The 109,130-nt window shown below is 50.7% G+C and overlaps 1 protein-coding gene and 1 long non-coding RNA gene across 7 annotated transcripts; one reads left to right on the top strand and one right to left on the bottom strand.

Annotated features, from left to right (window-relative positions):
- Positions 1-1,831: 1,831 nt before the first annotated feature.
- Positions 1,832-86,076, bottom strand: PRDM11 (PR/SET domain 11). 6 transcript variants are annotated; one of them, XM_082684028.1, is made up of 8 exons: positions 85,541-86,063; positions 54,017-54,141; positions 53,535-53,638; positions 52,671-52,933; positions 31,659-31,726; positions 16,625-16,812; positions 12,214-12,840; positions 1,832-11,000 (listed from the first exon to the last, which is right to left on the bottom strand). In XM_082684028.1, exons 2-8 carry the CDS (start codon positions 54,133-54,135, stop codon positions 8,836-8,838), a joined length of 3,534 nt encoding a protein of 1,177 aa, XP_082540154.1. In that variant the 5' UTR covers positions 54,136-54,141; positions 85,541-86,063; the 3' UTR covers positions 1,832-8,835. The 6 variants fall into 6 exon arrangements, with proteins under 6 accessions (XP_082540154.1, XP_082540153.1, XP_082540156.1 ...); XM_082684027.1 differs by lacking the exon at positions 85,541-86,063 and adding an exon at positions 54,751-55,346; XM_082684030.1 differs by lacking the exons at positions 12,214-12,840; positions 85,541-86,063 and adding an exon at positions 54,751-55,346.
- LOC309841173 lies at positions 55,584-56,625 on the top strand. Its single transcript, XR_014299003.1, has 2 exons — positions 55,584-56,109; positions 56,498-56,625. It is a non-coding gene; the product is annotated as an uncharacterized lncRNA (long non-coding RNA).
- Positions 86,077-109,130: the final 23,054 nt, after the last annotated feature.

Below are 109,130 nucleotides of genomic sequence, written 5' to 3'. Positions count from 1 at the left end.
GACTAGACATAGAACAATCACACACACACACACACACACACACACACACACACATAGACGCACACACACGGTGGCACACAGAGATAATGTCATGAAAGGAAATACCAGGGGGAACACTGAACAGTGCCTTGAGGGTGGCTATCTAGAGAGGGACCCTAAAAGATGAGAAGAGTTGGGGCACCTGGGTGGCTCAGTGGGTTAAGCCTCTGCCTTCAGCTCAGGTCATGATCTCAGGATCCTGGGATTGAGCCCCTCCTTGGGCTCTCTGCTCAACGGGAGGCTTGCTTCCCCCCTTCTCTCTGCCTGCCTCTCTGCCTACTTGTGATCTCTGTCAAATAAATAAATAAAATTTAAAAAAAAAAAAAGACGAGAAGAGTTCAGCCATACAACCATCCTGGGGGAAACCATCCCGGGCGGAGGGTGCAGGGTATTGGGAGGTCCTGAGGCAGAGAAGAGCTTGGTGAGCTTGAGGAACAGAGCAGGGCAGTGTGCCCGGAGCTCTGTGTGCCCGGAGCTCTGTGCGAAGGACACAAGCTGAGGCCAGGAGGTAGGCAGGGGCTGGACTACACAAGGCAATGGTCAAGCTCGTGGACTTTGGAATGCACTCCAAGGGAAATGGGAAGCCACTGGAGAGGGTTAAGCAGAGAGGACACCATGACTAGATCTGTGTTTTCAAAAGATCACTGTAGAAATTGTCCCATGGGGGGAGCTTCTCAGGTCTTTGGGAGACTGGCCAGCGTCCTGAATCTTCTCTCTGAGTTGAACTCAACTTGTCCTTTGCATCTTGGAGAGGGTTGCTGGGGAGCGGCTTGGGAGAAGGGGGAAGGAAGGGAGTGGGCTAGACTTCATGGTCTTTACCCCATCCTCCAAACCCTGCTTTGGGGAGAGCGACCTCATGGCCAAGTGCAGATGGACAATCTTTCTGTTCTTTGCTTCCCGGTGATGGAATCATTCACAAACTCCAGACACGGTTGCCAGTATGTCAAATCTGGATGGCCAGCCGTGCAATGCAGACAGACCCTGGTTCATCTGGGCTCCTCAGACACGGACAGCTAGGCCCCTTTGCTCCTTCCTTCCTTCTTCCCCCTCCTCTGGGAAAAGAAGAGAACCAGAACATTCCATGGGAACTGTGCAGTGGCTTTCACAACAGCCTCTGATTGACCAACTGGAGGGACTGGGAGGGTCACAGGCTGGGAGGAAGATGGCAGGCACTAAGAAGATCGAGGTTAAAAAAGGGGGAGAGGGATCGGCTCCTAAAAAAAGCCAGACTACGGGAAGCAGACGCTGAGAGTAGGAGAGCTTCGCATCCTGAGAAGAAGGAATAAAAACACTTATCTGTGTCTTTATTGAATTTATGCCCATCTTCATTCTAAAACAATTTGGGCAAAGTGTTGCTGATCGCCCATCACCAGGTCAGTGCCGTTAGCAAACCACCGGGGCAAATGTTCTCGAGGGCAGGACAACATGTGGAGAATCGAGCAAGGCAGTCGGAGGGAGAATCAGAAAAACAGTCCGTTGGCAACAGCTCTGTGCGCTTCCTCCAAGATCTTTTGTGGCGTAAAGGCATGTGGGGGCAGTTAGATTTATTTTAAATCGTTTTAGTTACATCTCCTTTGGGTCAGATGGGTGGGTGAGGCATGTAGGTTACCTGCTGGAAATGGACTCCACTGGGGAAAGAGTTAGGAAGGGGCTTCTTCTAGTTCCTTCCAATGGGGCAGCAGGCAGGCTTCCAGCCTGAGCCTGGAGCCCTTGAGATGGGACCCATTCTGAATGGCCTAGAGCCCAGGCCTGGGATGGAGGCAAGGAGGCAGAGATTTGACTTTGGCGCGTGAATTTAAATGCTTTTATTAACAATCTTCTTACATTACAAGGATAATATGACAAAAGGAAAGTTTCTGCGTACATATTATGATAAACCAACATAGCTCTATTTGTATCCAGTGTTCTAGGCCCGTCACACAGGTACTATAAAGCGTAGTCTGCAAAATAATAACATCGAGAGGTTTTTTTTTTTCTTTTTAAAGAAAGAAAGTATTAACATATTAATATGTATGTGATAATAGACTCCTAGGTATTTCCCCCCACCCCCACTTTATTTTTCCTTTGTGATTGAAATGAACCGGTTCAGCAGCGTGGGGGTGGAGAGAAGGAGAGAGGGCCCGAAAAAGAGCAGATTGGACTGCTGGCTCTTCCCCAGAGACCAAAGTGAAGACGGAGGGGTGCCCGAGGGCAGCCTGGCCCTTGTCTTCTTGCGAGCGGTATTGTAACCGGTTGTCCTCCCCTGGATGGGGGACCCGGTGCCCGTGAGGTCCAGGTTATGCTCTCTCTCTCTGAGGTACAGTGCATCGTGGGTTGCTCCCCTGGGATGCCCACCCCTGGCCACGGGTCTGACCCACCGCCATGGCAGGGGCTGGCCTGGTCTCTCTGGAGGCACTGGAGGGTGTCCCGGGCCCCAGCTGGCCTCCAGCTGTGGCTCAAGGAGACCCAGGCAGATGTGGAGGGGAGAAGAGGTGGGCATTGGCAGAACAGACCCGCCCCGGACAACAGGTGTAGGGGTGGGTCTGCTGGAGACTGAGGTACGTTGGTAGATGGCAGGAGAGGAGGACGTGGGGGTCAGAGGAGGCTCGGGGACAGAGGTAAGTGCCTTTGGAGAGCTGAAAGGCCCAGGCCAGTCCAGGGAGCCGAGGATGCAGCCAACGCGGGCTGGCTCCCATCACCTGTGGCCCCATCAGCCCCTCCTCTCCTACCTGCAGGGCGGAGAACCGGTAGAGAGAAACCTGGAAGCTACATGGGCTCCTGGTTCAGTCAGGGCCGCAGGAGCCCTCCGTCGGTCTGCCAGCCGCACCAGTGCCCCCCACCCCGCGCCCGCAGGCCTCCAGACATGCCCTTCCCGCCTCGGGTGGCAACAGGGACAAGCCAGGGATGGCATCCTCCCCAGCAGAAGCGGATAAGCTTGGGGTACCGGGCTCAGCCTCTGCCCCGAGTCACAGAATGAGAACAGTGTACATGAACTAAACCTGCCGGTTATGGTGGTGGTGGGCTGCGGGGGTCGTTGGACCTCCACGCGGGAAAGGGGGGGAGCGTTGTCCTGAGTACGGCCAGCAGCAGCAGCTGTGCAAAGTGGGCTGAGCCAAAGCCCGGCTTCGGAACTTGAGTTGCCACTGAAGTTATGAGTGTGTGGGCAGGTCTGTCCCACCTTTCTCTGGTGCCCACCTGCCCTGGCCGGAGAACCCCCCGCACAGCGGGCAGCACTGGCTGGCGCTCCTGCTGCCCGCCTCACCCCTGGGGGGGGGGACGCCCCAGGGCAGTGGGCGGTGGAGGGGGTGAGGGAGCCTGGGCTGCCCTTCCTCCAGAGGCTTGGCCTCTAAGGGGCAGCAGAAGCACCTAAGGTGGGGAGGGCGGCCTCCTCCCTGGGCACCCCCGGGTCCAATTGGCACCTTTCCTATTGCCAACAGTGCTGCTCCTTCCGGGGGGAGGGGTGTGGGATGGGAGGGCATTGGGGAAATTGTGCAGTGGTCCCTCCACCAGGGCCCAGAGACCACGTCCTCGTGCCAAGCGGCACTGACAACCAAAGCGGCGGGGGGCGGGGGGGGGTGACAGGTGAGGAGGAATACCGGGGAGGGGTGAGGAGGGATGGGGGGCCCCTGCGGCTGGAGCGCGAGTCTCCTTCTGCCTCAGCCCAAGCCTGCAGGGAAGGCCAGAAAGTGCATGGAGAGGGCGGGGAGCCGGTCACTGTCCCCTCCTCTGGGGAGGAGGCCCCAGGCCCTGCACACCTGCCTGCTGCTCAGGCAGCTCCCACCGCAGAGGCTCCGCCTCCTGCCCCCCCCCCCTCAGCCCGGCTCCTCGACAGGCTTTCCCGTTGCTCTCCCAGCTCTCTATAGACTCTATTTTTTATATCTATTTAAAACATAGAAATGTATAAATATATAGGATATTATTTATAGATATATAGACGTGATTTAATCTCTTACTCGCGTGTATCCGTACTGTATATGTCCGTATATACAATATATATGCTGTAATATTTGTATTACACACTGCACACACCCCCTGCTTCCATGCGCTCACGCTCCTAGGGAGACTGGATTGCATAGGTATTTGCAGAAAACACCACTTTGGGGGATTGGGGGTGGGGGGAGGGAAAGCCAGATGGAAGAGAAGGGCCGTACCATTTTCCTCCCCAAAGGGCACTTTTTCTCCCTCTGGCTAACGCACAAGGATCACCTCAGAGGCTCCTTAAAAATATCACAGTTCCATCCACTCAGCTAAAGGACCCTGTGAACAGAGAGCAAGAGAGGGGTCTCCCTCCAAGCAGAAGAAGGGCCCTGTGTGTCTCTGGACAAAATCCTCCCTCCTCAGGACATGAGGAAGAAACCAGACCACAACCCATGACCCAGCACCACCTCCCCCAGGAGGCTGGTGTCTGGAATGGGACTGTCCCAAGGTCACCTGCCTTCCAAACATGCCATGCCCACCTAAGGAGGCCTGGCCTCCCTGCCCATAGCTACCTCAGGCTGGCCAAGCTAGGGCAGCCACCTGAAGGGGCCAAGGGGCGTGAGGTCCAGTGTCACTGGAGCCCTCATCACAGACTGGGTGTGGGGCCTTAGATATGGCACCAGTTCTACTCGGAAATTAACCCAGACCACATGCCAAAACCAGATCCAGATGCAGAATCCTCTTCCTGGAAGGGGGCGGGGGGGAGGCAGGTGAAGGAATCTACATGTTCTACTTCAACTCCCAGGCTGCCTCCTGGACCCCTTAGGGCTCCAGGTGACCAGGAAGCCTACACCTGCCTGGGCCAAGCCTGTAGTCCATTCCCGTGTCACCACAATCATTTTCGGCATCCAACATGCTTTTTCCCTCTTTTCTCCTTCTTGGTATCACGTCCAAACATAGGGAAAATATTTAAACACAACTTTAAATAATTATAAGCTTCTTCCTCCAAATGACAGGGTTGACACAAGCAGGTCAAGGAGAGGGGGCTCAGCAAGACGACTCAACATGGAAACATACAGCGGGGGCTGGAGTGAGACCCCCGAATGCCCTAGACTCAGGGCCCAGCACCCAGGCCGGCCATGCAGACACCCTGGAGCTCAAGCCTGCTCTCATTCTCCAGAGAGGATGAGAAAGTAAGGATCTGCCCTGCATTACAGGATGTGAAAAAAAGAAACAGAAAAAGCAAGTGTTTTGGATGCCTGGACTCTTACCTTCAACCAGGCAGGCAAAACATGGGCATCCCATGTGGTAAGAGTTGTAGACAGGGTTCGGCTGTCCTCAGGGTTCACAGATACTGGATGGCTCTGGGTGTCTCTTTCCTCTACAGAGGGGAAGCAAACCATCTTCATGGTTTGGGGCTTGGGGGCTCTGCAGTGTATCTGCTTGACATAAATGGCCGTGACCCTGAACTTGCTTCTCACCCACCTCTATGAGCCAAAGAAAGTCACCAGTCAGCCAGCCCCACTTGGACAAGTCTCAGCCCCAGAGACAAACATGTCCTTCGAAGCCAGGAGCTGAGCTGCAGGGCTCGATCGCATCTGAAGTGACCACATTTGAGATGCCAGGACCGGCTGGCCACAGCTTTTTACGCCCTTCGAAGGGAGATTAGGCTAGGTAAGCATTTGGTTCCTGAGGCTAGACCCCGTGGGTCTCAATAGCCTGGGAGTCTTTCCCAAGGAGACAGAAGAGTGGAAACGCCTAGGCTAGAAATCACAGGCAGCATTCACGGGATGGCAGCACTGAGCCTCCTGGGAGCATCAGGTTGAAAAAGTCCCTGTGTGAATTGCAGTGGTATGTCACCCAATTTGTTCCCCGGTTACTCCCAGTCCCAAGGCAAAGTGGCCTTCAGAGTGCCTGACACAGCCCAGGCCTGGCTGGATGCAACATAAGTCCTGAGCTCCCCGAGTTTTAGAGCACCTTGCCAAACTTCAAGACCTGATGCATGGACACTTGCTGTCCAGCGCTGCCAGCAGCTTCTAGCTTCTAGCCCCGAGGCAGCTTACCAGCTCCCAGCTCTCTCAGGAAACACGGGGTAGTTGCTGGCATAGGCCCAAAGGATTTTGTCCCCCGCCCCAGATAAAAATTTGAGGTCATTTTGGCCATGGCCCTCTTAAAACAGCCAGAGCCCTGACTAGTGCTCAGGGAGACATAAATGATTGACCCAGGGGGATAGCTCTCAGTGTTGGAGGTGGAGGGAGGCAGAAGAAGAAAGGAGAAGGTGTAAGGCATCTGGTGGCTAGAAGAAAGGATCCCAACCTACTGTTTCTGGCCCCCACCAAGGCCCCCTTGCCAACCATCTCTGCCCTCAACCCAGCTTAGTTACTCTGTGTGATGTTCAAAGAAAGCTCCCACGGACGTGACAGTTTGTGTGTGTGGTGGAGAGGATGTCGAAGAGGGACAGGTGAAACCTTGTGCTTTGCAACAGTATCCATGTGACCACAATTACTGACCCGGATGGGGAAAAGCAGGCGGTGGGGGGAGTTTAGTTGAGTGGGGGGAGGCTCATCAGCTTAAACTAGTGACACAGTACAAGGCTGGGAATTCCAAAGCCTCAGAAAGAGCTCTGGGTATTTCCTTGCTAGTTCCTGCTCTCTCCTTGTTCAGAGGACAGTAGGGAAGAATGTGGGACCAGGGAGGAGGCTGGCGGGGGGGTGGGGGGTGAATGTCACCAGGCAGGGGTGCATTGATTTGTTGAAGAAGGCAGCATATGAGGCCTGGCAGTGGGACAGTCGGAGAAAACCAGTTTTTTTTTTTTTGTTTCTTGTTTTTTTAACATGCTACATCACTGTTGAAAATGAACAAAAAAGTTTCAAAAATAATATATAATATATATATATAATATATTTATATAATGAAAAGCTATCGACTAGCAGCAATGATTCTAAAGTTATCTTAGCACCAAGACCATAGGGGTGAGGGAGGGGACGTGTGGGGGGTGAGGGGACTGGGCAGGACAAGGAAGGGGGAGTGACATGTTCAGTGTTGATGACATTTCCACTATGGTTCTCGACAGTGGTATGAGGCCTCGGAAACGAGATAAACCCAGAAGGAAGGAAGCCACCACAGTTTCATGTTTGAGCCAGGCAGGTTGGGGACACGGGGGCTTTGCTTGTGGCCAGATCACACTGTCCTTCACCCGCCCTCTGCCATGAGAGACGGGTGGGTCCCTGTAGAACTGACCATGGACGACGCAGCTCTTCCTCCCTCCCCCACACAGGACCTGTATCCACAATACAAGATCTCTGCATACCCAATATGCATAAATCAGACGTGGAAACATGAACAGAAGTTTTTAACAGCTCACGCACATTTTTTTTTTTAAAGAACTCCCTTGCGAGGTATACTGGTAGTTAAATGAACAAAAGAGCATTGATCACACTCCTCTAGCTTAAACCACTGCTTGCCCCAGGGAGTAGGCAAGTGGCTATTTCTAAAGCTTATATCATGGTTGTGTGTGTGTGTGCGTGTGTGCTCACGCATATGTGTGTGTGTGTGTGTGTGTATGTGTGTATAGGCTGATGCCTTGAGAGTCCTGTCTGACCTCTTGCTTATTCCTTTTCCTTTAGGACATCTCTACCCTGTTCAAATGAAGGAAGCCTTCCCCGGTGTGGGTGCAATGCCTGTTTTCCCACTGCCTTCTGCCAGGTCCAAGGGTTCATTACCAGCCTTGTCACCAAAGAAGGCCTCGAGCTCTAGAGACCCTCCTTTGGGTCACGCATAACCCAGGGCACAACTTGCATTGACATCTCCTGCCACTGAACTAGAGCAGGCATTTGATTTTTAAAGGAACAACAACAAAAATACCCCCAACACATTCTGTGATTATAAAGACAGAGCATAAATAATTCATGTAAATGAAATACATACCTTTCATTTTACTTGTTTTTAGCCCCAAATCCCTGCCCTGTTAGGGTCTGGATTTCTTGGCTCTTCATTTCCCCCCCCCCAGTCCTGGATCTGACTGGAATTAAATTATTTTACCCCACACTACGTAAGAACAGGAATGCAAAAAATCCCCTTCCCCATAGACACACACACCTTGTCCCTTTCCCAGGATTTCAAGCTCAGTGGTAAGGCGATTTTGCCTTCAGGATGACAGGTAAGATCTTTAGGATCGGGGGTTCTGGAAGGAGGGAATCCATTACCCAGGGATGGGAGAGGCTACAGAGGTGGGCAAGTAGTGGGTGTCACAGTTTGACCGACACGTCTGTTTCTAAGACAGTGAAAGAACACTCCTCAGGAAATGCATACAGACCTGCTGAGCTGAAATCAGGGGGAGAGGGAAAGGGTCACAAGCCCTGATCCAGATACACCACCCACCCCGTCCCAAATCAGAGATGGGATTCAGCTCCACCAGCGTGGCCACAAAGGGGCCGACCACCCTGTCGCAGAACGAATAAGAAAAGGGAAGGCAAGAACAGAAACCCAAACCCAAACCCAAACCGCTCCAGCCCCAAGCAAAAACGTACAACAAACCACCTCGACCGGATGCCAGAGACCAGTCCTTAAGCTTCAGGCTGTTGGTTGGCTGGGAGGTGGGAACGCGTGTGGCCCCAGCAAGGGCTTCCGTGAGGGAAAAGGATGGCCACGGAGGCTACAGCTGCCAGATCGTGTAGAGGAGAGTCCGTTTCCAACATCGTTCCTTTCTGAAAGCTCCCAGTGGCTTCTGGTGGATGCGTCACCTTGGTTTTTAAAAATTTTCAGTGTGGGTTTATATATATATATATGTGTGTATATATATATATAATATAATATATATATTTATATAATATATCAAAGCTTATGAGTATAGATTAAAAAAATATTCAACAGCTTAGTGAACTCTGGGTCGCCGGCCCCCTAGATGTCCGGGTAAAACTCGGACCCGTGGTCCACGGTCTGCAGCACGGGCTTCTGCTCCAGCACCGACATCCTGCTGAGGACCTCGGCGGACAGTGCGTAACTGTTGCCAGATTTCTCCTCGAACCAGCTGTCCAGGGCTCGCTTGGCGTCGAAGTTGGCGATCGGCGGGCCATTCACAGCGATGGTCAGCAGGTCGCTGAGCTGCTCCAGGGTCAGGCGGGAGCGGTGGTTTTTGCGGACTCGCTGCAGGGCGTTGCGGCCTTTCTCGCAGCAGGCAGTGGACGTGGGGAGGACTTTGAGGACCTGGATGATCTTGTTCAAGAGCGGGAAGCGCTGTTTGTACTTGCAGATGTGGCCGATCAGGTCTTTGAAGCCATTTTTGGTATAGTAATCCGCCTTGAGCTCCCGCCACTCCATCAGCAAGCTGCCCCGGGGGTCCAGCCCCTCCCTGCAGACATCCCGGGAGAAGGTCGGGATGGCCTCCAGGTGATCGAATATCTGCACCATGTCCTCCTTGCCATAGCTCAGGAGCTCCTCGCTGTTCCTGGGCCAGGCGGCCAGGTCGAACACCTGGCAGGCCTTCACGAAGATCCGGCTGCGGGAATCAAACCTCTGAGCCAGGATCACCTGGGTCTTCTGGCAGATCTTCTCCCTGACGGACTGGAACTTGGCTTCGGCCACCCTGAGGTTCTTCATGGCAATCCCGTTGAAGCTCTCTCGGAAGTTCTCCTCGAACTCCTGCAGGTACTCCCCGGGGGAGTCGGCCAGGCGGCTGACCTCCTGGATGGCCTCCTCGATCTTGTCGTCCACCTGCGACACCAGGAGGTACTCGCCCTGGAAGACATAGGCCAGGCGGGAGAGCACAGCGATCACGTCCAGGAGGAAGTAGATGAGCTTGACGGACTGGTAGTCCATGAGGAACTGAAGCAGGGCCAGCGCAATGGCCGACGCGTCGGCCCGCTGCGTCTGGCTGCTGACGTCCTTGAGGTGGGCCACCACCTCCAGGTAGTCTTTAATGAGGGCGTTGAGGACATTCTGCTCCCCGATGATCCACCTCACGGCGCGGATGTCCCCCAGGAACTCCGTCTCCTCGCACAGGGTGGACGCCGTGGACCGCAGCTCGCCCATGAGGCGCGGCGAGTACCGGTAGAAACTCAGCAACTGCTTCAGGTTGTTCTCCAGCTCCTCCAGGCAGGGCAGCTCCTTGCCGCTGATGGCGTCCAGGATCTCCAGGTGGGGCCGGTGCACCATGAAGGGCAGGCACAGCAGCCACGGCAGCGTCTTGCGGATGGTCATGAACATGCTGGCGCGCAGGCTAGCCGTGATGTTGGCTCCGTCGATGCCCAGGCCCACAGTGGGCTTCTCGTCCTGCAGCCGGATGCCCAGGGCCGAGAAGGCCCGGTCGAGCGCCTGCAGGTAGCTCTCGGTGCTGGAGAAGCCCAGCTCCTGCAGGGACAGGAACTCGGTGGCCGGGGGGCCGTCGCTGCTGGTGTACTGGACGTAGACGGCCACCGTGTCGGCCAGCAGGTCGTCGCTCTGCCCGTCCAAGATGATGCTGAGGCAGGGCGACTGGCGGACGCGCTCCACCAGGTCCTCGCGCAGCGCGCGCGCGATGTGGTGAATGAGGATCTGGCAGTCGCCCTCGTTCATGTACTGGTCCACCACCTTGAGCTCGCACTTGCGCAGGAGCTCGGCCAGTGGCCGGAAGTCCAGGTAGGGCCGGCCCTCGAGCGCCAGGTGGTAGGCGGTGTTGAAGAGCAGGGTCATGTTGCGGCACATCTCCTCCGTCTTCTCGGGGTGCATCCGCAGCTTGTACAGCTGCAGACACTTCTTGTGCAGGTTGCTCTGGCTGTGCAGCTTGATGGTGTGGATCTTGAACTGCTTGGAGCCTATGATGAAGGCCGACGTGCGGGATGACTGCACGGTGTACTGACGGCATACGTGGCACCACATCTCGTTGAGGGTCGGGGAGTACCGCAGGAACCAGAACTTCTTCAGCCACTCCTGCTTGAAGCGGCGGATGCGGCGCCCGCTGGCGGAAGACAGCTTGGAGGGCTCGTCGGTGGCGGTCATCATGTCGTTGGACACGGACTCGTCGGCAGAATCGACCTCCTGGTCGTCGTCCTCCATGAGGGCGGGGCCGGAGACCAGGCTCTCCGAGGCTGGAAGACAAATGGGAAGGAAACATTGAACCCCGAGTGGCCAAAACGGCAGGTGGTTCCAGAATGAGCGGGGGCTCCGCGCGAGAGGTCGGTGGCATACCCTGCAAAACAGAGGCCAGATCTGCAGACAGACTGAATCCCAGCCTAGAATTTATTTATTTATTTATCTATTTATTTATGTATCTACCTATTTATTTATTTATTCATTCATTCGTTCGTTCGTTTATTTTAATGCGCACTCCTGTTCTCCGCGAGTGACCTTTGCTCTCCGGGGATCAGGCCTGGTGGCCTTCCTGCTCCAGGCGGCTTGCCTTTACCCTCCACTAGTGGGCGCTCAAGGAACTCCACCTTCTCTACCCGCTGAGCCGCTGGGGCCACTGCGGGAACAGGCGGCGGGAGAGAACACAGCGCACCCTGCCTGCCCCGGTCACACAAATAGCCAAGTCGTGGGGCTCCGTTTCTCTGGGCGCTAACGTGGTCAGGGAGGTGTGCTGCCCTCCAACGCAGGCAGCTTGCCACGGCCCCAGCTTATTTCAGGATCAGAATGCAGCTGAGTTAAGACGCATGCTTTGAATATCTGAAACACCTCATTCTGAGCTAAGGGATGTGGTTAAAATAGGAAATGCTATGTGAATACTCGGTCTCAGCTGCAGCTGTGTACTGAAAAACCCTTCCTGGTTGTCGACGGGCTCTAGAACATCCAGGCAGCCAACAGAAAAGGGCCAAGGTGTGCAGCCACGGGTCGTATGTCCCAGGCCTTCTGGAGTTCCAGGCAGGGGAGAGAGGACCATGTGTGGCAGAACAGCAACTCGAGAGAGAAGAACGAGGCCGTGTCCCGGGGCTGAGTTTGAGAAGGCCGGGAGCTCTCCACACAGACCCAGCTGTGAGCTGCCCTGCTTGGGCGGGGGCAGAGACAAAGATTGGGTTTGGAAGTTGAGCATGGGCCTAAGACACCCCCAGGACCGCCAGAGAAGGGCAACGGGTCAAGAACACAGCACACACCCCTCCTGCAGTGGAACTTCCTTTATTGACGAGGAGGATACAAGGGCGAGACACAAAGCACCCCCCGGGGGCTGCGGAGCAGCCTGTCTGAGGCAGGCACCTGCAGGCGTGGGGCTCCCCAAAGGTGGCTCCCGCAGAGCACGCCTGGCCCCCTCACACTGGCCATGGGGAACTCTTCCCTCCGACCACCATCTCAACCACACCAACTTACCTGCAGGGTCCGAGAACTCTGGGAGCTCCAGTACCTGTGTTGGCAATACGGGGGGCTCGGGAAGCTTCCCAGACTTAAGCATGTCTAGTTCGGCCTGGAGTTCCCGAACCTTCTTCTTTAGGCGGATACAGTTAGGGCAAAAGGAGGTGGTGGGAAGCTCGTGAGGGTCGGACGCAAGGGAGGCTTCTGCGGGACTGTCGGCCTTGAAGGACGAAGGCTCCTCCTCTTCATCCTCCAATGGGCCTGGCTCCTTGGAAGCCCCCTGCGGGATCTTCCAGTCCCCTTCCCCTGAGGTCCGGCTGACATTCTGCACGTCATGGGACACGCTCATTGCACACCGACTGTAGGCATCATCCTGGTACTTGGGGACCTTCCTGATGACCAGCGAGGTGCTCAAAGCCAACTGACGAGCTTCCGCCTTTGCAGACTCCAGCGAAGCCTCCAACACATCCTTGAAAATGAGGTCAATCTTCTTCTTCTTGGCCTGGGGGTGTGCATCCCCCTCGTCAAAGCCACGCTTGTACGGACTTTTGCCCTGTCTCAACACGGGGAGCTGAATGGGACCCCTCAGGTCTTCTGGGTTATCCAGAGCCTGCTCAGACTTCTCCCTCTGCAACCTCTTCTCTCCTAGGAAGGAAAACCAGGGTGTGAGGATGTGGGGAAAAGCCCCGAAGTGGGAGAAACCAACAGAAAACAAAGCAGGACTCCTGCTAGCCAGTTCGCTGGACACATTCCTCTGGGGCTGGCCCTGTGGGGGGCAGGTACGACAGAAAGGGAGAGGTGAGTCACTCAGTGGGTCATAGGGTCTAGAGTGGGACCCGAAAAAGTGGGAAGAATTCTTGAAAAAGACCTTTTTGAGGGAGCCTTATGTCTGTACGCGGCACATTTATAGGTCCAGGGAATGCTGGAGGGGAAGGCAGTCAGGAGTGCGGTCACCCTAGAAGCGGACACCCCACCAATCAGACCGGGCAGGTGGGAGCAGACCTCAGAGCTCAGCGCGTGTGGATCCCCACCCTCAGGGCTTCTTGTCCAGGCCTGGCAATCAGAAGATGTCTGCTTCGACTTGGTAAAAGGTACGCAGGAAACACCGCGTCCGCTCCTCCCTGCTCCCTGTCTGCTTCCAGGTGGCTCCGTAGGGCCAGAGCGGCGTGACCACACGAACCCAAAGCATGCTTGAAAGATAGCTGTGTCTCCTTACCTGATCCTTCAAGGGACGTTCCCTTTTCTATCTCTTGCCATCATGTGACTGATTTCAAAGATGTTGGTGAGCTCCCAACAGTAATTTTAGCTTGATTCTTTAAAACAGCCGACATAGTTTCATAAATGGCTACAGAAGTGGGTTCCCTGGGGGGTACAGATGCTCACGGGGAACCCTCAGAAGGTCCTGACAGCAGCCCACAGGACTGGGAAATCACAAAGCCTTCCTAGATCAGGGCAGGGCCCTGGGAGATGACTCTCGGTAAGAACTTGTCCCAAATATACATTGCCATTAGGCTTCCGGAAGCGGGGTTTGCTAAAAAAACAAAAACAAAAACAAAAAAAAACACCTCTGAATGAAGGGCAAGGGGTCTCTGTGAGTGATCCAGGTATTCCAGAAGACAGAGCCCTGGCTTCCCACAGCTGGCGAGGGGGGCTGTGCCCTGGGCCCTGTAGGAAATCCGTGTTTCCTACAGGTAACAGCAAAAAGAGGCTACCTTATTCAGGACACCCCTCTTCTGTCCTCACATGAACGCCTGAGGAGCAGCCTCATGTTCAAGGTCACTGGAAGTCAGGTGACTCTCATAGCCTACACTTCCATAATAGCCGAGGGGCAGAAAGCGTGAAGATGAACGCTTGTTTAAAAAAAAAAAAGAAGCCAGGTTGTATTACACATCAGATGTGACACTTGCCCATTTAGAATCTTTAAACATCAAGGGCCACCCTGTCACTTCTCACAGACCAGTCAGGCAGCAAAGAGCTGAGGATGTCAGGAGGTCAAGGCTACACATCAACAGGGAGTCCTCATGCCTCTCTGCTCAAAGACAGGGTCATTCAGATTTTCTAAGATGCATGGGAGACTTCTTGGGGGCTCAAGCCTTCCAGAAAAATCTAGGGGCTGAAAAAATCCTTCAAGCAGCATTGGAATTGATTTCAAAGCCTCCATAAAATATGGGGGAAAACACCACAAAGTGAATCAGTAACTCAAAATAGATCAAATAACATAAATTTTTTGAAAACACTATATCAGATGCGTCCTGTTCTCACAAGATAACCACAAAGGCATAATTTACACTGTCTTCAGGAAACAGTTCTGGGCTCGGAGTAATGTCCCTACTTAAGAAGTACTAATAATTCATGCTCTGGCCTTTCTCAGGGCCCCAGCCTCCAATTACAAAGAAACCTCCTTCCATGCAAGACCTTCAGTGATTGAGGGTAGGAATCCCCTTTCCCGAGCAGGGCTGACACAACAGTCTAAGCTTCCACCAGCTAGCTATTCAGTCCGCTGAAACTACCGGCTACAGAGCCACCGCCGCATCCAAAGGCCACTGAGCTCATCACTGCTCCCAAGGGCTTTAGGACCAACACCCCCATACCCCCTCCCCCGCTCTGGCCCTGCCCCACACGGTGCCTTTCGGTGTCCTTCCTGTTTCCTACTGCTCAGCCTGGCCAGCCTCCTGTATCTTTGCAAGTCTTCATGGATCTCATTTCAAATCTCTCTGCCACGCTTCCTTTGAACCACTCCTGAAAGCTCACTCCCTTCTCTGAGCATTCCCCTTGGGTCTCAGAGCTCTCTCAGGACGACTGCAGCTTGAGGTACTTTGGAGAAGACACTGGGAGGGGGGAAAGGACATTATAAATCCTGAAGAACTGAAGAAGATTACGGCCAAGGGATGAAACCTGTGTCCTCAGATATGACTTCTCTTGGTTTTCTTTTCTTCTGGTGATACGGTTCTCGTGGAGACTTCTTGATGTCTTCATTCATTTCTTTTTTTATCCATTCGACAAAGATTTATTGAGCTGCGACTAGGTACCAGACACGCTTACATAAGGCATCTTCAGAGGTCAAATGGAAACCGTGGCAATCTCATCATAGAAACGTGCCTTCCCGCGAGAAATCGGCCTATGCCCAACCCCCAGATCCGAAGAAGACAAGAAGTGGGTATGTCTACTGGGCCTTGTCACTGCCCATCCAATCACAGATACCTTTTACCAAGTCAGGCAGTAGCTGTGCATTCAATGTCCACAATATGCTTTATTCTGTTTTGTTTCTAAAAATAGCTTAATTGCAACGGGCCACCCCACTCCCTCTTCCTCGTCTCCACTCACACTCCACATGAAGATTTATTTCCAATAAGTAGGTTGCTCAGGAATGTGATATGGTCAGGCCTGGGGATAGCCCTGGTTCCTGGAACCACATGGACTCTGGGTATTTGAATGTGTATTTTTAGCGCAAGGAAGGTCCCCTGGAAAAAAGGAGCCAGAATCTGAGCGGCAAAGGGCTAGGGGCTGGGGCGTATTTTAAGCCACCTTCCAGTGACTCATTTAAATGGAGTCTGGATGGACATCTCACCCACCAAGCCATCACCCACACCTACAGTCTCCTTCCCACCTCCCTCCAGCCTTCTAATAGACACTGTTCGTGCACAGCATGGGACTTGGCCTTCCAAGGAGACCAGGAGGTAGTAGGGAAGAAACTAGTTTGGTCAGAGAGGCCTATAACACTGTAAGTTAGAGGCTAGACCCTGCACTGAGACCGATGTGCATGAGAAACCCCGCACTGCTCTTCCCAGCCACGTGACCCCAGGGTGGGGGGGGGGTCACCGTATTTATCTGGTGCTAGGTTTCTGCAGTTGTGAGATGGGGATCACAGTCCACAGGGGATCATTAGAATCAAGAACTCACAGTTGAGGGCTTACAGGGGTCAAGGTGGCCATTGCCCTCGATGTGTTCTGTGTGGTACCACCTACTTCTCCCGGCATGCTCACGAGGTAAGCACTCCTGTCCTGAGAAGCACGTGCACGCTACAGAAGAGCAGCTTCGTGCGTGGGACCCACTTAGTCAATGTTCGCTACTACCGAGCCAGTGGCACCTTCTAGCTCTTTTCCATCCCTTTGACTTGGTCAAAGAGGATCAATTTTGATGAAACGTCCGTGCTTAGCTCTGGGGCCTCGTCTCTTTGGATACTCTCAAATGTCTGTAACAGGGTTTCTGAGGGAGGACAGCACGCAGGAGTGCCTGGTGCCCTCCCCAGAGCTGTCGCTCACACCCAGACCAGCTGCCCATCCCCCCACCCCACCCCCGAAGTCCCTCTGGGTCTCTCCATTGCTGGTAGACTGCGTTTCCCTTCGGTTTTCTTAGGAAGCACCCACAGAAGCTGGTTTCCCCTGTGTTGGGTGGCAGGCGTGGCCCTCGCCTCGGGGTGGGCACTTACCTCTGGCCAGATTGCGGTGAATGGTTTCCTGGGACATGCTGTGTAGACGCCTCATGTAGTCCTCGCTGTACCAGACCCGGAGCCGTTCCCCAGGCCGGATGTCCCGGCACGCTCGGAAGTAGATGCGCTCGCTGTGCTGGAAGGCCAGCAGGTTCTGCTCCCTCTCCTCCCGGGAGATGACCACGTACCTGGGGGTGAGGGGGACAGGTGAGAACACACAGGCCACTCATCACTGAGTGCCTGCCGGAGCCAGGCACGGTGCCAGGCAGACGTGGGAGGTCAGAGGTCCACCAGCATGTGGCATGTGCTGAAAAGTCCAGAGGAAGCTGCCTGTCCATGATTGGGACACCAGCTAGGGGCCCGTCCCTGGCCTCAACCTCACCTTTTTGTGTGACCTTGAGCAAGTCTTTGAGCCCCTGAGAATCTGTGTTTTCTGAGCCTAGAAATGACAGTTGCCCTGCCTACCTCCCAGATTCTGGTAAATATACAATTCAACACCGGTTAGTTACAAAAATGACAGCAAACCAGAAAGATCAGGTCATTTGTTCCTCACTAACTTTTAAGTGCAGGGATTCCCAGACACCCACAGGCCTCCGATGGTGGGGAGTGTGGGGTTCTCGGACTCTTTCCAGTATTTCACAAAGCCCAGAAGAAATAACTCATGTGACAAGGGTGCCCAAAAGGGCAATTAATAAATGCGGAAGATTAATATCTTTAAAAAGTGGGTGTCCAATCCAGACAGAAGATGGAAGTAGATAAGTGACAAGAAAGGATTAGCAACCACTCACTAATCTAAGTTATTTTAAGGTAAGGAATCTAAGGCTCAGAGAAGGTAAGTGACTTGCCCAAGGCCACACAGCTAATAAATGGGAGGTGGAGCTTTGAGTCTATATTTTCCCCTGTAGAACTCACAGCTTCTCTGTGAGTCTGTGAAGCACCAACCCAGTGACACGCAGATAACATTGAAAGTTCCACCAAACCCTCAGTATCTCTCCCTTCCCCAGCTCTCCCTGAAATCACATTTCCAACACCCAACCTGCCTCCTCTAAAAGATGAGAGGACATAACACGTACAGAGAAGTGGAGGCATAGAGATCAAAAGAGGAAATTATTTGATGTCTTAAGGATCTAGGAAATTTGGAAAAATAAACCTTTTTCCCTTAGGTTATGGTTTGTCTCAAGGGACAGGGAAGAAATCAAAATCTGTCTGACTGGCCTAACCCAGAGAGCTGTCTGTAGAACAGTCCAGGGTAAGGAGTAATTCACAGAAAAAAATCCACAGGGGTCATGAACAAATGAACAATGGAAAATATTCAGCATCACTGATAAGAAACACAAAGTAGCAACTTGTCTCATTGGCACAGATTTCTCTCCTTTTTTTTTTTTTTTTTTTTTTTAACAATAAGATCCATATTGGCTAGAAAAGCATTTCCCATCCTTATGGTAGAGAATAAATTGGCCCGGCCCTTTGGGACACAAATTTGGTAATACGGACTCGAACAAGTATTCGTGGACCCACCTTCCTAGCAGCACGATTCACAATAGTTGGGCGGTAGAAGCAACCCGTGCATCCACTAGTGGATAAATGGATAAATAGAATGTGGGGTACGCACACGCTGCGCACTACTGGGCTTGAAAAAGGAAGGAAGTTCTGATATATGCTAGCACATGAATGAACCTTGAAGATACATACTAAGTGAAATAAGCAGGTCACAAAAGGACAAATACCGTAAGATTCCATTTATATAAGGTACTTAGTTGGAATAGAAGAGCTAAATTCAGGGAGATAGAAAGTACAAGAGTGGTGAGCGGGGTTGGGGCAGAGGTGGGGTGCGGGGGTGGGGCGCGGGGTGGCAGAGGCTGGGGAATGGGGAGTTAGGGTTTAATGGGTATCCTGTCTCAGTTGGACAAGACGAAAAGAGCTCTGGAGAGGGATGGTCGTGATGGGTGCCCAGTGTAAATGAAATGAATGCCACCGAACTGTACACCTGAAAAAAAAGAGTGGTTAAAACGGTCAATTTTATGGTATGTACGTTTTGTCACAATTTTTGCAAAATTTAAAAAGGGACCATGAGATGTAGACCAAGTAGACAAACTGTGCTCCCATCACCCTGCCTGTGCCACTGTTTACAATCGTGCAAAAGCAAAGACATTGAAACCTCTAATCCTGGAGAAACGTTTCAGTAAACCATGGTATATCCGTACGATGGAATGTTGTTACTCATCTAAAGAAAATGTTTGCAAAGGATTTTTCACGACGTGGAAAAACGGTCCTGATAGAACGCAGGGTGACATCAGTAGGACCGGAAACTGTTTATTTTACGGTTCCAATCATGCTTTCAAAACATGCCTCGGGAAGCTATTTGAAAGAAATACACTGCTGTTTTACCAGTGATTGGTTACCCATTACCGGGGGATCTGCTTTATCAGTTTTTTCTCTGTATTTTCCAAGTTTTCCTTGTTAAGCAATTACTACAGTTACCCCGACAGGCACCCCCTAAAAAACAGACATGCACAAATGCCAATTCCAGGACTGGTGCTGTCCTGGCGGCCAGCCGCATTGCCAATCTACATTGCCCGTGTTGTCGGGGACAGTCCCCTATGGACTCTGTTCTACTCGACCCTGGAGGAGGCCATGACCTTACAAGGGGACAGCTAGAGCTCAGGGACCAATCCCCCTAGCAACCGGCTGCAGCACGGGTCCCCGGGTTGTGGGAGTAAGGCCAAGGATGGCAGGAGGGCGAACGTGAGTTTTTGGCTGCTTCACCCCTGTTGAGAGCAGAAGCAGCCTCCACCCTGCCAGGGGGCAGTCACACTTGCAGGATTTTTGGAGTTTAGATCCCCAGAACTTGCTTGGGTCCAGGAACTTAGCCTCAACGCGTCTGCGCTTGTCAGCATCAGACATGAGCACTGGTCTCCCTGAGCTGTGACGATAATACTGTGATATCCGCGACGCCCAGTCATGCCGCTAAGGATGAACTTGGGGAAAGGGAAAGAGGACCCCTGGCCTAAAGAAGCCTTTCTGAACGAATACTTCTGAGTCATAACTCTCTAGCACAGGGGTCTGCTTTCCTGCAGAACTGAGATTTCTTCTGAATGTGCAAAATATTTTCCAGTCCCCAATTTAGTGAAAGCTTGGGGTTTGACATCCACAATTAATCACCCTTGTGGTTAGCACAGAACTGGGGTAGATCCAAAGTTTCCTACTCCCGGATTCAGAAGGCAAACCATTCATTCATCTTCCCTCACAAGAATCAGCTGGACCACAAAGCACAAGGAAAGAGACACTCTTCTCTTTTTTGCAGGGTATTTAAGCAATCGTCGAGCTCTAAAACCTAGAATTATTTTCTCTGGCATTCAACTTTAGGAGAAAAAGAGATGAGGAGCACATAACTCTCAGGCATTTCTTCAAAAGAACAACTTCTAGACTAGGTCCGAAGCTTTAGAAAGATTCAGGTCAATTTCCCTTTCTACGCCTGGTGGTTTCCTGCCCGATAAGAATCAAGGTTTAGAAGAGAACTCCAAGTATTTGTAGTCTTTGTAATGATCCCATCTTCCAAGACAGATCAGAATTTGTTCAGTATCTGGTTGTATTTGGTTGTTCTGAAACTTGGCCCTTGAAATATGACATATATGGCAACTCCCAGCAAAGTGTTAACAACCCGTCCCCTCAAGATGGTGAATGGAGTCAAGCTGAGTCCCAACACAAATGGCTTCTAATTAGATCTTCCTCTTACCAATATATTGCAACACCCAATGGTTTGATCTACTCCCAGAATCCTCCTATCCCCATATGACAATCCCTTTATGAAGAGCACGCCTGTCTCATTCCGAGAGCCCTTCCTGGAAGATAAGGCTTCTGGAGAGTGAAAATCTCCAATCTGTTGTTTCCGGGTCACTACTTTGTTGGAGAAAAGGCACAGAGTATGTCAGAAGGAGGCAGAAAATGGCTAACACAGGCCACTCTACAAATTCTAGGGCTCATCTGATGGCTTTTCAAGTCAGACCCACAAAGCTGATGCCTTTTGAAGCAATGAAGGGGATGGGGGAGGGGGCGTGTTTTCTGGACTGAACGTTTCATGATGAGAATGGATTGTTTTTATTCTGAACTCCTTGCGGACTTTGGGTACTGGATAGATAAGCACTAAGACAACACTTTTTATACATCACCCACTGAGTCTTATCAAATGCACCATATTTTCTAGCTGGTTCAGGAAATGACTATCAGTTCCAACAGAAGAGAGAAAATAACCCACGGGGCAGCCATTTTGTTGGAGTGGGGGCACATAAAGGCCAGGCTCAGACGGTCCTGCTCAGTGGGTATGTCTCTGACAGAAAGGAAATTACACCAGCCACGGAGCTAGAAATGGGAAGGAGGGACCAAGAAGGGGCTGGGCTCTGTTTTCTCACACATGTTTAGGTCTCTGAGCAGGGGTGGGTCTTTGGGTCAGATGGGCACCCAGCCTCTGCCAGAACATCACACAGCCCGCTCTCAAAGCGGCTGGAGGCATCAGGCCCGTAGGTCGGACTTCCCTATCTTACGCTGAAATTGGCTGCCCACTCACTTCCAACCACTGGCCCCAGTTTCGCCTTCCTGTTTTGATGGGCTAGACCCACAGTCCCCACTAAAGCCAACAAAAAGAAACGAAAGAAACTTCATCTCAAGTTCACAGGCTCTTCATCGCTCTGCCCCCTTTGCTTCCAACTTTCTCCCTTCCCTCCCCAGGAACAGAGGGAGGGGCCTGTCAGTTCCTGCTCAGCTCTTGGATGGGGCTGGAGAAGATCCCAGCTTCCCAGTATCTTTGCCTGTGGCAGAAATGGGATTACGTTTGATTTCCACGGCCCTGCAGAAGAGGATGAGCTGGATTCCAGGAGGTCAAAGGGGAACTGGAAACTTCTAGAGAGGGGCTAGATCCCTGGTCGGGAGTTGGGGATTTCCTGCTTGGGAGGACCTCTCTGTGTGACTAGGAGGAAGCCTGGGCAACACCCGGGTTAGGAGGTCCCTTCTCTTCTGAGGAGGCTCCCAAAGGGACCTGGAGGAACTGCTCTGGCTACTTTGAAAGCCTCAGCTTTCGGTGGGCGGGGTCCTGCCTTGTGACAGATACCAGGATCAGTGGGGAGACGTCCCCCCCCAAAAGTTCATGCCTTAGGCTGGTCCCTGAAGTACACTGGCAAATGGAAAGCCCCTGATCCTTCTAGAGTCTCCTGTCAGAAATGGTGACTTTTGTTTTTCTAGGACCCATAACTGTTTTTAAGGAGCAGAAGGTAAAAGTCACTTAGTCACGCACGCTCTGCTTGTGCTGTGCAGACTTCAAGCATGGCTGAACAGTTTCCTATGTGGCTGCTTCGCCTCACTCAGCTCCCCAGTTCCGTTCCTGTCCTCACAGGGCTAGCTAGCACGGCGCCCGACGCAGGCCATCTGAGTCCTTTCGGAACCAGGAAATGCCGGTAGCGCTGGAGCCCCTCTGGCTGGCATGCTTTCCCTCGGTCACCTAACCCCTGCTCTGCGGGCCTTGAGGTTTTCACAGGAAGCGAAGAAAGAGAATATACACCAAAGAAAGATCCTGGAGACTGGGTGCGTTCCAAGTGTGAGATCAATTTCTTTTTATTGCCATCTTAACAAAAAGACTTGGGAAGGCAATCTTGGATTCCAGCATTGGAGGGCAGGGGATGCCAGGCAAGGATCAAGCCACTGGGCTGTCGGACAGGGGGCTGTTCGGTCTGGGGTAGCAGGAGCCCCCAAAGAACCACAGAGTGGGGAGATAGAGCTGAGGACACAGGGACATTGCCGGTGTCCCTCATGCTCTCAACATGGGACAAAGCGTGGTCTGGCTTTAGAAGCAGCGCTCCAGGGACAGCCACAGCAGGCACTGGAGAGAGCAGTCCTCCCACCCCCACCATGGCTCTAGGGGGCGGACGTGGGAGAGGGTGGGGGGGGCGGGCAGGGGAGAGCTTCAGCTGGGGTCAACCTCGGGCCAGGGAGCAAAGAGGACACAGAGCTGAGCTACACGTGGGGGAGAGCTAAGCTCGCAAGTGCCACCCCACCCCCCCCCGACTCGAGGAACCTGGCTGTCTGTCCACACTCCACAATGAAACATGAAGCTAGACACGTGGGTAGCTAATGCATATGCAGCCCAAGCAAGCGGAGGAGAGGCATGCTGGAGCTTGGATGGGACAGGAGCCCTGCTGGGTTCTTCTAGAAGCCACAGGAGGAGTCACCCTGTGGGTGCCAAGGCTCGGGCCCTGCCTCTCCCCAGCACCCCGGCCTTAGTGCCAGGGTGGTGTCAGGGACTCACTTCCTAAATGCTGTTGTTGCCTCCTAGGGGCACCCCAGGAGAGCGGAGGCAAGGAGCACCACCGCCTCCCAACTCCAGATCTGGCCTCTGACCAGGGGAGCCGGGCGAATCCACAGACCCGGCTTCCGGGCCCGCCTGCTCCCCACCCCGCCGCCCCACACCTGGCCTAACTGTTGCGTCATCTGTCATCTATAAAATGCAGGTGATGCTGGTCTTGATGGTGCCGGAAACACCCGGCTCGGCTGCCTCTTCAGCTGTCCTGAGGACCCACTGAGATCACATATCTGCAAATGCAGGGAAAGTGGAAGGTGCCCTGAGAACACCAGGGCATCTTCTCCTTCCTCCGACGCCATCCCATTCGTCTCCCCACTCCACAAAAGGCAAGCGCAGCAGCTGAGCACACGCACCGCAAGGGCAAGCGCAAGGCCAAGGCAGGGACACCCTTGGGCGCGCTCGGAGCCCCAGGGAAGGAGAGCACGGGCCCCTCGTGGCAGGGGCTCCGCTCCCCCTGCCCGTCCTCAAGCTTCACCCCCTTGGGAAGCAGCAGGATCTGGCCGTGGGGGGCGGCTGTGGCAGCCCTGAGGTTGGCAATCAGGATTCCCCATTCAGACACTGCCTGCTCCTGCTGCCTGCGTCCCCACGAGGCCCGCCGCTGCGGTGCAGACCCGGGGAGGCCACCTCTCCAGCACGAGCAAGTGCCCGCAGGCAGCTTCGTCCACATCTTCAGCCTCAACCAAAGACGAGGGTGCGGGGCCGGAGCAGACTCTGTGGGAGCCCAGGGCCGCTGAGCTGCACGTGGGGAGGAGATGGCGGGCTCCCCGGTATCCTACAGGTGCCATCAGTCCCGGACACAAGACGAGCTCCTGTGTCGAGCTGGGCCCCCATCCTCCGTCTCTCTTCCTCCTCCTGTGGACGGGCTGAGCTAGCAATTGTGCTTTCTCTTCCGAGACCTGGTAGTCCGTGCCGGGGCTGGGGCTGGGGCCGGGGCCGGGGCCGCCTGCGGGGGCTCTGCCGGCGGGGCCTCAGCCCGACTGGTCGAGCCTGTGGGTGCTACCCCATCGGGCCCCTGCTGAGACGCCCGAACACCGTCTCGGATCTCTGTCAGCGTCTGGCACATCTGACCGACGCGGCTGGTCAGCTCCGCCATGGTCTGGCCGATGGCGTGCATGCTGTTTGCCATGTCCCGGTGCACGGTCACCAGCTCCTGGCAGATCTGCTGGAGGGCCTCGGTCTGCTGGACGTGGGCGTGGAGGAGCTGCCAGTCAAGGCTTGTGCTAGGCGGGCTGAGGTGTGGCCGAGGGGTCCTGCAGGCGGCCTGGGCCTGGGGTGAGGGCCGAGGCAGGGCCTCCGGCTTGGGACCCACCATCTCAGACTGGTCCGAGGAGGAGGAGGAGCGGAGCAGGGTGGGCCTGGCCAGGCGGGCCTCTTCCTCCACGGACCGCTGCAGGGACGCCCGCAGAGGCTGCCTCGAGGGCCCGGGGGCTTCCTCATCTTCATCATCTTGGGGGACAGAAACAGAGAAGGGCAGATGATTAAAACAGAAAGACAGGGGGCAGCCGTGGGCTTGGGCCTACCCCCAGGTCACTCTCTGGTCCCCCTGCCCCACCACCCCTGAGGCTCACTCAGCACCGCCCACCCCCAGAGAAGCACTTGCTCCCCAAATCCCCGAGGCGTGGGAGCCAGGTGCCCCCGGGGAGAAGGGCAGGCACGAGGACTGCCCAGGTCTCCCTTCCTCTTGCCGAGCGGCACCACTCTGGCGCGATAGCCCACGTCAGGGCTGTCTTGGGGAGCCCAGGTCGACCCTGTGGCTCCCTTCATCTGTCTGGGACTCAGTTTCGGCAGAGCAAAGCTGATACCTGCTCTGTCCACCTAACCAACCACCTGCCCACCTAGCAGGGTTGCCAGGGAAACTAAACAAGAGAGCGGCCAGGAGGGAGCTTGGCAAAAGCCTCAGGAGCCACACCTGCCCAAAGGCTCCAGCCTCCCTGCGCGCGGTGGACTTGCTTGTGCCCCCTTGTGGCCTGGAAAGAATCTGCAGCTCTAAGTGGTCACAGGGGGCCAATGCACAGGGTGGCGTGGGAGGGAGCTGACTGGGGGGTGTCTAGCAGGGGAGCCATCCCGGCGGCCAGCCCTGATGTCCCCCTCGACCCGCCCCCCTGGTGGGCCACCCGGAAGTGTCTGACAGCTTGCAGGCGCCCTCACACAGACGACTCCTTGCAGCCAGTCACAGGGAGAGGGGCCCAGCCCCCACACACTCAGGCCTCGGCTCTCTTGGGAGCCGGATCAGGAGCGGGTTCCCATGGCAGGAATAAAAAATATACGGGTTCTCTGGGCATCCCAGGGGGGCTAAATGCAGAACCACCCTCAGGCGAGGTGACGGGGAGGACAGACAGACTCATGCTGACCCCAGCCACACGCATGCCTCCACAGGGTCCAGGGCCTCCCTCAGGCGGGCTCAGGAGGAGCCCAATTACTCATACCGTACCCGGTGGGACAGCTGCCATCCTCCCCACCCCGGGGATCCCAGGACACCCATTCTGGCGTGGCAGGGCTGGAAGGAGAGGGTGGGGCTGAGGTGACGGTGCTCTCTCCTTCCAGGGCCTCCTTCCACAGAGCCTCTGGCCTCGTGCTGTAGCAGCTGGTCCACTGACTGGGAAAGGGGGACTGGCCAAGCCTGCAGGGGAGGGGTCCCACGCCCCCTGCCCAGGCCAGGTCACATTTGGTAACCTCATTACCTTCTGTGTTAGGGAGATGGAGGAGAGAGCAGGGCAGGATGGAGGGCATAGACTTCACTGACTCGTAGGCCCCCTTCTTTTTCTCGTAACTGGGCGGAATCATCCCACAATTTAGCAAAACACAGATTCACGGGGAGCTGGCAGACCCGGGCTTGAGTTCTGGTTCAGAATCTAGCTCGGGGGCTGCCTCATCTCTGGAGCTCAGCTGCCTTGTCTACATAGCAAGGAAGTCAGACGGGACGGTCTCTGTTCCTTTCTGAGTCCCAACGAACTGACCCCGAATGGCCACCTGTCACGAGCGCTAGCCAAACAGGAAACTAGCACAATCCCAATCCCGACAACGGCATGGGGCCTTGGAAGGGAAGCAGGGTCTTTGTGAATCACCCTCCCCAGGCTGGCCAGCCGCTGACTTCCCTGGAGTCCTCCTGCCCTGCTCCCTTTCTCAGAGGCCAGGCTCCCATTGGCCGGTGGGCTGAGGGTGGGGGGCGGGCGTGTGCAGAAGCCAGAACTGAAGGGGGTGCGGCCCCAGCACAGAAGGGTCTTGACTGCTCCCCCGTCCCATCAGGGGAGCCTCAGCTCGAACTACAGCCCCAACTAGAGCCTGCTGGGCCTGGAGATTCCAGTCAAGCCCGAGGCATCCAAGTCCATCCTGGTACACAGGAAGCCCAGGAGAACGGGGCAGAAGAGAGGTGGAGGGGGACGTGGGGGCAGTAGGGACAGGGAGCAGATCTGGTGAGACAGGCAGACCTGAGAGTGCCTTAGCGGGGAAGAGAGGCAGAGGACCACGAGGAGTGGGAGTGGGTAGCCGCAGCAAAAGAACGCAGAAGTCAAGACATTAGGAAAAGAGAGAGAAAAGACTGATTCCCCCTCCACCCCACCCCCTGCACCCTGTCCTGGGCCCTGAAGACTTGGCTGGCTTCCTCCTGCGCCCCCTCCCCCGCGCCTGCTACACTGGGTTTCCCTGGCTCCTCTCAGTCCTGGAACGTGCCAAGCGCCTTCCTGATGCGGGGCCTCTGTACATGCAGTTCTCGGCCTGGAGGCTCCCTGCTCCCCTCCCGGAGCCCCACGCTGCCGAGGCCAGTTAACTCTTACTCACCCTGTGCCTCCCAGTTCCCAGGCCGCTCCTGGGAGCCCTCCCCTACCCCCCAGGGAGAGTCAGATCCAGGGTCCCTGGCCATCAGACAGGGCAGCGAGGGAACCGGTGGGGCCGAATGCAAAATGTGAATGCAGGGCCCCTTGTTTAGAAATGACTATGAACTTCAGGAAGGCAAGAGCAGCCCAGTAAAGTCAGCACCGTGACCTTGTGCGCACAGAGCCCAAGGGACACGGAGCAGGTGGTCTAGGGCGTGCGCCTGGGAAGTCAGCCTGGCTCTTAGGACTTCCTGCGTCCACTCTTGATCTCTTCCTAACGGCTGTCCTTGTACTATGACTTAAAGCTCGTGTATTCCCACGAGTCTAGGGACGACCCAAGGGCAGGGGTGCTGTAGGTTTTATATACAACTCTGTCTTCCCAGCTCCCGGCACAGCTCCTGGCACAGAGTTCAGGAAATATTCTAGAATGAATGAACGGAAAGGGGCGGAGAAGACCAAGCAGGAGAAGGAGGGAAGGATACGCGGGAAGACTGGATGAGACGGGGAGGGACAGAAGAGAGGAGAGGGCCAGGGAAGGGGGGGGATAGCCGAGGAAGAGGAGGCCGGGGAGCAGGCAGTGGGGAGGCCTGGAGGGGAGGCCGGCGGTACTCACAGCTGGTTGACGGGCTGTCGGTGCCATCCAGTTCTGCCCTGGGGAAGCTGTGCCCGGAGTGGGCTGTGAGCAGGGTTGACTCGATGGCCCTCTCATGGGCAGTGAGCACGATGGTGGGGGCCCGGCCCCCAGCCCCGGGGCCCGACAGGGACTGCTGCATGAAGGCCAGCTTGTCCTTGGTCCTCCGTTTCATGTCATCCCATCTGTGCTTAATGTCCTTGACGGAGCGGGGGACCTGGCTGACGGAGGTGATTTTCCGAGCTATGCCTTCCCAAATCTTGTCCCTGTCGGCATGGGACAGCCGCATGGTCTCCCTCCCAAAGAGAACCGCTTCGTGGTGGGTCACCTCCGTGACCAGAATGTCCAGCTCCTCCTTGGAGAACTTGGGTTTCCTCTTGCGCTCGGCCAGGGGCGCCACATTCCTTGGGTTGAATATCCCACAAAGCACAATTGGGTAAATGACCATCAGGGCTGGTGGTCCTCCTCCTTCCTAATTGCTGGCCCCCAGTGGGGGAGCCAGGAGGCACCTGGGCACCCTCGCCCGCTCACCACCACCACACCCTCCTCCTAGCCAGAGGCCCCTTCCCCTACTCCTCAGGGGGCAGGAGAGCAGGAGGGGTGCGGCATAGCGGGTGGGAGCGTGGCCTGAGTTGGATGCCTTCCGTGGCAGGCCCTGCCTCAGCCCTGGCTAGAGGGGAGAGCCCAGGCTGTGCACTTGGCCTCTCCCGGACCCCTCTCCCCGCCGGGTCAGAAGTTAGAGGCGCGCAGACCTCGGGGTCGTTACTAGGGAGGGGAAAGCAGAGCAATATCCAAGAGCTTTAAAGCCCCCCAGAAAAACGAAGCGTCCTTACCGGGCAGACCATTGCCCCTGCAGATGGCTCACAGGGCGACTATTTACAGTGTGGCCTCGTTGGTGACGCCTGTGATTAGGGTGTGGTCACAGAAAGCTCACTCTGTCCTGTGGCTCTCTTCATTTCCCTCCCTGGCTCCCAAGTGTCCTGCAGGTCCCTAACTCTGGGGGTATGGACACTCCCCTCCGACCTTGGTGCTGGCTAGCAGCCACTCTCTGGGGGTGGGTCACTGTGGCCTTTTGGCAGCTCCGGGGGAGAACGTGAGCAGCCCGTGAGTGCCCACTGGGACAGCAGTTCCACTCTGATGCAGGCCAGGAGTGACCCTGGCTTCCAACTGCACAGAGGAGCCAGGGGCCGTTTGACTGACTGAGACCTTGAAACCACCCAAGAGAGGAATCCTGAGCCTGAGTCCCTCCCCTGCCACTCCCACAACCGAGGCGAGAGGCGGGGGGCGCAAAGATCCTTCCGCCCTCACCTCCCCATCCCACCTACTCACAGCACCATAGCTCAGGAGAAGGGAAGGCTGGGGCTTTGTTACCAGGCCAAGATGGTGACAGGGGCCCGCACCCTCACTCAGACGACCTGGAGCTAGATGCAGAGTCTCCTGTGCAAACCAGCCTCCCACTCTTAAATGAGGACGGTAGTTCTAGGATCAGCTTCTAGGGCTGCCAGGAGGAATTCCTGGGGGAGGTTTTCAGTCTCTCCACTATTGGCATTTGGGGCTAGAAACTTCTCTGTGAGTGGGAACGGGCATCTTGGGCCATTTGGGACGTTTCTCAGCATCCTTGGCTTCTCCCTGATAGAAACCAGTAGCATTCTCCCGAAGACTCGTGACCACCCAGCATGTCTCAAAGCAAAAGAGTCCCCTGGTTTCAGACCACTGAAATCATGAACGCAGAGCCCCCAGCATAGGGAGGCCATAAGGTCAACAATCATTATGTCGATGCCCATTCTCTTCCCGGCCCGCCACTTAATTTTTTGAAAAAACTCATCAACTCCATTCAATCATGCACAAGACCCGAAGTTGTCACGGTACAAGAGAGGATGTCTGCACAGTGGAGTGAATAAGCACAAAAGGAAGTTGTACATTAAGGGGAAAGGCAGGTTCCCAGGATGGAACTGGCTTTTCCCCTCCAATTACCACCAGAGGGACATCTCCGTGGCAACAAACCACACTCCTTGACTGTTCAAAGAGAGGGGCCCCAACTGGCACCATCTTGCGTCAGATCGGGGCTGACTGAGAGGCCAGACTCCGTGCCAGCAAGGCTGCAGGAGCAGAACCCACCCCACACAGAGCCCAGGAGGTCCTGCTTTCGCCTGGGCCCTGTGCACAAGCAGAAAGAACACAGGCCCAGAAGTCCAGAGCTGGGTTCAGGTTCCGGTTATGCCCCTGACCGTATGACCTTGCGTATGACCTTGTCCTGCTCTGGGCCTTGGCTGTGCCACTGTGGCAGGAAGAGCAGGATAGGGCAGGGGCTCTCAACACGAGTAGCGCGTCAGCCTCGCTATGGCGAGCTTTAGAAACACCAGTACCGAGGGCTCATCCTTGGCCCGATAAAGTCAGAATCTCTGGGATGTCAGAGGATTGTCCAGCTAGTTCAGATGATGTCTTTCCTGGGGGTTGTGGTCAAGCCTGTCCCCAGAGTGAAAGATCAGAGATGGGTGGAAGCGTGGCACGGAATCAGCTCGGCTGGCCAAGCTTCCGGTGCAAAAAGGCCCTGAAGCCAAGGCTGCACTTAGTCACCCTCTCCTTTGCTCACCTAGAGCCAGGCGGGAGCCACAGGGAAGATGCCCAGGCCACCAGTCTGGTTTCCATTTCTGTGTGGCTGGTCACAGTGCCCTCAAATGCAACCCGGTCCCTGGGAGGGTCCAGCTCAAAGGCCCCCTGCTCTGTCCTCTGGGCCCTGGCAGCACACTGTCCGTGCCTCCATTCAACAAGTGCGGTACAGAAAATGGTTTCACGGTGGAAGGAGGGAGTCGGGGAGGCCTGGGAGGGCCAGGCTCTCGAGGGCCATCAAGGGCGCCCCGTTCCATGGTCAGCTCTGCAAATGGGTGGGGCTTCCAAGGGCCAGGATGACTGGCACCCAGTGGTCAAGGAGAAGGTGGTTAGGAGTGTGACCATGGCCTTCTTGGAGCCCCCTGCAGGGCACGAGCTCTCCAGATGATGTGAAAGGGCGCTGGAGGGAAAGGTCCGCCTGTCCTTGGGCACCTCTGTTTCTGCCCCTGTTAAGTGGCAGTGAGAACAGCCGCCCCCCAATAAGAGGACAAATCCTAGCGTGCTCTGGAGAGTGTAAACCACAGCCCCTCTCTCCCTCCCCACCCTCCCCATGCTCCCCAGCCGCAGCTCTCAGGTGGGGAGCACAGGTGGGCAGGAAGGCTTGGGGAAGGAGACAGCAGACCTCATCATAGCCTCCTCACCTCCAACCAACTTCTCCTTGTTTGCTGGGAAGGTGGCAGAGTTGAAATACAGCACACTCCCTCTCAGGAAGCTCCTGACGGCCCTCCCTCTGGGCACAACCTCTCTCACATCCCCCAGCCGCCAAGAGTGACAGAACCGCGCAAACGCCCACAGAAGGCCCAATCTGTGGTGGCCCTGGTCCAGCCACGCGAGGCCCTCCTCTCCCAACCCAGCTCCAAACTCCCTGTCACAGCTCCTGGGGCCTAGAGAGAGGCACCAGGGGAGTGCCAGTGCAAGTCTGACCTCCCACAGAGCGCACAAACCCTTCTGGGCGGGAACCTGGCAACCCCTGCCCGGGCCAGCAGCACAGACCCAACAGGAGGGCTGTGGGCGGAGACCTCAGTTCCAGGCTCAGTCCCGCCACCCCTGCGCAGCCCTGGGCCAGTCTCCTGCTCTCTCTGGCCGGCCAGGAAGAATCCTTCTGGCGCAAACTTCTGTCCCAAACACGACAACACAGTAGAACCACTCTTGAAAGTACTCATGCCTGGGCAGTGAGTACCATAGACAACTAAGCTAGACGGTGCCAGAAGCCTCCTTTTCCACGGGGCCACTTCAACAAGTGCTGGCAGCTGCACTGGGATGAGTTCTGCACCCCCACAGCAGGAGACGGCCCTGTGAGGGGGTCAGCGTCTCAGGGGAGGGATGCCCCCTCCTTGGTGGGAATGCTGCTCAGAGCTGGGGGCCCTGGGCGCTCCAGACACAAGGATGAATGTGCAGACGTTAGGGGTCCATCTGTAACCCACAGGCTTCCTCCAGAGCGCCCTGATGGAAGGCTGGGGAAGCAAAAGGGTCCTCCCAGAGCTACATACATCCCAAACCCTGCAAACAGCAGTCCCGGGGCCTTCAGGGGCCTCCACTGCTGGAGACCTCATAAGCCCCAGCACACTCCCTTGGCTTCCTTTCTGGAGTTTGGGAAAGACTCCTGGGAAATCAGCAGAAAGCAGGACTCACCTCATCCAGTTGGCTTTAGTCTCGTCTGACCCATCTATAGACTTGTAGCGGTTATTCTTGTCCACAATCTGGAAGACAGAGAGAGAGTCTAGAAGGCGCCACTCTTGAGTGGCTCTCGTGTCCCTGGGCTCCTCCCCAAGCCAGGGTCTCCCTCCCTTCCACTTGCCCTCCTGTACAATGCCTCTACTGCTGCAGGACTGAAAACCGAGTGGGGGCCAGGAATCCCATCTCCTTCTCCTGTCCTAATGGAAGACCAGAAACATGGCAGACAAGCAGCACTTCCAGGAGCCCCGTACTGCAATGATGAAAGTTAGATCCAGCCCTTCTTCCTTCCCTCTAGCTTCCCCCAGCACTGGATGTCTGAGCACACGTTGACAGGGGCTTCCTCCTCTCCCCAGCCTCAAGCTGGTCAAGAGCGACAGGGATGGGCTGGTCCCTTCTCTTCTGTAAAATGTCCTGATTTCCTCATCACTCTTGAATCAGAGTTCAGCTGGGTATGGAGTTCTAGGCAGACTGTTTAATTGCCTTTCAGCCCCTGGAAGATTGCCCACAAGGCTGCTATAGGCTGTTCAGGAAACTACCGTTGTTCTATTGTGGAAAGGCTGTCAAGGGTGAAATTTAAGGTTTTCCCTTCATTTTTTATTTAGTGCAATTTCCCTCTATTTTCGAAGTGGAGGATTTACTCCTTTAAAATTCTTATTACTCAACAAGCATATTACTTGGTGAACACATAACTCTTCTTCCATTCTGGAAAATTCTGAGAAACTCTTAGTTTTTGAGTACAGCTTTTTAGTCATTTTCTCTAGTCATTTTCTCTTTGTGTAGAATTTCTATTAAACGTATTTGGGACTATTCCCCGTGTCTTTTGACTAGCTTTTTCTATTTTTCTTTCTCCCCTTTTCCAGGCAGTGCTCTGAAAATAATCCTCAGAACTCTCTTCCGATTCACTAATTCTCTCTTTGACTGTGTCCAGTGGAGAATTCATCCCCTTATTAACATTCTTCTTTTCTTTTTCCTTTCTTTTTAAATGAGCACTTTTAATGCAATGAATATTTTCATTCCCAGAATCTTCATATCTATCTTTTCTTCATTCTACCTCTGTTTCACAAAATCATGTTCCTTCTGTTTCCCTCTCTTAACAGCTTTACTGAACTGTAATTGACATATAATGTACCATTTGATAAACTTTGACAACTGTGTACACCCATTGCCACAATCAAGAAAACAAACATACCCATCACCCCCAAATTTCCTTGTGCTTCAGAATCTTCCCCTCCTATCTCCCTCCATCCCTCCTATCCCCAGTCCACAGGAAACCAGTGAGCTTCTTGTCACCATAAATTACTTTGCATTTTCTAGGATTTTATATAAATGAAATCAAATAGAAGCCATGTTCTCAGCACAATTATCTTGAGATCTGTCCATACTGATGTGTGTACCAGACTTCATTCCTTTGTACTGGGAAGTAGTATTCCACTGCTTGGGTGTGCCATAATTTTTTTTTTTTTTATCTATTTCTTGATAGATATTTGGGTTCTGTCTCGTTTCTGGCTATTACAATTAAATCTGGTAAGAGAATCCAGCTATAAGTCTTTCTGTAGACACACACATCTCTGCTGGCAAATACCTTGAAATGGAATGGCTGGGTCCCATGGTAAGTATATGTACAACTTAAGAAACTGTTAAACTGTTTTCCCAAAGTGGCTGCAACATTTTACATTCCCATACAACGGCGTATGGACCCACCAGCTGGTCCACATCTTTGCCAACACTTGGTATGGAGAGTCTTTTTAATTTAGCCATTCTGATAGGCATGAAGCAATATCTCTGTGGCTTTAATTTTATTTCTCTGATGATTAATGATTTTGAGCATCTTTTCATGCAGTTACTTGTCGGCTATGTATCTTCTCTGGGGTAGAGTCTATTGGAATCTTTGCTCATTTAAAAACTGGTTGTTTTTTTCTTTATTATTGAGTTTGGAGAGTTCTTTAAAAATATTTTTTGGATCCAGTCCATCATGAGACATAGGATATATGAATACTTTCTCTTAATCAAAGGCTTGTTTATTCATTCTCTTAATGATACCTTTCTAAGAGCAGACATTTGAAATTCAAACAAACAAACAAAAATCCACTGTTTTGTTCTTTTAAATGTGTACTGTCCTTCCTTTATTTCTTCAAGGATCATAAGGCTGAGGCTGCTAATTATCCTTCATTATCTATTATCTCCTTTGTCCACAGTAATAGAACCCCTGGATTAGAATTGGGCACCTGGCTCTATCGGGGGAGCATATGACTCTTGATCTTGGGGTCATGGGTTAGAGCCCCACGTTAGGTATAGAGATCACTAAATAAATAAATAAGCTTAAACAAAACAAAACAAAACCAGAATATGTTTCTTGGTTTCTCTGCTAGCTAAATTCTGGCCAATAGGATGTAGGTGGAAGGGTCAAGTGTCAGTTTCCCAAAAACTTCTTTGTAAGACAGCTGATACATGCCTTTCCACCATGCTACTGCCTGGAATGCAGACGTAATGGCTGGAGTTCTAGCAACCAACTTACGCTCTGAGGATACACTCTGAGCTGGAGTCAAGCTTGGTTCCCTGAGTGCTTAGTGGAGCAGAGCCATAACACCAGGCCTAGACTATATTCATAACAGAAAATTTAACTCCTATTTAGATCGAGCTACCATTATTAATCACAGTCAAACCAATTCCTGATACAGATCCTAAATAGTTATTTTAAATTCACTTTTAGAATATAATTTTCATTTTAGAGTGAATTCATGTGTCATTGATATTCATAGGCTGTCTTTTTAACACTATCTTCATTAGTTTTGGAGATTTGGTTTGGTGGGAGGGTTTATCTTTTTTGGTGGGGGGGGGGCTCTCACTGTAATATTTGGGGAAAAAAGGGTGGGGGCTGGTCAAAGCATGAACTCTCAGTGCATTGGACTAAAAGCTCCTTTGCCCCTTCCACACACACCTTCTTTACCGACGCTGTTCCTCTGGATATTCCCATCCATCTCCAGACTCTCAACTTGTTCATTACTCATAATCCTCAAGCCCCAGCTGTGACTATCTGACTTCCCACGTGACTTCCTTTCCTTGGCTGTCTCAGGGACACCTCAAACTTACCTCCCCCAAGGTACCCACTCCCCCAGACCCACCCCCAAGCCCACTCCTCTCCTACTTGCCTCATCACGTATCTGAAACCACCACACACTCAGGTTTCAAAAAAGCCATCCCTACTATCAAAAACCAGTGAATGGTATACTTCTTATGGGCGAACTGTACAGTATGTGAATTATGTCTTGAAAAGGCTGTTAAAAACAAAAACAAGTTACCCATCATCCCTTGCTCTCTCAAAGCCTCCATCCAATCCCTCAGCAAGTCCTGCCATCGCATGTCAAAACTTCCCCTCCAGTTCCACCGTGTCCTGCTTCCATGCCAGTCTGAGCCATTAGCTCTCTTCCAGATGAGCACAGGAAACCCTAACTTCCCTCCCCTGATAGGGCTCCGGATGCCCCACCAGTTCTCCTCGGAGCAGCCACTATCATCTTTATGGATGTCACTCACCCAGGGTCATCTGCAGTGCTTACAATAAAATCTGCACCTGGGGTCACAGCCTCCAAGGCCCATGTCTCCCCTACCTCCCCGATGGGTGTCTCCACCCTCCCCTTCACTTGCGGCAGCCACAGGCCCTGACAGTGAGCCTTTCCACCGGGAGGGTTCACTGCCTACGACCTCTCTGTCCCACTCTTAAAAAATTCACAAGGCGCATAACGGGGGCGCCTGAGTGGCTCAGTGGGTTAAAGCCTCTACCTTCGGCTCAGGTCATGATCCCAGAGTCCTGGGATCGATCCCCGCATTCGGCTCTCTGCTCAGCGGGGAGCCTGCTCCCTCCTCTCTCTCTGCCTGCCTCTCTGCCTACTTGTGATCTCTGTCTGTCAAGTAAATAAATAAACAATCTTTAAAAAAAATTCACAATCACGAAGTTTTTCACACATTCAGAAATTATAATGTGGCCGCCAACAAGAATGACCTCCAGCTGTATCTATCCCCCACATCGCTCGCCTCAAGAAAACACTTCACCATAGTTGAAGACCATCTCTGCTTCCGATTTTACCCCCTCTCTCCAAGGTTAACCACCATTGTGAGGCTGGTGGGGAGCCTTCCTATTTTTACTACATGAGGAGTTTTCTAGAAAAAATTTACAGAATAGTTTTGCAGGTTGTACAGTTCACAGATATGGCGTCCCAGTGAACCTACCTTTTTGTACCTTTTCCCCACTGACTTTTGCATGACTGGTCTCTTCTTATCTTTCGGGTCTCAGTTACTGTCACCTCCCCTGAAGAAGCTTTTCCTGACCTGAACCTAAAGCAGGCTCTTCACTGCCATTTCCTGCCTGCCACACGCCACCCTCCCAACAGCATTATCTCTATGACATCACCTGTCACTTCCTTTCACAGACCCAATTGAACAGTGAAATTTTGACATTGACAGTGTTTATCTGTAAGCTTGGCCACCGACTGTCTCCCTCACTGGACCATAAGTGAATGAGCGCAAAGCACATAGCTATCCCATTCATGATGATGGCCTGGCCCCGGACCCACCACACAGCCCATGGCATGGAACAGAATCGTGGCTGAACAAACGAATGATGCCTGAAGAGCCTTTTAAGTAAAAAGCAAATTAAAGGGGAAAAAAAAAAAAGGTCTAATGTTAATATTTTATGGAAAAACGAAATGAGTGGTGTGCTGGAGCTGGCTTGCACTGGCTAATGAGCGCAGACTCTGGAATCTTCCAGAATTTTATGAACCAGCTGTTATTAGAAATTTAATTATATAAACTTACAATTCCAGAAATGCTATTTTGAGGGTAATAAATACTGAACACTTACCACTTCCTCATTATTTTCTATTTCACTATCATCGATGTTCTTGAGGGAAATGGGCCTCTGCTGTACCTGCACAGGAGAAATGCTACGGAATAGTGGCTAGCGCCTGTGTCTGCCCACCAACTGCTTCTGTGACCTCATGTGGGTACCCTGAAATCGGCCACGGTGGGAGCATTTACACCACGGAAATTGGCACGCACCCTCCCTACCTCCACCGTCACCACGTGACCGGCATGTGTCTGTACGTGCACAGAAAGTCTGGGAAACACATTTCAAGCTCTCAACTCTGGTTACCTCTAGAGGAAAGCAAAAGAAGAAAGCAGGATGAGGCCTTTCCTTCATCTGTCTATTTATGAGGTTATACTGCTTTTGTGGTTTAAATTTCGCAGATAGTGCTCGCTTCGGCAGCACATATACTAAAATACGCAAATAGACCAAAAGAAAGAGCATGCAGCTCAGGCTTCACACTGCCCTGCATCCGTGCCCCAACAGCCTCCCCAGATGGTGCCCCAGTCCTCGGGGACCTTCCCCTGGAATGTCGCAGAGCCCAATACTTTATCATAATGAGTCCCCCTGACATTATCATTTTCTGATTGTTCTTCTCTCTCCTGGGGAAAAAGAAAAGCATCTCTCGGCCCTGCAGCCAGTAGCGGGAGCACTCAGCGGGTACTGAGAGCCATGGAGCCAGAGGAATGAGCTAGAATGTTGGCTTCACCATTTACAAGAGAGTGACCTTAGCCTCAGCTTCTGCATCTGTAAAATGGGATAAAGGCCAACACAGCAACCCTGCAGTAATGACCCATGTGGGAGGCGCTCAGTAAACAGTTGTCATGACTGGAATTTGGGTTCTGACTGGAATCACAGTCTCTGGCCTCTTAATGAAGAGATAAATTGTTAATTATCATTAATTCTGGGCAGTGGGAGGTCTTCGGGTCAACAGTGAGTTGTTGTAATCTGCCTCTTTATGGCTTCAACTGGGCAGAGGGGCTCTCGGGGAGGTGGGAGCTGGGAGGGATGCCGGCTCAGATCTAGAGGTTTGCTGAGGGACAGTTCTGGCCTTATCTTTCCCATCCATCAGGATTTTCTCAAACCATTCATTCATTCACTTAACAGCTATCACTGAGGGGGCTGTTACCATGTCTGGCTCTGTGGATAAAATGGTGATCCAGGGAGACAATGCCTTTGCTCTCACAAACCTCACATTCCAGGGAGCCACAGAAGAGAGAGCACTGTGACAGTGCGTGGGCAGCACCGTGGCGGGCAAATCTGTGGAAAGGGGAGCTCAGAGCTGTGGCCAGTGTCTGGGAGTCAGTTGAGGACCTTCCTGGGAAATGTGGAATACAGGAGGAGGTCTTGGAGAAGAGGAAAATGAGGGTGTTCTGGGCGGAAGGACCAGGAGGGGCAGGATCTCACAGAGCTTGCAGAGCACGTCACATGTTACTGAGAAACCCAGGCCACCCTGAGTAGACAGCTGAGACCAAGATGGCTCAGGAATGGTCAGTCAGGGTCAGATGCTCAGGTCCCAGCCCGTAGAAGGCTGGTCTCCCTGTGTCTCCCTCAATGTAGTAACGACTAACAAAGACATCAGTAACGAAACGCCAGTGGCTACCATTCAAAAAGCCATTTCGAGAGCACCTGGGTGGCTCAGTCGGTTGAGCATCTGACTCTTGATTTCGGCTCAGGTTGGTGGGATGGAGCCCCGCATCAGGCTCCATGCTCAGCAGGGTATCTGCTTGAGATACTCTCTCTCCCTCTCCCTCTGAACCCCCTGCCCCCGGCTAGTGTGCAGATGCATGCACGTGTGTTCTTTCTCCTTAAAATAAATAAATATTTTTTAAAAATAAAGAGCCAGTTTAAAAACAAAACAAAACCAAAAATCAATCTCACTGTGCCATGGAGTCTGACACACTGTTTCATGGATTCTCACAACTCTGTGAATGAGCTACCATCATGGTTCCCATTTTACGGATTAGAAAACTGAGGTTCAGGGCCACTCGGTAATTTGCCTGGGGTCACAAAAGAAACATGTGATGAAGCCAGAGTTTGTTCAAATTCTGGCCTCTGCTGGTACAGCCTGCCTCTTACGCACTCTGCAGAGAGATGGGCCCTATCTCCACACTTCCCTTAAGGACCTCATCAGAATCGACCAGGGAAGTCCTGGGGACCCCCTCAGAATTTCCAGTTTTGCTGCAGGCTTGAGGAGATTTGCTGTGTGAAAATCTGCATTTTAATAGAGGAACATTCTGCTTGGTGACAGAACATTCCCTGCTGTCAAGGGTTCACTGTTGGGCTCCTCTGAATGGTGCCATCACTGGATGCTGCAGAGATTAGATTTTCAACAACCTGATTTGCTTGCAACTTTCCAGGAACCCACGGATCCATAAAGCATTCTGATTTTCAGCCCTGCACCTCTTCTTAAAGCAAAGCTGTTACAAAAATGATTGATGAAGCTATTCACAGTTGACAAAGCACTTCTGCGCATCTCAGATGCTCCTCCCAGAACCCCAGGAGGCAGACAGCATCGCCTCTGTTCTCCAGCCACTTCCCAGCCTAGCGAACTGAAACGGCAGAGCCAAAAAGAGGCTGGCCTGAACCTGAACTTGAACTGAACACTTGGGCTGGAAGCAGGGGTTGAGGGGGAAGGCGGGGGGAGTGGCTCTGAGGTTATTTAGGCCCTGGCCTCCTAGCCTGGTGTCTACAGATGGGCTTTGGCAAGGCGAAGAGGAGGCCCCTTAAAATGTGAGCAGCATTTGGGGAATATTGGTATATAACTTCCTAGGCTACTCTGGGGGCTTGAGTACCCTCCCCCACCTTTTAACTGCTAATGGAGTTAGTGCTTCCTCTTATCATTCTAAAACTCTCTTTTATCAAATTTCAAACAAAGGACTAGAGGCCTGATTAATGAGGCATGTTTCCATACAATCCCAAATCCCACATCCAGGTTTTGCACATTGTAATATCGCTCACCAGGCCCCTGTGACACTACCTGGAGATAACACAGAGATCCCTGATCTGCTCATCACCCACTAGGCACCTGCCTACAACAAGCCTCAAGACTCACAACTCACAAGGGTGTGTTCTGGTGGACTCTACTGTATCCCCATTTTATGCAGAGGAAATCTAGGGCTCCTGGAGAGTAAGCGCCTAGTCCCAAGACACATGTCAACAAATGGTAGAAACGTCTGAATCCAAAGCCCCGTAAGCAACTCAGACAGGTCTTCCCCACCCAGGTCCAATCAAGGTCCCCCAGGCCTCATTACCAGCCTCAGGGTCAACTACTCCTTAACTCTGAACACACTCAACCTCCATAAATCTGCCCATTGGTGAAACCAGTGGGCTGAGCCCTTGGGCAAAAGTACTGGAGCAGCAGGGTTAGAATGGGCCTGTGGCCAGAGGGAAAGGGAATAGAAACCAACTTTAAATATGCCACAGATGTCAAGGGTCTTCCAGGTTGACGGGGCAGAGGGAAGCAGCGGACAGGGCTGATGTGAAAAGCAACCACAGAATGGTCCAGAGAAAAGCAGCCCCTTCGCCATGGGTGGCTTGCCCCCAATCACCAGAGAAATGAACAAGAGTCAGAAAAAAAGCAGAGAACAAAGCAAAGCTCTGAGACAGCATCTCATATCCACGAGGTGGCTAGGATCAAAACGCTGGCCACCTGCAGGAGTCAGCAGGGACAAGAAGGACTCTGTCCTCACAGATGGCCAGTGAGAGGAAAAATGGTCCAGCTGCTCTGGGATACGGTCTAGCAGGTCCTCAGATGATTAAACACACAGTTCATTAACATGGAGTCGATTAACCCAGCAATTCCGCTCCTAGGTAGACGCCCAAGAGGAAATATGTCCACACAGAAACTCGCACACCAGCACAAACAGGAGCAATGAGCCAAAGATGGAACCAACCCCGCTGTCTGTCGACAGGCAAATGGACGAACCAAATGTGGTATGTCCATGCTGCGGAACAGAAAGGCCACAGAAAGGAATGATAATGCTACATCCACAGGGACAACATGTCACAACAGGGAGGCACCTGGAAAACATCAAGCTAGGTGCAAGAAGCCAGTCACAACAGGCCACCTACTCATTCACATGAATCCCCAAATCTCCTACGATCTCCTTCGTAGGGAAGTCCAGAACTGGGACATCTCTAGAGACAGAGCAAATCAGTGGTTCCTAAGGGCTGGAAAGCGGAGAGGTGTGATGGCTAAAGACAGAGTTTCTTACTGAGGCGGTGAGGGGGTCCTCCCGCTGATGGGGGTGATGGCTGCATACAGAGGAGAATATACTGAACACCATGAAATTACACACTTTAAATGGGCAAACTGTGTGGTATGTGACTACATTGGAATAAAGTGGTTTTAAGAAATCTGCCAAGTGGCACCCGGGTGGCTCAGTCAGTTAAACATCTGACTCTTGATTTCAGCTTGGGTCTCAATCTCAGGGTCTTGGAATCCAGCCCCATGTCAGACTTGGTGCTCAAGAGGGAAGGGGGGACAAGGGGGTGTGCCTAGCTCCCTTTCCCTCTCCTCCTGCTCATGCTTGCTTGCTGAAACAAATAAATAAAATCTTAAAAGAAAAAGAAATCTGCCAAATATTCATCATCAGCAATCAGAGAAGGAAAAGGAAACCATGTTCCACTACCTGCTTGAAAAGTTCTCCCTAGAGAAACAGGAGTTTCTGTGTGAGTGGGAGTACGAAGGAGATGGCATATGGGCATTCATGTATAGGGTTGGAGATGAGCTCGAGTTTTGGTTTGAAGTCCTGACCCCCACGGTTAGCTGCATGGCCTTGGACAAGCAACCTGGCCCTTGAAGCTCCAATTTCCCAACTGGGACAAAGGGGAAGAGGGATACCTGTCCGCTGGCACCATTCCAAGGATACAGAATTATGGCTCACAAATCCTTCAGTGACCAATGAACAGCAGCAATTTGGTGGCTGTTAGAGGTATTGCTATCTGCCAAGCCTCATTAGCTTTTGCTGAGGATCCCCCGGGAGTTTAAGGCTGCTGAATTGGGCTCCAACAAGACCCATCCTAAAGGAATTTTCAAACACCAGAAGACCCCAAGTCCCTTATTATTAAAGCCAGGAAGTTCACTAGAAATTAGTGTCTCTCAAAACGAAGGCCTTTGGATATGTTCTCAAGATCCAAAAGCTCACATTAAGAATTTTTAATTCAATGTTTTCATTTAAAAAAAAATCAGTATATGGGAAGCATTAGGAGATTCCCGTCCCAAAGAGTATTGTGCTTGGAACTCGGTTGGCACCTGTGCTCAACTGAATTCTTGGCCCCGGTTCCTGCCCCTCCCCATGGGCCATGTGATTCTGCACAGGGCTCTCTCTTACAGCTGGTGGGGACTTCTTCTTCAGGTGCCTCCCTTTTCCGGCTTGGTGTCAGCCGTATGACTTGTCTGGCCGAAGGGATGTTACCACACACCAAGCAAGCATAGACTGGAAATGTGCTTGCAAGGGTGGGCTTGCCTCTGGGGCCTCGCTGCACCCAGCAAAATCAGTCCCTCGTGGTCCCCCAGCAGACACCCCAGACACCCCAGACACCCCAGACTATAAATGAGGACCGGCAGCTGGGCCAGCAGATACACGAGCAAGCATGCAGGACTGCTACTCTACAGAGCAGGTCGGCAAACTATGGCCTGCAAGGGAAATCCAGCTGCTGCCTGTGTTGGATGGCCAAGCAGCGAAGAACGGTTTGTGCATTTCTCAGTGGCTGGAAATAAACCAAGGGAAGACTATCTCATCATGTAAAAGGTATACGGAATTCAAATCTTGGCACCTGTTGACAGTTTTACTAGACTACACCAGACCTGACTATTCTCCCGCTATAAGGGCAGAACTGAGGACATGTGGGGTCCACAGAGCCTAAAATATTTACAATCCGGCCCTTTACACAAAAAGTGTGCAACACCAGTTCTAGGTCACCAAATTCTGGACACACAGCTCTCCAGACGACAGTATTTACTGCTGTCTGCCCCGAGCTAGCAAAAGAAGAGTAAATGCAAACTTAAGAAACACAGGACCCATTCTGGCAAAGAACAGGTTAGGAACCATTGAGGTAAGTGCACTAAAAGATTCCCCAGTGTTTTAGAGACAAACGAAGAAAATGAGGGGGTCACCCGATAAATAAGAGTTTTGTACCAGGAAAACACCATCTGACACACTACACTGATTTCCTTCGATTGAATTATGTTGGTTGGTATCATTCTGTTCATTTTATATTTGTAAGTCTGTCTTGGGTAGTTGTAGCTGTTTAAGAGTTAGAAGAAATGGGGGCACCTGGGTGGCTCAGTCGGTTGGGTGGCTTGCCTTCAGCTCAGGTCGTGATCCTAAGGTCCAAGGATTGAGCCCCATATCGCGCTCCCTGCTCAGCGGAGGGCCTACTTCTCCCTTTCCCTCTGCCTACCGCTCTACCTGCTTGTGCCCGCTCTCTCTCTCTCTCTGTCAAATAAATAAATAAAATCTCAGAAAAAAAAAAAAGAGAGAGAGAAGAAATGTTGTTTCATCTAGATCTATGTTCATACCTTTTCGAATTACATTAACCTAAGATTAATGTAACATTGGGACACCACCAACACCCCCCCCCCACTACATTAAAAGTCACCTGACCAACAGAGACAGGAAAAGGTGCAGAAGTTCTCTGGTCAGGACGGAAATGCAGATCAAAACCACAAAGAGCTACCCCTGCAGGCCTGTTAGAACGGTTAGCGTCAAGGTGACAAGGGAGATCAAGCGCTGGCCAGGATGTGGAGAGAAGGGAACTCCTGAGCGCGGCTTTGGGAACGTACACGGACGCAGCCACCACAGAAAAGAGTGCAGAGGTTCCTCAAACACTTAAAAATAGAACTACCACGTGATCCAGCGATTTCTTTCTTAGAAACAGAAACACTTAATGTGAAAAGTTTTGTGACCTTCCCGTCTTCCCTGCAGCATTGCTTACTACGGCCAAGACATGGGGACAACCCAGATATCCCTCGGCAGATAAAGGGACGGGGAAGGTGTGGTAGAGATCTACAGTGGAGTGTTATTCATCCATGAAAAAGAATGAAATCTTGCCATTTGCAACGACACGGATGGACCTTCCGTGCATGATGCTGAGTGAGACGAGTCAGACACAGGCAAATACCAGGTGATCTCACCTATATGTGGAATCTGAAAAAGAAAAACATCAAAACCCGAACTCCTAGTTATGGAGAACAGATCGGCAGTTGCCAGAGGCAGAGGGTGGGGAGAGGGGGAGTGAGGATGGTCAAAGTGAAATAAGTAAGCCCTGGCCATGTAAGAGACAGCACAGTGACCATAGTTATTCCTTTATTTAAAAAGTCACCTCAATACGAACCAGGTGAGAAAACCACCACAGCAGAAGTGCTGAGAAGACAAGGCATGGTGAAGGTCAAGCTAGGAGCTCCTTTACACTAGACATACTGTGCCAGCTCAGAATAGTTTTTCTCGCTCTTTTATTCCAGAATAATAGATTAGGAGAATAAGAGACAGTTCTAGCCAAAACGGGTTCACCAACATAGTACATATTTGTGGGGAATCTTTGGTTCGGTTTGTGAATCATAAACAAACGACCAGCATTTGTCAAATAGTTATATGAGACAAGCCCATTTAATGCTTCTGATCTTAAGCGGAATCTTAAGACTCGGGTACATAACTTTTTTATTCCTGGAAGAGCTGATATTGAATTGATAGTGTTTTAAGGATCCCTCACATGTTAGAATACGAGAAAAGCAAATTTTTTTCTAGCATCATCTTCCACTCTTTCTTCTAAGCACACTCTGTATTTTCACTACCCCTTATCAGCTTTCATCCCTCAATGTGCCGGTGCCCGTGCCCGTGCTGCTCACGTCCGTGTTCCCTCAGTCCCCGACACCACTGACCACTCACTGCAACTCAACCCTCGACACCTAGTTCAGACCTAAAAGCCAGAAGACCCCAGTGGCCACGCACACACTTAGTGCCTAGGGATCTGGTGTTCTGCACGCCATTTCCACTAAAACAAATTAGGACTCCTGGGAGAGATGACTAGAACATCTTCTTGCTCCAGAAAGTAAGGGAAGTATGAAAATAAGGACAAGGAGCCAGCCTGAATGGGCTCCCGCTGGCCAAATCTAGGGCAATTTAAACATCAGAATGAATAATGACAGGAATGGACTAGAACACACGGAAGAAAGAAAAGGATTCAAGAGTCCATCCTGATGCTAAAAATAACTTTAATAAAAATGAGGGATGAGGTGGAGGAGAAAGTTGAGCAATTTTTTTTTTTTTTTAACAGAAGGATGTCCCATAGTAAATGTAGAATGTAAATCATTTCAAGCCATGAATAATAATTGATGATGCAGGCAAGAATCATCAACAGTTGCTAAAACGACTGGGTAAAAGGTAAGACAAACTGACCTCACATGCCTCCCGCTATCTACAGGGAGAAAGACACAACACCCTCCGTGCCAAAAAGCTACGTTCTGCATCTATCATGAGGAAACAATCAGGCAAATCTAAACCGTGCTACACTCTGCAAACCACTGCCCAGGACTTCTCCAAGATATCAATATCCTGAGAGAGAGAGAGAGAGAAAACAAAACAAAACACAACAAAAAAACGACGCAGGGGAACTCTTCTAGAATGAGGGAGACGAATGAGACGTGACCATTAAATGCGGCATGGGATGCTTGAGTGGGTTCTGGATGGGGGAAAGACTATAAAGGCCACTTCCCCAGGGCCACAGGCAAGATGTGACTATGGACTCCAGTTAAGACAGTACTGTTAACCACAGTTAAATTTCCTGCCTATAATATTTCTATCGTAGGGACAGAGGACAGCAGTCGGCAAACTATGGCTATGGCTCAAATGCAGCCCCGTCTGCTTTTGTACAACTGGGAGGGAAGCATGGTGCTTGCAATTCTTAATGATTACAACAAAGTTTTTTTATATTAATTTCATTTATATGGTTTTATGTATGAAACATAGAGATGTGACTTGCATTTGAAGTTATAGGATGTTCACATCTGGCGTTCACAAATAAAGTTTTATCGGAACACAGCCACCCTGGTTCATTCATCTACTGTCTCTGGCTGCTTTCGCCCCGCAACTGCAGAGTTGTGTAGCAGTGATGGGGAGCACGTGGCCCATAAAGCCTGATGTCTATGACCATCTCTCAAGCAGTTCAGAACACAAAGCAAAAAGAAACAAAACACAAAAGAGCATGCCCACGCACGCGCACACACACGCCTGTCGGTATATATAGGAGAGATTCAAGCAACTCTTACAAAACGTTAGCAATGAGTGAATTAGGTGCAGGGTATGTGGGTGTTTTATTATATTACCCTTGTAACTTTTTCATGGAGTCTAAAAATTGCAAAATAAAGATTTAATAAAAAATGAGCGGCCAAGCATGGGAAGTACCTGCTCATACACATACACACACATGTCCACCTGTCTCAGGTGTTCCTTCTTTTCTTCCTGACCAAGCCCCTTATTCTTGCCTTCTCAGAGCTCTCCCAAACTCAGTGACACCTGCGCACTTCCGCTGACATCTCGCAGCATTGCTACTGTCGGCTTCTATGTCCCTCTATCCCAGACACTCGGGGGTTCTCAGACTCTGTTCTGGATGCTGTGTCATAAGATTCTGAACATTTTACAATGGAACTTGAAATGGAGAACACTGGAAAATACCATTTCACCTCGGTTTCCCCCAGGAATAGTAGGAGCTAGCAAGCAGAGGGGCTGACCGACAGCAGGTGAGGAAGGCCCCCACATAGTGTCCTCATTATAAGGACCCCCGGGAAATCTCCTGTCCAGTATCAGCACCCAGAAGGGAAGACCTCCCCAGGAGCTAACTGGGGACTTTTCACAATATGGACAGAAGGTGCTGGTAGCTGACCAGGCTTCCCTTTTCCCCAGTGGCTGCTGGCTTGGGACCCCCCTAGAGCTAAAAGCGTATACAAGGGTCGTTCTGGTCTGCAATTTTAGCCTCATTCCTGCCTCTGCTTAGGGTCTCTATTCTTGCTTTTCTTTCTTCTGTCACTCCCAGTTTTAATATGCTATGATGTTCTATTTTATGTGTCCTGCTAAGCTACCCTAAATCCCTTCTGGAATAAGACGGAGTCCAAGCAAGAAATGTAAATGGACACCCTGTGCTGGCCTCCTCTTTCTTCCTCCTGTTTCCAAACCACCCGGCTGCCCGCACTCCCAAACACCCCAGGCCTGCAGCAGGGTCGCTGGCTGCCACTGGCTGACGGCGGCCTGGCAGGCCCGGCAAAAACTTCTGGGATTTATCATTTCCAATGAGATGAGAAGGCAGAGGAAGGGGGCATTTCTTTTCTAAGCAGTCAGAGGTCCGGGCAGAACTCTGGCAGAGGAGGCCAGGCCATGGAGAGATGCGAAACAGACATGGCATGGCCACCGAGTTCATCTAGAGACAGGCCCTGGCCTGTGGGACCAGGTTTCCTCTGGCCAGAGGGGAGACAGAGAAGGAACGAGTACTGGGCGGGAAAAATAAGTAGAATAAAGTCAGGCAAGGCCAACAGGGAGGAAGAGGCGAGACAAGGAAGGCAGGTGGAGAAGGCCCAAGAGGCAGAAGAGAGGGCAGGTTCTAGAGTCAAGACTGCTAGGTTAGAATCCCAGCTCTGCTACTCATTAGTTGCTTCGTTTTGGGCAGACTGACTTCCCTCTCCAGGCCTCAGTTTTCCCAGCAGTACAATGGGTAGAATAATATCTACTTCCCGGGGGCAGCGTTAAGATCAAATGAGATCACGCTGTCAAGTGCTAAGCACAGACCCAGAAACTTCGTTAAGTGCCAAAGAAGCGGGAACAGGCACGCTTCTCCTTAGCTCTGCTGTTATTTCCACTGGAGGAGAGTGTGCACACTGAGGCCCCGTGGAAGGAAATGTGCTGGATGAAGGCCAGAGCTTTAGAACACAGGCAGAAGGTCAAGAAAGACATCGAGAACGTGTGAGACAGCACCTGACCAATGAATGCAGTTTATCTGAGATACCATGCTTCCATATCCCGGTCCAAAATCAGCGCTGTGGTTCACCCCACCTTTCCCCACCCCCTTCCGTTCAACCAATGCAGCAAATGAGCAGGCAGAGCGGTTCCTCATTCCTGCTTTTCCCCAACTCAAAGCCTGACTGAGGACACACACACGCACGGACGCGTGCGCACACACATATACGGGGTTCTGCTTTCTTGAGCCATCTTGCCTATCTGTTCTCTCAGGGCCTCTCACCTCTCTGGATCACAAAGGTCAGAGCCTCCACATGGCCCCTGTGACCTCTGGCCACTCCCTACCCCGCACCCATCCCCATGTCACAGCTCACAGCAGCCCCAAGGCCCTAGGAAAGAACCTCCAGCAGGGCAACAGGGCTGCCCACCCCCTGGGCCCTGAACTGCAGGCCACGCCCACTCTCCACTGGTAGAGCTGGTCTACCACCAGGTTGCACACTCCAGGGGCTCCTCCTCTTCCTTGCCTCCAGACTGCAGCGCCATGCTGCAAACCAGGGAAGGCTGCTTGCCCGGCTGGGCTGTCCTAAGGTGTAGGTTCTTGTGGGCGGGGGAAGGAGCAAAGCCCTAGATTTTTGCCTTTGCTGAACCTCTACCCATCCTTTAAGACCCATCTCCAGTCTGCCCATGAAAAGCCACTCTCCTCCTCCCTGGCCCCACAACATTCTACAAGGACTACAACCGCCAGTGACACTCCACCCTGATGGGACCTGGTTGGGAATAGAGCTCCTCACCTCCCATCCTGAAAGCCTGGCACTGTGGAAAGGCGCTATCTTTGTGGGAAGCCATAGTCTACCGTGCATCAACCTTGGGAGTTGGGGTCACGTGCTTAACCTCTTTAGTGCTTAACCTCGGAACCAGAAGGCCAGCGACCTTCGCCTGTGGGGCTGTCAGAGGAGTAATATAGCACCCAGCTAGCCTAGAATCCTTGCTTTCGAGCAGCCAGACTTTCAAAACAAGCCAGCCAGCCTTGCTGGCTCTCTCCTCCCCTCCCACTCATATCTCCATCCCCAGCAGTGTGGCTTCCATCTCGAAACTGCCCGTAGCCAGGATACAGAGCGCTGTGCCCTGTGCAAGCCCAGCGGCTTTCAGTACCCCCTGCTTCTCTGCCACCAGGCAACTACCGCCCATCCTTTCCAGGGGCCTCAGCTGCATCCAGGCACGTGCTTCGTGTGCCCTCCGCCCAGGCCCCTGTCCTCAGCAGACCCGCATGCGCCGACCTGTCCTTGGACCGCCCACCTGGGCGTCTCCTAGCCATGGGCACCTGTAGCTCACTCACGGTGCCTGAACTCACCTTCGCCACTCCCCTGGCTCAGGCCAGCAATCTCCCGCTCTCTGCATGTGTCGACAGACGTCCCCCCCACCCTAGACACGCAAGCCCACTGCATTCACCTCCTATCCCTTTTTAACAAACTGCCACAACACCGGAGCTTCAAACACCGCCCGTTTATTACCTCACAGTTCCAGAGGCTGGAAGGCCTAAAAATCAAGGTGTCGGCAGGGCTGGTTCCTTCTGAAGGCTTAAGGGAAGATTCTACTTCCTTACCTTTTCTAGCTTCTAAAGGGAACCTGCATTCCTTGGCTCCTGGCTCCTTCTTCTATCTTCAAGGCCAGCGGGATAACATCTTCCCATCTTTTCTGAGTCTGATTCTCTTGTCTCTGTCTTATAAGGATGCTTGTAATTCCATGGGGCCCACCTCCATAATCCAAGATAATCTCCCCATCTCAAGAGCCTTAATGTAATACCCTGCAGAGAGTCCCTTTGGCCATCTACGAGGACATAGGCAGGGATCCAGGGGTCAGGACACGGCCATCCTCAGAGAAGCCATGATTAGGCCTACTACACTTCCCTCCCTCCAACCACTCCGAGTCTCTAGGATACCCCTTTAGCGACAGCAAAACTGTTGACCTGTCTGCCTTCCATAGGCAACGTCTCCATCTGAACCTTCTTGGTCATAGAAGAGCTTGTCCACCCTACCTCATCATTCCTCTGGAGTCAACCAGCTCTCCAGGAGGGCAGCCTCCCCCCCCACCAGGTTTTTCAAGGATGCTACTGTCTTTCTCTGAACAAAGCCCCCTGCCCCTGGGTCGGCTTGCAGCCGTCCCCTCCCAGCTCCCGTCTCTCCTGCACTGATCTCACCGCTGTTCCAGCTTCCGAGAAGTGGGTCTACTGGTCGCCTGGGTTCTAACAGTGTTCCCACCTTGCTGCTCTCTCGAAGGGCTTCACCACAGCACCATCAGCCACTTGGACCAGATCATTCTTCGCGGGACGAGGCTGTCCCATGCACTGTGAAAGGTTTAGCAGCATCCCCGGTCTCTGCCTTCCAGATGCCAGTAGCATATCCCCATCCCAAGTTACGATGGCCAAAAATGTCTCCAGATGTTACCAAATGTCTGGGGTGGGCAGGGCGTGGGGGGCACCAACTCCCCCAGGTCAAGAACCACTGTCTGACCGAGTACTTCTTGCCAAGGTCACCAGTGACTTCTCTGGCACTAAATCCAGTGGACACTTCTGAGCCCTTCTCTCCTTGGCCCTTCTGGCCTCCCCACCTCTCAGGCTGCAATTCCTATCTCCCTTGCTGGATCACGTTCCCCTCCCGGACTGCTAACCTTAGGCCCTCTCCACCTCTCGTTCACCTGTTCTCCCTGGGGGCTGCCCTCAGCACCCCCAGCCCTATCAACACCTACATCCTACATCCAGGTGACTTAGGAACTGACATCTGCAAACCTCCTCTCCCAGCTCCACACACATGTAGCTAACTGCCTAGTTGACAGGGCCACTGGGGACCTTGCTGTCACTCCAAACTCTGCGAGTCCAAAACCAGAAAGGGGATCTTGCCCTCCACCCAGGCCCTGCCCTGCATTCCACTTCTAAGAGTCCCCTTCCTGACCTACTGAGAGCAGAACACTGAAGGACTTGTTCTGGCCAATTCCCTCTCCCTTACTTAGGCCAATTGATCTGTTTGCCTGTCAATCTTGCTCATCCCTGAACCAGGTCCTAAACCAGTTCCCCTGTCTCCATGTTGCCAACCCACGCTCGCTCAAGCCTCCACTATCACCGAAGTAGAGAACGAATGTAGTCCTCTAACTGGGATGTGGGCATCCATTCTCCACCAATGCCCGTACCCCTGATCTGTTCTCTAGGCTGCACCCAAAGTCACCCTTTCAAAACATAAACAAAACTTTTTATTGTTCTTAAAGAGCAGAAGTCCCAGTTTGGTCTTCTGGGCCCTAGACTTCCAAGTTTCTCTCTCCCCTTCCCGGCCCCTGGTACTCCAGGGGCTGCACTCCAGGTACGAAGTTACAATCCAGGTACAATGACCTTCTTCGAGGTCAATGGCACAATGGCAAATGTGCCATTCTCTCCTGCCACAGGGCCTTTGCACATGCTGTTCTGTCCATCTGGTGGGCATTCTCTCCTGTCAATCACAGCTCCACTATCAGGAAACCTTCCCTGACCTCTGGTCACATCAATTCCTCCAGTTGTTCCCTTTTCTCCTAGCCTTACTCTCTCTTCATCTCCTGAATCATGATTTTACATTTATTTATCTTATTGTTTGATTCATTCTAGCTTCCCCATAAGAAGCCCTATGAGGGCAGGACTGATGTCTGATCTGGCCCATCACTATATCCCCAAGGCCTATTCAATGCCTAGCACAGAGGAGCCCCACAAGAAGGGTTTAATTAATGACTAATGAATGATCTTCCAAATCCCTAAGCCTGACTTTCTCTACTGACTCTGCCTTCTTCCCTCTCTGTTCAAGCTTGACTCCCGAGAGTCAAGAGTCATCCCTAATAATCCTTCCTCTTCAGATCATAACAAACCCTCTTCCTCACCTCCACATCCCATCTGTTAATAAATCTCAGAGATTCTTCTTTCTGAACCTCTCGCAAATGTGCCTGCCTCCAGCACCCAAGTTGAAACCAGCATCTTTGCCTGCCCATCCCGGTTCTCCATTCTGCTACCGAACCTGCCCATTCTGCCAGGCCTCTGCCTGGCCTGCTTCAGCATTTTCCCCCAGCCCACAGGAGAAGCACACACTTACCCAGACTCAGGAAATGTAGCGTGATCTACTCCTGCCTCCTTCTCAGCTGATTTCTCGCCACACTGACTCTTGAGCTCATTGCTAACACCACACCGGACCTGTTGGGAGCTTCCCTCACTCAGCTGCTCTGTGTGCCTACAGCATTCTTCCCTCTCCTGTCCCCTGACTGCTACTCAGTCCTCAAGTCTCAGGCTAAAGGAAATCCTGCCCAAACCCCTCAAGGAGGCCAACGACAATGATAATAATAACTGATACTCACTGCATGCTTCCCGAAGGCAGGCACGGCTCTAAAAACTTCATAATATTGACCTATTTCCTCTCCACCATCAATTATAATTATTCTGTTATAGAACACAGGCACAGAGAAGTTAAATGACTCGTCCAAGGTCACATTTGATAGTAAACAGTAAAGCTGGCTGACATAACAAACTTGGGCTCCAGGCCCCAGATCCCCGAGCACCATGAACACCACCGTCTCCCTCTGCTCCAAGAGTGTCCCGTCTTCCCCCTTCCCTAGCAATGATCATGTGTGCACGTACCTGTCCCGTATCTGTTCTCCCCACCAGACTGTCCCCTCCCTGAGGGCAGGGGCGACTTCCTCCAGTACCCAGTCCAGCGCCCAGCATCACTGCTTTTTGGGCTAAATGTCATGCTCTGCATTCCCACAGCCCCCAGACCCAAGTCACCCACTGCGGAGGAGGGTCTGGGTCAACCTTTTGTAAATGCCACACAATGGCCTGCCAGACACACACACATGAACATTCACGGAGAAATCATCCTGAGTTCCGCCTGGCTGGCCCACCATGGGTTCCCTAGAGCCCCACCGGTTCTACTGATGACCCCAGCCAGACGGGCCCCTCAGCATGGCCATCAGCCACCCAGGGTGGCACACCTACTCAGCCAGGGCAAGGGGACAGCGAGATCCATCATCCTGGCATCCTGGATGGATGGCAGGAAAACTCTCGGGCCAGGCTGGGCCAGCGTATGGCTCCCCCTGCTGGTTTCCTTCCATGCTCCTTAGCACCCTCTCCCACTGCACGGGCCAGGGGACACTCACCAGCCAGGAGAAGAAGCCAGCTGATTTGTCCTGGGTGGAGATCTGCCCCTCATAGGGGCCGAAGATGTGGCCCTTGGGGATGACCTCATTTATGCATCGCACGTCATTCTCCCCACTGGCTTCCTTGACCACCTCCATGCCCTGCGGGATGGTGAGGGCAGCCCTGTCTGGGATGCCCACGGGCACTGGCGTGTCGGACACAAACACTGGGGGACCGTGGTTCGGGCACTCATCCACAAAGTACTCCTGGCAGGACTCGCAGACTGAAGGGACGGAAAGAGCGAAAGAGCCTCAGTTGGTGCGGGGAGGCGGGGCGCCCATGGCGGAGGCTGAGGGGCTGCAGGGAGGCCCACCCTGAGGATGGCATCAGGCAGTGGAAAGCACACTGCATGGGACTCACGAGTCCCGGCCCTGGCTCCACCCCAGCCAGCCACAGGCCCCTGAGTCTTCAGTGGTAAAAACCCATTCCCCTCCCTGGGGGCTCGGCAGACACGCCTGCCAGTGAGAAGGAGGCCCGGAGCTTCCTTTGTTTGAAGTTCACAGCCTAGCTCTGGAGGCAGATGGCCCTGGGTTGGAACGGCAACTGTGTGCATCTGAGGGCTGTGGGACCCGGAAGCAGGGCTCTCAGCCCCCACCAAGCCCCAGGGTCCTCACCTGGAAAATGGGACCAATAAGGGCCACTTCAGGGGTTAAGGGTGAGGATTAATGGAAGCCTGGACTGGTCTCTGATACATCATAGGCACGTGCCTATCATTAGTCCTATGGCTGCAAATTCCCTGAGCAGAGATGGGGTATGGGGGTGGGGGAGCAGGGTGAAGGGGTGAAGGGAGGAGAAAGCCAGGAACAGCCCCAGGCTCCACTTACACCAGAAGTCCACTTGCTGGAAGCTTTTGGGCATGATGAGCTCACGCTTCCCCTTCAGTTTCTTGGGCTCCACTTCCATGGGTGAGGGGTCTGGTCTCCTAGAGCTGGCCAGACCAGGGGCCAGTAAAGGAAGCAAAGAAGCCATCAGAGAGTGGGAGGCTGGTGGGCAGAGAAGCCATGGACCCGGCCAGGAGGCCACGGGGACGTGGGGATGTGGGGCAGGCGATGGAGTGCCAGCCTGTTCAGGGCAGGGGATCCTGAAAAGGTAGGTGTTCTGAGACCTGGGCCTAGGCCTTCCAGAGCCACCATGTGGGTTCTTTTGGTCTTCTAGGGCCTGTGCTCGCTCACATCTGCTCCCAGGAGCTGCCCAGAGCAGGCGAAGGACTATGGGCCAGGAGTGGGAACTCTCCCCAGGACGTGCAACCAACCCAGCCCCGAGATTCCCCACTTCTCCCTCTCCTGCCCCCACGTCAGGGCCTCACCAGGGCTGGCCATACTCCTGGTCTCGGAGTGGGGAGCAGACCTCGGTCTTCACCACGGTCACCATATCCCCCACAGCCGCCTTGGTCTGGGCCAGGCACTCCTTCATGTTGTCAGTCATTCTGTCCTGGGGACACGAAGGCGGGACCAGCACAGGAAGAGGATCAAAGAGACAGGGGAAGAAGGGTGAGTGTCAGAGAGGGCAAGCGGGGGTCCCGTGGAGTCTGGTTACCCTCCCTGCCATCCCCAGAGGAAACGCTTGAGAACAGAGACAACAAAAACAGCTGTAGCCCGGCCAAGAGGAAATGCCATTTCTATCCCGGGCTGGTCCTGGGGACGACTGGAGCCACCAGCCCCATGGGGTCAGAGGCCGAGGGGCAGCTCAGGCCAGGGGGCAGGACTGGAGAGCACAGCATGGATCCCGAGACCAAAGAAAGGGCAAAGGATGAGACTTCCACAGAAGCCTCCGCACAAAAGTCTGCAATGGGGGACCGGGAGAGGGACCCACTCGGGTCCAGCTGGGGCCAAGGAGGGACTGACAGAGGAACCTGGCTCCTGGGCACCGGGCTGCGCAGCCCCCTCACTCAGGGGCTGCCAGGGAATGTGGCCAAGCCCGCTCTGCCAGCTCAGAGCAGGTACAGGCGGGCCTGGGGTCCTGGTGCGGGCCGGCAGGGCCAGCCCTGATTCCAAGCCCCACCCGCTCTCTCTAGGGGAGTCTCCCCAGCCCGCCGCTTACCGCCCTCCTCCACCACCGCGCCGGGCTTCAGCCCCTCCCTCGGCACCCCGGGATCCTCATGCCAAGCCCGGGGACACTCTTCGGGCCAGGGCGGCGCGCGGCTCGGACTGGGACCGCGCTCGCGGCCCGGGACTGGGCGAGCTGCGTGTGTGACTCACTACCCGGGGCCCCGCTGGCCACACCCCTGCTCCTCGGCTAATCAGCCCCCTGCTCCCCACCGGGGCCCCAAAGCCGGCGGCGGTTGGGAGGGGTGCGGGGAAACACGACGGCCTGCCCCCTCCTCCGAGCCGGCGGGGCCGGGGGGCGCGCGGAGGGGGGCGGGGGCTGCCCGGGGCGGGCCGAGTCGCCCCTCCCCGGCCCCCGGGCCGCCGCCTCCCCACCCGCCCCCGGCTCCCGCAGCCCCGCGGGGCGTCCCGCCCGCGTGTCCGGCGGGGAAAGTGTGAGGTCCCGCGGCCGGGCGCAGGGGCGGCGCGGGGGGCCGGGGAGGGCGCGGGCCGCTCTCTCCCTCTCACCAACCTTCCCGGCGGGGAGCTCCCTGCCCTGCCCGGCCCGGCCCTGCCCAGCGCCGCCCCCCGCCCGCCAGGCCCGGCATTCCTTGCGGGGGCATGTGGCTTCTTGCCGGCCCCGGGGGCACGCAGTTGGCTGGCGGCCGGGAGGGGGGCGCGCGGGGAGCGGGAGGGACCGGGCGCCCGGGAGGGGCGGCGGCCAGGGGCCCACCCGGGGGGAGGAGGGAGTGCAGCCCCCCGCGGGACGGGGAGGGGGGGGCGCCGGGCGGGTGTCTGGGGTGGCCGGGAGCGCGGGGAATGGGGGGGGCGAGCCCGGAGAGGGCGGGCGTGGGGAGCCGGTCGGCGACGTGCGCGGGCGGCCCCCCGCGCTCCCTCCCTGCGGCCGCAGCGGACTCAGAGTGGCTGCGGCGCGGCCTGCGGCGAACCGGGCCACACCACCGATCCCTGCCTGCCCCCCAACCGCCGGGCGCGCCGCACGCCGCCCCTTCCCCACCTGCGCGGTGCGGGGTGGGGGCCCGGCGCCTGCGTAGGTGGGAGGGGGCACCGATCTCCTGGCCCACCGAATGGCCCCCAGCCACCTGTCAAGGGAGGAGGGTTGCGGTCACCAGACAGGAACCCAGGGCGGGAAGATGTCGAGGGACTCCCCCAAGGTCACGCAGTCCGTTCCTGATGGAGTCTAGACTGGAGCTGGGGGCCTGCTCTGAGTAAACTGGAAACAGGAGAACCCCCAGATTCAAGCGTTACGTTTCAGGTCTGGTACACCTCTATGCCACACTCTCAGCCCAGCCTCTTTCAGAAGGATAACCAGGATCACCCTGGGGTGGGATCGGCAGCCCACAAGTCCAGCTGCCAGGTGGGGACAAGGTCCTAAGGATTTGTAAAGGATTACTGAAGGCTTCCTTCTCTGAGGAGCACTTCTCACTGGGAGGGGCAGCTTTCACACAAAATACCTCCGGAGGTAGTGAAGACTGGTGGTTGGAGGCCTAGGTTCCCAAAGGAGCACTGTTAATGTTCAAATCCCAGTGATTGGCTGTGTGACCGTGCCCCCCCCCCCCACCGCAGGTGTTAGGGACTGAAAGTTTGTGTGCTCTCCCACCCCGTATGTTGGTGCCCTAAGCCCTAATGTGACTGTATTTGGAGACAGGACCTGTGAGGAGGTGGTAAAGTTTAAATGATTTCATAAAAGTGGAGCCCTAATCCAAAAGGAAGAGACACCAGAGCTGGCTTTCTCTATGCCCCAGGTGAAGACGAGAAGGCATCAGTGTGCAAATCAGGAAGAGAACTCTCCCCAGGAACCAAATTGGCTTGCACCTTGATCTTGGACTTCCCGGCCTCTGAAACTGTGAGAAATAAATCTTGTTTAGGCCACCCTGTCTGTGTCCTTTGTTCAGCTGCAAAACGTGGCTAGCGTTAGAGTCTATCACAGCCATTGCTGTATGGAAATGGACAAAGATGAATTTGGAGAAGGTTAGGCACAGTCTCTGCATACCTGCCCAGGAAGAAAGCTGATCAGGAAGGTGGGTATGAGTGACCTCATTAAGGGGTGGCTTTGAATTCTCTCCATTGGATTGGATTTGTTTTTTTTAAGTCAATCATTTGCAGACTCTGGCAATTTATTAGAAACAGACTGCTTGGGACCATTTTGCATTTCTCCTGCTCTGGCCCCTGCATCCTTCACCAGCACACGCCTCCTCCTCCCCCGGCCCTGCCCCCATGCCACCTCCACCCTGCTGTGGTGCCTGTGAACTTGCTGTGTCCTCTCCTCTGGAGCACACCTGGAAAAACGCCTACAAATCCTTCATCTCTCACTGTTGTTCCCCATCCCCCTCCACCCTCACTACCATAATACCTCCAGCCCCATGTCCATTTCTGCATGGCACTTGTCACCCTTAGAACAGTCTTTTGTTCGCGTGACTATTTGATTAATATTATGTTTCCCATAATACATGGTAAGTTCCACGAGGGCAGGCACTGACCACTGAAGAGCCAGCACTTGTAACTGTGCCCGATACCAGGGCAGAACTAGCGAAAGGCAAGCAACGTGCCAGGGCAGAAACTTTAAGGAGACACCGCCTCTCCAGGTCCTGCACTTGTAGGAACGGCACCTGAAAGTGAATGCGTCCTTGAATTTGGCACCGAAGGTGCCTTGTAACCGCACCCTAGTCTCAGCCTTACCTAGCACATAAGCTCATTCTCAATATTTACTAAATGATTGACCAGATGGCCCATGTCGCAATTCACTGCCCACCCCCACACCCCCATAGGTCTGCTGGCCCCACTGAGAATCTCAGCTCTTAAAGAGATCTCAAAAGGATGGGGAGGTTATTGTTTTGAATCCTCTTCTCTCTGGGGTGCTCTCAGGGATCCCGGCCAGGCAACGTGGGTGGCCCGGTGGGTGAGGCTGGCCTTGAGAGGCAGCAAGGTTCAGCGGAGAGTGTGATGGAATTAGATTCACGAGTCCTGGATCTGAACCTGATAGGAAGAGTGTATGCTGTGAGCATGCGCACATCACTTAAACTCACCAGGCCTTAGTATCTTCCTGGTAAAATGGAAATCATCATAATTGCCAGGCAATCCCCATGAGAAATAAATGAGGTAAAGGCTGGGGCGAGGCCTTGGGAAGAGCCAAGTGCTATGGATCTGTAAAGGATGTTAGTATTAAACTTGCCACCCAGAGGCAGAGGCAAGGGGTGAGCAGAAAGATGTGTGTTGGGCGGGGGGACCCAAAAAGGGGAAGGGAAGGAAGGAAAAGCAGGAGTAAGAGAATAAAGGATGGAGGGTGAGAGAGAGAAGGGAGGGAGAGAGAGGAAAAGAGACATACAGCCACTTTCCTGAGTCTTAAACAGAAAACCATCTCTTCTGAGAAAAGCATTTCTATCTCAAAGTAGAGATGTCTACTGGCCATTTTCTTTCATGTTTGATTTTTTACTAACATCCACCTTCATCACGTAAAAAGCATTGTGATGATTTGTAACACAAACACAGAATGCTTAACGGGACAGAGATTTCATGGAGAAAGGTTGATGCCAATCATACCAAGCATCTGTTGTAAGATGGCTAGTCATCTAGCCGCCCATTCAGTTCTGAGCCTCCCAGCAGCTAGAGCAAAAAGGGAACTACGATGGGTTACAGAGTACTCAGTATTTGATATTTATGTATTGACCGCACAATTAAGTTCTTTCCATTCTTGGAAGAGTCCGGCTGCCTGGGGGAACCAGAACCGAGTCTCACTTGCATGACTGATGTACACTACAGCTGCTTTCTGTGTCTGTAATGAAGGCTGTGGGGACGGGGTGAGATGTGGCAGGACTTCCATCTGGGGAGAGAGAGAAAGAAAGAGAATGCCCCGGGCTAGTGTCCTTCACTGGGTCCATCTCAGCGGGCACCATAAAGCCTGAGCCCGCTGAAGCTCCAGGAGCCATGTCTGCGAGCCACTCTGGACCTGTTCGTCCAGCGAGGGGCTTGGGGGAGGGGTGGTCAGCAGGCCTTGTGGAGGACTCTGAGCTGCTGGCAATGCTTCCTCTCAGCTGGCTCCTCTGAGTCTGCACACGCAGAGATTAGGCATGTTGCAAACCCAGCAATGAGATGCAAACTCAAGAGGAGGGGGCAGAAGGCAACTTGGGAAGCAGCAGCTCTGTTTTCACCCTCGGCGGGGTGCCAGGGTCCTGGAATGCCAAGCAGCCGATGTGGCCCGAGGACTGGGAATCCGTGCCCACTCGGTTTCCCTACCGGCTGGCACCCTGAGAATGTGACGGGTCCACGCCGGGACCAGCACAGCATCCTTGTCCTTCCCTCTGATACCCAAGGGACTGGAGATTAGAAGGCGGGGTCAAGCCACAGAGGGACCTGGGATGGGTATCCCGAGCTCTGAGTTTCAGTCCTGGCTGTGTCGTAAACTTTCTAGGTGACCTTGTGCAAGTTCCTTCCTGCCTTGTCCTGAGCCTCGGTTTCCCCTTCTTGAAAAAATCAAAGGTCCAACGTGGTTATTAATGGTAAACCACAGGGGTAATGGAGAAAGAACACAGAATTCTTCAATTACATGTCCAGCAAACACTGCCTTTAGAACAAATATATGCCTTTAATTTACACGTAAAACAGATTTGTAAATGTATGGAGATAATTCTAGGATGAATGAATGATACATTTATTTTAAAATGTTATTGAATTCATGGAAGCTGAATGTCACCACGCATTTGGTTAATCAAACGATACCCGCACAACCACTTACAAGCTATGTAACCTGGAGAAAATGAACCACTCCTACCTTAGTTTCCCTATCTGTCCAGCGGAACAGAATCTGTCTCATAGGCTATTTTACATAGCATAACGCCTGGCATAGAAAAAGCACTCTATAAATATGAGTTCTTGTTATCATTCATTTTATTTGTTGTTTTAAAAGTAGAGCATCAGGTGGGCACATTGATAAAAATTTTTGACACCAAAAAGGGGGCACTTATAAGCAGTAACTACCTTTAGGAGAGAAACACTTTTGAAAAGTCTATACTACAAAGATGCTCATCCCAACAGAAAAAAATGGGAAATACTATTAAAAAAACAATTTGTAAAAGAAGACAAATGGCCAGTATGCTTTATGGAAAACCACAAAACTTTCATACCCAAATAAATACAGATTAAAATAAACATCATTTTTCCTCTATTAAGTTAGCGAAGATTTTAAAAATCTCAATAATATTCCATGTTGGCAAGAGTGTGAGGGAAAGACCCTACATACTCTTCTGGTTGGAAAAACTAATCAATATGAACTTTCTGGAGGGCAATTTGGCCACACATATCAAAAGACTTGAAACGAGCAAAAACTTCATAGGAGCGACCCCAAGTCTAGAAGTTTCTCCTAAGGACGTAATTAAGCGGTGTGCAAAGATGTACCCACAATGCTGTCCTCTGCAGCACTATTTTTAGTAGGAAACAAACAAACAAACAACCCCAGGGAAAAATACACACCATGAAAATAGGAGCAAAATTAATATATAGCACACAGTGAAATATTGGACAGCAATGAACAGTGCTTTAGAAGAATATTTATTGACACAGAAACAACACGCTCAACATATTGTTAATGAAAAGTGAAAGTCACTAACTGAAAGAAGATAATCTGAATGGCTCTCTGCTGTGTGATTCCAACTACAGGACATTCTGGAAAAGGCAAAACGATGGAGATGGTAAAAAGTTCAGTGGTTACCCAGGGTTAGCAGGAGGGAGGGATGAACAGGCAGAAGCACAGAGGATTTTTAGGGCAGTGAAACTACTCTGTGTGGTAGGATAATTGTGAACCCATGGGTCCACAATTGGGTACGTCTGTTTAAATCCACAGAATGTTGGGCACCAACAGGGAGCCTTGATGTAAACCACAGACTCTGGGCGAGCATGGCGTGTCAATGCACGTGCATGAGTTGTAATAATGTACCCCTTCCCGTACACTCCCACGGCAGGGGGGTGGGGGGGTGGGAAGGGGTGGGAGGAGGGCCCATAGCAGGTGTATAGGGACAGGGGGAATGTGAAAACTCTATGCTTTCTCCCCCTCGTGTTACTGTGAATCTAGAACTTCTCTAGAAAGTCAAATCTCTTTTTAAAAAATGCAAATTGTGAAAAGATAGATACAAAATAATCCCATTTTAGAAATATATACATACACAGATTTGCACACACAGGTCTGGGAGGATATATTCTGGGGGATCGCTTGTGGTTACTTGGCACAGCGTGTTAAAGAGAAAGAGTGTCTCTTTTCTTCTTTTTGCTTAGGAGGAACAAAAGATGTCACTTAAAAATTGTTTCAGGGAACTCTTGACCATCATTTAATTTAGAAACTGCTGGAGAAGATAATGTTTAAGGTTCTGTCTCCTCACCCACTTGTCCCTGGATGCTAAGACCCAACCAACTGACTGGAGGAAGGAGGACTCCAAGTTCGAGGCTGAATGCCAGGCATACTGCCCATTTGATGAATGAATGCAAATTGACTAATCGATCAGTAAGGACCCCGATATTTCTACCATGAAAGACTTCTATTTTTAGTTTGCTTTATGATTCCCATTTTGAAAGATTTCGTCTACCGAAAAGGCTGTATACGTTGTATGATCATTCATTCATTTTCGGGGCACCTGGGTGGCCCAGTCAGTTAAGCATCCTGACTCTTGGTTCAGGCTCAGGTCCTAATCTACGAGTCATGAGATCTAGCCCCGCATTGGGCTCTGTGCTCAGCAGGGAGCCTGCTTAAGACTGTCTGTCCCTCTCTTTCTGCCCCTCCCTCGGCCCCCCTCTCTCGGTCTCTGAAATAAATAAATACATCTAAAAAAAAAATTCATTCCTTTTCCTAGCTTTTCTTATACACACTGGCATGTGATAACCAGCAACCACACTGCTTAGTTACTATCATCCTAAGGAAAAGCAAAGAGATCTGGCCCGCTCATTCATTTGTCTTGCTGATTACAGGGAACTGTACAATATTCATTAAGCTTCTTTATATTTACAGAATACCTCAGTGGGTCAATTACTATGCAGCAATGAGACTGAACAAACCACAGCTCTGTGCTATGGTATGAAGCCGCAATGCTAAGAAGTGAGACCCCAAATGTACATACTGTATGGTTCCAGTTATAAAAAGTTAAAAAAAAAAATGGGCCAAATTATGGTGTTGTTGGAAGTGTGCATGGTAATCCTTGGGAAGAACTAGAAAGGGATAAGCCAGGCGCTTCTCAGAGGCTGGCTATGCTCTATTTCTTGATCTTGGTGCTAGTCCACTGGGTGTGTGAAGTTTGTGAAAGTAGATTGAGCCATGCTTTTATAATATGCGGATTTTTCTGTTTTTATACGTTGGTAGAAACAAAGGGAAAATATCTGCAGGAGCCCTAAGGGCCAAGAGCTCCCATGGTGGGAAGTTCTGGCCTAGTCAGTGTAGCCCCTGATCATGCAGCTGCAGAACTGGGGTCCAGCCAGCTGGGTTTCAGCTCTTCGTCTGCAGAGCAGTTTCCAGTGAGCGCAGCTGGCTATGGGGGGGAGAGGGGGAAGGGCAAGAAAACACATTCTCCCAAGGAGGTCCCTCCTGAGGAACCTTTTCAGGGTAACAGGTTGACTCCATCCTTGATCAGATTTTGACAGAAAAAGGTTGGAAGAGCTCCCTGAGCCAAGCACAGAGGTGGTCAAGGATGGCACCTTTTGTGTGTGTGTGTGTGTGTGTGTGTGTGTGTGTGTTTGCTTCTCATAGTAGACCCTGCTGGTGGCTTACCTGGATCCCATTCCTCCATTCCTCCCCACTAACAGAACCAGACATTGTTCAGGTGTGACATGTCCCTCCCAGGACCTGCTGAGCCTACCCTCAGGCCCAGGTGTGGGCTTCCAATTAATTTAAGCCTATTACGGTGATACCATCCCCCTCCCCAGTTATTAGATCATGAACCTGGTCTTTCATTCATCAGCACCTGACATTCCCCTCCCCAGGTCAGATACCTGACCTACTTAGGCCCGTTGGAAGGAAGAAAGGGACTTTTATTTCATGACTTGGGCAGGGAAGCACACAGCCATTGTCGAGAAATAGCAGACATGTTGTGCAAAGGCCTTTGGCGGGAAGCCCCCCCACCCCCAGGATGAAGCTGTACCAGCTTTGTGTGTACTTCATGTGTAATAACTTTATGTGTAATTATGTTATGTGTAATAAGTAATGTTTGTTCTTTGTCCCCAGTTCCTGGCAGAGAGCACCTAAAACTCCTGGAATTTCTCAAGTAACAGGAGTGTCTTTTGTTATTCATAAGTAGCCCCTTTCCAGCTCCCCTGAGTTTATGCTGGTAAGTGACTAAGGGTGGGGCCCCTACAGAGCCCCCCCGGATGGGTCTGGTCACTGGAACCAGGTTAGGGTTAAGAACCAGAAACTAAAAGTTAAAACTTCCGGCCCCACCCACTGACCTCCTGGGAGGGGAGGAGCCTGGAGATGGAGTCTACAAAAGTCCTTTGGTTTTTAAATTGACAGATGATGGACATACAACAGCATATTCGTTTCAGGTGCGCCACATACTGGTCTGCTATCTGTACATATTGCAAAATGATCACAGTAAGTCAAGTTAACATCTATCGTGGTCACGGAATTCATTTTCTTGTGATGAAAACACTTAAGACCTACTCTTGTAGCAACTTCCAAATACGCAACACGGTGTTATTAACTATAGCCACCATTGCACATTACATCCCCAGGACTTCTTTATTTTATAAATAAACTAGTTATAAAATAAACTAGAAGTCTATCCCTTCTGTTGCCCTTTCACACCTTTCCCCTCATCCCCCCACCCCCCTCCGGCAACCTGGAGTCTGTTTTCTGTATCTGTGAGCTTGGTTATGATTTGCTCTGATTCCACACCTACGGGAGATCCTATCGTATTTGTCTTTGTCTGACTTGTTGGACTTAGCCTAATACCCTCAGGGTCCATCCATGGTGTCACCAACAGCAAGATTTCATTCTTTCATTTGGAAAAATAATATTCCATTGTATAGCTCAACCACATCTTCATCCATTCATCTGGCCATGGGCAGTTGGGCTGTTCCCAAGCCTTGGCTCCGGCACACGGTGCGGCCGTGATCATGGGGGTGCAGATACCTTTTCAAATTAGTGTTTTCGTTTTCTTTGGGTAAATACCCAGAAGTGGAATTGCTGGATTATAGGATATTAGGATATTTCCTTTTTTTTTTTTTTTTTTTTTTTTTTGGAGGGACCTTCATATCGTCTTCCACAGTGGCCACACCAGTTGATATTCCCAAAGCAGTGCAGGAGGGCTCCTTCCCTCTTACCTCCTGGCCAATGCTCAAGCTCTCTCTCGCCTTCCTGATGACAGCCGTTCAGACAAGTGTCGGGATATTCACCGTGGTTGTGATTTGCATTCCCCCAATGATGAGTGATGTTGACTCGTGTACCTGTTGGCCCATCTGTCTTCTGTGGTAAAATGCCTATTCAGATCCTCTGCCCATTTTTTAATCCGTTTGTTTGGGTTTTTTGGCTGTTGGGTCGTAGGAGTTCTTTACGTCTTTTGGATATGAATTCCCTTCTCTGATAGATGGTTTGCAAATATTTTCTCTCATTCAGTAAGTTGCCTCAAAAATTCTTGGGCAAGATTCAGAGACCTTCCTGCGTGGTGAACAGGGAGCAGTGCTGGGAGGGGAGTGGAGGGGCCTGGAGGGGGTAGGAAAGCTCTACACAACCCTCCCGCACACCCTCCGCTGCGCATTTCTTCCATCTGGCTTGTACCCTTTATCGGAAACGAGTGATTGTTCGTAAAACCCTTTCCTCAGTTCTGTGAGTCATTCTGGCACATCATAGAACCTGAGGAGGAGGTGGTGGAAACGCCCGATTTATGTTGGTCAGAAACATGGGTGTCCCAGGACGCTCAGCTAGTGTCTGAGGTGGGGACCGTCTAGTGAAACTGAGCCTTCCATCTGTGGGGTCAATGCTTAGCTCTGGGTGCTGAGGCTTAGAACTGAAAGGAGTCCTTGGGTGTCTCACTGGTGTCACAGAATTAGAGAATTGGTTGGTGTCAGACTGTGCCTCAGAGACCAGGACTTGAACTGACAACAGAATCAACTGCTTCCGGAATCTGTCCTACTTTACTTCCTCTTCGGCCCCTGTGTTGTTCAAGCTCCTCCAGGACAGGCCTCTACTAGACACAGCCATCACCATCTGCCCCACAGGGACAGCCTCCCCCCAACCTGCTCTGGCTGGGGTCCCGATCTCTGGCTGTGCCTCTGTGAGGAGTCCGCCTCCCACAGTGCCTTGACCTCCAAAGGGGCAGATGGGGAAGGCCTGCGGCATAGCCCAGCAGACATGGCTCTCCCCAAGCCCGAGGCCTGACCTGAAGCTATAACCCGAGCCCTCTCTCGCTCACTGCGCTGCCGGTGGGAGCAGAAGCTGGTGTATTTATGGAGTGCTCTAGAAGCCTGGGAACCTTTACAAGATGCACATAATCTTCTGTCCTCCAATTTCACTTCTAGGAATTTCACTGAGACACATGTGCAAGCGGATTCACTGCAGTATGGTCTAGAATAGCAAAAGACTGGAAATAACCAACGAGTCCATCTGGAGGCCGGGTAAGTCAACGACAGGGTCTCTGGACAAAGTGGGAAGGGATGTAAGAAACGCCACCACCATGGCCTGAGCCCCTTCTCCCTCAGGCCAGAGGGGTGTAGGGGCAGCCTGGCTGTCTCCCTGGGTCCATTCTGCCCCTGCTGTCCATTCTCCAGCCCGCAGCCAGGGTGAACCCATTCCAACCCGTCCGGTCAAATGGGCCCCTGCTCCAAATCCTTCCCGGAGCCCATCACATGCCCAGCACCCAGCAAAACTGCCCAGAGAGACGCAGTCTGCCCTCTGCGACCCCGTTCCTACTGCTGTACCCCATGGCATGGGCTCCCGTCTTACGCCTTCGCACTGGCTGTTCCTTTTGCCAGGAAGGCTCCTTCCCCAGATACACACAGGGCTCATTCCCTCATCCCTTCAGGCCTTCACCCAATGTCACATTCTCCGCCACCTGAACATAACTGCAGTCCCTGGGCAAGCCCTACCCCGCTTCCCTTGCTGTATTTTTCTCCTGCGCTTGACTCACACCGGCAAATTTACGTAGCTCTGATTTATATTCTTTGCCGTCTCCCCAGCCAGCATGTAAAGGCCAGGAAAGCAGAGATGTTTATCTTCTGTTGATTGCTGTATCCCCTGCAAGTAGGACAGTGCCTGGTGCAAAGTGAGCGCACAATAAACATTTGTTTGAATGGATTACATAATCAGTGGTAAAAACAAAACCAAGGTAAAGACCATATGCTTCGTGAGAGAAGAGAGCCAGCAGCGAGTCCTGGTTGAGAGCGTGGATCCCAGTGCCCGGCTGCCGGGGGTTCAACTCCCAACTGTTTCACTTAACATTGTGTCATGTTGGGGCGGGGGTCTTAGCTTCTCTGTGCTTGGGGGACATGATTAAACCACCTTTAAGAGGTAAGGCTGTTTGGAGGACTGAATGAGTTAATATTTACAATATACTTAGAACGGCATCGGACACAAAGCGAGTAAGCTGTATAAATGTTATGTAAAATAAACGTGCCCTCTTTCCATAAAATAGAAAGCACGTACACAGGTATTTGTGCTCATGTCTGTGCACAAGAGCCATGAGCTATGACAGCTGCTGGGGCTGAGGCCTAGTGGAGGAAAGGGCCTTACTTCTTACCGGGTTTTACCCAGATGCATGCATTTCTGATTTAAAAAACAGATTAGTAATGCCTCTGAGTTATTGATTATGGAGGAAGTTTATTATGCTCTCCTATCTTTTTTGCCAAACAACAAATTTTAAAAGGCATCTTAGTATTCATGGTATCAAAAGTAAGCTGACGGCGGTCTTGCTCCCTCCCAGCGGGGAGCAGAAGGGGAGAAGGCATCTGCTGATGGAGGGGGGCGGGCAGAGGGGGCTCCTCCCTACCACCTGCTGGCCCCTGGAAGGGGACTGAAGTCCACACCCATTCCCCCCAAGGCTGACATGGCTATAAGATCCCAAGTACCAAGCTAAGCACAGACACATGAGGCTTGAGGGGAGAAGAAGGGGTGCTTGTGGAGGGCCGGGGTCCAGCTGCCCCAGTGTGGGGTCTCTGGGCTGGGGCAGCCAGGGTCTTGGGGAGGCTACACTTGCACATGATGCCTCAAGAGGGTAGGTGGCCATGTGTGAAAGACGCCTGGATGTGTAGATTCATTTAAGGAAGGTCAGGGCCACGCCACACTGATGGTTCCCCGGTGTGACAGATGCTGGAGACCGCCAGAGCCTCTAGTTTGATTAGCTCCTCGGGTCCCCTCTCCCAGATGCTAATGAGGAAGGCAAGGTAGGGAGCTGAAGCCCTCTGCACCCAAGTCCCCTCTGGCTTTTAATAAGGTATAGGGCTGGGGAAAGAGAACTTGAACTTTTGCGTCCCACCGCCTCCTCTGGGCTATTGGAACTGAAAGCCTGCCCCCAGACCGCTGGTTCCAAGGACCTCCTTTCCTTGCAAGGAGCTGGAGGCCCGGAATGGGAGTGACTGGCTCAAGGCCTCCCAGAGGAAGGCGGTGGGAGATAGGAACCCACAGCCATGGTCTGTGCTGGGCAGCTGCCTCTCACCCAGCTCTCATTTCTCCAGCCCCTGTCTAGGGTGTCCTGCATTTTCTCAAACCTGCACTTTCCTGCCCCAAGGAGCTGGAGCCTCCATTTAGCAAGGTAGGGCCCTGGGGAAACTCCACATAGTGTTTTTGGCTCCAAGGAAAGGGTCCTACTGCACTGTGAGATCAGAGGGAAAGGCCCAGGGAGGGAGTCGCTTGGGGACTGTGGGGGGCCCAGTGGGCCTGACACCCTCCTTTACCTCTTCTGAGGTCTCTTCCTCCTCCTCCCTCACTGCTCCTTCCCCCGCCTGCCCTTCTCCCTGGCTATTGTTCTATTCATCCTGTCTTGCCCAGAATCTCAAAATTAAAAGAAACCTCAGAAGTCACCTAAATCCTGGCTTCTCAATGTGTGGCCTGCAGACCAGCAGCAGGGGCGCCACTTATGAGGCTGCCCTAGGTGACAGGCACGAGCAGAAAAGTTGGGAAGCACCCACTGCAGTGGCACAGTGCCCAAAGCCGAGGCACCTGTCGTCACCAAGCATGATGACTGCCTTCCCCAGGAGCTCACTGTCAATAGCCAGGCCGCCGCTCCATCTTTGGACAAATAAGGCATGTGGGGGTGGGGGGGTGAGGCAGTCCGAGGGTCCTGAGCATCCCTGCTGAGTATGTGAACTGTTAAGGCCTCCCCACCTACGACACTGAGCCATGTTGGTCACGTAGGTAATTAAGTAGGTCAAAGCAATGGCAGCGCGGTGCTCAGGCCCAGAGGAAGGGAACCGGCTTGTTCATTGCCGGCCACCCAAGGTGCTGGGCCCTTAGCACCAAGTTCTTCTGGCGCTGTGACCCACTGTCCACACAGTCACCGTCTGGGTCCACCATGTCACCCCACGGGACTTGGGGTGCAGTAATCAGCCCCCCCATGTAATGACCTTACTCTTCCCTGTGCTGGAGTCAATCGTCCTGCTGATCTGTAGAGTCCTGGCCAGAATACTGGGGTCCTTCCCGGACTCTCCGCGTGCACGTATGGACGTGTCTGTCTGTCTGTCTCTCTGTGTGACCCCTGTGGCCATTCACTAAGGTCACTGTGGAAAGACTCCTGGGGGAGACCTTGACCTGAAGGCATTCACAGGGAACCTGGGCTCGCCTGAGCACCGACTTTGTCCAACCCCTGCGCCCCTGGTGTTCCACCTTTTCATTATGTCGCCTAATCCTCCCCACAGCCCTGCGGGGTGGTTTATGGCCCCTTTTTACAGCTGCTGAAATTGAAGCTCTACCTGTAGCCCAGTCTCAGAACAGTAACAAACATAAATCATCTGGACATGCGCAGTAAAGAAGCAAGGAATGAGAGGATTTGGGGGAAATGATACCTCTGAATGCAAGGTGCTGTGATCACCAATGAGTATAATTACACTTTGTCAGGATGGTCCTAACAAACGGGTGTCCCGGGGCTCCCCCAGCTCAGCTGGCAAGCTCTGTACTGAGTGGGCCCTGCAGAACCATGACACTCCATCAGACAGGTGAAGCTGGTAAGGGTACAAGACCGTTATCCTGGCCCTCCAGGAAGGAGGCAGGAGGGGCATGGTGTGGCTTATGCGAGGCTCTGTGCTGGGGCTCAATGCACACTGTGGAGGCTATTCATTCACTCTTGACTTTCTTGCCTGCCAGGCACTGTCCTAGGTGCTAGGAACCCCAGGGTAAACTGGGTCCTCACCCTCGTAAGGCTTACAGCCTGGGTAGAATGTCTGTAGGTTTTCCTGCTAGCCTCCAATCCCCCTTCTGGAACCAAGGAGTCTGGTGTCCTTGGTGAGTCCCCTTCTCCAAATGTTCCATTCTGGGATAGGACCAACCAATCAGCACTTAAATCTGCAACTCATAGGGAATGGTGCAAGGAAGGGTAAAGGGCCCAGCCAATCACGAGTGGCGATTTGGGGGCTTTGGAGGAATCTGCTGAGAAGAGGGAGTGCTGAAAGGATGGGATGTCACTATGGATCTGCTTGTAGCCAGCCACCGTGACACCATGGACACTAGCCTGCCTAGTGTCTCCTAGTGACACAAGGAGCCTAGTGACTCCTTGTACTGGAGTCAGTACAAAATAAAGCAGAGTAAGAAGAACAAACCAAGTCCTGAGGACCCTGTGTGAGCCCTGGATCCAACTGTTCCTGAAGCTGTACCTGATCCTGGACTTTGCATAAATTCCATATTTGCCTAATCCTGATTGACTTGAGTTTCTGTCTTATGGTCTTTAGTCCTTTCAAAAACCCAGTGAGTACAGTTTACCTTACTTGTTTTTCACACAGGAAATAGAGGCTCAGAGAAGAGCAAGTGCCTGGAGCAAGGCTGCACAGCAGCCATCTGGAATCTACTCAAGTCAAAGCCATGCTTTTGCCACTACTCCCAGGTGGCAGTCTTGCATGGAGGGTGACCAACAACAATCGGGGTAGGGTACAGGGCTTTGTGACAGGTAGTGAAGGATTTCCCAAGAGAGGTGGCTCTTGGGGGGATAATTAGAACCTCCTCCAACCAGAGACAGGTCTGTAGAAGGGATCCACGTGTTAAAAACTGGTGGCTGATTTTTGGTTTTGGTTTCCAATTTTTATTTTTGCTTTAGTTGCCAACTCTGAAGAAACAATTTTAGGTAAAAATCCCATGCTCAGCTTTTTTAGGAAAATCGGAAGCCCTGGCAACAGCAGGCAGGTGGTCCCACATGGTCAGTGTGCCAGAGCTGGGGCAGGGGGCGGGGGCACTCCTCAAACAGGCAAGGCGTTAACTCTCTAGATCTCCAGCCAGCTCGGCTGCTCCCAAATCTCCCTGGAGCCAGGAAGGTCCTTGATACCCGGCAGGGCTTCATTACACACTTGGTGAGTGGACGAAGCAGATGAGAGGGTGTGAGCAACCTTGTCAGTGCGCTTGGGGCGGGGGCGGGGGGCAGTGTGGTGTCGAACTTGGGGCTCAGGGATGAGACAGCTCAGGGCGGATGGTTGCTCACCACTTACAACTGTGTCACCAGGGGCGGCAGGGGACGGGGAGTTCTCTTCCTTTCTGTGCCCTCAGCTACCCCTCTATAAAATGGGAATAGTTATAGTCGGGTAAGATTCTCGGGGAAAAGGGGTAAACTGTCAGTAACTAGTAGCCTGACCTCTTCCACTGATCGAACAGACCTTAGACAAATTCCTTCCCCGGTCCAAGCCCCAGTTCATCCAAGGTGCTTGGGTTTGATTTCGTCAGGACCTGCCTGCTCTGGCCTTGGGTCACTGTGAAAATTCAGCATTCGAGCAAACTCCTGGTGCTGGGCAGGTAGACACACCTGAGGCCACAGGGGTCTCTCTGCGCACTGCTTCGCCACCGAGGTCAAAAGGGACCCTGGGGGCCATCATAGTCAGGCCCTACGTAATACCAAATTCCTTTAGAGTTAGCCCAAGTTCCAGCTCCAGGACCTGCTGTGGCTCACTGACTCCCAATCATGATAACCCAAAGGTCCAGGGACACGGCTGAAAGGAGCTAGCCCTCGGGGGCCCCTCGTGGGGTCCCCGGGTGTCCTGTCCTTGCTTTGGAGAGCGTGCAAGCAGGGCCCACCACGGCCGTTTCACCGCGGCTGGCCCAGGGGCATCCAGCTGGCAAAGCCGCTGCCATTCCTCTCACACGCCCCCGGATGGGAAATGATTCATGAAAACCAAGAAGGTAAAATTAGCCCAAAGGCTGCCGAGTAATTTATGCAGCCAACAGGCCCAGGAGGGAGGGAAGGCCCACGCTGCCAGCTCAGTGCGGCCTCCTGGGGGCTGGCAGAGGCCGGCCTGGCCATCGGGAGCCTCTGTCGCTGGGGTCTTCTATTTTGGGACCCAGCCTCCGGGGCTGTTGGCAAGGCTTCCAGAACGGTTCTGACCCCCGCCCTCCCCCCACACTCAGCAGACCCGTGCCTGCCACCAGGGACCTGCTAAGTGTCAGTGGGTTACTGGGGAGAAGCTCAAGCATCCCATCCTCATCTCAACCCTGGGAGGACAGTTTCCCCCTCCCCATTTCCCAGGTGAGAAACAAAGGCACTCGGAGGTCAGGTAGATAGCCACAGGTCATGGGGAAAGCCAGAATTCCAACCCAGGTCTCATGCACTCCAAAAGATGTGCTTTCCCCCCATGCTGGGTGTTGTCTGCCAATCTTCAAGTTCTCAGGGTGGGCCAAGGGCAGCCGACCCAGTGGGGATTCCCTGGCAAGTCCTCAGACGTTCTTTTCACCATGTCAGGACGAGTCAACACCAGAACCAAGCCCTGTTGTCCCAGCTTGGCTAGGTGGAGGATCCCCAATATCCCAGTCTCTTAAAAAGGGGTCAAGAAATTGAGGTATAAATCATACCCCTAATGGCAGCATAGAACAGTGGAGATCAGCGAGCCCCATGGACTCACTTTCCAGGGCTGTCCTCCAAGGCCCAGAGCAAACCTGTGGAGCCTGAGTTGGAATTGCATCTCCTGAGTCCCACTACAGGGAGCCTGCCATCAAAACTATTTATAAAGACAGCAAATCTGAGTGGAAGGGGTTCCCCAACTAGTGGGACACCTGAGGCAGGAGTCATCCCAGAGACGTCCCGGGGCCCCATGATCTGGTTATGTCTAATACCCACCGCACTTTTGGAACCCACAGGACACACGTGAGCACTTGGAGTGGGGCTCCTTAGAAGGTCATTGTTGGGAGCAGACCGGAATCCCACTCTAGGCCTGTGGGAACCTACAAATTCCCTCACCTCCTGAGCCTGGATGAGAAACAGACTTGGGAAATTGACAAGAAAACACGTTTGTTTTCCCATAAGCCGCGAGTGCTCAATAGGAATGCAAGGGTCCCTCACGGTCACAGTCACAGTGCTCACCCTCAGTCCTCTGGCCCCTAGCTGGGCCCAGAGGAGGCCCGAGGCCAGCCATGGGAACATCCCACAGCCACCCATGCAGAAAAAAACTCACCTCTGCCCCCTGGGGCAGGCAGCCGACCGCCAGTGCGGTAGCTCAGAGCAGCACTACTCACTCATGGGACAGGGTTCTGAGCAGCTCAGTGGCAGCGGAACCCCATGTGTCCCCAGCGGGACCCGAGCTTGCCATGGCCCAAGCCCTGAGCTCGTCAGTACTTTGCATTATCAAAACTAAGTGGCCCCTTCCCAGCAATGCTGGGAAAAGCCACCTTTGATTTCACTTCACTGCCATCCAGAAAGACGCGGTTGCTTATTCACTCAACATGTGTATACTGAGCACCGGCCCGTGGGTCAGGCACTGCCAGGAAGACAGGTATGATTTGTCCTGGGTGTGGGGAGGATCCTCCTGGTCCTAAGAAGCACTGGAATGGTTCACACACAACCTTGGGGGTCACACCGCTGGGATTCAAATACCAGTGTCATCCCCATTAGGACTCTGGGGAGTCACTTAGCCTGTCTGTGCCTCAGTTTCCTCAGCTATAAATGGAGAATAATAATGGTATCCACTTCATCAGTTTATTCTGAAGATTAAGTGAAATGTTATGGGTCAAGACTTGGAATAGCACCAGACACATAGTAAATGTTCACTTAATAGGAAGTTATTATTGACTCAGGACCCAAGACCACATTTCTTGACCCCAACAGCCATGCTCGTAACTCAGAGCCGGGCCAGCTCAAGGTCTTTGGTGTGACTCAATGGTGTGACTGGTAAGGGTTCTATATCTGGAATCAGGAAGTGGGGGTCTGAGCTTCCCCTCTGCCAACTGCTGGCTCACAGCAGCCCCTGCCCTCTCTGAGCCTTGCTCTCTCCAGTCTTTAAAAGGGCCCAAGGATGGCTGAGCTCCTGCTTCCCTGGGAGGAGCACCCCGAGTCCCGAGGGTCACTGCAGTCTTCTGTCTGCCACATTCTGTCCCCCACTTACCTCGGGCCACCAAGAGGGTTTGTGGCCAGAGCTAGGGAAGAGCAAGGCCCTGGGCCAGCTATGGTGCTTCTCCTTTCTCAGGAAATAATCCCAGCCCTCTGAGCTCACCAACCACACAGGCCGCCGATCGGTGGGTCACCTTCCGCCAACACCCTCGCATTCGGTGGCCTCATGACAAAGAGCTGGACACGAAGCCAGAGAGCCTGGGTATAGTCTCAACACCACTGGCGCCCCACTGTGGGGCTCTGGGAAAGTCACTCCACGGCTCTGAGCCTCAGTGTGTGCATCTGTGAAATGGCCTCAGCCAGGCTGCCCATTTCACAGGGTGGCTGTGATGAGCCAGCTGGCGGGATGGTGGCATGAGAAGTGGTTTAGAACCTGCAGGGTGGGGAGGAGGGGAGGAAAGGGAAAAAGGACTAAACATACCATCACGGGCAGAGACTCGCCTCCTGAGCAGAAAGGCAAACCCAAACCAGGGCCAGTGTGGCCCAGAGGGGCCCCAGGCCTCTCCAGGGAGAGGCTGGCCCCAAGCTGCTTTCTTCTCCTGCCCACCCTGCAAGCCGAGGGAGATCAAATCCCCGGCCACAACGGGCTCCATTGAGAGCTGGTAAATCTGCCCGAGGTGTGGGGTTACGTTACCCAGGCTCCCGGCCGCCGCCGCCAAGCGAAGGGTCAGGCTGACCTCCTTCCCTCCCTGTAGGTCCTAGTCCAGGACCTGCCGGGCGAGCCAGGAAGGATTCCAATCACCCGCCTCATTCCCAGGCAGCCGCCTCCTCTGGGAAATCAGGGAGCGGACAGTGGGATGAAACCGTTGCTGAGGCCACAGCCATCCCAGGCTGCCCACAGGAGACACAGGGCCCCTGCCTGCAACGTGGGGGCGGGGGGAGGGGGCTGCAGCTAACACAGACCAGAGACCCCAGGACAGAGTATTACTGGGATTTGATGAAGTGCCTGGCACAGCATTCTTCACGCTGCACGTGTGCGCTTCCTCCGTCCTCACGCGGCTCTGTGACAGACACTATTGTCCTCTCCATTTTACAGAGGCTGAAACTGAGGCACACAGAGGTCGAGGTTAAGGAGATTTCCCAGAAACAACCTGGACTTGAACAACCTGGTCAAGTGACCCCAGAGTCCACTTACCACGACAGGCGCCCAAGAGAGGGGTCACTCCAGAACATGCCCTTTGAGTGAGGGTAGAAGCACCCAGGTGTGAAGGAGAAAAGTCTCCAGGGGCTGTGGCTACTATTTCCAGCCGTCTGGGGACTGCCTGGGGACAGGGGAGCGGCCTTTCTCTTTGCTTCTAAAGAAGAGACCCAGGAATAGTTGGGGCCCTACAGGGAGACATTTGGTTCCATGCAGAGAAGTCTCCATGGACGGCTTTTAAATATCGTGCAACCATTTTTTTAAAATGCCACAGGCTCGCATTCCCAGCAGTAGCTACTCTAGAGAGAACAGAGAGAGAGAGAGAAGGAAAGAGAGAGAGAGAAAGAAAGAAAGAAAGAAAGAAAGAGAATTATGACAGCTTGCTATGTAAAACCATGACTACAATTCCTAGCTCCAATGTTAAGTGAGAAAAAGCATTTAGAGCATGATCTGTAACCATTTGTTTAAACACACACACACACATACATGCGTGCTGGGATGGCATATCTCCCTATAGGTTCTGTGAGTGGATGTATAGAGAAATATCTAGAAGGACATATACCAAAGTAATAACAGTGACGGTTAACCCTGCAGAGGAGGCCGGAATATTGTGGTAATGAAGGAAGACGATATTTAGCTTTTTAAATAATATTTGATTTTAGTACAACAAAAATGTATTTGTATATTTCTTACATAATTAAAAACTTAGTAAAACACCATAAAAAAGACACAGTGGGCTGCCTTGGAATGAGTGAGCTACTACTGGTCCCTGGAGGTATGCAAGCATCTGCACTGGGGTGGAGGGTTTCAAAAGAATTTGAAGAACACAGGGGCCAGGTGGGTTAGCTGGCCCTTCTGAGCCTCAGAGGCTTATCAGGCGAGTAGGAGCAACGGCCACATTCTCCCTGCATCAAGAGTGGCTTTAAGGAAGCACTTAGCATTCTGACCTGGAGCAGGGAAGGCTGTGGGCCCTCACAGTAACTTGGGCAAGGACGCACAGGCCAGTTTCTCCCTCTCCCCTTCCCCCCAGTGACTCCTAGTGCCAGCCCTTCAGTTCCAGCAGGCCCCCAGCCCCTGGTCAGCAGGCCCAGCTGCTGTGTGGGATACTTTATTAGCCTCAGGCTCCAAGGGTCAGGGTTGTGTCTCTGGGAGGACCTCATAGTGGGGACAAGAGTTCAGGAAGGAAGAAGCAGAAGAAATGCTCCCAAGGTTGATTGCTCCAGTGACACTGAGTCCCAGCTGTGACCGTGGCCACATGGTGAACCCCAGTCCCCAACAAGGTCAGCCCCAGCCCCAGCCATAGCCCTGGCCCGTGAGAGTCCAATAGGCAAAGGTCGATGAACCCTTACCTTACCTGGCAAGACAGCAATGGGGTCAAGAAAAGAGCCAAGAGATACGGGTTTGAGTCCCAGCACCTGCCCCTGACTTCTCATAAGACCTTGACAAAGTCACTGAACCCTGAGTGCCTCAACCTTTCCAATGCCAAAATGGGCAGACAGTATCTAACTCCCAAGTCTGCCACGTTAGACCACACGCGATGTCATCCACAGAGCCTCTCTGTGGACTCCCACAAAATGTGAGGCCCCCATCCGCACCATGGACATGGCACTGAGAAAAGGAGGGGGCCACAACTGAGCTCCAAAAGCAGTTATACCTGCTGCAGGTCCGGGGGCCTGGGGCAGCTGGAAAGGGGTCCATTTGTGGCCCCAGGCGGGGACCAGGAAGCAGCAGGCAGAGGGATTCTCCAGGCGGAGACAAGGGCGCACCAGAGGAGACAGGAGTGAGTCTGAAAGAGCAGTGGAGCCTTTCTTGGCCACTGTCCTGGGCCGAGGGCCAGGGTGTTCAGGGAGGGCAGGGAGCCACTGGCAGGTGCCAAGGAAGAGTACAGTTTCTACCTGAAACTGGGGGCGGGGACCCTGGGAGCCAGGCCAGAGAGTCCTTGCCTCACCGGTAGCCAGGAACTGGGGCAGAGGCAAGCGACACATCCACACAGGGGAATCAGGAAGAGGAAGAGCCATGCTCGGTCCAGAGAAGCCCACGACAGGCTGCAGGGAGCTCAAGGGCCGGACCTGCCCCTGGGTCCTGGGCACAGCCCCAGAGGATCCGAACTGGGATACAAGTGGCACCAGGCCACACAGAACAGGCTCGAGGTGTCCTGTGCAGGGAGAGGGGCCCCTGAGAAGCAAGGAGGTCCTGCCTGCTGCTCACGGGGAAAGCACCAGCTCTGGGAAAGGCAGGCAGCAGCACGAAGTCTGAGCTAGGAGGCTTAGCGGGTCTGGGGCGCCCTCACCCCACCTCGGGGAGACCCATGGGCTATGACTGAGTCCAGCGTGGGGCCAGCCCAAGGCAGAGAGCCAGGGAGGTCCGAGGACACAAGCCTTGTGCCTCCAAGCACAAGCCAGGCCACCATCAAAACCCGAGCCCCTCAGTGACTCCTGGTCCTGAAGCCAGCAGCCAGACGGGCTGCAAAATGCCTCCCAGCCCATCCCGCAGGGTCCTGGGCAGCTGGACTCCCCACCGAAGGGCAGCCAGACAGTCCCGCCTGCTGTGTGGGGCCCAGCTGATGGGGAGCCGCGGGGAGGGAACGGGAGGCCGGGCCACTGGGAACAGGGGCCCCCGAGAAGGGTGTAGGTGGGGCTGTGCAGGCCGTCCTTCTTTGGAGACCTGTGGCCACAGGCAGGCCCAGACACACCAGGGGCTGTTCCCAGCAGCCCCAGATGGGAAGGGTGGGCTCCTCTCCTCCCCAGACTGCGCCATGGCAGAGCTCCCCATCTGCTCACCTGAGCTGGCCCGGGACGAGATGTGAACTGTCCCCCTTGACCACGCGTTCACTCCTCTGGCCACAAATGCAGGCTTTAGCCCTGACCCTGACCCGACAGACAGTTCGAGCCGGAGGCCACTTCAGGCGGCTGTCCACGGATCACCTCCTATTCAGACCCCACACCAGCACATGCCAGGCCCCAGGCCTGGCCAAGCCCCCACCTCAGCCTCAGAGCTCAGCCTTCCCGCCTCCTGCCCACACTCCCTGGCATGGCTCTGGACTCCTCAGCGCAGCTGGCACGCCCCCTTTGACAGCTCACAGCACTGGTAGCATCAGGCAGGGGATAAAAAAACTCTGCCATGGCCAGCCAACCACACCACAGGTCAACGCACTGACCAGGATGACAGCCTGGGAAGGCCCGCTGCTCACATGGCCGAGAACTGCCCCCCTGTCCAGCCAGGACTCACTCGGGGGCCGCCGGGCACCAGCAGAACCCTGGGGCTGGCTGTCTCAGAAAGAACAAGGATAGGCCCGCTCTCCAGCAACTTTCGCACCGGCACCAAGAAACAGCCTTCTGGAAGGCAGAAGACAGAAAGGAAAACACCACCTGGATGGCCTCTGCAGTCACTTAAAGCACATCCTCAGTTCTGACTCTATCTCCCACCTCCAGAACACCCTAAACTCAGTTTTGTTAAGTCCAGCCTCAGCCTGGCATTCAAGGCCCTCAAAGTCTGGCCCTAGCCTCCCTCTCCAGGGCCATCTCCTCTACTTGTTCTCCAAACACCCCAGACCACTCGCCCTTCCCTGAACTGCCCTATCCTCATGTTGTCTGCCTTTGCACATACTGTTCCCGGTGCCTAAAATGTCCTGCCCTCTTCCTCCACGTGGCAGACTTCCACTCGTCCTTCTAGGTCCAGCTCCCTGCCTCTTCCTCCGGGAAGCGTAACAGGCTCTCCCTCTCCCATCGCTGGTGGCAGAATGACTTGCTCCCCTCCCCATCACATCCACGAGCAAGTAGGACACTTCCTACCTTCAATCACAGTTAGGATCTGGGCCAGAGCTGCTCACACTATTTGGGGAGAGTTTTCCAATCTGTTGCCAACTGATGCTTTTGTAAATTACAATTTTTTAAAAAATGAGGCAGCAATGGTCAAGTTGCAATAGGAGTTTTTTGACACTTACTTTCAATGTTGTAACTATCTCGCATGCAGATCAGTAACACCCCGCTTACAGGTGGGCGGGGGTCTGCAGACCACCCTTTTCTGGGTACAGGACCCATCAAATCACGTGTTTATGTTTGGCCCTCCAGAGCCCAAGAGGGGCACTCCATGAACATCTGTTGACCCAAATATGGGATGGGAAGGTCCCAACAACCCAGTAACATGGGCAGCACCTGTGCTGGGCCACCCTACCCTTTTCTCAGGTGAGCACACAGATGCCACAGCTGGCCCACGCTGTACTTTCTCGGGACCACCTGGCATCAGGTGCTTGGAGCCTACAAGTCCCCCAGATGCCCCTCCTACCTTCCCTCCCAGCATATCCTCCAACCACAGTTCCCACGCAGTGGAGGAGAGCTCAGACTCAGGAATCAGAGAGACATGGGTTCAGGTCCTAGCTCTGCCTTTCATAGCTGTGTGGCCTTGGGTAAGTCATTTCAATTCTCTGGGCCTCACTTTCTCCTCTGTAAATGAAGGCTAATGACACCAGCGGGATGGGGCAATGTGCTGGGACCCATCCACACTCATAAGCTTCATTCAAGTTTGGCTATTACTGATGTTTCTAAAGGCCTGGCTCACCCAGCCCAAAACTTGGCCTTGTGTCCTCCCTTTCTGTTTTTCCTCCACCCAAGACCCAAAGTCTTATTTGGGGGGGGCTGGGGGGAGGTAAATTCTTCCCTGGCTGCTAAGTTTGCTGATTTCCTTTGCAGATTTCACCCCCCTGGCCCTCCCTACCCCGGTCTAAGTGCCCCGCCCCTGGCCCCAGGACACCTTGAGCCTCTGACCTCTTCACCTCCTCTCTAAATACCAGCCCTCTGGATGGTCCAGCTTTTCCTCTGCGGTACAGCTGTCTAAAGAGGTATCTTGCACCACCCTGGGAAAATGCTGCCCTGTTTGGGTTGGGGCACGGAAGGGCTAGGCTAAAAGATCAGGGACAGGCCCCCGGCTTGCAAAAGCCCCACCACCACCACCACCTCCACCCACCCTCCAGAGCCCACCTCCCTGTACCTTGGGCCATGACAATGCTGAGTCCACCCGGGCTGGCTCCCAGTCAGCCGCCCCCACGAAAGGCTCACTCCCTGCTGGGGCTGAGGGTCCGGTGGGCTGTTCCCCAGGCCCGTCGGCCAGCCCAGAGCCTCCCAAGCCGGCCATCTCCATCCCCCGAGCATCGGGCAGCAGGATCCCTTCCCGGCCCTCACCCCTTTCCCTCTGGGAAAGTGGGAGATAGTGGGAGAAGCCACTCTGGGAAAGCTGACACTGTGGGGGTGGTTCCATATTTACTTGCTTGGTGACGTCCATACCAGCCCAGCTCGGTGCCCAGGTCAAGTTGCTCGCCTTGTCTGCTGGTCCCACTCTGGCCCCCAGCCCCACCATGAGCCAGAGAAGGCCCGCTGGCCACTCTCCCCTCCCCCTTCCCCCAGGTCCTCATGCACATGACCCGGGTCTGCTGCCTCTGTCCCCTTAGGATGGGGTGAGCTGCTGTCACAGCAGAGTCAAGCAGTAACCCCCCACACACAGCCACTCCTTCTGGAAAGCAGGGCACAGAGACCGGGCCAAAAGCTCTCAGAATTCCCCATCTTACTCTGATGATTGCAGGAGGACAGTGGGTGCAGAGGAAGGGGTCCTAGATTTGGGATTTAGCTTGGTCACTCCCTAAACAGTACAACCTCTGGCATGCCACTTTCTCTCTGGGATCCCCCATCTTCTCAGCTCTAAAATGGGGTTCATGAGAGCCAGCCCATGGGCCTCACGGGCCATTGACAGGGGATCTGGAAAAAGATGAGTTGGGAGGAGTCCCCGTTGGCCTTACGGGTCGGGTTGGGGGGGTTAGAGAGAGTGGTGGAAGGGAAAGTTCTAGAAGGCACTGAAGGCTGGAGGCCCAGGTGTGGCTTTGCATAAAGGGTCCCTGCCCCTTAGCACTCACCAGGGATCTGAGGCTGATGCTAGGGAGCAGGACAGTCAGCAGCCGTCTGCCCCCTCCCCTCTCCCCGCCTCCTTCAGCCCATGTCATTTCATTGGAGACTCTTGGTCTGTCCAAATGTGCCTGCAAGTTCTCACCCATCAGGTTTCCAGGTGGGGAGAAGGGCCTGTAACCAGCTGTGTAAACCAAGGGCTTATAAATCAAATCCCACATTTAAAGCACCCAGGAGACCTGCTGGGAATTGTTAACTAACACAGGTAGGCCACCCCTGAGGCTACATTTATAAATGTGGGTTTCTCGGGTGACTGGAAAGATTAGATTATAGCTGGGTGATCTGGAGCTAGTCACTTAACCTCTCTGAACTTGCTTGAGCTTTCCCATCCATAAATGGATATAGAAGGGACCTCAGGGGGCACGATATGTGTTCCTCTTAAATCTAGTCATGAGGACAGGGAGGAAAAAAATTTTGTCCAAAGAATGTGGCCCTGGACTGATCCTATAGTCTCCACTAATAGGGAGGGAAACTGAACTACTTGAGTTTCTCCAAGCCCTTCTGTGTGTCCAGGCCTTTGCACAAGCCATACCCCACATAAGAATGCCTCGCCCCTCTCTACTATCTCCTCAATCCTTCGAAACCCAGCTCGAAGGCCACCTCCTCCTCCAGGAAGCTTCCCTTGACCTAGAGTCGGTGGCCATCTGCCTTACATCCTTGTACTAGAATCTTTAACTGCCTGGTTAATTGCTCACCTCCCACGCAGAGACCGGGTTCCCCTTGCACCCCCAAGCCTAGCACAGTACCTGGCCCAGGGATGGCCCATGGGCCCTGATCACCTGATGAAGAAAGGAAGAACTAAAGGAGGCCCCAAGCCTCCCCTTTTACAGAGCCCTGGCCAAGGACACCACCACGAGTGTGGCTGCACCACGCGAACACCGGGCTTTCCAACACAGATACAAATCTGCAATAGGAAACAGGCTTTTTAAAAATAACAGCACATTTTTTTTCTTTATTCTTCATTGTTTTTTTCCCCCCTTTCTGCACGGCTTATTTTTCCGGCACAGCCCCTGGGCCAGCTGTGGGGAAGCCTCTCCCAGGCCCCACTCTGAGAACATGGGGCTCTGGGGCCTCCAAGGATTCTCGGGCCCCAGCAGGGGTGGAGATGTACCAGATGGTTCCAGACCAGCCCTGGCAGCAAGACCACCAAGCAGCTCTGGGCCAGAAACCAGTTTGCACAAACCCTAAGGGTAGGTGGGTGTCACCTCCTGGGAATTTACCCCCCTAGAAGGGTTTTATAAACCCATGTGATATTTCCAAAGGGGTATCTCCTCAGTGGGTCTGGGGTTCTCTGTCTTCATTCTAAGAGGGCATCCTCAAGGAGGTGGCATCAGAATGCCAGGGTTCCAATTGTGGCCATATCCCTGTGTAACCCTGGATCTTTTACACCACCTTCTGGGCCCTCAGTTTACCCATTTGTGAAATGCCAATAATAACACATACCTTGTGGAGTGGCTTTCTACATAGAGACATGCCTAGGACCCTCAAGAGCCCTCAATAAACATTCACTCCTTTGCCATCATTATTTTCATCACCCCTGGATCTCCTATCCTGTGGCCCCATCACCTTATCATATACTCTCTAGATCAGCAGAAGCCTCAGGGTTTGTTAAATCCCACACTCTTGCCCTCCCGGGTGTCCTCTCAGACCTCCCAGAAATGTGGTCCTTATGGGGCGCGGCCTCCTGTAAGTGTGGGGAGCTTGGTACCTATACCCTACAGACCAGTTTGTCCACCACACCTGATGCCTCCTTCCAGCGGGACCCACCTGCCCTGACACCCAGGAAGCAGGGTTCATTTACCCTGTCTCTCACCCCCGGCACCCAGTGAACCTGCAGTCAATGCTCAGGGAATCTTCAGAAGCAGCCCTTGTGTGCAGACCCTGGAAATAGAGCAGCAAACCCAGGCACTGCCCCCGCAGAGCTCCCAGTCTGATGAAAGGCGGAGACCAGAATCAGTAATCACACCCACAACTATAAAATTGCTACAGAGATGAGTGCTGCAAAGGAGAGGTACATGGGGTCATGAGAGGCTGTCATGGAGGGCTCCATCTAATCAGGGAGGGCTTCCCTGAAGAGGTGAAGTGGAAGCTGAAAGATGGATGAGGAAGCCTAAGCAGGGGGAATGCAGTGCATGGTCAGGGCTGACGGGACAATGTGCCATGTCAGGGGGAACGTAGCGAATGGAGGGATGCAAAACGGTGTCCCCACAGGGTCTGGAAGGCAGCTAAATGATTTCTAGCTTTCTCCTAACAGCATTGGAAGTCCCTGAAAGTTTTCCAGGCAGGGGTTGATAGACTCACATTTGTTTGTCCAAAGGGTCACCCTGGCTGCTAATGGTGAGCCTTCCTGAGTCCCGAGACAAGTGTGTATGTACTTGTCTCAGCCTGGAATGTTCCTCTAGTCCTTGTATCGGTCAGTTCAGGCTAGGTTATGCTGTAGTAACAAACAATCCCCAAATCTCAGTGGTTGCAAACAACAAAGGTTTAGTTATCATTCAAGCTGCATGTCCATTGTGGGACATTGTCAAGGGGATCTGTGCCACACAGCCACCCAGGGACACAGACTAGCAAAGGCAGCTGCCGTCCCACCTGCCGCTACCTGCCATGCCACAGGGAAAGAACACTCTGGAGGCTTGTGCACTGGCCACTAGATGCTTTGGCCCAACCTGATTTGTGTCACTGAAGCTCACAACTCACCCACCAGCCACACGGCCCCACCCAAGCACAAGGGTCCCCAGATTCAATCCTTCCCTGTGCATGGGTGAACTGGAAATGTTTAGGGGTTAGTATCAAGAACTACCCAGACACTCTCCTGCTCCACCTTGCCCTTACCAGTCTCAACTCATTCATTAGATCATAAGCGGTCCAGTATTCCAGAAGAAGGGCGGGGCACATGCAGGAGAGAACTAAACTTGGAGCGCAGGAAGATCTCGGGGGAGGGTGTGAGGTGAGGCTGAGGAAGGGGCAGGGGACAGATCACTCCAGAGCTTTTAGGTCATGGGGGCGATTTGGTTCTTCATCCCAAAAGCTGAGAAGACTCTTCTGAGTTTTAAGCAAGAAACAGGAGGCCTGATACGAGCTTTTTCGGAACAGATCACTCTGATTGTGAGGTGGAGACTGGCAAGGAGGGGAAGCTGCAGGTAGACAGTTCGGAGGCTCAGAATATTTCCTGAGGATGGACAGGAGGCAAGGGACGGCCTTGGATGCTGTGTGCTGGTCATGACTATGATAGAGCCAAGGGGATTGGCCAACGAGGCAGCTGAATAAACGTGTGACTCCTGACTCCTAGTCCGATGGTCTTTACTTCCTTCACACTTGCCAGTGACCTAGAACCAGGGAAACCCCAGCTCCACATCCAAGACTACGAGAGGAAAGATTCAAATGACAGAAGTCTTACTGACACCAAAGAAAACAAATTTATGAAACACATCAATCCAAGGGGTCTGGAGGACAGAACTCTAACTCATGTCAATGCTGGACAGAAGTGATGGTTGTGATGGTTGATCGGGGCTCTTGGGACAAGGGAGGGGGAACCCCTTGTCTTTGAGAATGTCATTAGGAAAGAGAACTAGCCCGTGCCCCAGCTGCTCCTTGGAGGCCCTGTCTGGAATCGGATGGTCTTGGGCTGGGCAATTCTGATGGTCCCAGGATAGTAGGTTCCACAATAATCCCAGATAGAGAAAACACTTCTCGAATCATGTGTGGAGCACAGACTAGGCATTTTATCTCTATCACCTTTAATCTCACAACTGCCTTGCCACACAGGTTCTGTTGGCTCCATTTTCAGGATGGAGAAGCAAGGTTCAGAGAGATCAAAGGTAACCGTGCCAAATCCAAAGTCATACAGTTATAACACGGTGGTGGGGGAAGGATTCCCAACAGAGAACCACTTTCCTTAAACTCAAGCAATCATATGGGACTCTTCCCAGCAGGTTCTCAGACATTTGGCCACACAGAACTCTGCCCACCTCTCAGAGAGCTGGTGGGTGAACACCATGCCCCTGCCCCACAGGTAAGGACACCACCACTCAGACCCAGGACCCCACCTCCCTAACAGCTCCCTTCCTCTCAAGGGTACTGTGGACAAAGGCCAGCTTGGGTGCCACTGGCATATGGCACCACGGAAAATTCTTTTGCCCCAGCCCAGACAAACCCCCCTAAGTTTATAGGGTTTCCAGGCATCAAGAGCAATCTCTCATTATTGCCTCCTGTCCCTGCGCACAAAGAACTGGGTGTGTTTCCTCTCAGTCACTCTAAATTATATACCACAGCCTTTCCCCACATGAAGCCAACGTCTACGAAGAAAGATTGAACATTATTCTCTCCTAAGTCCCAGCCCATCCCAGGGGTCAAACCACTCCCGCCCAACCCAGTTCAAGACAGAAGCAACTTTTCAACCAGCATCGCCCAACGCTCAAGCAATGTGTATGCTCTTTGCGGCGACTTGCTTAGGGCGTGCTGGCCTTGACCGGAGAAAGGTCACTGGCCGCCAAGTTTCTGCAGTTCCTGCAGAAGAGAGCACCTTGGGGATTGCGAGTGGGGGATGGAGGCTACGCTCCAGAGAGATTTCCCGAAGAGTCTACACGGCAACTAAGACTTAAAATATATTAAAGAAACGGCCCCCGGCTCGGCCACATCCGGCGGGAAGTCGCCGCGGGCGGCGTTGGAAGAGGCCCCACCGCCTCCTGAAGGGCCCAAGCCCCCGACATCAGCCCCAGGCAGCGAGCCGAAAGTGCCCCCAGAACTAGGCCAGCGGCCGCAGAGAGCCCTCCAGCATTCCGCGCTCCGCCCCGCCCCTGTCACCGCGTTCTCATTCCGAACGCTCGGCCCAGGCCGCCGCTCCCATTGGTCGGCGGCCACGTCCGTCAGCGGGCGGAACGCCGGCGCAGAGAAAAGGCTACATTGTAACAAGGCGAGCGAGCGAGGAGCGAGCGGGGAGGAAGGAGGCGGAGGGGCGGCCCCCGAATCCCGCAGCGGCGGCGGCGGCGGCGGCGGCAGCTACCTGCCGAGGGTTAACCCACCTCGGGGCCGGGACGAACCGCCCCCCCAAGCCCGTGCCCGCGCCGCCCCGGGCCCCCCGCTCCGCCCGCGCCGGCCCCCGGCTGCCCGCGCCCCCCGCAGCCGCTCGCAGCCCCTGCACCCGCGGCCCCCGCGCTCGCTGGCAAACTGCCGAGCGCTTTCCGAAGCCATTTTCAATGGCCACATTGGCTACCGGGGCTGACTCACCTTCCCGGGAATGCTGCGGCAGCCGCGGGGCCCGGGCGACGCGGGCGGCCCGGCGGGCGGCTCGGCGGAGGCGGCGCGGCCCCGGCTGGCGGCCCCCGCGGCGGGAGCGGCCGCGCTGCGGGCGCGCTGGTCCCCGGCGAGGCAAAGTTTCAGCGCCAGCCTCGGCGCGGCGGCGGCGGCGGCGACTCGCTGCTGCTCTCCTCCCCTGCTTTGACCACCATCTTATTAGTACAGGAAATGACATGGAAAACGGAAGAAAGCGGCGTTTGGGGCAGACGCGGACCCCCCAATTCAGGGGCCGGAGCCGGGACTCACCAGCCGCGTCCCAACCCGGCCCCGGAGAAAACTCCCGGGGCCCCCTCGGCCCCCGCCCCGCGCGCTGCCCGGAGGGGGGAACCTAGCTCCTCGAACCCAAAAGGAGAGGGCGAGTTTTATAATCCTGCCCGCGGAGAAATCGAGAAAAAAATAAATGAAAAAAGAAAAGGTTAAAAGAACTTTCGAACTGGGACACTTTTTTTTTTTTTTGATCGAAATTAAAAGTTCTAAAATTTTAAAAAAGTCATTCCGTGGGGGGGCTCCCTGGCTCCCCGGCCCCGTTGCTGCCCATTTAGAACCAGATGGGGGGGGGGGGATTAAAGCGTTTATAATTTTAACCCTTTCAAGACACTCCCCCCCGCCCCCGTCACGCGCAGCAGGGCCCCTCCTGGTCCCTTTTAACCCTTTGAACACCCAGCAGTTTGGAGATACAAACTAAAGTTGTAAAACATAGGAGACCCGCGGCAAGCTGAGGGTAAGGGACGTAGGGGTTCGCTCGTAATGTTAACTGGTTCGGTGGGGCTGCGGTTTTAAGTCGGGCACCGCACGTGTTCTTCAAGTGGAAATTCGTTACAAGGGTTTGAGATTCTGAGAACCCGGCCGGCGGGTCCCTGGCTGATTTGGAAAAGACGTTGATTGAAGCCTCCCTCCGTTGCTTGGTTTCTCAGTTTCTCCATCTGTGAATGGGATTCAATATCCCAGAAAGACAAGGTAGCCAGGAAAAGGTGGGGCGGAATTTTCATAAAGACAAAGTGTTGAAAAGTCTGAATGGTTTCCTTCGGGCGCCCACAAAGCCAGTGGGGCGGCGATGGGGCAGAGGACACCGCGGGATGGCGTAACCACGACAACCGTTCCCAAAATAACCGCTTTCTCTTGGCATTGTCCACAAGGCTTGTGGCGGAACTGCAAGGTCTCCTGCCCAGGGAGGCTATGCTACGCTGGCTCTAAAAAAAAAACGAACCCTAACCCTCCCCCACCCCAAGTTAGAGTTTGCTTGGAGAGATTCAGTCCCAAGAAGGCGCCCAGGTGCGGCGCTGCCCAGTGAGGAGCGCCCCACCCTGCTCCCCAAAATGTCCATCAATCCGAGCCCTGCAAGAGCTGGCACTGGGGGCCTCTGGTGGGTACCACCCTAGGGAGGCCTCCTCCCAAGGGAATGAAGTTCATTCAGGTCAACCTCGCGGTTGGCTAGGAGCCCCGCCCTAAGACTGGTGTCCATGGTCAGGGCCCAGAATGTGCTGGGGGCTCTGGGAGTGGGATGTTGGAGGGGGGGCAGTTAAAAAACTTACTCTACCACATCATCTTTCCCCCTTAATTTTGACATCAAGAACACAGTTTCATGGAATCCAGTTTCTAGCTGGATGATCCTGAGTAAGTGACTTCCCCTTTCTGAGCCTCAGTTCCCTCCTCTGCAAGTGAGCCACACTATAACCCTCCAGCTGCTTGCCAGCTCTGTGTGAGGGGCCATGAGAGCATATTTAAAGGGCCCATCACCTGGCTGCTCACAGTAGATGCTCAAGGAATGGTAACTAATGCCGTAATTCCATGACAGCCAATATAAATATAGACATTCCCAGAGAGTCTATCTGTTCTATGCCAGGCAGAGTATTGGGTACAGGGGAGCACCAAGATCGTTAAGCGGGATCCTTCAAGGAGGTCTCCACCTGCCAGGGAGATGGAGGCACTCACAGTGAACTCGAAATAATTCAGTGATTAATGCACATCCAACTGCCCTAAGCATTATACTGGAGGCTGAGTGCTTAGGCAGTGAAAGAGCACTGAGGAAGGAGCTGTTCGTTCTCTTCCAGGAGTAGAGTCCACAGAGGAAGCAATGTTAGAAGTGGGCCTTGCAGTGTTGGGTGGGGGGGCAGGGGAGGGCCCACTGGTATTTCCACCAGCAGTAAGATGGCATTTCAGGAAGGCCAACAGCATAAGCAAAGACCTAGACGTAAAGTGCCCAGGGTGACTGGTGTGGGGTGATGTGGCTATGGGGCAACTTCTTGAGGGCAGAATGTGGGATCCCTGGTCCAAATTCTTTGTGTCCTGCAGGAAGAAGCTGGAGCCAGGAAGTGGCAGGAGTGCAGAGTAGGTGGCCAGAGGACCTGGAAATGAGTCCAGAAAGCCAAATGGATAAAGAGCAAGAGTGTGGTCACAGCCTCCAAAAAGCAAAAAAGGTCTTTAAGGGAATGAGCTGGTAAGTGAAGCAAAGAGGGAATTTTATCTTGGGGTGCTGGTTTTCTATTTAAATCTCCCCATCTGTGTGGCCCAGTCTGGCTTCCCCTTGCCAGGAACACTGGTTCCCAGGGCTGCATCTGTGAAGTGGGGCTGGGTCCTCTGGCATTGCAGGCTGGGGAGCAGGGGCTGCAGGTGTGACCCTCGGAGAGCAGAGAGACACTGCACAGGTCAGAGATCTAGGTCTGAGGCATAGCCTCCTGCCTACACCGTGTTTCCTGGAGCACAGGATTCTTCCTTTGTGGGCTCCAGGTTCTTCCCATAAGACCCAAAGAGTTTGGACCAGGGATCCCACATTCTGCCCTCAAGAAGTTGCCCCATAGCCACATAATCAAGACTAAGGCTCAGGAAGGAATCTGAAACGAAGCTGGAACAGTTGCTAGAACCATCTCCCAAGGGACTCCATGGCAACCCAAGGGTCAGCACAAGTGCTCTGGGCAAGTGTGGACAGAAAGTTGCTCTGGGATCTGAAGGTCATTGCCATGGACAAGTGGTCTGGACAAGGCAGGTCTTGTGAGGCTGTACCTCAGCTTCCCTCTGTGGTCTGAGTTGGGCCTGAAACAAAGAAGTAGGGGTGGAGTGGGTGCTCCACTTGAATTCCTTGGAACTACTAGCAGGGGAGGTGAGACGGGGATGGAAGCAAACAGAACACACTGCACACACTTTTGGGACATTACCATTTGACTCAGTAATCCAAGGCAGATATCGTCATCACTGTTTTTACAGACAGGGAAAGCATGCTCAGAGAGGTTAAGAAATTTGCCCAAGGCCGCACAGCTAGTTAGAGGTAGGATAAGATTCAAACTCAGATCTGCTTGACTCCCTAGCCCAATGTCTTCTGCTCCTGGATACTTCTGATTTATTGTCCTTTTCCATAATGTAGCTTTTCAACCTAAAAGTAAATATTTCCTAAATTTCTCTCTTGGGGATATTGCACAAAAGGAAGTGACCAGAACTTTGTGGTGTGAGGTCAGGTACTTCATGACCTCCCCCTGACAAAAAAAAAGTACTAACTGAGTCACCTCCAGGGCCCTGTGAGGACACTGAGATGCTCTAAGGGAATCAAGCTTGGCTCTTTGGAAAGAAAAGACAACCTGAGGCCTTTCTTACCTACCAATAATGATATTGCAAAATATGCATCCAGTGATATGAGCTGAATAGCCTCTGGGTCACTAGCAATTCCCTTCCACATTTGCTGTAAAACAAGGATGTTGTTTGTGGCATGAACTGTTGATCCCTCCTAAACCCTCAAGGGAGAAATTTCACTCAAGATTCAGTGCCTGGAAAACACAAAACCTGAAAATCAATTGCATTTCACCCGTGGAACTGGCAAGCATGTCCTTTGCTAATAAGAAGAGCTCCATAACTGATCAGGTTTCCCTTTTTGCATTGGCTGCCAGGAAGCTCTGAGCCAAATTCCACCCCTGTTCCCAACAACTTTGGCAGTTGCTTCCTCCTTGTTCCCTTTTTCTCACTTCTAATCCTACTGACTCAGCTTTGTTTTGTCTGCCTTCTATTAAAGATGCCCCCCCTTTTTAATTGCAAGAAATAAATATTTACAATAAATCCACGTTTGGAAGAGTTTCTGAAGGGACCTGGATTCCACTGGCCTTGTGTTAAGCCAGGCCCGGTCCTCTTCTGGTCTGGTCTTGTTCACTTGCCCAACAGCTGAGGGATCCCTCTCTTGGAAGGAAGGAGGAACTGGCTTAAGACCAAGGGATTCCTCGCCCAGCTGCCGATGATGGCTAAGAGCTAATGCCCCGGGTTAGATCGGCATTGCTATTTTTTGCTCAACTGACAAACAGCTTGCCTCTCCCCAGGAAGCCCAAACCACGATCCCCTACCTATGCCTCCGAAAGTAGCCCCCATTATTTCCTCCCTTTGAGGTATGGCAGGAAACAGACTCTTTGTTTCTGCAGAAGCGAGCACCACTTACAACTGTTTACCATGCATCCAGGCGATCGGGGCAGAGGTGGGGGACAGTGGGATGGTGGCCGAGGAGCAACTTGACCTCTTGAGGACAGGGGAGGCCACACTGAGGAGGGGGCGTTTCACTGGAATCTTGACAGATGAAGAAGCTGGACCCACAGAGTTGGGAAGAGTTGCCCGGCCGAGCAGGGGCTTGAAGCAGGACCTAGCTGAGGTGGCAGAAGGCCAGTGTGCCCAGAATGTGGTATGGAGAGGGATGCAGGGAAGGAGATGGGGGGGCAGTTCACGGATCTGGCCCCATGCTATTCCCACAGTTTGGGTTGACTGGAGGTGTAGCAGAAACTGCTGGCCGCCTTCAAGCTGGAGAGACATACAAACGGATTCAAGTTTCACACCATTGCTTTGGCTGCCATGGGACGTCCTATGTTTACTGCATGCCCTGTCAGTAGGTTGGCCTCTTGTTTAATTATCCCCACATTAGAGACGAAGTTGATGTGGACACATCTCTTTTTTTTCTTTTTTTTTTTTTTTTTTTGGCTGCCTGGCCTCTGTCGTCCCTTTCCGTTACTGGGAAGCCACCCATCTTTGGAGGCTTATTTGTGCCCAGGGAGAAACACTGAAACTCCTTTCCTGGGTGCTGTAGACTCAATGTCTGCACCCCCTCCTTCAATTCATATCTTGAAACCTAATCCCTATGATGTCGGTATCAGGAGATGGGGCCTTTGGGAGGTGGCTGGGTCCTAAGGGTGGTGCCTTCATGAATTCCACCAGTGCCCCTTATAAAGGAGGCTCTGGAGAGATCTCCCGCCTCTTGTGCCTTGTGAGCGGACGGACAGAAGTCAGCCATCTTTGAACCAGGAAGTGCGTTCTCACTGGACACGCAATCAGCTGCTGCCTTGATCTTGGACTTCCAGCCCTGCTCCCAAATTCAAGGATCCAGGCAACTCCCTGCATCTTGGGGGACCTCCCCTGTGTGGGGTGTTGGAACAGATGGCTTCTACAGCTCTCTCTCTCCCTAAGTCTTTGTCTCCTCTTCTCTAAATTGGGTTGGGAATGTTGGATTCAATCATCATGCCAATGATAAAAGATGTTCCCAGAATTATGCTTTTCTTCTTGTCCATTAGACATGAGAAAGGAGGGAGGGATAGAGATTGGGGTATCAGAGAGGCTGTTTCCCAGTCCCTGCCAACTCTGGGAGAAGACTCCTGAATGCCACACATTCCAAAACCTGTAGGACCCCCGTGCAAATGGGAGAGTGATCGGGACTGCTGGGTGCAAATGCATCCAGACAGATGTCAGCTGGGGGCTGGGGGACAGGCGAGGTCAACGGCCAAAACAATGGACCTCTCCCATCACAAAGGGGACTATTACTGCAAATAGTGAGTTTCCTGCTACCCGATGTATGGAAGATGTAGGGAACCCCGGGCTGGAGCTCTTACGGAGATAATTTATGGCCAGGTCACATCTCAGGTTTGATGAGTTCCAAAGTACCCACCATAGGGAAATAGTCTCAATTCTAGGAAAGTGCAGCTGCATTGCTGGGTTGCAGATACTGTTGTGAAGACAGCTCTGGGCCAGGAGTCAAGAGATGTGGGTTCTGGTCCCCCTTCTGCTGTTTGACTGCGGGGGGTACTAGAGATGGTTCAGAGCCTCAGTCTCACAGTCTGTAAAATGACAGACCAGTTTTCACATGCCAGTTCATGAAGACAGCTCTGCCGGAGAAGAACTTCTCCCTGACTGTGGAGAAGATGAAAACCATAAAGCAATGTGGAGCATTTCATAAAGCAAATGTTCATGTTCTTTTGTTTGGGAGCTGGTGGTTACACATATGTAAACGATGAAGGTTCCTCCAGTGACCTTACTTGGCCAAATAAAAAGTTATCAGATGTATAGCAATTAGTTCCCTCAATTTTTTGGAATGCCTATTAGCATATGAAATTAAGAAATACAAGAATCATTAAACTAGATAGCTGCAAATAACCTTCAACTTGGTTTCCTCTTCTTTCCCTTTCCTTTTTCGTGGACTCACTCATCCATTCATCTGTTCCTAAAACACTAAGGCTGACCACACACCGGATAATGTGTGACAGAGCCCCTTCTCACGTGAAGCTCACGGGGGACCCAGGAGAGACCAACGTAAAGACGTAAACAAATGAGTATGTGGGTGAGTTCCTATTTTTCTATTGTGAAAATGATGAAGTAGATGTCCTTACATGTATAGTTTGTGTGTTTCTCTCCTTATTCCCTTTGAATAAGCTTTAGAAGTAGAATTTCAGGGTCAAAGCTTATGCCCAGCCATACATTCTGGAGCCATTTTGCCAACTTGCCTTCCAAAGATCAAACTGACTTCAGTTTTCACTGACTTTGTGTTAGTGGGCTGGTTTCTCTACACCCTTGGGCTGAATATCACCCATCTGCTTAAGCTTCAATAATTTGATACGCCAGTGATATATTTCATTGTTGTTTTAAGGGAAATGATTTTGTTAGCAAAATGAACGTAGTTTCACAAGTTAATCTTTTCTACTTCTTTTGTGAATTGCTTGATAATATCCTCTGTCCATTTTAAATTCAGAAACTTGCATCCTTTTATTGACTTGTAAGTGTAGTTTACATATGAAGGATAGCAAAAGCCTTTGTTTGAAATGTATAATGCAATTTATTTTCTCAATTCAGAAATTTTTTGTAAGCTTATTTATGATGTCCTTTGCTATATGGAAATTCAAATGTTTTCTGTTTTTCCTGTATTTATGGCTTTGTGGGCATAGTTATAAGGACCTTCAGGAAATTGTGAAAATGTGATCCTCGATTTTCTCCTAATTGACTTAATATTTTGCTTAAATATTTGATCCATCTGGAATTTATTTTGGTGCAGCTAGCACTTGCCTCCATATTTCTAAATTTTATGCTTAGTTTGCTAGCTTTTGGTTAATCAGTTTTAGATATTATTTGTTGATTTTTCTGACGTGGTAGATGAGAGTCTTTAACTCACTCATTTCTTTAATTTTCTTTTCCGTGATGCCCCCCACCTTCCACCACCACAGGCTCAATGTGGTCAGATCTCAATATTGAGTTGTGTTCCTACCCAGTATTTTCGTTGTAATGACCACATGAATATTGTGAGCTACTGAGCCAGACACACTATAATTAAATTCCTTTATTTCACAGCTTCTTGTTTTTCCTAGAATTTATAAAAGACCATAATAGAATCATCTTTTCTCATTTGCTTATTTTTTAACAGCTGAGATTCTATCCACCCTCCAACACTCTAGAGAATACCTTTCACTATAATTTTCAACATCCTCACATCTGTTAGATTATATAGCAGAGTTATAGTTTTGTCCTAGAAACATTTTTTCCTCTAGCAGGGATCAGCAAACCTTCTGAAAAAAGTCAGATAATGAATACTATTGGCTTCATGGGATACCTACGACACTGTTACATATTTTTTTTCTTCTTTCTCCTCCTCCTCCCCCTCTTCCTTCCTCTCCTCCTCCTCCTCCTTCTGCTCCTTCTTCTTCTTCTTAAGTAGGGTCCACGCCCAGTGTGGAGCCCGACATAGGGCTTGAACTCATGACCTTGAGATCAAGACCTGAGCTCTGATCAAAAGTCAGAATCTTAATTGACAGAGTCACCCAGGAACCCCTCTGTCACATATTCTTGTTATTTTGTTTTCTGATTTCTGCTTGTTCTGTTCATGTTTTTACAACCCTTGGTTCAGCAATATTTGAGATTCATTCACGCTGTTGCTTGAACCAGCAGCCTGTGAGTTTTTAGTGTGGAGTAGTGTTTTATTCTATTAGTATACCACAATTTCTGCCTTTTTATTGTACTTTCCATGACCTTATCTTTCAACATTTAAACTCTTTTAAAAATTTTTTTCAGTTCTCGTATTTTAAATTTTTATTAAGAATCAAAACTTCTTGGGTGCCTGGGTAGCTCAGAGGGTTAAGCCTCTGCCTGACCTCAGGGTCCTGGGATCGAGCCCTATGTCAGGCTCCCCACTCATCACGGAGCCTGCTTCCCCCCTCTCTGTCTGCCTGCCTCTCTGCCTACTTGTGATCTCTGTCAAATAAATAAATAAATAAATAAAATATTAAAAAAAAAAAAAAGAATCAAAACTTCCTGTGGTGCCTGGGTGGCTCAATCAGTTAAGCGTCTGCCTTCAGCTCTGGTCATGATCCTAGTGTCCTGGGATGGAGCCCCACATCATGTCTCCTCCCTCGCTCCCTCTGCTGCTCTCCGTGCTTGTCCTCTCTCATTCTCTCACACTCTCTCAAATAAATAAAATCTTTAAAAGGAAATAGAAATATGATTTCTTGTTCTCTGATTCTGATAGCTTCCTTTATTTTTAGTGGGTGTCATGTTTTCTCTTCCCTACAAATATCGCCCCTCCCCCCACTCTCTGTTTTATCTGCTGCTTTCCTTCCTTTATCTGCTTTCTCCCCTATTTATTGCTTTTTCTTTCATGTTGGGGTTTTCTTCAAATGTCCACTGATCTTTGGCTGCCTTTTCCTTTTTACGAGTGGGACACTGGGAGGGGGACAAACCATAAGTGACTCTTAATCTCACAAAACAAACTGAGGGTTGCTGCGGGGAGGGGGGTTGAGAGAAGGGGGGTGGGGTTATGGACATTGGGGAGGGTATGTGCTTTGGTGAGTGCTGTGAAGTGTGTAAACCTGGCGATCCACAGACCTGTACCCCTGGGGATAAAAATATATGTTTATAAAAAATTAAAAATTAAAAAAAAAAAAAGAGTGGGACACTAAGTGGACCTGTGTGCCTGGTGGGTGGACTTGCAGACAGGAGGCTATGGTGGGCTGGTTTCCTGTGGTCCCTGTGACGCAGGCTTTCCCTTCCTTGACAAACGGTGATCCTCCACTCTACCAGTGTGGCGGGGGGGAGGGCAGAGGTGGGACTTGGGATAATAAGTCTAGTCCTAGGTGACTTCAAAGTGATGCCAGGTCAAAATGACCCTTAATTTTGGACTTGAGTGGGAGGAAGCTGGAGGTCTCCAACTTCTGCTTGAGCATCTGTGTTTTTGGGTGTTTGTGTGTTTTTTTGTTTTGTTTTGTTTTTGAGTGGTGGGGAGGGGTAGAGGGAAAGAGAAAGAATCTTAAGCAGGCTCCATGCCCAGTGCAGAGCCCAGCGCAGAACTTGATCTCACCACCCTGACATCATGGCTTGGGCCAAAATCAGGAGTCAGACACTTAAGCAACTGAGCCACCCAGGCACCCAAGTATCTGTTTTTAAATTGAGCACTTTCCCGCCCTCTTCAATGCCTGGTGAAATCAAGTTAGACGATTCTGTGTCCAGTTCTCTAGAAAAGACATTTCTAGTGGTCTGCAGGTACAAGGCGAGGGCTAACCCCTTGACTGCCATGGGAGGGGTTGAGGTGGGCAATCTGGGGGGGGGGGGAGTCTTACTGCTTCTTGTGTAGGTTTTGAATAAAGTTTCCCGTATTTTTCATCCATAGACTTGACCTCAACCTTCTGAGGATCCTGGCCCCTCCTATCCCTATGCCTTTCCTGTGGTTCTGGGTGGACAGATTGGCTTTCTCCTTTCCCGTGCCCCCTCTCCACTGGGCACTCACCATCAGTAGCTGATGTGAGCTTTGTCTGCAATGGCATAGCTGGGTCATTGTTTGACTTCCACATATATGCCTTGCCTTCTGAGGCACTAGAGGCATAGGTGAGCTTTACCCCAGCTGCAGAGGGCAAAGGCTGGCAGAGAAGTTCCCTTGAGAGTGCCTGCCTTGTCCAGAAAGCAAGTTGGCACCATGGAGGGAAACAAAACAGAGTCATAACTATCATACTAAGATGATAATGTAAAAAAAAAAAAAAAAAAAGGTATTAATTCTCACATATCAAAAAAGGCATTGATAAAATTCAATTTTCATTCCTAATATAAAATCCTACTAAAATAGGAATAGAAGGACATTTCCAAAATGTAAGAGATTATTGGGAACGTATAGGAAACATCATAAAAACAAGCGAAAGGCTGATGTCAATGAGAAACCAAAGATACCTCTGTCTCTATTCCTAATCACCACTGCCTTGGAGCGTCTAATGAATGTAATAAGAAAAGAAAATGAACTTAGATGCTTAAATATTTATTTATTTTTTAAAAAAGATTTTATTTATTTATTTGACAGACAGAAATCACAAGTAGGCAGAGAGGCAGTCAGAGAGAGGAGGAAGCAGGCTTCCCGCTGAGCAGAGAGCCCGATGCAGGGCTCGATCCCAGGACCCTGGGACCACAACCCAAGCCGAAGGCAGAGGCTTTAACCCACTGAGTCACCCAGGTGCCCTTAGATGCTTAAATATTTAAAAGAAAGAGGCAAAATAATTATTTGCATAAGAGATTCTTGTCTATCAAAAAATCATGAGATTCAATTCGGAACTATCATAAACTCTGCATGAAATTTAGTAGGATGGCTAGTCTGAATATAAATTTACAAAAATCAATGGCTTTCCAGAAAGACCAGCAAGGATAGTTAAGAAATAAAGTTAATTTAGAAATCAATGTAATTTAAGCTCTTTAAAAAGATCCTACTTACAATAGCTGTAAAAGCTATAAAATATCTTGAAATCAACCTAAAAAAAATATGTTACGTCCACAAGAAGCAAACTATAAAACTTCACTGATGATCGTAAAACAAGACTTGAGTCGGCTGGAGAAATGGACCACATCCCTGAAAGAAAACTCAGGATTGTGGAAATGTCAATTCTGCTCAAATTATCCTATAAATGTAATAACATCTAATCAAACTCCTGTGGCTTTCTCCCCCAAATGCATGACCCCAATCTAACCATGAGAAGAACATCAGGTAAACCACAATAGAGGGACAGTCTATAAATACCCAACCATTACTCCTCAAAATTGAGGTCATCCAAAAGAAGGAAAGTCTGAGAAACTGGTAGAGCCAGGAGGAACCCAAGGAGATATGATAACTAAAGGTCATATCCTGGATGGGATCCCACAGCAAAACATCTATAGGGCAAACTAAAGAGCATCCAAATTAACTCTAGACTTCAGTTAACAAAAATGTATCAATATTGGTTTGTTAACTGTCACCAATGTATCATATTAATGTCCATGTTGATACCAGTGCAGAGTATATGGGAACTCCATAATATCTTTGCAATGTTTCTGCAAATCTGAACAGGTTCTTTAAAAAATAAAGCCCAGGGATGCCTGAGTGGCTCAGTGGGTTAAAGCCTCTGCCTTCGGCTCAGGTCATAATCCCAGAGTCCTGGGATCGAGCCCCACATCGGGCTCTCTGCTCAGGGGGGAACCTGCTTCCTTGTCTCTCTCTGCCTACTTGTGATCTCTGTCAAATAAATAAATAAAATATTTTTTAAAAAATAAAATAAAAAATAAAGCCCATTTAAAGAATCTCAATGGGATATTTTTGCGAGAGGCAGACTAAAGTGGAAATTTTCAACTTTATTCTGAACGTTACCAGGAATAATAACTGGCTACTGACAGGATGAGATTTCTCTTCCAAAATTCATGGGTGCCTACCAAGTTAAGGCGAAGGGAAGAGAATTCCATCTCCTCTCTTGAAGACCAGCCTCTGACAAAGAGAAAAAACAAAACACCAAATCCGACTTGGGTGGAAGGAGGAGGCATCAGAAATCTCAGATCACAATGTAAGCAGATGGAAGAAATGGAGGAAGAAATGCCTTGACCAAGAAGCAAGAGTCATATGATCTTTTCATGTCGCAATTTACCAGGAACATCTTCACAAGTCCATAACCTTTCATCTGTATAAGATTTTCAATAACTGCCTTGTATTCAGCATGTCACAAGACATTCAGGTGATGTCAAGGTTTTTTTTTATTGATATAATAATAACTGTGTGATAATGACAGTGACATTCTTGTGCACACATCTTTGTGTCATGACATCCTCGTGCACACATCTTTGCGTGGTTGTCTGGTTCTAGGGATTTTCTAAGAATGAAATTACTGGATAAATAGCATGTCTGTTATTAAGGTTTTTCTTTCATTTTCCTCCAAAACTTTGCATGGATTCATAATTATTCCAACAAAGTATGTGGCGACCCATTGCCCCTTCCCACTGTCATCTACTTTCCTTGTTAGCATGCTATTTTTTAGCTTGTCACTGAAGTATAACGTCAATAAGGAAAATTACACAAATCAGGTTTAATGCACACAAATCGTATGTTCCCATATAAACAACACCCAAGTCAAGAAATGGTCAAGCATTTCCATCCCAGAAGACTCCATCCAGACAAAAACCCTGAGAGGCAACCACTATTTGGATTCTATCACCACAAGTTAGTTTTGCTAATTCTTGAACTGCATGACGATAGAATCAGTGTATAAATTTTAATATCTACTCCTTTTGGACATCATCATACCTGTGAAATTCACCCATATCATTGAGAAGAGCAGAAGTTTGCTACTTTCATCGCTGTGTAGTACCCCATTGTGTGATGATCCCAGGGCTCCATTTTACTGTTTGTGGGCATTTAAGTTTTGTCCAGGTCTTGGCTATTTTGAACAAAGCTACTGGAAACATTTTTGGATGTTTTTTGATGGATACGTGTATAATAATCTCTTTTGGGTAGTTACCTTCGATTCAGATTGTTTGGTGATGAGCTAGGTATATATGTTTCTCTTTATACAAAGTTGTCCAAAAGTTCTGCAAAGTAAACCTATCAATTTACATTCCTCAAAACATTAGGTGAAAGGGTTCCAAGTGTTCCACATCATTGATAACACTTAGTATTGTCACTCTATTCTTACTCACTCTGGAGGGTGTGTAGTGATATCTCATGGTAGTTTTCATTGGCTTTTTCTTGATGTTTCTCATGTGTTCATTGGTCATTTGGACATCCCCTCTTGTGAAGGGCTAACGTTTTTTGCCCAATGTCTATTTGAGCTTTTTATCTTTGTTTTATTGATTTTTCACATATATGTTATTATGAATATCTTCTCCTAGTATGGGGCTTGCTTTTTCACTCTCCTGATATCTTTTAATGACCAGATAGTCTTGATTTAATGAAGCTTATTTTGTGGTTCATGGTTTTGGTGTCCTGTTGGAGAATTGTTTTGCCTCTCCCAAGGCCATAAACCCATTCTTCTGTGTTTTTAGCTTAAAGCTTTAGACTCTTTTTGTCTTCCACATTCAGATCTATGATCCATTTCAAGATGATTTTGTGTATAACGTAAGATGAGAATCAAGGTTCCTTATTAGCTGTATGGATAGCCAATGGATGGAAGAACATTGAACATTTATTTAAAAAGCTTCCTTTAGGGGCGCCTGGCTGGCTCAGTGGTTTAAAGCCTCTGCCTTCGGCTCAGGTCATGATCCCAGGGTTCTGGGATCGAGCCCCGCATCAGGCTCTCTGCTCAGCTGGGGGCCTGCTTCCTCCTCTCTCTCTGCCTGCCTCTCTGTCTGTCAAATAAATAAATAAAATCTTTAAAAAATAAATAAATAAAACGCTTCCTTTATCCCTTGAATTGCAGTGGCTCATTGTCAAAAACCAGTTGACCATACAGGTGTGGGTCTGTTGCTGGAATCTATCCCACTTCCTTCTCTTATCTATTTAACCTTATAAACTATATAGTCTTCTTAACCATTGTAGCTTTATATTTTAAGTATTAATATCTGGTGGTGCGAGTCTCCTTCAAGACCATTTTGGCTTTTTTGATTGCTCTGAATTTCCATGTATGTGGTAGAGTCAAATTTTTAATTTCCTGCTGGGATTTGATTGAGGGGGTATGGAGTCCATAAATCAATTAGGAGAGGTAATTGATATTTGGAGAGAAACAGTATTGAGTCTTTTAATCAATACATGTGAAATGTCTTTCTGGTTCTTTTAGTCTTCTTTAATTTATCTCAACAATGTTTTATAGTCTTCAGCGTGCACATCTTGCAATTTTTTCATTATTTTCATTCTGAGGCATTTGATTTTTAAAAATCCACTTCTAAATAGTGGATGCTAAAGTTCTATTTCCAATTCGCCTTAAGATGATGCAGAAATACAATTGATTTGTGAAGTCACTTTGTTTAAACAAACTTTCCAGGTTTGTTTATTGATTCTAATAGTTTGTTCCCAAATCCTGTTGAATTGTTGACATACACCATCTATGCCGTATGTGAATAAATGCTAGTTTTACTTTTTCCCTTCCAATCTCATGCCTTTCCTTTTTCTTGCCTTATTCCACTGGTTAGAATCTTCAGGACAATGCTGAATAGGATCAGTGATATTAGCTTCCTTGTCTTGTTTCTAACTGCAGGGGACAGCTTTAACTATTCCACTATTAAAAGATGTTACCTGTTTTTGTGGGTACTGCTTATTGGATTAAAGAAGTCCCTTTCTTAATTCTCAGTTTTCCAGTAGTTTATTATGGACAAATATTGAATTTTGTCAAAGAATAAGTCTGTATCTATTGAGAGTATTATGTAAGTTTTCATCTTCATTCTGTTAATGTGGTAAATTACATTAAAAGAATGTTGTAGTAACCTTGCATTCTTGGACTAAACCACTTGGTCATGATTTATTTCCCCTTTTTATATGTCACTATATTTGATTTACTAATATTTTGCTTGCGATATTTACATTTATATATATGAGTGTTATTGACCTGTAATTTTCATTTTCTTTCTTATATAATAATAAAAATGTCAGGTTTTGTTATCAGAGTTATGTTAGCTTTATAAAACAAGTTTGGAAGTGTTTTCTCTGTGTCTGTTTTCTGAAAGTATTTGTATGATTGGTGTTCTTTCTTCCTTAAATATTTGGAATTCATCAGTGAAGATATCTGGCCCTAGAGGTTCTTTGAGGGAAGGTTTTTAGTTAAATATTCAGTTTTTTAAAATGAATATCAGATTGCAGTACTTTTACTTTTTCTTGTATCATAAGTTATGTTTTTAAGGAATTTTCTAATTTAATCTAAGTTGTCAAATTTATTGGGATAAGTAAATAAATGGTACTTGATATCACTGTATCTTTTAGTGTTTGTAGCAATGATCTCTTTTCTCGGTCACATAATCTGTGTTTTCTCTCTTTCTTTCTCTCTCTTCTTGATCTGTATTGCCAGGGGTTTATAGATTTTATTTACATATTTAAAAGCCCACCTTTAATCTATGTTGACTTTATTATTTTTTTTCAATCATTTTGATTTCTGCTTTCATCTTTATAAGTTCTTGCCTTCTACTTTTCTGTAGGTGCAATTTGCTTTTGTTTTTCTAGCTTACTGAGAAATTTAGAAAAGTTGATTTTTCCATGTGTCTTTTTCTCTAATAACTACATCTAAAGGTATAGATCTCTCTGTAATCACTGCTTTATGATGCATCTCAGAAGCTTTCCTTAGCCCTTAGTTCAAAATATTTTCTAATTGTTATTGTGATTACTTCTTTGACCTATGGACTATTTAGGCATGTGTTGCTTAATTTCAAGACATTTGGACATTTTCTAGTTGTCTTTTTGTATAGATATTTTACTGAATTTCACTCCAGTACTGATCATATTCTGTATAATTTTAGCCCTTTGAAAATTTTTGTTATTTGCTCTATGGCTCATCATATAGTCTATTTTGGTAAATGTTCCATAAGCATTTAAAAAGAATATTCATTCTGAAGTTAATGAATATAATATTTTATATATGTGTTAAGTAGCTCAATCTGGTTAATAATTTTGTTTAACTATTCCATATTTTTTTACTTTATTGTTTGTTCGCTTGTTTTATCATTTACTGAGAAGTGCATTAAAATCTGTAACTTCGGATTGTCTGGGTGGCTCAGTTGTTAGGTGTCTGTCTTCAGCTTAGTCATGATCCCAGGTCCTGGGATCAAGCCCCGCCTCAGGCTCCCTGCTCAGTGGGAAGCCTGTTTTTCCCTCACCCACTCCCCCTGCTTGTATTCCTTCTCCTACCGTCTCTCTCTGTCAAATAAATAAATAAAATCTTTAAAAAAAAAAAAAAATCTATAACTCCGATTTTGAATTTCTCTATTTCTTTTTTAGAATTTTTGTAATTTTAGGGGTGCCTGGGCGGCTCAGTAGGTTAAGCCTCTGACTTCAGCTGGGGTCATGATCTCAGGGTCCTGGGATCAAGCCCTGCATCAGGATCTCTGCTCAGCAGGGAGCCTGCTTTCCCCTGTCTCTCTCTGCCTCCCTCTCTGCCTACTTGTGATCTCTGTCTGTCAAATAAATAAATAAAATCTTGGAAAAAAAAAAGAATTTTTGTAATTTTAGTTTTAAATATTTGAAACTTTTAATCTGGGAGCATATGAGTTTTGAAAAGTTTCTTCTTTTTTGCATTTATAATTATACTATATTTATTATGTAATTAATTATATATTATATAATCCAATTATATTAATTATATATTTAATAAATATATTAATTATACATAATTATCTATAATATAATATAATTAATTATAATTATAATACTTTTTGCCTTTAAATCTACTTTGTTTGGTAGTAACATAATCACCAGCTTTTTGCTAACAGTTTCATGCGATATCTCTTTTCATTTTTTTTTAACTTAACCTTTGTGCTCATATATCATGTGTGTCTCTAATAAACCACTGAGAGGCGGATCTTGTATTTGTGGTCCAACTCGACAATTTAAAACTTTAATTGGACCAGTTATCCTTTTATAATTAATCCAATTATTGACATGGTTAGACTTAACACTTAGATATATATTTAATACTTATTAGATATATATTTTTTTCTTCTAATGGATCTGAGCTACATCCCTGCTTTGTTGTAGCCTACCTTAAGATCATACTTTCACTTCCTGAACAAGGCAAGAACTTTACATCCTCTTGCCTTTCCTGCCATTATCGCCATTCATCTGTGCTCATACATTTACTCCAGGCCTAGGATACCTTATCACTATTGCTGGGTTGAGTAAACAATATTTTTTATGTTCATCTACCTATTTATCTTTTTTTTGGTGCCATTCATTCATTTCTGTGGTTCTGTCCTTCCCTCCAGGATTATTTTCATTCATTCTGAAGGACTTCCTTTTGATTTTTTTCGGTGCCGGTTTGCTGGCAATAGTTCTCTGTTTTTGTTTGTAGAAAACTATGTTTATTTCACCTCTGACTTTAAAGGACATTTTTGGTAGGTATAGAATTCTAAGTTGGCAACTTTTTCGTTCAGCACCTTAAAGATTACTCTACTGTTCCCTAGCTCCCATAGATTCTAGTACAAGTCAGTGGTCTTCTTTTAAGGTAATAGTTCCTTTCACCTCTGACTGCTTTTATGGTTTGTCTTTGCTTTTTGGCAGTTTGTTGTAAGCCTCCATATGATTTACATTTAACCTGCTTAGATTTTGCTGTGCTTTATATAACCACATATAACTGAATCTGTGGTATTTGGAAAAGTCTCAGGCATTATTTCTCAAACCCTGATTTTTGGGGTTTCCTTCTCTCCTTCTCTCTCCTCTCTCCTCCTGACCCTCTCTCCTTCATGGCACCCCAATAACATGTGTGTTAGAACTTTTGAATGTACCTTCTATATTTATTTACCTTTATGCTCTGCTCTGTCCCTCCTACCCCTGTAGTTTTTCTCTGCATTCTTTAACTTGGATATTTTTCTATTGAGTTCATTTGAATTCACTAATCTGATCATGGACTATGTCCAATCTGCTGTAAAAATCCATCCAATAAGTTCTTCAATTCTGATTTTTTAAAAATTCCAGGGCAGTCATTAGATTTTTAAAAATATTCTAATACTCTATTAGAATTCTCTCTCTTTCTCTCTCTTTTTACCATTTAATGCATTTTTTTCTCCATTTACTTTTTTTAAAGATTTTATTTATTTATTTGACACACAGAAAGAGAAAGAGCACAGAGGCAGAGGGAAAAGCAGGCTCCATGCTGAGCAGGGACCCCCAACATGGATCCCAGGAAACTGGGAGCTAAACCGAAGGCAGATGCTTAACCAACTAAGCCACCCAGGCGCCCCTCCATTTATTTTCATGTATTAGCTATAGTTATTTTTATGTACTGCCTACTAACTCCACCATCTGGATCATCAGTGGGTCTTCTATTTGGGGGTGACTTTTTCCTACCTCCTTGCATATCTACCACTTTTTTAATTGTCACTGCCAGACATTGTGTATAAAAGGACCATGGAGACTAAATAAATTATATCTTTCAGCAGCAAGGATTTCTTCTTTTCTCTGTTGGGAAAATAGGGGGAGAGGCTGATCATCTCAGTCTATGACTGAGCCATAGAGTGGATGGATTGCTGTGTGAATAGGATTCAGCCCACTTCTGGTTCATCCCTGTTCCTCAGTGGTGACCCTCCCAGGTTTCTGGTTAAGAACCCAGAAAATCTGTCCTTTGGGTGTTTTACACTTAGCACTTTCACCTCCCACACCACACAGGTCCAAAATATGACACATGTCTTGAGAAAGAAACTAGTGTGTGGTTCTTATAGGCCCCTCCTCTAGCATGAGTTGGTCTCTTAATCACCTAAGCCAAGAGTTTTCACTCTGTCTTTACAGCTTCCTGCCTTAGCTTCCTGTGCTCCCCGGGACACAGCTAATCTCTCATGGGAGAATATTGACCTTGCATTTTTATCTCCTTCAGTTTAAAAAACAGTGTACCAGACCCAGGCGACCACAAACAGGGATTACCTCTTCCCTTCACCAGAGTCCCTCTGCTGGGACCCAGCCAGACTCTCAGGCCGTGCTCAGAATGGATCATGTAAATCCTATACAAAACTCTTGACAGTTTTCCTTCCTCCTTTTCAATCTCTTTGTATTCTTTCTCTTTTTTCCTTATTGCACTAGCTCACTGTACAATATCTGTACGATGTTGAGTAGAATAGGAGTAGAGAGCTTGTCTTATTGCTAATTCCGGAGGAAAAACATCTAGTCATTCATTTGTAGAAAATTAGCTACCGTCTGACTATCTATCCAGATCTCCTTTATCAGGTGGAAGATGTTCCCATCTACTGCTAATTTGTTGAAATTAAAAAAAAAATCATGAGTGGGTATTAAATACTGTCAAATTCAGTTAACAGAATAAACTGGTAAAATGGGTGAATTATACTGATTGATCTTAGAATGTTAAAACAAACTCACATTCCTATAATGAATCTTACCTGGTCATGATGTGCTGTCCCTTTTATGTGTGGCTGAATTACGTCTGTTAATATTTATTCCTTTTAATAGATTTTAATTTTGAGGGTTTAAATTTAAAGAAAAATTGAAAAGACAGTACAGAGTTTCCATGCCCCTCACTCCATTTCTCCTATCAATCCCATATCCCATTACTGTGATACAGTAGTTGAGTTAACGAGCAATATTGGTGCTTTCCTGTTAACCGAAGTCTGTTAAGTTATACAGAGTTTAGTCATCTTTTCCTTGTTTCTTCAGGTGGAAATTGACACCACTGAATCTGAACTATTCTCCTTGTCTAATATAAGCAGTTAATGGCACACATTTCTTTCTAAGCATGGCTTTAGCTGCATTCTACACACTTGGAGGTGTTATATTTTCATTATTATTCAGTCTGGAAAATTTTCTGATTTTTCTCTATGATTTCTCCTTTGGCCAATGAGTTATTTAAAGACACATTGTTCAATTTCTAATTATTTGAAGATTTTCTAGGTATGTAATTGTTTTTTTGTTTTGTTTTTTTTAAAATTTTATTTATTTATTTGACACACAGAGAGAGAAACCACAAGTAGGCAGAGAGGCAGGCAGAGAGAGCGGGAAGCAGGTTCTCCACTGAGCAGAGCGCCCAATGTGGGGCTTGATCCCAGGACGCTGAGATCATGACCTGAGCCAAAGGCAAGGGCTTAACCCACTGAGCCACCCAGGTGCCCATAGGTATCTAATTGTTAATATCCAACTTAATTCCATTGTTCATAGAGAACAGACTTTGTAAGATTTCAATATTTTGAAAGTTTTTGATGCTTATTATACGGCCCACCACACAGATGATCTTGGTGAATGTTCTCTGTGCATTTGCAAGGGATACGCCTTCTGCACTTGTTTGGTGTGATAGTCTATGAATGATGATTAGATTAAGGTACCGCTGAACTTGTGTAATGTGGAGGATTAGAGACATTAACTCTCAAAGCAGGCAAAAATCTGCATATAACTATTTTTTAATAAAAATTTTATTTGTGGGACGCCTGGGTGGCTCAGTTGGTTAAGCAGCTGCCTTCGGCTCAGGTCATGATCCCAGAGTCCTGGGATTGAGTCCCACATCGGGCTCCTTGCTTGGCGGAGAGCCTGCTTCTCCCTCTGCCTCTGCCTGCCACTCTGCCTGCCTGTGCTCACTCTCACTCCTCTCTCTCTGACAAATAAATAAATAAATAAATAATTTTATTTATTTGACAGAGATAGCAAGTAGGCAGAGCAGCAGGTAGAGAGAGAGGAGGAAGCAGGCTCCCTGCTGAGCAGAGAGCCTGATGCTGGGCTTGATCCCAGGACCCTGAGATCATGATCCCAGCTGAAGGCAGAGGCTTAACCACTGAGCCGCCCAGGCGCCCCTGCATATAATTTTTGACTCCCCCCAAATATAACTACTAATGACCTACTGTTGGCCAGAAATCTGATAACAAAAAGTTAGTTAACCCATGTTTTTTTGTTGTATGTATTATATACCGTATTCTTACAATAGCGCAAGCTAGGGAAAAGAAAATGTTGTCAAGAAAATCGTAAGGAGCGGCGCCTTGGTGGCTCAGTGGGTTGCGCCTCTGCCTTCAGCTCAGATCATGATCTCAGAATCCTGGAATCAAGTCCCGCATTGGACTCTCTGCTAGGCAGGGAGCCTGCTGTGCCCTCTCCCTCTGTCTGCTTCTCTGCCTACTTGTGCGCGCGCTCTCTCTCTCTGTGTCAAATAAAAAAATAAAACCTCTTTAAAAAAAATCATAAGGATTCTTGCTCTTTTAGCAAGAGCTGAAAATCTGATGAGCTCTGTTTTTTTTTTTTTTAAGATTTTATTTATTTATTCGATAGAGAATGAGCAAGAGAGCAAGCATGAGTAGGCAGAGCTGCAGGCAGAGGGAGAGGGAGAAGCAGGTTCCCCGCTGAACAAGGAGCGGGATAGGGGGCTCCATCCCAGGACCCTGGGATCATGAGCTGAAGGCAGACGCTTAGCCTACTGATCTACTCAGGTAATCCTAAGCTCTGCTTTTTAATTGGAATGTTTAATTTATTTGCATTTAACATTAATCCTTGATATTGTTGGATGTAGGCCTATCAATTTTGCTGTGTATTTTCTATAGGTCTCATGCATCTTTTGTTCCTTTGTCCCTTTTTTTCTCTGTTATTTTGGGTTAATTAGGCATTTAAAAAACAATCTTTTCTCTATTGACCTTTCAGCTACACCTCCTTGTGTTGGTTTATAGTATTTGCTTTAGGGATTCTAGTGTGAACCTTTACCTTCCCAGAGAGATTATATCCCTTCATGTTGGATGTAAGAACTTTGTAACAGTCTCCTGTTTCCTTGTGTTCCTTTTTTCATACATATTAGTACTATATACATTATAAACTCTGTGACACAAGATTATGATTTTTACTTCAATTATATCTTTTAAATCTTATTAAATTATACTTTATATTAATATAAATTATATATAATATGAAATATATATAAATTATCAACTTACATTATATTAAATCTTTTAAATGACATTTTATATCTTTTAAATTAAATTAAGAGAATAACACTTTTTCCCCCCAATAACTACTTTCCTATTTGCCATTTCTAGAGTTCCCTCCTTTCTCTAAATCTGAGTTTCCTTCAGGTATAACTTCCCTACAGCCTGAAGAACGCCTTTTACTATTTTTGACAGAGCAGGTCTGCTGGCAATGACTTCTTTTGCCTTTCTCTTATATGAAAGTAAAAATTTTTTTGAAAGTGAAAGTGAACCTTCCCCCCGCACCATGTTTGAAGGCTATTGTTTTCTGGATATACAATTCTGGATTTATTTTTTCCTCTCAGCACATCAGTGACGCTGGTCCCTTCTGTTCCTGTCTCCCTGGTCTCTGATGTCATGTCATCCCTCACTCATAGGTCCAGCTTTGTATGTAGTATGTCTTTTGTTTGCTTTGTTTTTACTAGCTGCTCTCAAGAGTTCCCTCCCCTTTCTCTTTGGTCTTTAGACTATGATGTGTCTAAGTATGACTTCCTTTTGTTTTTATTTTCCTTGGGATTCAGTGAGCTTACTGGATATGTAGATTATGTTTTTCACCAAGTTTGGGGCATTTTCAGCCTGTGGTTGTTCCAAATATTTTTTTTCCACTCCAGTATCAATTTCCTTTCCTTCTGAGACTTTAATCACACACATGTTGGGACAAATAATAAAGTCCCATGGATTTCTGAGGTCCTGCTTAGTTTATTTCATACTTTTTCCCCCTTACGATGGAATAATTTCTGTGTATCGGGCCCAAGTTTGCAGACTCTTCTGCCAACTCCAATCTGTTATGTGAATCTTTAATTTCATAGATTGTACTTTTCAATTTCAAAATTTGTTTCCTTCTTCTTTAGCATATGTTTCTCCGCCTTAATTTTCTGTTTATTCATTGTGAACATTTTTCCTTTAAGTTCTTGAGCATACTTAAAATATGTTTTAAATGCCTTATGCAAATTCTAACATCTTTGTCACACAAATGGTTTCTTTTTTTTTCTTTAATTTTTAAAAAGATTTTATTTATGAGAGAGAAAGAAAGAGAACAGGAGTAGGGCAGTCGGAACAAAGGAATGGGGGGAAGCAGACTCCCCACTGAGCAGGAAACCAAACCTTCCTGGACCCCAGGATCATAAACTGAGCCAAAGGCAGACGCCTAACCTACTGAGCCACCCAAGCACCCCAAAACCTTGGTTTCTATTAATTAGTTTTTCCTGAACTCTGGGTCGTATTTTCCTGTTCCTTCATACATGTCCTGTAATTTTTAAAACTGTGAATGGTATGTTGAGAAAGTGTAAAATCTGTTATCTTCCTAGGAAGAGCGTTGATATGCATTCCGGCAATGATTTAACTTGGTTGGACTCACACTACCAACTGTCTCCTCTCCAAGGGGCAGTGACTGAAATCTTCCACCATTTCCTTCGGACTTCTATTCTTGCTTTTCGCCAGTAACCTTGGAATCCCCAGGGGCAGC

This window comes from Mustela nivalis (assembly GCF_964662115.1).
Source record: "Mustela nivalis genome assembly, chromosome: 9".
NCBI lineage: Eukaryota > Metazoa > Chordata > Mammalia > Carnivora > Mustelidae > Mustela > Mustela nivalis.
This window is presented reverse-complemented; position numbering and strand designations above follow the sequence as displayed.

Excerpts from the sequence above, each read along its gene's own strand:
- PRDM11 (XM_082684028.1), bottom strand. The coding sequence starts at position 54,135 with ATGACTGACAACATGAAGGAGTGCCTGGCCCAGACCAAGGCGGCTGTG. Across the intron at positions 31,727-52,670 it reads CTGGCTTCTTCTCCTGGCTG|ATTGTGGACAAGAATAACCG; the intron begins GTGAGTGTCCCC and ends TCTGTCTTCCAG. Across the intron at positions 16,813-31,658 it reads ACTAAAGCCAACTGGATGAG|GTACGTGGTCATCTCCCGGG; the intron begins GTGAGTCCTGCT and ends CCTCACCCCCAG.